This window comes from Netta rufina, assembly GCF_964035555.1.
Source record: "Netta rufina genome assembly, chromosome: 3".
Taxonomy (NCBI): Eukaryota; Metazoa; Chordata; class Aves; order Anseriformes; family Anatidae; genus Netta; species Netta rufina.
In genome coordinates this window covers 67,965,343-68,109,521 of record NC_140125.1, presented here as the reverse complement: position 1 = coordinate 68,109,521, position 144,179 = coordinate 67,965,343, and the positions used below count along the sequence as shown (strand labels likewise).

At 42.2% G+C, this 144,179-nt stretch overlaps 2 protein-coding genes across 5 annotated transcripts; one reads left to right on the top strand and one right to left on the bottom strand.

Annotated features, from left to right (window-relative positions):
* The first annotated feature begins 52,194 nt into the window (after positions 1 to 52,194).
* On the top strand, positions 52,195 to 111,037 carry FBXL4 (F-box and leucine rich repeat protein 4). 4 transcript variants are annotated; one of them, XM_084283893.1, is made up of 11 exons: positions 52,195 to 52,253; positions 56,999 to 57,170; positions 57,973 to 58,562; positions 69,475 to 69,820; positions 76,868 to 77,112; positions 83,514 to 83,727; positions 97,048 to 97,119; positions 98,257 to 98,569; positions 106,110 to 106,398; positions 106,895 to 107,821; positions 107,925 to 111,037. In XM_084283893.1, exons 3-9 carry the CDS (start codon positions 58,054 to 58,056, stop codon positions 106,271 to 106,273), a joined length of 1,863 nt encoding a protein of 620 aa, XP_084140019.1. In that variant the 5' UTR covers positions 52,195 to 52,253; positions 56,999 to 57,170; positions 57,973 to 58,053; the 3' UTR covers positions 106,274 to 106,398; positions 106,895 to 107,821; positions 107,925 to 111,037. The 4 variants fall into 4 exon arrangements, with proteins under 4 accessions (XP_084140019.1, XP_084140017.1, XP_084140020.1 ...); XM_084283891.1 differs by having other exon boundaries at positions 106,895 to 111,037; XM_084283892.1 differs by lacking the exon at positions 52,195 to 52,253 and adding an exon at positions 56,569 to 56,645 and having other exon boundaries at positions 106,895 to 111,037.
* An 18,983-nt stretch (positions 111,038 to 130,020) lies between these two features.
* POU3F2 (POU class 3 homeobox 2) lies at positions 130,021 to 131,397 on the bottom strand (the record flags this gene model as incomplete). The annotated part of the gene is made up of 1 exon (XM_084283498.1): positions 130,021 to 131,397. The coding sequence occupies one exon, from the start codon at positions 131,395 to 131,397 to the stop codon at positions 130,021 to 130,023; it is 1,377 nt and encodes a 458-aa protein (XP_084139624.1).
* Between the last annotated feature and the right edge of the window lie 12,782 nt (positions 131,398 to 144,179).

Sequence of the window (144,179 nt, the reverse complement as noted above, 5' to 3'; positions counted from 1 at the left end):
TGAACAACGTGTTTTTCCCAGACACTGTGTTCATTATTTTCTCATCAATTTAATAGGTAGATTCTCCCATGATATGACAGGAGAATTAATAGAGATTACAGCTGAACAGTCCCCTTTTATGAGAATAGACCCTTTATGATTGCCTGCTACCCCCTTCTGTGATATTCTTTGGTTTTGACAGAAATTCAGTTTCTGAAGTCTTAAGGAACTGTATTAAATACCACTGTTGTGATTTCTTTTCACTGCACATTCTGCTTCTTCTTTCTTATTCTGAAAAGAGAAGCCTTGAGTCTGATATAGGATCTGCATAATATGAACAGCAAAGGAAGTAGCACACCATCCTTCTGCAGCTTTTTTCTTGCATTCTTCCCTTCTCCTCTTGCATCAGACTTTCCAGGTGCTCCGCCATTTGCCACTGAATAAACAACCCTTGCAAAACTTAAAATTTGCTCTAAGAGCAAGGGCATTTGGGCTAAAGTGATAAATATGCTTCCATAGCCTTCCCTAACTTCACTTAGAGTTGGTTATATAGGCCTAAAGACAAAGTTTAATTTTGCACCTATATTTATTTGAGACAGCACTGAAAAGCATTCAAAAAGCAGGAAAAAATTGCTGAAGTTTTCATGTTGGAGGAAAATTTGGGGGGGCATTTGCTGAGAAATCTGCTGTTGTACTCCATATATAGATGCTATTATATTAAAACTGATGTTGCCATATATGTAGCATGCCTGAAAGCATGACACAAAAGGAAGGTCTGGCAGGTGTTGCCTACAATTTTTTCAGTCATTTTACTTTGGAAATCTTGAGGTATTTATATTTTTTTTTACCTCTGTTACTTTGTCTTACATATTGGTCTATTTATAATATAATAAAATATAGGACTGAAAGAAGGAAAAAAATTGCAGTTAACTTCCCTCACTCCCATTTCTCTCAGTCTCCACTTACATTTTGAGATCAAAACTCTCCTTCACTCCATATCCCGTAGTTGGAGGCACTAAATTTCCCACACTTTGATTCATTTCCTTCTGTTTTAAGAAGAAGAAGAAAAAAATCCATGTTCTTGGTGGAGAGGTACAGAACGGATATTATCTAAACTTCCAGTGAATCACAGCTGACAGAGTTGCTATTTCTGGGCCAGAGAATCGCTCTTTGAACAAAATGCAATCGCTGTGTCTTTTCAACCTGCGCTTCAGCAGAGTGAAACAGCAGGATTCCCGCACTGTATAATAACTGTCAGAAACAATTTCTGCTCTGTAAGTGAGGTGAAGCAAAATGTCAAAATATTTGAATACATTTCATTGAGGATATCTTCTTTTAAATTAGTGAAGGCTAGAGGAAGAGAATCCTATTCTCTCGCATAATAAATATGCATGGAACGGGGGGGCAATTGAATTCTAATAAAGCCAGGTCCTTGCTCGTTAATGTGTTAGAGAACCACAACAATAAAACACAATAATTATTAGTTAAAGAAATGCCAGCATTGGCCTTTTACCAGCACCCCCGAACATATAAATCGCTATAAATTTAGACTGTGTAAAGGCACTGCGTTAATTACCATATTTTATAAAACGCCTTGGGTAGAGGGGAGCAATCACAGGAATCCAGCCTGAGTGTGTATATCTCGTTATAAGTACCACTGCATTCCTTGCAACTCATTAACCAACCTGCATTACCTTTTCTCTTACCCAGAGAAGATTGGTGAGGAAAGTTTGCTAAACAATACCTCATCGTTGTGTAAGGTTTTCCATCCCTGCAGATCCCAAAGCACCTTATGAAGAAAATGCCTGAGATTTTGCAAACTCCTAGACTTGAGTTTGAAAACAACTCTCCTGTGTTCCCATGTTTGCAGACACGGACTGGAGAAGGACAAGCAGGTTAACAAGCTCGTGCCCACCATGAAGCAGCTGCACAATGGATTTGTGTCTGAGCAGATGGGTGAATCAAGCACCCAATTCATGTTCCCCAAGAGCTGCCAGTCACGAAGCTCTTTCAGACAATTTAATACCAAAGTCAAGAAAGCTACAAAGTGCCACAAGAAGAGCAGCCACAGCGAAAGGCACAGCCAGTACCTGGAGTCCCTGCAGCAGTGAGGAAGCTACGTGCAAGTTTTTCATCAGCTCTAAGATGTGGATTGCTCTTATATGCCATGGACAAGTGGGCTCACTCTTCTAGAGTCCCTGCTAGTCTGTCATGGTGCAACAAAGCGCTAGGACCATGGGTGCAATCTGGAGCAATGTTTCATCTCCAGCTATGACCAGTCCAGCACAATTTCCAGTGAAGTGGAAAGCCTGCCAGAAACCAAACTGAACACTAAGGAAAGGAAAAAATATGCGTCACCCCTGCAGTCACCTGTGGAAACTGAAACATCACTCTAGTGTTAAGTATGTGAAAGGCAAATGAAATACATATTTTTGGGTAAGATTCTAGTAAGAGGAATACGAAAGTCTATAAAAAACCTCCCTCCAGCTTCCTGAATGAGTGTTCTTGGTAACTGTATTGAAATGCTGAAGTGGTTCCATCGTTACAGTGGCCAGCAGAAATAATGAGCAAGCTTTGTAATGAGGTAGGCACACATACACACACATGACCAAAGGCAGGAATTCTCTGTGTCAGTGAAAATATGACTGGCCCCAAATTGATTTAGGAATCATTAGTTCACAGAGCTCATTATGTCACATTACTAGATAAGAGTTCAGCCTTATTTATCGTTTCACAGTATTGTTTTTTTTTTTTTGCAGTTGATGTTAAAATGTTCTCATCCGATAAGGTTGTGATATAATTCCTGAACTTGAGTACTGACAGACCGTTATCTAATTGCTACATCGTTTGGCATTTTATTCTTTGCCTATTTAGGACACCTCAACTCCCCACCCCCACTCTCCCCAAAAATGCAAATAACTATACTATTTTGCAATGAAAACCACAAATCTTTGTTAAAAAGTATACATTTACGGAAACATAAAAATAACTGGGTTGTGTGGTTTTCTGCTGAAACTAGTGTCAGTCCATAATATTATTTTAAAATGTTGATCAAAATGGTTGCATTCCCAGCCTTTGCTAGTAAACTAGATTAAATCAAGTAAATATCTACCTAACTGCCCATCTATTAGGAGGAATTTTGATGTTAGCCCAGTGCAGAGTGTGTAATGATAGTTTGCAGCACGATGCCTGTGTTGAATGCACTTCCAGTCACACCAGTACTACCGAAAAGAATTACCATTTAAATTAATATATATATATAATTATCTGATGCATTTCCTCTGCAGATAAAAAGAGAGTCGTGATTACACTCGTTGTTTACACTCTTAAGGTGTATGGGCTATTTTATGCCAAATGCAAGTGATCACAAATAAATATTCTTGTTTTCTTCCAGGTAAAATCTTCCTCATTTGTGAGGATTCTGATTGTTGATGTGATTGCTGAGCTAGAATAATGTAGCTAGAGATTACAGGTTTCTTTGGTAATACTGGGATGAAATTACAAACCATTTTGGCAGTGTTCAGAGGAAGATAATGGCAACCCTTGGTAATGTACAGTGGTCTGCCAAAATTGCTGAAAAGAAACAGGAAATTTCATCTAATCCACATAAATTGAGTGTGGGGAATATCAGGCTCTCCAGAAAATGCTTGCTTTAGTTCAGGTGTGTCACAGGTAGCTATCAGGGATGAAATTTGTATGTCAGCTCATCTAACCATAGCAAATGCAGGATTGGTTGCAATTGCATGTTTGCAAGTATTTTGAGTAAATTCAATAATCATCATTGCCTTGTTTTCTTCCTCATTTCTTTCTGTTCAACACTCAGATTAATCTCTCCCTTCTTATATTTTCTCACCCTGAGGATCAAGGTTTTGTCACTAATATGGTTTAATACCTGCTTCATTACCCATTTCTTCTTCTCTTATCCATCCCGTTAAAACTGGCTAATTAAATCCTCTTTTGTCTATAACACCCCTTGCTATGGACTTCTTGGTAATTTCTCCTTGCCTTGCCTACACTATTTTGCCATCAACTCTGATTGCAGGCTCCATAAGACCTGCTTACTAGCCTGTGCTGCAGAACATGCATGGAGTCAGATGGGAACCATCCAAATATAAGGGAGTCAGTTTTTTTTTTTTCTTTTTCTTTCTTTCTTGATGAACACCTTTTAATGCATGCCTCTTTTTTAGCTCATTGCATAAAGGTTTATTTTCTTCTAATTATTTTCTTCTTTGATTTGGAGAGGATTGCATGGGCTTTAGTGGTTTACCTGTTACTTTCCTTTCTGGACAATAGCAATGAGCAACTTTAAATAAAAAGTCTGGCTTTTAGTTAACCTGTTGACTAGCTTCAGACATACGTACACAAGGGTAACAATTTGCTCTTGGAAGAATCTACATGGCATATATTCAGATGGCTTAAATTCCTTGAATAACATTTTAAGCATATGAAAGAACATGCTCCTTAGTAAGCATTAGGGAACATGACATTTGCATTTCAGATGTCAGTATTTTCTGCTGTTACCTTGGCACCAAAGAATAGACAGTGTTACCACAATTTATCTAAAAGCTTAAAATGTTTTGGCTTTTACTTATTTAAAAATGTTGATGGGGTTCTGTTTGCCTTTTCCAGAAAATGCTCTACTGAGGAGGAAATCAACCATAAAAAGGTTTGGAAAGGTAAATGTTTTGACAGAGTCATAACCTTTCCTTACATGCTTACAAGAAAAATTATTACAGACTTCAATGTGGGGGTGCAATAGACCCAGTGAAATAAGGATGATTTTCAACAAATAAATAATCAGAGGTACCACAGGACTGCTCTTGCCTTTCATGCAGGCAATGAGTCTTGAATGAAGTCCCCTGCAGAAGCCAAAGCAAGAGCTGATGGATATAATTGACCCTATCACAATTCAAATTTCCTGGCTGATATGATGTAGAAGGTTTGGATCAAAAGTATTGAAGCAGGATAACAGGTTTGGATCAATGCTTTTTAATATTACTGTAACAGGAGAGCATCAAAATTCCTGTAAATATTTCTCATGCAGTTGCCAGTAATTATCCATATAAACCACAAACAAATAGCTTTAAAACTCACTATAATTTAAAACATGAAATCAAGTACCTTGCCTATGTTTCTCACTTGTCCCGAGCTTTTATCTTTCTCTCTTTTCCCTACTGCAGTCTATTTTAGTAATTCCTGCATCTCTTTTCCTTTGGTCTTTATCTGATCGCACATTTGTTTTTGAATGCCAGTCATTCCTCAGGTCTGTGGTCTCCTTAGGGCCTTCCATTTAAGTGACAAATGGGGTGCAATGCATGGAAATGGGACTGTAGCTAGTGGATCTATAAAGTAATTGCAAAACATGTCTTGTTGCTTCTTTGAAGAAGGCTGGGATATACAGCAATGACTAGTAAAGTGAGGCCCTTGTTTTTGGAAAGGCAATATTTTGCCTGTGTGGGAGAGCTACCCAACCTGGTTGTGTGATAAAGGGCAGCCCAGCTTTCCTTCAAAAGTGTCACAGATTGCTTGTTCAGCACCCAGGTGCATGGGCTGTGCAGGAGAACACATGCACATGAAGGTCTGCAACTGTCCTAGCCCAAGGATCGTCACAGTGAAAACCTTCAGAGGATGTTAAACATGTCCAAAAAGTTGTGTCTGTTCCCCACAGGTATTACGTCCCATGCCTTTGTGCATTGGCTTTGTAGGTCAGCAGAACTAACTGCAGCTCACTGATTTCTCACTTCTATAAAGAAACAAGGGATTTTTCCTTGTTACCTAAGTGCTTAAATAATCAGAGTACTCCTTAGTGATATGCAGTATGACCAGAAATGCCTTGTCGGACGTAGATGAAGTACTTTTGAGTTTTGGTTATTAATAAGTCTCCACAGCCAGTTGTTTCTTATATTCTAGTATATGTACTCACCTAAAGGCTGCCAGAAAGGGCAGAAAGCAGCAACCAGCTTTCTGAAAAGTCCTAAGCTACAAAGTCTGTTCTGCCACAGGAATATCATATTTCTGGTGAGTTGTATTTGTTGTACATCCAGTGAGTCAAATGTCGTGTTTCCAGGGAGCGTGCTCTGTTACTGGAGACCTGGGGATTGTTTGTGTCATCCAGCCCTTCCCAAAACCAGCCATGGGAGGAGCCTGAAGGTGAACCAGGTACAAGGGGCTTTTTGTCACCTGTGCAAATTTTAACTCATCAAGATGCAAAAGAGGAGGTGAACAAATTCCACCTTCTAGATGGAGGGTTTTCTCCATCTGACACAGATGCCTAAAGAATCCCAACACAAATCTGCAAACTGCACAGATAAGTATTTCTCTAATTGGGGAAATATTATAACATATTTAACTTGGAAAATGAATTGCTGGTAATGAAAAATACAAATATTTTGAAGAGCAGAAAAAAAAAAACAACAAAAAACAAGAAGTAACTAAACAGAACTATCAGTAATAGTAAAAAGCTAATTAGCTATGAAATTGAGAAAAAATATCTACAGAATTTGAAAAGGAAAAATTCCATTTCAAGAATTTGAAAGAGCAGCACCTTATTAAACAAAAAGGCCCTCTCAGAAGGATTTTGGTACAGACATAATTCAGGAAAAAATGAATTCATTTAAGGCACTTCCTTAATCATAAGATTCTGTCTTACAGGAGAAACGAGACCTACAAAAATAATTAGGGGCATGGAGTGAATTCATTTACAAGGCGAAAGATAACTAGTTATCTTTGGTAGGTGATGATTAAGAGTGGGAGAGGGATGCATAATAAGAATTTACAAATATTAGAAGCATAAATATACAAAAAGCATATTATGAATATGCAGTGAAGTATTTTTAAATCCAAGGACCAGTGTTTGGGCTGTAGGTGACATACTTTCTAAGGGAAAAAATACACAATATAAAGCCTTTCTCTAGGTAGGTTAACAGTTCAAATCTGTCCCTGGCATGACATGACTTTATTATCTAAAGGCTACTTACGACCGTGCTTGAAATAAATTTACTTCTGTTTCATCAGAAAGTGTCTTCATTACAAAGCCTGAAGGCTGGACCAGTGCTGCTGCTCACTGCCTCAGCAGTTCCCACTGCTTCGGCAAGGCACCAATGAAGCACACTTCCCCTGACCACTGGGGACATGGGGTTGTTGGTGTGAGAGGGGCTGGGAGCCTTGCACCACCCCCTGTGCTTGCACATTTACTGTGCACAAAGAAGTTTGTCCCCAGCCAGCATCAGGATCCTATGTGTGATGCACTGGGCAGGTAAATAGTGACCCACACAGTGATTATATGGACCCAGATTTCTGCAAATATTACATATTCATGAAAGGCAACGGGTAAGTCTTTTCAGAAACAGATTTTCATTAATTGCATTGACATGTAGAGTGATGGATATGAAATTTCAGACAGATGAAAAAAATGTACTATGATCCTCTCTCATATAATCCTAAAATTTCAGCATAACAGGAGTTCTGTGCACCTCACTGACTCCCAGACCAGCATGAGGATTTATTGAAAGCATCTCTGCTCAAGGACTGATCCGTCTACTGTACTGGGCAATGCCAGCATGACAAAGAAGTACCACAAGCTGGTGCTCTCCTTGCTCACTTGGCTCACCACCAAACCAGAGGTTTCCAGCTGTAGCAACTGTTGAGGTGTGTAATCACAGCTGAACTCCTTGTGCAGCCGGGATGTTTCACAATGGCTACAGGCTGCATCATTGGTATGGCCATCCAGAAGAAGGGCTAAGAAAACAATAAAACAATAATGAACAGCACTGTGAGGTAGTTTGGATGCTGCTAGCAACATCTGTAAGTGAATTCATGTGTTCTCTTACAGCAGACTGGTAAGCATTCCCTGCAGCAGAAATAAAAGCTGTTTTTTGAGCTGCCTCATCTCTGATAAAGAAAATCTGCTGTGTATACCCATACTAATCCCAGTGACATGAAACATTCTTCTCAGAAGTGTTGCACATCAATTTTATTTAGAATGGGGAGAGCAACTAACTCGTCTGCTGAATGTGGGAGAGCTTTGTGGCTTTTCCTTCTGCTGCACAATAACACAAATTCAATGTCTTCGAACTCTTCAGGTAGATATTGTTTCACTGTGAAAGGTTACTGAAACTTGGAGTTTCTGAGAAAATGTGTTTGATGATAATTAAATACATCCGAGTAGGAATAAGCTTATCTCCTCCAAGAAATAAGCAGTACATTTAATTTCCCAGTCCTCAGGTTCCTTTCCAGACCATAACATGTATGCTCCTTTTAAGCAGAAGTCTCCACTGATTTGGGCTTTACTGTCTTTAATCAAGCAAATCCACCCCTGCCTCAATTAAGACCTGAAGAATTAGCACTTAATGTCAGAAAAGTGTATATTTTAATTTCATCTACAGTGCATAAATTGATTACATAAGGCAGCCTGTTCCCCCAGTCTCCAGCCCTTCTCCTGCTTCCTCCATCCTCCCATTTGAGGAATATGGCTTGGAGCAGGAAAGGTTAGGATTTTGATACCTGTGTCAATGAACTCTTTTGAAATATGACACAAGGCACAAGGTCTCTTTTTTTCTTATAGTTTTAAAAATCAGAATACATATATATATATATATTTAATTTCTCTTCCTTCTTTTAAAAGGAAGGTGTAAGAATGCAGGGATCTTTGACTGCTACTGGTATGTCAAACACAGATTTTCTGGAATTTCCCCCAAAATGTCAGAGTTTGTTTGTTTGTTTTGTTTTATTTTGTTTTGTTTTACTCTTTCCAGAATGCTGTGGTTCAGGAAATGGGGAGAGATTGTTCTCTGTCCCACCTGTGAATGAATGCCAATATCTACTGGCTGTGTGTGTTAAAGCAAAGATAAGTTGTTATGGTTTGCAGACTCTCTTTTGTTGCCAGATGCAGTCCTAATACTTACTGTACTAGCTGTTTTTCCTCTGCAAAGGTGGTGGTAAGCATGTGGAGATGATTTAAAACGGCATACCTGTCTTGACTTGAAAATACTTCATCTAGTTCCTTTACACCATATGAAGATTTTCTGAAGAACTGCTTCTCTGTTTTTGGGCAAGCTGGATGTTTGATAACAATGGGAAAAAGAAAAGGTTCTTACCCATTTCACTCAGTTTTATCACATATAGCATATTAATGCTTGTACTGCTGAAGCCTTCTCTTTCAGTTCTTTGCTGTCAATACATTTAAAACCCAGCATCTAGTGGTAAAAGCCAATTAAATACCAAATTCACTTGTCAGAGCATTCCCTCTATGTGTCTGCCATGTTCTGAAGCCAAGTTCTTCAGTTTATTGGTTTCAGTCCAAGAGGAAACATTAACAATAAATAACTATGTAGATCTGTATGCTGGGAATTAAAACAGTATCTATTAAGGGCACTCCATGAAAATGATCTTGAAATACATTATGTGAAAATTAAATAAAACCTGTAAGAACATTAAAGCTCCCAAGAAATAAAAGGAATGACTCCTGAGAAGAACTGTAAATGAGGTGCCCGGTGTTTTTAAACTGTTCAGATTTTTTGGCAGCTTACACAGTAAGTCAGTGCTATAAATCAGAGATTTCCAAACAAGTTTCAATTGCCTTTAAGCACATTTTGGACTTGGTTCTCACTGTGGACAAATGTCATGGAGGAGGAGAAATCTGGCTCAAAACTAGTGAAGTATGAGCATTGAAAACGCTTAAATATGCACAATATGTGACTTTCTATTATATTTCTAACAACATTTCAAGGTTGGATACATAATTCATGGAATTTCTGATGTCTTGAGAGAAAGTAGATTGGTGTAAAATTTCTGGATCAGCATATTTTGGCTTGGGAATATACCCATACCTCTAAAACTTTTTCAGTTCCCTTAAAACTATTATGAATATAACACTCCAGTGCTACGATCCAAAGCCCACTGAAAAACCATTCCACTTATTCCAAAATGTCATCCGAATCTGCCTGCACTGTTCAACAGAAGGGATCCGTTCCTCATGTTGAGTGGGCCGTGTAGAAATGTAAGGCAGTGCAGTAGCATCCATTTCAGTGATCTGCTTCTCCAGAAAGAAACAACATCTCCTTTGAATGAGGACCTCACTCTTTGGGGGTTTTATTGTTGCATTATTCACTGTCGTTGTAGCTCAAGACACTGTGGCAGGCCCCATACTGGGCACACACTCTTGGTTGGCCACCACACAAGCCCTGTTTTTAAGGTGACATGTGGACAACATTGCTCATGCCTTCAGCCTACAGGCTGCTGGCATGTGGCTGGCAGAGCATCCTCTGTTCTTGTCCTGCAGCCAGACTACTGGACTCGCAGAAAAGTTTCTTGAAGAAAGAAAATCTCAGTGTCAGCAAACCTCTCTGATTATTTTTTTTTCTCTTGGGTGCTTTGAATCTGTTCATTTTTTTGTTGTAGGAGAAGAAGAGCGAGCGTGTAGCTGTATACATCTCCGACTTGCTCAGTGCAGAGGTCAGCCTGAGCTGAAGCACGACCCCAGCACACAATCAATTCCCCAGCACCCAGCCGAAAGCGAAGACCCATGCAAACACTCGAGCTGCAGCCCCTTTTATCAGGCTCTCAGCGCCGTGTCAGCCAGGTCTGCTGCTGCACCGGGCTGACTGACTGCTGGGAGCATGTCCCCATCCCCTGTCTCCTGTCCCCATTGCTCTCCATCGTGCTGTGCTCGGCTGGAGATACTCGGGGAGGCCCTCCAAGGCAGGCCTGGCTGCGGTGGGGAGACCACGTGGCAAGGAGCTGCTGTTGTTCTCGGCTCTCCACACACAGGGTTCGAGGCAGAAAAGAAAAGAAGAAAGGAAGAGGGAGTGCTGTGACAGTCAGTAGTGTGCTGCGTGCTTGAGGCTTGGAAAAAAAAAAGGAAAATAAGGAATAGATAATGTCCTTAGCCTTGGGAATGAAATATTCCTTTAATAACTGTTTTCCTCTGCTACTCTTACAGCAGTTTCAGAGTCTTGTGATTTTCTACTCATCGCTGGTGGACTAGGGCAAAACAGGGCCAGTCAAGTGCCCGTTCCCTCTCCCACATAACCTTGGAAGCCTCGGGTTCTCAGAGGACTTCCGGGCCCCCACGTCCCTCTGCTGGTACTCCCTCTTCTTCCTCTCCTCAACAGACTGACTTACAACCATGTAACTTTATAAATATACACCCTAGGGATTCATTAATCCAAATCCTCACCATCGTGCCTTATTTCTTGCCTGTATGGTGATGGTAAATAACAGCAGGGCCCAGTCCTGCAAGTTCTCCCCTTGCAAGGGAGGTGTCTGGGAGAACAAGGCTATCTGTATCAGCACAGGGAGTGCTCATATGAGCATGGCATGCATGAGTCTGTTCTAAATAACCCTCCTCTATAAGTACTATTAGCACTCAGGAGTGCCAAATTAAGAGCAATGTGAAATCTTTGCAAATAGTGACTAAATGATGGAGACAATAACGATGTAAATAACTTGGTAATTTAAATAGCGGGTTTATAAATAAACCAGAGTCAATATATATTCCTGCTGGTCTCTAAAGAAATTAGACCAGTAAATTCCTGTGAATCACGATAAGGAACATATTTTGTGCATTTAAAATAAATCTCAAAGCTGCATGATGAAGTACTTTTAATTATTGTAGAGTGGTACAAGCAGCAGCTTTATATATTATATCTCTCAAATCAATAACAAAAGAAGTGCTTTGCAGGAACTGATGCTGTACTTTTGCAAAAAAAAAAAAAAAAGAAGTTGTACTTCAAAAGAAAGAGTTGAATGCTAACCTTAATTTGTCCTTGCCAGCCATTTTATCTGCCACATATCTTAAAACATAGTTATCTTGTGAAGATATCACTATACTTAGAAGAATCTAGCACATTTTAAACTGGGTAAAAGTGTGGTGGGGTTTGCATTTTAGTTTTAAAGGAAAAAAAAAAAAACAGAAATACTGTAACTTTATAAGCAACATACATGGACGCAGAGATAATTTCTCTAAACACATTTTATTTAAAATATATGAAAGGGACTCTGCAAGGTGGGCACTTGAGAACAGTATTTTATTTTAAAAGAAACTAAAAACTGCTCACAGTAGGCAAAATCCCCAAATGGAGCCTTTAGCCCGTTGCATTCAGCAGGTAGCCTGGATTGTTAGCATAATAGTACAGCTCCGACAGTGACACTTGAAGCAAAACTTTATGCAATTTTAAAGACAGCTAAAAAAAATTAGATTTGATTCTTGCATTCCTGTTTTCAGACATGCCACTGGAAAAAACATGCCAATGTGTAGTCTTAGCAAACTGAGATCAGCAATCCAGAGTAATCTCTGAATGACTTTTATTCATGCAGCATGAACACTTGGATGATATTGGTCGTCTCCAAGGTCACCATAGATCCATTTTTCAGAAAATCTGTCTTGCCCTTGGCTTCATGTTCAGATGACCCTATCTGTCCGTCCATGGTGCCCCTTGCCCAGCCTGAGCTGCAGAAAGGGCAGGATGATCTATACATTTTCGAGTAGATCTTGTGGCTAACATTATCGTGTGAGAAAGTTCTTGATAATTTTAATGACTGTAACAATTTAGGAAAAAGCCTCTGTTAGATCTCATTCCAATTTAGCATATTCTCAAGATTGCACCAAATAGCAAATGCCTGTGAAAAGGTGCCCTCTGACCAGCCTGTCCCACCCAGCCCAGGAGCCTTGTGCCCCTCTCCTCCTATAGGAGGTACAGCATTAAGGCAGCACCTTCCCTGAGAGGGGCTTGTGCTTTGGCCATGGGAGGGAAGGGCATTGATTTCAGCAGGCACACGGGGACAGCCACAGGAGCACCATCACAGCCTGGTGCATCGATCCTCACCTTCTGATAGAGACGGATGCACTGCTTCAGAGTGGAAGAGTTACCTGCTGAACAGCAGCTCTCTCTGCAGCTGCATCCCTTGCTCTGTTCAGCTGACAAGAGTTAGTGTGATCGCAGCAGCACGAGGTGACGTGCTTGCTGTTTGCAGAAAGCCGTGGGTTAAAGTATAGCTGACCTTCAAACCCCGGCAGCATTCACAGTGCTCTGCTGAAGCTAAATGCAAGGCTAATTTATGAATGGGGCAACTCATCAGCAGAATTTTAATGAATAAGCGATGTGCCCATTCATTATCTTTCCATTTCCAAGTGTTAATAAACAGCCCAGTGATAATTAACTGAAATCCTACCTTTATAGAAAAGTGGCGCTTCATAAATACCAAATTGTGCTATTATAGTACATGTGTGCTGGGTTTCCATGAATATATAAATTCCACAATTACCTCTGGAAAAGCAGTTTAATAAAGAAGGGGCAAGTCATACAATAATTAAAATCTGAGAAACAAACAAAACGTCCTCCTGATTCAAAAATTCAATGACAGTAAACAGGGCAATGTAATCAGGAAAGAAAGCCCTGCCCTAATCAGCAGTGGTGATTTTTCACATAGCTCGAGAAGTGGCTGAGTGAGGGATGGTTAAACCCGTCTGCAATCAGCCGAGGGAGGGCTTAAGACACTAAGTGTCAGAAATTTATGCCTGAGGAAGCAGAGTCTCAAGTCACACGATTATATCAGAAGGTCAGCTCTCTTTTGCAGAACAAACAGAAACCCCCAAATTTTCTAGCCTTCCTAGAAAATTACCCTGCAAAAGATGAACTGACCTTTACTGGTGCGGGGCTTTGCATACAGCTGAGAGAGAGGTGTGAGCTGCTTCTTTCATCTCAATAAGATGTTAATTCTAGTTTCCCATTTCCCAGAGGAAATGCCGGGTCCCAACAGAGCAGCCGGCTGTGGAAATGGGGTGGGCAGGGAGCAAGATGCTCCTGTAGCATGCAGGGTACCCCTGTGGTGGGAGAATGGAGGAGGAGGATGCTGCCACAAAGGCCAGTTGTCCTCCAAATTGTGAGCTCCTTCCCTGGCCCCGGTGCTCCCTGGGCTATTCCAGCTGGAAGCACGCCTGCTAGCAGGGCACAAAGCCATGCCCAGGTGCTTGATGTGGCCGTCCCAGTATCTCCATCACCACATGGGGTGGTGGGGGACACCTACAAAGCTGGCCTGTGACAGTGGGGCGAAGGGGTGGCAATGTGTTTTGGGCTCCTTCCCATCACAAGGAGGTGCCGTGCTCTCCTGGGGACAGCACTCCTTTACCAAAGGGAAATCCAGACTTCCCACTCCCAGGTGAGCAGAGGTGCCCGACAGACAAGGAACAGCACTGGGACAGGAAAAGGGTGGAAAAGATTTTTTTTTTTTTTCTCTTTATCCTGCCCACAGCAGGTGCCAGTGTTGATTCACAGCTCAGCCAGCCACGGTTGCTTAGCTATGCAGCTGCCGTCCCCCTGCTCCCCACACCTCCGTGCGGTTCCTGAAGCGAGGACTTCTTCAGCGAGGGAGCGCACCGGGCCTAGGAAGGCAACTTCCTTTGATGAGGACCTTTCAAACCTCTTTGACCTGACCTCACTGACAAAAGGGCCCTTCAAAGAAGATGAACTGTTTCATGTGGCAGCAATTTCTCATGTCAATCAAAAAGATTTTTTATTTTTTTTTCTTACAGCAACAACTCTCTATCCTTTCCCCACAAAATTATTCATTTTAATACAGCTATCCTCCTCTCTACAGTGAACACCCTTGGGTAGCATCTTCCAGTGTCTCACAGACATACTCTTCAGTTCCTATTTCCATATTTTATTTTCCTTAAAAGTGGGGAGGGGAGGAAGGAAATGAATTGAGTTTACTTTGATTAATATTCTTCTTTTGCATTTTTAAAACACACATTTTCTGAAGAGCAAGCTCCTTCATGAGCTCTGGTGGTCTTCTGGATATCTTTTGAGGAATAGATGCTCAACTTTCTCTCTCTCTCTCTCTTAATGGTAGAATATTTGACCTGTTGGCCTCAAAATTTTAACTCGGTTTTCTGCCTTAAAATATTGCTGCAGCAGTATTTGAACTTTCATGACATTGGGAGATAGAAGTCAGATAAATATTTCTGATGTTGAAGGAACTATTAAACTGCAACTTGGATCCATAAGCTTGAACGATATTTTAGCCAAGAAGGAAAGACTATGGCTGCACAATTCAGAAGAAACCATAAAAGCCACTTAAAATGGCCTACAACAGATTTTCAGCACATGAAATTCTGAAATTGAAAGTCCATCCTCTTACATTCCTTCTGGGCTCAGAGGGACCCCTAGCCTACTCTCCAAGTCTGGAAACCTGTGCATCTTTGGGATGGAGAGATTTCCTTCCCAGTGATATAAAGCATCTGTCCTGATTCTTGAGCAGGAAATACAAAAGAGAGAAGGAGAAAAGAAATGCTCTAGTAGGTTAGTTTGGAAGAAAATAGTGTGTGCTCTTTAATCTGTTTAGGGATTTGGAACACCTCAAGAGCTTCAGCAGAGGTGGATGGATGGTCAGGAAGTCAATGAGGTGGTCAACTACACATCCACAGTTCAGTCATGTTGTCATTGTTCCAGGAATTTCCTTGCATTTCCACCTTCCACCATATGGCTGCCATTACCCCAAATGTGCAATACACATATGTCTTGGAGATGTTCATAAATAAAACTCCATGTGATGTCAGTAGTTAAAGCTATACAGCCATGTCCACCTTTTCAGATGCTTCTAATTTCATTATGCTTTGCCTCCTCCTTTTTTTCAGTGTTTTGACAAGTTGCTAAGTAATAATTTTATCTATTTATTCAGAAAATGAGTTGGCTTAGGTATTCTTTAAGATTAAGAAAATAAAACTTCCACTTTGTAAAATGAGAGCAAACTTGTAAATCCTAGTAGCTGGACATTTTTGAGAAAGGGAATGTGCAGGAGAACAAAATGTGCTACCTGTGAGCTGGTGTAAATGAGTTATGATTTGAAAAAAAAGGATAAGGCTTTTTTAAAAAATGTCCTTTTTTTTTGCATGCTCACTGTGTTTAATAGTAACAGGATGTGATCACATCTTGTGGTCCTGAGGGAATGTCTAGTGTAGAAGCGTGTAAATCATACTATCCCTTTCTCAGTGATCACTGGAGTTGTATGGAAAGCTTTCCACTACGCTGCCAGAAAGAAGCTTGTCACTGCCAGCGTCAAAGTCTGATCCGCATAACTCAGGAAATTTTACACAAAATGAAGCAGAAATTTCAATTGCAGGTTGTACCTCTTGAACACCCCAAGATGTCCTTGTACTCACGTGGCAGAATAGGTCTATTTCTGCCATTTTAAACGAATAAAAAAAAATTCATAGGAATTCTCTTAGATTATTAATGTTGCAAAATCAAAGGTTCAAAGGTTGAACAAAAGGGGTAAGGAAGGCAGCTCAAATTTAATTTTGGTCCCCAAACTAGGCTTTTCATTCCAGCGTGAAGCAGTTCAGCCTGAATCCCGGGTTGCTCTGAACTGTGCTGATGGGTTATTGCAAGGTGTCTGCTGTCCTCAAACCCTGCAGGGCTCCACAGGTCACAGCTGAAGCAGGGAGTCCTGCTTCTACCCAGGGCTTGGGCAGAGCGATGCACAACACTGAATTTTTCACAGAGGGCAGCATTACTTCTTCCACTGCATTATCAATGCCTGAAGGAAACTGAGGATGGGCTTCAGTTGTTGAAGCTGATTTATGCACAGGCAAAAGCAACCTATTTGTGCCAGAATGGGCTAACCTAAAAACTTCTTTAAAGGGAAAACAGGCATTTGAAAGAGGCTGTAGCTCAGACCTTTTGTCAGAGCTTTTTGTTGCAGCTCTTCTTTGGAAAAGGAGGTATAGGACAGGAGTCAGATCTATAGTTTCCCCAGAAAAAAAGACTCAAACCTGCACTATCTGAGCTTTCACCCATCCCATCCCTAATATATATATTTTTAATCCAATGAAAATTGCCCGGCAGCAGCCATCGCACGTGGTATCTGCTCACCAGCTGGCCCAGGTGGGGCTGCTTGCTGACCACGCTGGGGACACAGCTACCCCCGAATGGCGGGGAGATGACAGCACCGGGGCGGAGGGCGAGGGGCCAGAGGTTGCTGTGGGAGGGTACTGAGGCTGTAGGGAACACAGTGAGGATCTGGAGTTGTCGCAGGCAGGCAGAGGAGGAGGGGAATGGGAATATAGGACACAGTTTCATAGTAAACTAGGCTTCGCTAATGATGCGGCTCTCAGAACTGCTTGTTTTCCAACTTGCAAGGAGTCTGTCAAGTGCTGCCTCTTTTTCTCTCTTAGGCTTTTCTCCTCATTACTGTGTTCTTTTCTTTATTGCCGTCCCATGCTGTGACTTTGATTCTCTGCTCTGAGTCACAACGCATCCACTGCTTTTTCATATTTTGAAACACATTTACATCAGTGTTAATACAAAAGTGTATTTTGGCATAATAATTGTATCCACTTATTGACCACATAATCAATAGTGCAGAGTTGGTAGAGCCTTTGCTGCTAGCTCAACCAAGTCATCAAAGAAAGCAACAAAAGCCTAAATGTACAGCCCTGTAAATGGCCCTAATAGTTGCTTTATTCTAAAGGGCAAAAAGGGACATGAGTTTTTTTTCTTTTTTTTCCAGATCAGCCTGAACATTGGTGTCTTGAATACTATTTTCAGACAGTGTTAATGCTCAGCTTTATGAAAACTGAGAGCCTTTTTAGAACCTTATGCCAGGCATCCAGAACCTAAGGAGCCTTGACTCCTTGGTCACTTTGGAAACTCCCAGCCTGAATTCCTGTCTGGCTTGCTGTCTCCTATTCCTGTAGGATACATCATTATCATATGTAAGAATTTCTCACTGCTGGACTTTATCCAACAGCCTGACTCAGCTTGCTCCAGTTTAGAGGAGAATTACATGAATTAAGAGTAAATAAGTTTGATCAATATAAAGCTTCAGTGCCAGTGCACATGAGATGAGAAGCGGACAGTCAGAGTTTCAGAGGTCAAGCAGAAATCACATGGGTGCCAGTAGTAACCTCCCTGCACCAGCTGTCAGGCTGATGACATGGCAGCGCCGTGCTGTTTTGCACTCCTTGCGGGGTGTACTGGCTATGATGGACGTGTGTGCATCCTTAAAACACCTCAGTGCTTCTGAGGCTACTTGTTTGTGTGGAGTGCTGCAGGAAGGCTCTGTTTTTAAAAGGCTGGTTAGAGATATTTGCAAAAAGAGAACACGATGCATTGCTTTTGTTCCTTTAAGTCTTTTTATACAACGGGGACAATGTTGTTTCTGCATGCCAAGGCCAGTTTTGCACTGTGAGAGTGGCACCCATGGCTCAGGCTTTGTGGTCTCATGCCCTCCACTGAGATCTCTTCCTCTTGATGGGGTCTCCCTTCTCCTCTCCTCCATTCCCAGATCTAGGGTGATCTGAGCAAGAGTTACACCACAGCCGAGAAAGAAGGAAGGGAAGGGGAAGAAGTCCCCAGAGACAGGCTCCACTGGTAGCTTGCCCCCGGGTAGGGGAGCTCCCACCTCCCACACTCAGGCGTCTCTCTCACCTCTTATTTTGTGGCCTCCACCCTGGGGCCACACCAGTGTCTGATGGTGCACCTGGGACTTCTACAGCCTGAACATCAGGGTCAAACCTATAATGCAGATGTGAATTTAATGTACAAAGAGAGGCTCAAAAGTTTGGACTTGGATCTGAAACATTTTTTATATGTACTTTTAAAACTGTGAGCAGACCGTAAGCAGTCCTCCGCTACCAGCTTACAGATCTTTCTTAAATCTGACTGCAGCATCTGCTGGCAATGTTGTGAACATATATGTAAGTTCTGCTTTTCATGAATATTCACGTGGTAGGTCATTTATACACAGCATAAACAATAACAGACCAAGGACTATGTCTGACGGACCCCAACAGAACTAGTCTGAAAAGAAGATTTAGTGCTCCTAGTAACAATATTTTGTTGGCAATTTGACAGCTTTGACCTAAGCCAAGTGACAGCGTTAGGTGATACACAGTATGCTGACAACTTATTACATAAAGTATCATGGTTGGCTGTCAAAAGCTTTCTTGGAATCCAGAAATATAGCTCTGGCCAATTTTTATGGCAGCGAAAATGTGTTCAGTAATTTCTACCAAGGCAGTTGTTGAGTGGGGAGGCTGAAAGACAGGGCTGATGGAGAGTTATTCGATAGCAGCAACAACAAGTTGGCCACCTGCAATCGGACAGGTTTATCCACAAGGCATTGCAGCCCTCTCGGCAGTGACTCAGACGTTATGATAGAGTCTGGGCAATTCTCTTTTCCCTCAGGGGGGAAAAACATAATCCCAGAAAAAATAGCATGCCACCTATTGCCTTCTTAATCTAAAAGTGCACTGGGCAGGAGTAGCAATGGATGTGAATGATGAAGCAATGCCAGCTGGAGTCTGAGGTTTGGAAACACGGGGCCCAGGGGTCAGGCCATGGAGCTGCAGAGCGCTGCAAGGGCCGGTGGGCTCTGCTCACATTGTGGGGGCTTAAGGGTAAGAGCATTGACAAGCCCAGAATTTGGCCCCATAAGTCTGCCATTTCAGTAATGAAAGAAAATTCCTGCTACAGGAAGGTATCAGCACATGTGCAAGCAGCTGGAAGGACATGAAGAGCACAGGGAGGGGTAGATAACCATGCTGCAGGAGCACAATGCAGCAGGCACACGGCTTGCATGCTCATCAGCTGAGGTATCCTACAAAATTTGTCCAGGTCAGGCCTTTTTGATGCAGTGCCTTCCAACCACAAGCATTCAGAGATCCTATGAAGACCCACTGTCCATTGATGCACCTCCCTTGGCTCCTTGGCCACGGTTTGGTAGCTCTGCTGGCGCCTGGCTGATGGGATGTGATGGGGGAGCAAAGCTGGAGACAAGGCACAAGGTGATGGCCTCTCCTTCCTGGGTAGCATGATCAAACAAACCGGCATGATGACAGAGGCAGTCACAGGGAAATGTTTCTGACTCGCTGCACGTGATCAGACACACAGACCCATTCTCCTGGCACGTCTAGCACAGCCTTAATTAAGGAAGTCGGGAGCTGGAGTTGGAACTGCAGTATCACATTGCACGTAATGTGCGAATTGATGGTTTCCTACAGTCAGCGCTGACAGAAATCTTTCCGTCCTCCGAGTTCAAGGCAACTGTTGAACATGCAGATGGGCTGTATCTACACCTTTCCCCTCGCAGCGAAAAGTGCTTTAGATGATTAAGAACTTAAACTGCTTTGTGAGTAAGGATCCCTGCAGTTTTGAGGAATAAGGGTTTCCTTAGAAACCGGGGAATGTAGTTTAGGAGCAGACGTTTATGAGGGCGAATATGTACACCATCAATTAACACCTTGTTTCGTTCACAAGTTCAGTTATATTTACAACACTGCTATGAATCAGTGAAAGCAGACAGTTTTGTGTGTGCATCAGGGCTGCGAAAGATGTACTCCGTGCTACCAGACAAACAGGGATTTGCACCATATGGCTGGTTCGGGAGTTTTGACCGATTTAGAGCAAACGCATAGTAATTTCCCCCTGGGCTGGGTTAGAATGAATATTAATAAAGATCAGAAATGACAAACAGAGGAATGGACAAGGATTGTCCCCAAGTTGCATCCCCCCAAACCTCATGCTAGCTTTTAAAGCTGTTTTCTTGGCAAAGCCAATGTTTTGCACCTGATTTCTGTGGTACTTATGGCAGGTATTAGTAAAATCCCACCGACTGTTCCTAGGTCCAAGTGGCAGATGATTGGCTGCAGTCCGATGTCCAAAAGAGTTCCAAAAGCATCCAAACAAGCCAAGGGGAGACTGTGGACTGATGGACACTGCCGTCACTCCTGCCCCTGATGCTGATTTCACCAGAGCCAGTTCTGTATCAATCACGGTGCTAGAGCACCCGTACCTCACATCCACGTCCTGAGGTACAGGCATTACAAATAGCACGGCTGTTCAGCTGACAAGAGGAAGAGTAAACGATTGTATTGTGGACCCAGCTGGCATAAAATTAACCCTGGTTTTATCTCACTTTCACTGAAGGAGATTTATTCCCCTCCTTTGCAAGCAGATAATTTAGAAGATAGTTTATAATTGCCTATGAGAGTCTCCTCAATTCAATTTCTGATCAGCGTCTGTAGTGGAAATAATGAATAATGAGTTCTGAGCCAAAACTTGAATTCCATATTTGGGGCTAAAATTGTCATTTTGAGTGTTTCCCCCGGCACTGACCTGGGGTGTGTGAGCTGCTGCTGCCGAGGCCAGCCCCGAGCAGAGCACCCCTGGCTGCAGGAGCACCTCCGGCTGTACGTGGGGAAGGCTGATCCCCAGGGGGTTCAGCTGACAGAGGGTGTGAGCTGAAATTTTTCATTCGGCAGCTTATTTCAGGATGGGTGACTTGAAGGAATCCAGTTAGAAATGGCTCGGCTAATTCTAAGAGAAGGTTAATAGAATGGATGTTTTCCTATGTTAAAAAATTCATCTATCTGAGGAGCTCTCTCACAGAGATGCTCTGGAGTAGTGCCTTCATACTTGGCAGGATGCATGACTTCCCTGTGAGATTTTTATTTTTATTTTTTTCAGCTATTCTGAATATTCTGTATCAGTCTGTTAAAGCTGCAATTAATACGTGGCCTCTGATGTAAGAGTTGGTTTTCTTAAACTGAATGATTAAGTATGTTGATAGTACATTGGGAATTTCTTTTTGTGACTTCTTCATTATCTTTTTTATTCATTCCCTATTTGGATCTTAGGTGCCACTGAGCTAGTGTGTTCATGTTGTACGTATTTTACTTCCATATAGAATATATGAGGGAACATTAAGTTACAAATTTAAATCTTAGATAATACCCAGACAAACTTGATTTTCCCTTGCCCACTCAGTGTACATACCAAACTGTGAGAAGAACAACTATTTCATCAACTATGTGCAGTTTTATTTTCCTTGTTTTGTATGCTCTTTTTTTTTTTTTTTTTTTTTTTTTTTTCTTTCTATATGTTGTCCAAATTCTGGTCCAAAAGCAGATTTTCTGATTTTCTCATGGCTTGCAAGGTGCTCCCTATGGGAATATCTTAATGTTCTAAACACAGTCTTATGTTCTGAAACACTATTGACACCAGAGAGCACTGACTACCACAGCCTGAAAAACATCTCCTTTCTTCTGGAGATCCATTGACTCATCATTACCTGCTACCCCTATGGCAGAAGAGGCCTCCAGAGACTGGAGGTTGCTGTCCACAGGTTGCTGAACACTTTTTTTTTTTTTTTCCAAAATCTTCTCAGTGGTTGTAGGCCTCATTCTTGTAGTAAAAAATACAGGTATGTAAGTAATGCCAAATGCAGATAATTACAAGGAGTTCAATGTTAAGGTTTTTCATACCAGCTCAGCTGTTCCACAACCTATTTTTTAAGGTCTGATTTCCCCACTTTTGCAATATTCTTATTCAACGGCTATGTAACAAATAGTTTGTCTATCCATCAAAAAAAGAAGAAAATATAACAGACATCATAATCCACATCTTCAGGAAATAATGTCTGCACCAGCTTTGGACAAGGAGCTGCCAAAATGGAAGGCAATTTTGAGAGACTTATAATTGCCATAGCATATGGGAAAGAAAAATAAAACACACATGGCTAGGCTATGGTGTCTTTGGAGCTGCTGCAAAATTGTTCTCTGGGAACAAACACAAGTAAAGGGCCCCGTCCCAAATGGGATCTATCCGACTTCTGACCTCTTGCAAACGTGACACCTCGGTCTGTGAAAATACATCAGGCTTAAAAGTTTGAGCAGCCCATGGCAATTGGGCTGAAACTGAATTTTTAAGCCAAAGGAGTGGCTTTTCATTGGGGAGGCTGATGCTCACCTTGTGAACGTTTCAATCAGGCTGCTGGCAGATGTGCTCGCGTGCGTGCTGCCTGCTCAGTCCTGCCGTGGCTCCCAGTGCCGTTTGGCAGCATCATGACAAAGATAAATGGAGGTGTGAAAGCCATATTTACACAGCTTTTAAACATACTGTATACTGAAGATTTAAGGGCTTGCTGAGAGGTGATACTAGAGGCTTCGACAGGGAGCACGTTCAGCAGAGCCCTGTTGCCTCATTCAGGTCATGCCGCTCCTATGACTTCTCCTAAGAGTTTTTGGTTTGCATTTCAATTCGCTCAGATCACAAAGAGATACAGGGTAGTGTTTGGATGTATGAAAAACAGATTTTTATTTTTTTTTGTGGGTAAAATCCAGGCAATAATAAATTTTGATCCCTGATCTCAATAAAGCAGGAACATTGCTTTCCCAGAAAAGTTCTTAAACTATTCAAAGATCCTTCAAATCTCCTAGATAGCAAATAGACCATATATGAAAAGGAACATGCAGGTAACAGAAATCCAACGAAGAGTTACTTTAAAAATATGTTGATTCTGCTTCATAGCTCCCCCTCCAAAAAAAAATATAAAAAAAAATTAACAAGGACAGAAGTGTTACTTTAATTTTGCATTGTTTGCCATTCAAGTAACATAATTTGGCATACCTTTACACATTAGTCTTAAACTTCATAGACTCAATATTAAATCTGGAAAACATAAAGCTGCAAAAAATATTTGTAACGTTGTATATTTTCACTGAGATAAGCCTGTTTTCAAATTCACATAATACCAACAAAGCTGTAGTAAATTGAAGATACATTTCAAAGACTGTCAATCTATTTTTACCGTAGGATGACTTTGGAATTTTATGCTGAAGAGTGGCATAAAGGAGATATCAAGAGATATTACACAAACATGCCTTTAATGAACAATACTTTACTACATAGATATAAAGAAATCAACACTCTTACCATGTACCCTTTCAAGAAATCCTTTTTGATTATGTTCTGCGTCACTGATGGAGAATACAGGGTATGAATGGCAATAAACACAGTGATGTAAAATAATAAATACATTTTTCATTGTAAAAACATATTTAGCCAGGTCTTGGCTGGTGAATAGAATATTTATGCACCAAGGCAGTCAAAATCTTGATGTTACTACTCTGCAAGTGCAAGGGATGAAGGGCTGTTGATGTTACTAGCATTTCTGTCAGATATTAAATACAGAAAGGGATGTGGGTCATGCATGCAATAGTACAGGTGGTGTATAAGCACCCTGAAGATGTGTACCAGTTGTTACACCACAGCAAGTGAGGTGGGATTTAACTGTCTGGATGTTCTCTTCAGACAGATCTGCAGAAGTTCATGAGAGCTCTAGCCACAGTTGTGGGAGGTTATTTTTCTCTAAAGCTGATCCTGATCCTCAGAGGGTGCAGTCCTGGTGAGGCTGCATTCCTGGAGAGAGGGGAGAAATGACTAGGGAGAGAGAGGTCTGGCTGTTCCCTCCATCGTATGCTGGAGTTACAGCCCTTTCAGCTACTGCTCTTCCTCCCTGCCCATGAAGTTGTAAATAGTATAGTTAGAGTATAAAATTGTGATTTGTGAAGCAAAACTGCTGAATGAGTAAAAGAAAAAAAAGCATGAAAGATTTCATATCAGTTTTTCCATTCAAACAGACTCACCTGTAGAGTGACCCACCCAGCATTCTTCAGGCTTTAATTAATTAAAAGCAGGGAGAAAGTTAGGATTTTGGCGCAGGATAAATATTCCAGACTTCAACAGAAGATGTTGCTTTAATGACCTGGACAGTATCCAGGAAGTATGCAAAGGCTAGCAAGCACTTCTGACAGCTAATATATCTGATAAAAAAGCATTTTGGCCAATTAAAGAACTGGGGTAGAAATAATGGTTTGTCACCAAGTGTGTAGCTGAGGCCAATTGGTCCAGATTAACCAATGGGTTATCCTTTGTAAGTGAATTTAAAGGTCACAATGAGCTGTCTTGGTGGGTAAAAGATAAAAATGTTAAATTAATATGGTGGCAAAAGATTTTCAAATGTGAGACATGGAGATAAAAATTAGATTTGCAAATCATGCAAAATCACCTGGAGTGGACTAAGCAAATTGCTCTTATGGCAGAAGGTCACTAAGAAAAAAGCATGAATAAAAGTATGAATTCCATCCACTGAAGAAAGCAAAAGCTTTCTTTATGTATTCATAGGCAAATCTTCTCCTGAAGGACTTTATTATAAACTAGCAACTAACAGAATATCCTTGGGGGAGCAAGGTGAGCTGTTTTAGAGCTATCTAGTTTTCTCCCACAATAAAACACATTGTTATGTTATTGTCCTATGCAACACTACTTGACCATGAAGGGATCATCTCTAACCTTTCTGTATGCATTGCCCTTTCAGTGTGGACTGGCCTGGGGACAAATCCAGCTGAGGAGAACTTTTCCAGCATGTTTTTCTATACAATCTGCCACTGCACAGGGAGGTAAAATTTGACACTCACTCTGGACAAAGAAGACTCCAGGGTGTTCACAACACCTATTGGGAGCTCTAGGATGTCCATGGGAACACAGCTTTTGTGTCCCTTTTTTGGCTGTGGCAGCCTGTAGCCTAGCGCTAGGTCAACATGGTCAGTAAAGCTGCATTGCCTAAGTATCTTGAGCTAAAAAAAGATGCCTTGGAAAAGAAAACCAAACCCAAATGTTTGCTCTCCATGATGGGGGTGTGCTACTTGGTCCTCCTCTCTCCCCACAGACTGATATAGGTGGAGATGTGAGTGGCCACTAATGGAATGAAGGGATGCTTTATGTTGTAAATAATGCCTGCCCAGCCCACAAAATCCAAGAGACATCAAGAAAATTCTAGATATCAAGAGAATGATGTCTAGATAAGATGCAAAGTCTCTCCAAATACGATTCTCCCTTCAGGAGCATGGTAGGAGAGCCTGTTCTCATAACCACCTTGTGCATGAGGGATGTGAAGACAACCTCATGGCTCAGTCCCTGCTGGCACCAGGGGCTCTCATTGGAGTGACCAGTTAGATAGCTGCTACTCACCAAAGGCCAGCCAGCCACTCCTCATGAGCACCTGTGCCCCTTCCCTCTCCAGAAAGTCCTGTTGTGCTATTAACATTAGGAAAAGCCTGTCCATGAATCACTTCTGATTTCAAGTGCATCACCATCAGCAAATGTATTCAAATGGCTCTGTTTGCTACTAATTGAGAGAGAAGATTGCCAAAATAAGGCAAGTATACACAGTAGATGTTCATAGAATCATAGAATGGATTGGGTTAGAAAAGACCATCTAATTCCAGCTCCCCTACCATGGGCAGGGACACCTCCCACCAGACCAGGTTGCCCAAAGCCCCATCCAGCCTGGCCTTGAACACCTCCAGGGATGGGGTATCCACAGCTCCTCTGGGCAGCCTATGCCAGGGCCTCACCACCCTCTGAGGGTTATATCTAGTCTAAACCTCCACTCTTTTAGTTTAAAGCCATTCCCCCTTGTCCTATCCCTACACTCCCTGACAGAGTCCCTCCCCAGCTTTCCTGTAGGCCCCCTTTAGGCACTGGACAGCCACTGTAAGGTCTCCCTGGAGCCTTCTCTTCTTCAGGCTGAACATCCCCAACTCCCTCAGCCTGTCTTCATAGGAGAGGTGCTCCAGCCTTCTGATCATCCTCATGGCCCTCCCCTGGACTTGCTTTAATATGTCCATGTCCTTTTAGTGCTGGGGGACCCAGAGCTGAACGCAGTGCTCCAGGTGGAGTCTCACAAGAGCAGAGCACAGGGGGAGAATCACCTGACTCACCCCGCCAGCCACACTTCTTTTGGTGCAGCCCAGGACACGGTTTGCTTTCTGAGCTGCAGGCACACATTGTCAGCTCATGTTGAGCTTTTCATCAACCAGCACCCCAAAGTCCTTCTCCTCAGAGATGTTCTCAATCCATTCTCCACCCAGCCTGTATTTGTGCTTGGGATTCCTCTGGTCCAGATACAGAACCTTGCACTTGGCCTCGTTGAACATCATGAGGTTCACACAGCCCCACCTCTCAAGCATGTCCTTCTGGATGGCATCCAGAAGTGTCGACTATACCATGCAGCTTGGTGTCATCAGCAAACGTGCTAAGAATGCACTTGATCCCACAGTCCATGTCACCGACAAAGATGTTGAACAGCACCAGTCCCAATACCAATCCCTGAGGAACACCAGTCGTTACTCATCTCCACTTGGACTTTGATCCATTGACCACAACTCTTTGAGTGCAAACATCAGACAATTCCTTACCCAAAGAGTGGTCCATCCATCAAATCCATGTCTTGCCAATTTAAAGACAAGGCTATCATGCGGTGTCAAGGATATCAAGGATATCATGTTGCATATTTTTACAAGCATATACAACGTGGAGGCCTCACATCTTCACTGCAGTGCATAAAAATGTAGATGAAGCTCCATTCAAGGGTCTTCTGCCCACTGCCTGGTGCCTGTTGCCTCTAAGGGTCCCATGTTAAGCATATGAATAGCCTGGGGAAGGGCTGAGATGCTGGGAACAGGCAGGTGGGCACTTCCCTTGTCTTCCTGGGCTACTGGTGAGGAGAAGACCAGCAGTGACAGCCTGAGTGCACAACCCAAGGTCTGGACCAAGGAGAGGTTGCAGCTGGCCAATCTTTCCCTCCTGGTGCTGTTTTGTGTGAATATTTGTATTTTAGCACCCTTCTTTGATCCCCAGCTCTGACTGTGTGTGTAAACTGCTGTTCTGGCAGGATTTGGGTGGTTTTGAAACCCCAGAAAGCAGATGGTTTGAGCTGAGAAGGCTCAAACAGTGTAAAAGCATTGAGTTCCACTCCTGCATTGAAATACTGATGCTGGGCTTAGAGATTTCAGGACTTTAGCAATGGGTTATTACAAGCATATAACCAGTGATCATAAAATTTATTTATTTTACTTTATGTGAGTGCCTAAAATACCCAAAACACACATAAAACAGCTATTTATTTCTCTGAGGAACATTTAAAATGCTTGTTCTTCCATGGATTACCCATGTGAGTGAATGAACTTAAATGACTAAACAGCTGATTCTGAGCCAAATTTTCAATGGATATTAAAAAAAAAAAAGGCATACCTACAAAACTGTGCATTGCCACATGAGGTAAATGCATGCAAATGAAGATATCCAAGCACAATGGCCGTAAAGCGCTGATGAAAGGTACATTATTGACACTGAAGTCACCTTGTTGAATTGCAAATTTTGGCTTCATTTCCTTTTCTGTAACCAGTGCAAAAGCAAAGAAAGGATCTGATTTCCTGGAAGCAGGTTTGTCTTATCTGTTAATATATAGTCCCACCTTTTACATTGGATTAATATATTTATATGTCCTTGCTTGGCATAACTCAGGACAAAAAGGAGGAGATATCTTGATTTTCCAGTCAGAAGCAGCTATTACAAGAATGAATTCTAGGGAAATATTCTAACATTTCTTTAAAGAAAATGTGTAAACAAATCATGTCTAGCCAGGGCATTAGGAAATTGCCCTTCCAGTAGATGGAATTACTGTACCAAAGCTTTTAGTACATGGCTTCCTACAAGGGAATATATACTGTCGTATAAGGTTTTGTAGGAAGTGAGGCAGCCATGTTAAAGTTAGTTAAAATTGTGTATTGGATTCCTTAGGATGGGAATTTCAGACATAGTGAGTGATACATGAACTTAATTTCTGTTTTTGAAAGTGACTGAGGAACCTGGGCCAAGGCTGAGCTTAGAGAGTGCACAAGAGCACAGGCTGGTGATGGCGCTGAGGATCCTGACAGCTGAACCAGTTCTGATGTGGCTGCCCCCTCCTAGAGCACTGCGTTCAGCTCTGGGTCTCCTGATATAAGGACATGGACCTATTAGATTGAGTCCAGAGGAAAACCACAAGGATGATCAGAGGATTGGAGCACCTGTGGGGTGGGCATAGGCTGAGGGACTTGGGATTGTTCAGCCTGAAGAAGAGAAGGCTCCGGGGAGACCTTATAGCAGCCTTCCAGTACCTAAAGAGGGCTACAGGAAAGCTGGGGAGGGTCTCTTTGTTAGGGTGTGGTGATAGGACAAGGGGTAACAATTTTAAACTTAAAGAGGGGAGATTTAGAATAGATATTCAGAAGAAATTCTTCACTCAGAGGGTGGTGAGGCACTGGCACAGAGAAGTTGCCCAGAGAAGCTGTGGATACTCCATCCCTGGAGGTGTTCAAGGCCAGGCTAGATGAGGCTGTGAGCAACCTGGTCTGGTGGGAGGTGTCCCTGCCCATGGCAGGGGGTTGGGACCGGATGGTCTGTAACGTCCCTTCCGACCCGAACCATTCCATGATTCTATGATTCTACAGATCTATGATTCCATGATCCACATCAGGCTGCCTGTTCCTTGTTCTGGCTGCAGGGCTGTAGAGGAGTTAAAAATCACATGTGATACCTGATTCCTGGTATAGCTTTCAAGACAGTGCACAGGATGTGTCATTTCAGGGATTTCTGCACTAGCTTATTTGTACCAAGGTCCCACTGATTCTCAATTCAGTCCAGCCTCTTAAATCCCTTACTTACTTTTGAAGGATCACTTGGGATGCTTCTGAAACTTTTACCCTAAGTCTTCTTGCTGGCACCCTCAGAAAGTGAGGGAGTGGATGTGATATGAAATAAATAAATATCCCTATTTAATATTTGAAATTTCAATGGAACCACTGTTCTGCTTAAAGATAGCACAGTCCATTCAAGTGCTAGAGTGAGAAGAATCTCACCTTAAACCCACAAAGACGACAAAAACTCCTTTTGAAATCATAATATTTCTTTCATGAGATGCAAAACATAGGGAAATAAAGCCCAGTTGAACTTTTCTTCCACTCTTGGTAAGTAAAATGTAAAATAGAAAACAAACAAACAAGCAATAAGCACAGCCAAACAACAAGAAGCATAGCCCTCTTGACCCAGCTGACTTCGCTAGTTGGTGCAGTGTTTTCTCCCCTTTCCTTAGCTGTCACTGCATCTCGCCTCCTGTAAGCAGCTCAGTCTCATTAAAAGCAATGTGGTGAAACTAGCCACATCATTATACTCACTTAGACTGAGCTCTCGTAGGCAGCACTTACTGCTCGTAATAACTGCCACTTAGGATTTGTGAACCCCTATTGGCACTTTCATGGTGTTTTTTGTTGTTGTTGTTGTTGTGTGTGTGCTTTTTTTTTGTCTTAGAAATTTACATGTCTTCAGAACAACTAAAATTCACAAGAACAAACTAATTAATGGATTCCAGTTTTGACAGCTACAAGAAGACAGATGAGAAAGTAACATGCTTCTGGCAGCGTGTTATCAATTGGGAGGCACCAGTGCATCGCCTCTATGTGGTACACTGAGCTGGAACCGACACTGACAGATGACACAGCCCTTGACAGTGAAGCCTGTACAAGCTGACAGCTCCACTTGCACTCAGGCAGGTCCACATTCGGCACTGGAACTGAACCAGCCTGATTTGCAGAATGTGCTTGCTTTTATCTTCCCCCTGGATGTGCGGTGGGCAGGCGGAATAACACCGTCAGGCTCTTTGCAACCAGCACTGGATCCTAGGACCTACATTAGAGAATTACAGCTGTAACCAGTGCTAAGACTCTACTGTCTGAGCATGAAAATAAAAAATTAACAAGTATAATTACCTCCTGACTGGTGCTTTGCTCTTTTTTTGGAAACACGATGCTCTGTGATGGGTGTCACAAGGCATCCTGGCTTCCCACGGACAGGTTGGTGTCTCCTGGCTGGACTCTACACCATCTGCTAAGGGGCCTGCTCCAAGTGAGCCTCGGCTGCAGCTGGGCACCCTGCATCTCCCTTTGTTATGTGGATTCTCCCATGTCGAGGAAGGGGTGAACACACATGCTTGCCTTTATTTCAGGTGGATATTAACTGGGTTTCTTCTCTCTGGGCCTGTTTTCATAGAACTTGTAGGAACTTTGGGCCTATAACCCCTCTGTCAAATTTGGTTGAAATTGGCCAAAGGTTTAAGAACTTAAGATGATGCTGCAGGTTGGGGAGAGGATGTGGATGCACACATAACGACAGAGCATAACAGCATAGACCTAATTTCCTTGAAAACAAGGCTAATACGGCAAAGCTAGAGTTTCTTTACTCCCTACTTTCAAGAGATATATATATTAGCTTAAAGTAAATTTAGTCAGAGTGCAAAGGCCCTGGCAGCCCTATCTAACTCTTCCGTAAGGGGACAGGGATGCTAGAGGTACCTGCATAAGCGCTCCATGTTGTGGTGAATTACAACCCTACAGCAAGAATCTCCTCACAGATTAACATGATAGATCTTTGTTCCAGTCCTCCTCTCCTGGTGTACACATGTGAGCTCAAGCAGAGAGCATAGATGTTTAAAAGGAACAGAATACTAGAGTCAGTATTCTCCCGTGGGTTTAAGAGAGCTTTGTCTTAATGAAGAAACAGTCTAGTCAAATTAGTTTTAATCAGCTTAGATTTTCAAGAAGCTGTTTATCCTTCATCTCTAATGCTATATATATATATATATTTCTTTTTTTTTTTTCAGATCACATTACAGAGGAACTGAGAGCCCTATTAAAGGGAAAATCCAAGTTTTATGGCTCCAGTGAGGGGATTTATTGCAGCCAACACATCTCCCTCCCTTGCTCCTTACAGCTCCACATGGCCCCTCTGCCCGCTTCCATCCTGTTCATTATCGTCTCCTTTGGCCCCTCAGAGCAGCTGCCAGTGCTCCCCTGGCCTCGTGCGGGGGTGACAGGGGCAATAACACCAGCAGAAGCCAGAACGGCATCGGGTGTGCTTGGCCACATTCAGCATCTGTCAGCTGGAGCTATTTGGAAGATCGATGGGGGGTTATATAGCTTTGTTTGTGCACATGTGCCTCGGAATAAGGCGCGTAACTGGAGAGAACATAATTCCGCTGGCTTCAGTGGGACCATTCATATCCCTAATATTATGCTCATGTTTTAGGGACTTTGCCGATTCGGGACCTAAATGTGAAATTTGTGTTGTAGGTACATTTGCCTGGCTTTCTCTGTGCTGAGGCTACCCATGTGTGCTGCTGTTCCATCTACTCAGGGTTTGGTAGTACTGTGTAACAGGAGGTATATTTCACACAGTCTGCTTTTGACTCTTTTGAAGTGTAAGGGGTGGGAAAAAAAGAAAGTTCATTAAAAATTGTTCTATAAAAAAGACAGCTGCTTAATTTTTTGGAGTACTTTTCTGAGTGAAGCTCTAAGAGGACAAAATTAAGTGTTTTTTTCAGATATGGATATTTTTCCTTACTGTTGTGCTTCCAGGTGATACATAAATAAAACATCTGTTGAAGTCTTCAGGAAAAGCTGTTCAATGAGGATCAAAATTATCAGGATTTCCCTTTAAGTTAACAAAAAGGAATCTATATTCCTTCATCCAGGTAGCCTTTGTGCATAACATTCCCTCTCCTAAGAAACTAAGCAAATTCCACAGCCTCAGTGGCTTTCACAGTGCATCAGTTTGCTTTCACATTGCATCAGTGAACTGTAATTAAGTTGGAGGAGACAGTCATCACCAAATTCTTACTTTTAGAATCTTATACCGATCTGAGAAGTTACCTTCTAGAAAGAAATTTCAAATCTCTCTCTCTTCTTAGCCTAAAACAGTCAATCAATAAGACATGGAAAAACAGCAGTTTTCACCATAGAATTATTTTCATGTGCAAAAACATTGCATTTCCTGGATCCTGGTCCTTGAACACGCATGTTGAACCAGGTAATCTTCTAAAGAGAAAACAGAAAAGATGAGCTAAGGATATGTGATCAGAGTTCTTTCTCTCTTATTTCACACAGATGAAAACTTGTTTTATATAAGCAAATATAAAAACATCAGTGTTGTCCTTAATTTGTAGGTATTTAAAGTAGCACACCTATTTGGGGTAAAAATACCTTGTGAATACTGCTCCTGATTTAGGAAAAGTCTTCCCAAGCACAGAACAAACATGCTATGGGAGGTGCTTGGCAGCATTATAACCGAGTGCCCTAAATGGTCTTCTGCAAATGTCAATAGAAATAGCTATTTAGAAACCAGGCCCTCACTTCAGTCCTTCTAATATAAAATTGAGCAGTGAATTGACTACCTTTCGTAATGTACCTTGCAGCAAGAAGCTTGGGTGTTTGACTATTCACAACTGAAATTATTGTCATTCAGTTTTTGGTTTTTGTTTTTCTTTTTCTTTGAGATTTTTTTGCTCCTGTATTGGTTGTGATAGTCATATCCTTACATACTTACAAAACAAAGCAAGATCACTGAACAGGCAATTTGTGAACCCTGCCTATCTAGGTTAGGAGCTGAATCCAAATTCAAACTAGATACAGATGAAATATTTATGAGTATGCACAGATAGATATTTGCACAGAGGGACACGGATATAGACAAATTCAGATTATCTGTTTTTCTCCCCCATGATCAGACTGTTCCTGGATGGCTCACTTAGATATATTTTAAATGGCTTTTATTTATATTCATGGTGCTGTACATATCTGTGCTTTTGCTGGTTTAGATAGATTTTAAAATACCATACTGAAATTTCATGTAGACTGATAAAGCTGGATAGCAAACTTTTAAACAGGATGAAATTGTACTAACATCATCTAAGGCTATCCAAGATACTCTTTAACTTTAAATGCAACACTGAGCATGTAGTTCTTTTCCTTTGACATTTTTTTGATCAAGTTCTCTTCAGAAACCTCCATCATTTATATCTGCAACCCAAGAATACATGCAATATTTCTTTACAGCCTTGTTTATCAAGAGACTCTCAAGCAGAGGAAGCTGGGTGAGCCAAATCTTCTGGTGGTGTAAGTGGGGAAGCTCGTTGACCTCATGAAGGCTCTGGCAATTCAGACCAGTAGAGTCTGACTTCTCTGGGGTGTCCAGATTATGAAGATCAACAAAACATGCACTTAACGTTTCAGGTGAGTACGAACTGTGATACTGTCAGCATGAAAAAAGTGCATTATACATACACAAGAAAAAAAACAGCTTTGCTTTTTTTCTTGACATTTTCACACTGTTGCTTCCATCCAGCATTCAGACAGGTACACGTGGTGTCTGTGACTGTGTCTTGCTTCTACTTTGGAGTCACCCATGGAGGAGAAATCCACCAAGGGCTGTTAAAAACAAAGCACCATCTCTGGTTCAGAAAGACCCCGAGATGCAAATCTGTGGTTGCTAGGAGAGTGTTTGGGGGAAATATCACTATGTGCTTGCCCTATTCTCTTACTTTTCTGTAGACATCTGCCCTTGGACGCTGCTGAAAACAGAGTATTGGGCTAGATGGCCCTTACATTCTTTAGAATCAAAAAAGCTAGGAGCAGATGTAAGCCCACACCAGTTTCCATTCACAAAGTTATTCTGTAAGTAGAAATGTTAACTGATACTCAGAGTGCATTAGATTCTGATAATAGCATTTTGCTCTTTTCTAGAGCACATACTCCTCAGGAGCATATGTTTGCATTTCTCAGAATTTATGATGAATAATCAGTCATCTACTTGGAATATCCTCACAAGGCCCCTTGTTCCTGTCTCTTTTGTCTGGGAAAGGCCTAGCGTGTTGCTTTTTTTTTGTGGTTAAATCACACCTGGCATATGGCAAATGGGATTTGATGTTCCGTGCATGGACTCTCTGCTGAAACTCTGGAAGACAGAAATGGGCAGTTGAAAGTGGTGAGAGCAGCAAGGAGGGAAAAGTTTACTCCTCTGTGAGCATTAAACACTAAACAAGAAATTGAAACAGTCAATACAGCCAGTATATTTATATGATATATAAATATAATGCATTTATATATTAAATATATGAATATATTTATAATTAATATAAAAATTAATATTTATATATTATATATAATGGATTCAAGTTTCTGCCTTACCCCAGCAACTCATGCACATTTATACTACTAAAGGAACAAAAACCAAAGAAGAAGCTTCCACTCTGGACCCCAGTTATCATCCTTGCAGTTGCTTTTCCACTGCTGGCTTGGGTTTGGATCCCAGCAGACAGCTCATTCAAAGACAAGGCACAGGTACCTTCCATGTTGATCTCATTCCCTGAAGGGCAGCATGGAAGAGACGACATTAGGTTGGCTTCCTCTGCCCTGCACCACTTCCCAGCACTATCTCACCCACTTCTCACCTCCCACAACATGCAACGTGCGGCCACGAGTTTCATAAAAACACTGCTCTGGGACGTCGCAGCACATGGTTCCCATTATACCAGCAAATCAGACTGAAGGAGGGATTCATAACTACATTTAAAGTCTCCAAAGGCACCACTTGGCCTAGAAGAGACTCAGGACTGAGACTTGTGTAGTGCGGATGAACTGGAGAGCGCTGGCCCTGGCCACTGCAGACCCTGAGCTGAGCATTGCTACTTGGACCAGTTCCTGGCACAGATGTGTCTTCTTAATGTCTGCAAAATGGAAGAAATAGCTCCTTCTGCTGTCCTTTCTGAGGTCTGAGTCAGGAGCTGTCTTTAACAACAGCTTTTAAGCATCTAGATTAACAATGCCATGATCCCAGCTAGAAACTCTAAGCACTGATCCAAGCTTACTAAATAACAAAAACGTAGCCAGTTTTAGTAGGAAATAACAAGATTTTCCTGTACCCATCCTGAATGCGATGCTTTTGAAAGATGCAATGGAGGACTGGTTGGAAATGTGTATAGGAATCCTGTTTCAAGGCATTCTCAATGATTTCCTTAATTAGCCATCCATGTTTACTGTACTTGTCCCTTATAATATGTGCTGTGTTACATTTGCTATCTGTAATCTCTTTGTTGATTTTGATTCTCCTGAAAAGCATTTTTCCCTCCAGTGAGAAGTAACCAAAAGGCCTTTCATTCGAGAAAATATGCCCGGCATCTGAAAGTTTGGGATATGTAGGAGTTGTATCCTTTCTGTGCAGTTTCATCTAGCACAGTTTAACTCCTTGCTGTCTCCTGTACAATGAGGCCAGGCTTATGGATGTTGCAGTGTAGGTGCTCAGAGGGAGGAGAAGAAAAGGCTTCAAGAGAAAGCTTGTTTTTGTTAAGGATTAAGCATAATATCTCTTGATTTCCAGTGCAGTTCTGACTTCAGAGTCAGGTTAAAAGTTGTGGAAGTTGATCAGAAACTATCAAGTGGAAATTGGAAAGAAAATAAACAGTATTTTGATTTTGCCACCTTCTTAATTCTGGATGATCTGTGGCTCACCAGGGCTCCTCCACTCCCTGCTGTTCTGCTTTGACAACCTCGCACACTGTTTCTGGTCTATACCACTGTGCACACTTTGCGCATCAAATACCTTTTCTCCCACCCATGATCCACCATCTCCCTCCCTTGGCTACATTGGTGTAAGTGAGGCTGTACGGAATAGGCATAAGAGCAGTGTAAACGTAGGAAATGTCGAGACTGCAGCACTGGAGGGTGCTCGCCAGCTCCTGACCTGGCTTAGCATCAGTCCCAGGAGTGGGCTGCGAGGAGGCAGGGAGATACAGCATGCTGTACGGGGCCCCTGAGGGCACCTGCCCCGTGGCACGAGGCTGATCGACCCTCTGTACCTGGGGAATTGCCAGAGATCGTTACAGGCTTTTTCACTCTGTGAGAGGAATATAAAAGAAGAGGAGGCAGGAACCAGTATCTGGCTCACCGACAAAAAGGTTTCAAGCCAAATGACTCACTTCTGGAGGAGTCAGACAGAGCTCTTCAGAGGACATGACTTACAAGAGAATTCAATAGCTGAGATTTATTTATTTTTCAGGGCTTGTTGAGCTTTTTTTTTCTGCCTTTTTTTTTTTTTTTTTGTTTAGATCTTAAACAGTAAATCAGCATACAGAAAGAACATAGACTTCAGACTCATGTCATTTTAAGAAAGACTTCATAAATGGTCACTTGTGATGTACTCATGGTAGAAGAAAAGGCAAGTTTTTAAAATCATATTGTTTCCCAGACCTTAAAATCCTGATGTTTGCTTATCTAAAGATGGCAAACTCAGCATTTGCCTGTGGTTGTGAACACATCATTTGTGAAGTCATTTGTGTTTCTTTTCCCTCTGTTCTTCAGCTGAAGCTTTTCCAAAGAGGTCATGGAGACAGTGGCCTCACAAAACTGAGAGTCACCTCATGTACTCATAACTCTGACTGTTACTAAATATATTGCTAGAGTAAAACCAGAGTGGTCAGGAAGAGGCTAAACGAATTTGAACATTCATTAGAAATAGCTAGACACAAAGTACGGTCATAGAATTACAGAATCATTTAGGTTGGAAAAGACCTGTAAGATCATCAAGTCCAACCATCACGTAACAAGATGTAATACAACGGATTACTTTAAGCATAATTCGAGTTGCATTACCTTAAAATTCTTCACATTCTCTGCAACAGCTTATACCTTAAGTCCTTCAAGTGTTTGCTGCAGTATAAACTACATATGTCAGAATAAATCCACAACTTACTCTGGATATCACTGAAAATTAACTGGGGTGTTGGCCAGAAATCAAGGATATTAACCTATGTGGTAATCCTCAAGTGTTTACTTTTGTCATAATAACCAGAAGTAATTATATTATATGGTCTTCAGGAAAAACCACCCCACTGAATTAAGAGGATAGAAAATTGCTTAACATATATTGATATTTCTTCCCTTCAAGTAGTCATACAAAGGAATTTTGGGGTAGTTTGTTCTATAAGACATCACAGCTTCCCCAAAACCCCTTCCACATGGGACAGGGACTGATTTGATATCTGCTTGTGATAAAATTACAGGCTGCACATCATTGTTGCTTCACTGCAATGTGACTTGAAAGAGTCTGAATTAAACTCTGAAAACAGCAGTTCCAGCATGGCAGTTTTGGGGTACTTTGCAAGTCTATTTTTAATTAACTGTTTTGTTATAGATACTATAACTGAAAACAAAACATTTGAGTTTAGAATTTTAAATCTACTGTAAAAACCTTGCCGGAGCACTGGCTAAGGAAAAAAAAAAAAAAAAAAAGTTGCAGTTTTCTGTTCTGTGAGTGTTAATTGGGCTTTTCTTGTCACTATGAAGAGTAAGGAGCAGAAGGTGATCTAAAGTAACTTCTTATCCAACATACTAGTACTTGCAGATGGCACTTTTACTACTACCACTGGCCCAATTTACTCATTTCATGAGGTTTACACAGTATTTCCAAGTTTATCTGTTGTAGCAGTGAAGAACAGTCACAAATAATGCTTGAAGTCTCCTAATTATAAAGAAAAACATACCTAAGGAATTTAAAAAATATTAATAAATGGACTACTGCTGCATTTTACAATCACAAGAAAACATAATGGTTTGATGAACTAAATAATGTAGTTTGACTAAGCACAACAAAATGAGATGGATGAATAAAACAAAACTTCTTTCTGTAAACAGCTCTTGTTCTGGGACCACAACTCACATTCTGTTGCAAGGTAGAGGTAGTATCACAAATACCTGCCTTTTTGCACCTACCCAGTCAGAACAAAAGAAAGCAAAATTGCTATATGAATAAGAAGTTTTATCTCCCTACTTCTGGAAATCACATCCAGGAAAATAAAAATATTTTTAAGGTTTCATCCTGGTGTTCAGGAGCTGATCACAAACAAAATGTGATCTGAAACTGTTGGCTGTGTTTGCTGCTAGGAAAGGAGCAAGTGGAAGGACTGCAGTGGTGTGGTGCCCTGCTGGGTGGATCCCAACATGAGGCTCTGCAAATTCCTCCCTCCAAAACACCATGGGTTTCCTCCTTCCTGAATGATGGGTCCTCCAGGGATCCTGTCTCTTTGGTTGGAGCCCTCATCTTCACAGCCACTACAGCTGGGTAGGAAAGGGAGTGTCAGCAATGTCATCCTGATCAGCACACAAAAATGCTACTGTTTTCTTGCTCCTTGCCCCAGCAGGAGAAAAGGATGAGTGGGGAGATGCAAGGAAGGTGCTAGATGCCCAAGAGGCTGAGCTATATGTGCAAGGTCATTATCACGCTCTGTTCTAGCCAACAAGCAGTGAGCTGCATTAGGCAGACACCTACCCTGCCTACATCTAAAGCCAGCTCTGCCCAGGGTCCTCATGTTTTGGTGGAGCTGGGATTTTCAACATGTTTGGGTTTGGACACCTGAGGAAGGATCTAGATCCATAGCAAAATACCTTCATTTAGGTTTGGCACTCAGCTCACAAAGCTAAGTGGCATCTTGCTTGCACTAAGCCTCCAGCTGCTGGACCAGAGGAATGTAAGTTGCTCATAGGTGCCAGGACACATCTGCCACAAGTGATAACATCTTATGTACCACAGAACATCCCAAATAACACCAAGTGTCTATAATTAGATAACAAAACTGAGTCTCTGGAGATGTCTTCAGGTGATCAATTTATATAAGCTTCCTTTGTAACCTGTGGAGATCTACTCTCTAGTGGGGACTCGAGTTCCTTCTCCATGGTCCACCAACAGCATTGACAGGGTGTCTATTTACTGAGACAAGAGCTTACGTGCCTGCTGTGGAGACATCTAAACACCTGCATCTGTATCTGGAGCCAAATACCATTCCAAATCCTGGTTTATACGCTGATTTGTTTTGTTTCCATTGTAACAGGCCATTTTTAAACTTTGTCGAAATTGAGGTGATGTATAAGTTGTATACGGTTCGCAATTCAATAATTTGTTAAGGAAGTCAGCTCTAAAATCTGTCTTGCTGGTGGCAGAAACAGCACATTCATCTGTAGCATGCTGGCTACATGGCAACAGTATGATCTACTTAGTGCAGAAGACTACAGAGAGCAAACTGTGAATTTAGAGTTGGTGTACAGGTTCTCCTGCTGACACATAAAATAGTCTGCTCTGGAAAGCAGTATTTCTTTTAACTAAGCTTTTATTGCTCTTCTTTGCAAGATAACTAGCTTCTTTCAGTCTGCCAGAACATGGGGCTACCGTGTAGAAAAAGTTTTTTGTACCTGGTCAGCTGTACATGGATCCAAATAATTCTGTTTGTTCCTTAGCTCTGTCAACACCAAATCAGATTAGAAAATTTCAAAATGCATCTGCCAAAAATGAATTACAATGGATTTCTTAATTTCCTTCCTTGAGAAGGCAAAAATAAAAATGAGAAATAGTCTATTTCATCTAGGTACTGATTACACTTTAAAGAAACAGCAGGAGGAAATAAAAACAACACTGGACTGGGCCAGACTTGAAAAGTGTTAGCTGGGTGAGGAAGAAATGCCAGTGGACAAACTTGGAAAGCTGAAAGAAAGTGTGGAATTTATCTAAGGAACTTTGTTCACTTGGACTCAGTTCACAAAGCTTGGCACTTAAATAGGATATATAGTCCCAAATTTGTGTGTTGTAATGGGCAATTATCTCTGGTTGAATAAAAATGAAGCAGAATTTGTGCCTCCTATTGCAAATACCTAGGTATGAAAAGCTGAGTTCTAAATATTTGCTTTCCTGGCTCAGAACAATTATCAGGCATTATATTTTAAGGAGTATACTTTATAGCTTGTAAACAACAGTCATGTGTTTTAATGTATTTAATTTTACTGGCTTGCTTTTCATATATTTTAAGAGCTCTCTACCTCACATTGGCAGCATAAGGAATTCATCTTGCCAGAGGGGTATAAAGGGTCTATAAATGAAAATCAGGGTTCAGTTATTCTATTTCCAAACATCAAGGTTTTCGGTATTAGGTTGTTTAGGTATTAGGCTGTTCAAGATTATTGTTACCTACCCTACCTCAATATGAAAGTGAAATAATGCAGTGAAGGATGTGCTAGGATGAGTGAAATATATTCCCCTTTCTGTGGTTGTGTTTTGTCTCCTTGCAGTTAAAAGCAGCATAAAATGTGCAATTGAATCCTGTTCGGTTGATATTAAGATAATAATTTCACACACATACCCATACAAACAACATTGCAATGAAAACTGAATACATTCCTGCAGCCTATGAACACTCAGAGTAAATAGCCCTGCTCTAAATTAAATAATAAAACTTTTCTAATTAGGCATGGTAGAAAGGCTAAAGGAGAGTGATGGCAGGAAATACCTTTTGCCTCGTGCTATGGGTTTGGAAACACAGTGACATCATTCCTACTGCCAGGCACTAGAGGAGATCATAATAGGATATAATTGTTGCTTGCTCATTTGATTGAACTCCAAAACTATATCAAATAACACTTAATTATACACATAGAATATCATTACAGAAGAGAACTCAGAACTGAGAGTTCAGTGTAAGCAGAAGCATTTAATAATTATACAACTCCTGTAGATGCAAATAGATATCTTGCTGCTAATTAGTCTGGAGTTTTATGCTTGCAATATCGTAAGTAAATGTAGTGAAAATTAGTTGAAAGTCTGAACATACAGTTTTACTATAGCTCCATCTGGTACGTGCCCTCCGATTACCCAGCACGTTGGCTAGCTGCTTGAGGGACACATTTGATATCTGGCCAAGTTTAAAGGTCTACTGGAGGTAAAACAATGCCCACCCTTTTACAAGGGGATCATTGTTGCCTAACAATAAAGCTCTCTGGCTTATTTGAATGTCAACAATTCAGAAAAGTTGATGTTTGGAGCCATCAAATAAAATGTTTTTGTGAAACAGTTTATTATTTCAGTGGTAATTATTTGAATCATTCATGGTAAAGGATGTTTGCTAATGAGAGCTTGGCTGCTGTAAATTCCAGGGAGACTGAATGCTCTTTGTGCTGACAAAAAGGCCCAAATCACTGGAGAGCGACTGACTGGACAAATCATTCATCTATGCAAATGCCAGCTGAAATGGTCAGATGCATTTATTACCCTCCTCATTATAGTAAACAAGGCAGAAATCGTGACTGGCAGTTATCAACTTGCCCTGAAGTGTGATTTGTTCTCCTACCACTATTTAAATGAGAGGAAGAAAGGCATGCCGCCAGGGACTTTGTCGGTTTATAAAAGAGTAAATGTCACATAGCCCAGTGCTTAAAGACTTTTGATTGACAAATGTTTTATTTGACATATCAAACAATAATGGTTTTCATATCAAATAGTCCATATTTGTTAGCAGAAATTTAACCCTTGAAAGAGTGAGAACTGATTTTTCAGAAGGCTCCACTTCCAGATGGGAAGTTACAAGTGAAAAGAAACTCTCTGACTGGGTGGACTGGGAAGACTCACACAGTGCTGTAGAAAGATGCTTTTAATGAACTGCTGTCATAAGAAAGTAGCTCACATCGGGAAGGCTAAGTGGCATACAACAGAAGGAAATAAAAGAGTGGCTTCTTTTTTTTTTTTTTTTTTTTTTTTTTTCCTAAAGGAAATAGAGTTTAGAGTTTGAAGAGCTCTAAAGAGGATCTGTCTCATCCTCAAACTACATTGCCAGGACATTTATGCTTGTACCAGGACAGGCTATAGCCCACCTTGTTTGAGGAATGTGTGAGCTTTGATGAATAGAAATCCTAGTGACAAAAGTAAAAACAACAAGAAGAAGCAGATAAGTACACAAAACAGAATGTTTATTTGCATTAGTAGTGTACGTTTGTTGCTACATTCCATTTTAAGATGAACACGCTTTTGTGTTGGTGATCTGCCATTACTGAATATAATTCTATTTTTATATAGGTGGCTCTAAGACCCCATAGAAATATTTACAAAATCATATGTCCTCTGGTATTAAACAGAAAAGAAATTACGTGTGACTAAATGATGTGTTTCACATCATTTGCTGATGACGGCTTTTCACCCCTGTTAGTTGGTAAAAGGACCAGATGGAAAAAGCATGCGTGCTCTGTTGAAATCTGAGTGTATGGTTTTATTATTTGGGAATTATCTCTTTCAGCTTTATAGCACTGGGAGGACAAACTTTGAGTCAGGTGCTTTAAGACTTTTTTATCCAGAACAGTAAACATTCTCAACAATGAAATCCTGAAGCTGAGGAAAAAATTAGAGATCATTAGATATTGTAAGAGGAGAATAAACCTCTTTGATCATGACTTTCTGGAGGAAACAGACAAACAAACAAACAAAACCAGATCCTACCTGCCCATATCTTCTAACACAAGCATACTGCAGAACTGAGATTCTGCACATCAGGTAGCCTGGCAGAGAAATACTAAATGGAAAAGAAGCATGAAAAAACATACCAGAAAGATGCTTTGGGTTAGCTCAGAAATATAATGTGATTTTAATAATGGTATGAATATGAATAATACAGCTTATTAGCTAGCATGATAGAGCAACAAATTAAAAGCAAACACTGTCTATATAATGCTTTATGGCTCTTGTGAATCAAACATTAACTGATCCATTTTCTCATTAGCTCTGTGAAGTAGCACTATTAATCCTCCTTTGTGATGGGAGAACATCTGCATACATATATAAGTGATAGATACTTAAGGTCACTTAGCTGGCTGCAGCAGAGCCAGGTGTTACTACCTAGAGCATCTGATTGCCACTTGTGTGTATGGCCACTACAGCATGCTAGGGCTCCATACAGAGACATTTCCTATGTGCTGAAAATAGATCACCACAGCACTTGCACTGCACACCTCTGCTAGCAGCACTTACAGGTCCCTACCTGTTAATGTAATAAGAAAAGCACTTCTTGTCATTGTAACTATTGCTACTGTCATCAGAAGTACAGGATTTTCCATTTCAACCTGAATTAATGATTCCTAATTCCAGTATTCAGTATGTGGAGGCAGGCCGGCATAGCACTTCAGAGCAATATCCTCAGCCAGCTGTGCTGTTCTGCCTTGTATATGGAAGGAAAAATCTCTACAGATATCCCAGAACCACAAAGACATCTGGTGAAATATACATTAAGACAGAGGACTACAGACATCCTTGATGATCACAAAATAATGCAACACTAGTATTTGATTTTGTTACTTCACCCAAAGGTGACTGTCAAAAGGTAATTATTGCAAATACAGGGCAGAAAATATCCCATTTTTTTTTTTTCTAGCTTAGCTTCTATTATTGCATTTAATCACCCCCTTGCATTCTGTTCCTAATGTAGTCTGAATACACCTATAAAAAGTCATTTGTTACCAGCATCCTCTTTATAGGCATTTTGAGATTACCCTTCTGGCCTGGGATCCAGCCAGCTCTTTATTTATGGGAGTTCTGGCTTCTCCTCCCTCTGTCACCCCTGTATTCCCCTTTTATCACTCTCATGCTCCTAACTCCTTCCTCTGTCTCCCAGAAGCTGGCGTGTTTAAGCTCTTCCACTGGCCACCACTCTGGTGGCCACCAACCTCCTTCAGACCTGCTGCCTCATTCCAGAGCTGTTGCCTCTGCACGTCTTGAGGGTGCTGTCACCAGGGGCTGATTCACCATGGTGAGCAGACAAATGGTTAGCTGCAGAGATGGGACAGGCCACTGCAGCCCTGTAAAAGCTATAAATAGTGTTCTTGGTTCTGTGATTTTGCTACCGAAGAAGAAAGGCAAGGCGCTAATGAGGCAGGGAGGAGCACCTGCTCTTCGGTGACATTGCTGGCCTCCACCTTCTCCAGTGCAGGACAAGTTAAAGGAGTTGACTAACATAGTTCAGGAAGGTTTCAGGATTAATTTTCAAGAATGTGAAGTAATCAACATTTTCTCAAGCAGTTAGTACATTCAGTCAATAACAATGCCACCTTCAGGACTAAGTATGTGCTCAGAATAAGTGATTGTCAGAAAGCCAGGGACGGGACAGCAGTCCAAAGGATTATATGAGGAGAGGGAAAAATCTCACTAGCAATGCTGAATGTCTTTCATGAATGCACGCTGGAAGCTATCAGCAGGCAGCAAAACACTGGTTCATTTCAGCAGTTATTCTAAGTAACTCGGTGTCCCCTGTGTGGAGGTGAGAGGGCTGCACAGACAGAAGCATCTTTCTGTGCATCCCAAGCCTCCCTAACTCACACAGGAACTGCAGATGTCACTGCAGCTTCAGGCTTGGACTGATGATCCCTAGCTATGTCCTCCAAACATCAAGAAAAGTGTTTGGTGCCAGGAAGCAGAGAAATCAATAGACAAAAAAACAGAACTGAACCAAAGCCTGCACTTTTGGTGAATTTGCTGCATTTAAAAGCTAAGAACGAAACAGCTCTGCCATGAAAAGACATTCCAGTGCTCTTAGCAACTGCACCTTGTTACCTTGTTTTTGGATGAACTAATTAATTACAGCACCAGTTACTCACTGGTAAATCTCAGGCATGACATGTTGGAGGAAAAAGCTCCAGGAAGAACTGACCTACCTACGATCTTCCTTAAGTGACTTCATAATGGGGTAATTCCAGTCACTTCAAAGGACTTACCCTCAGTCAGAAGTGTATAAATCAGTACGGAAGTAGGCCAAACATTTATATATTTTTGTAGTCAAAAAATATTTAACTGTCATAATTATGGGAAATCATTGCAGATGTGCTGAGTAGCCTGAACCCAAAGGGAGAAAGGAACAAATAAAACAAACTGTGAAGACAGTTTTACGTGAAAAAAAATGGTTTCTTGCTCAGCCTGATCTGTATCCAATACAAAGATATTAATGCATCTTTTCATTATTCAGAACTCTTTCTGCAACTGCATCCAAATTAACATAACCATCTATTTCCATGTGAGCAGGAATTCATGCTAATTGTACATTAATTCCCAGGATGAATAATTGAGGTATCGGATGCAACAGCTCAAAAGCCTAAATCTTGTTTAGTACTGAAGTAACAAGTTCTAAGCCTTAAATTAATCAAGAAAACTATACATAGGTCTTAATTAACATACCAGGAATCAATCCACAGCTGATAAAATCACAGACCATGCTGGCTTAGCAGTGTGCGACTCTGTCATACTTAACTCTGAACACATCTGCGTGTTTAAAGTTTCACAGCACCGATAACATTATAGCTTGGAACTGCTGCCACCCATGATTATGCTATGAGCCCTCTTTCCAAAAGTGACACTGATGTGTGGAGCTGGAAAATGAATTAATTTAAAATGATGCCTATTTTTTCTTGTTTGGGATCAGCTAACATTTCCTTCCACTTCCCTGAATTTCTCCCTAGCAATGCTGCACAAAGAACTTACATGTAGATGTCCTGTCCTATGTGATTTCCCTATGTACAAATAGGACATTATGTTGCTTGATATTGCTGCTAATTCACCCTCTCTCTATAAATATTACCTGGATGACAAACCTACTTCATCAGCTATGGAAACCAGCCAAATTCCTTCAAGAAAATGTGATGATTTAAAAAGCTCTAAATATACATAATAGAAGGCAGCTAGCTAAATAAACTAAGACACAAGGGCTGGAGAACTACTTTTAACCATCAGCTACCTTGTTTATGACTAGCCGTAAGATGGAAATAGAGAATTTAGTTCATTAAGGTAGAAAATACCCATGTAATCAGTAGATAAGAATGAAAAAATCAGATTCTTGCCTTCTGTGTTCTGCCTGTTTGAATACCGAAGTGGTATCCATGCTTAATGCACAAATGACAGCCCAGTTGTTTCTATTGCTGTAGTAAATTCATTCCTAAACAGAGAGTGTTTGGGTCAGACAACTAGCTGTATTATTTTGTATTTGCACCACATCAGTAACTTGTGTGGCATTCACAAATTAAACAAATCAAAAGTATTTCCTGCAACCACATGTGTGTGTGTGCATATACACATTACAAGCATGCTTGCACAGTGGGACTTGCAGCTGTTGCCATTGAAGGAAAGGGGATGTGGCTACAAGCTTCTCATTAGAAGCAGAAGCTCATTAAGTCTTTCCTGAAATTGTCTGCTACAAGCTTATATATTTAGGGAAGTGTCAGCCTCTTTTCTTACACGTTATCTGCTGGAAACAAAGAGCAGAAAGAACAAAACTAGAGACTTCTTGCCAGTTATACGCACACACCCTAGCAATACGAGTCCTCTTTCTCAATTCATTCTTCTAGTTTGCTCTATATTCTGGAAAAATACTTCAATGACAAACTGGGCCAGATGACCTGAAGCCATTTATCCTCAATTCTGGGAGGACTGAACTTCTGCTGATGAATAGACCTTATAGACCTTATCTCTTTGAGAAGATATGTTCCTTTTTTTTTTTTTTTTTTTTTTTTTTTTTTTTTTTTTTTTGTGCCCTTGCTTGCTGAAGAGGACTCATTAGATTAACCACGAGGTCATTAGGTCATTAACTGCCCACATTGTGGTAGATTTCCCATAACTTCTCAAGGCTGGTAAACCATGTTTAGACTAGAGCTCCCAGACTTTCCTTTGCTGAAGTTTAGGAATCATTTTGCTTTAGAACAAGGCAATATAATAAGACACTGAATTCTATTACATATTCTGAGCAGTTCCATCACAAAATAAGCTTTGCAATATGTTTTGTATATTTCCCCTCCTTTTTTTTTTTTTTTTTTTTTTTTTTTTATTGCTATTATTACAACTGAGCAAGCAGTAAAGCTTCCTTAAATTTTTGTGGATAAATTTTCTTATACTGTCTTTTAATATATTACTTTTGGTTTTATACTTGTGTGACATCTTTAACAGTGGAGAATGGTCCTGGATAAGCATATGGCTTTACTATTAGTGTATTTATATGGCTGAAAGCAGCTTTTCTGCATGTAGTGGATGCACACATTATTTCTGAAAGAAAACTTTAGCACATCTGATCCTTCGTCTTGGAAGTCTAAGACATTGGTTGCAAAGCACCAACAATTCTCCATTCATTGACATTGGTAACAATGCTCCCATTGATCAGACTGGAGCAGTGATATGAACTTCACAGTACTTTTCATAGTTTTCCAGGTTTCTAACCCTTGGGTGGAATCAGCTTACTGTTTACTTCTGTAAGTCTTCAGCTCTGCTGAGTTCTGCTTTGACTGATCATGCCATTGTGAAATGTGGCAGCAGTTGGATGAGCCACAGACAGCTCTGTAGCTATGGAACACAACTGACCTATAAAAATGTCTCTGGTCACATGAACATATTTAAAAGGGTTTAAAATAGTTATGTGATGCTTGATGAGAGGCTAACAATGTCTTTTTGTGAGGCTAAATGACATATCTCTACTGAAATCAATATGGCTCAGATCTGCAAGCACTGAAGTACTGCACTGCAGCTGTATATATATTCCCTTGGCTTTTGTTCTAAAAACATGCACAGTGTGGCCATTACATGCTTCTATTTCAAAACTACCAGTCATCTGCTCCTTGATGCCAGTCAGGCTCATGCAGCCATTATGCAAGAAAATATGAAATGGCTGATATACATGTATTTACAAAGAAAAAGTACTGGAGTGACAAAGGAGACTTGAGCTGATTAACAATCACTACCGATCAATATCATAAGCTCGATAAAATACAGAGTCCCACTAATTATAAGAACATTCCTTTCATCATGAAATTACAGCAAGACCTTGTTCATATGTACCTTGCAGCTCTCCAGTTGTAATGAAGAGAGAATCAATTGTCCCTGTTCCTTGAGCATACATTCCTGTGATACTCTCCTGCACTCCTAGCAGGCTGTAAGGAAAGCCTGGAGACTAGAAGCAGCCGGCGGTGCAGCAGAAGCACTTTGCTTTAGAAATGTGACATTCAGAAGGTTAAAGCAACGGGTCCGGTTTGAAGAATGTAGGTGCTTTGCCAGAATTGCCTCTGGGAAAGTTTTTATGGCATAGACACCTAGAGCATTTACTTGTCTGCTGGAACAGAAAAACGGCGGTAGCCCAAGGGCTAAGGGAATTTCCTACTTATTCTTCCAATTGTTATGCAGGTTTCAGTGTTACTGTATATCTTACTAAAATGTTATACAGGTTTTCCATTCCCACTCTTAAATTTCAGTTGAATGCAGTAACAAGCTGTGCAGTGTCAACACAAAAGCTTAATAAGATTGTATCTATCTCTGTCTCTTTAGATCCCTATATGAAGCCTATTGCTAGTTAAAAATTAGCATACTATCCTTACTGGATCCCACTGCTGCTGACAAAGGATTCTGATTTAAAACTTGTCTGAAGATTCTCACACAACAACCTCCTTGTACACAGTAGTTTTAATCATCTCAGATTCCCTAATCCTCATTAAAAACCTCATGAAGATTTTAGTTAACACATCGTTTCCAAGCTTTAGGATTACTGCTCATGAGTGTATTTCTGCAAAAAGATAAAAAGGAAAGATTTTTAACCATGATAAGTCCAAGTAATACTGTATTTTGATAAATTATTTTCTTCTCATTCTTTTTGCTTTTTCCTTAAAGTTTAATTACATAGCATGCAGAGTGCTTCCATAAGAACTGCAGTCTTTAGCTATTCAAAAGCTAAAACTGTTTTTATTAAATAATTTGACAATATGTATTCACATACTTCACAGAAGACATAGCAAGGCATTGCCCTTGCCCCAGTGAGTACATAGTCTACAGTCTGTGATCTACCAGGAACCAGTGCCAAGCAGCAGAGAGACAGATGAAATACTGCAGCAGTTTAATTGTGCATAACAATTAAGCACATACTTGTACTGTGGCATTTTCTTCTCTTTATCATTTAATAAAAATATATGAAAAAAAGGAAGATAAAATGCAACCAATATGATTAACTATACAATTTGCTCTTGTCAGAGAGCATAGCAGAGGATGCTATGCAAAATATTGTGACATGGGAAAAAGCAAAACACACGGAATAAAAAATTTCCAGAGGATTGAAGAGAATATTTTCTTTCTTCAGTTTAAACTGACACTGAAAGCAAGGCCTTGTTAGTCCTGGTTCATGAGAACACCTACAAACATTTAAATTTACTGAGTGAAAAGTCTCATTGACTTAGCGTACTTTCTCTTCCACTTCAAAGAATATATGTAATTTCACAAATCAAAAAGCAGTAATGCTGGCCCAAGAGACAGCAAGTTGTTTCCCATGGTGGGTTAATATCCTGGGATGCAGAGGAAGCCAGAGAGAACAACTCACACCAATGGTAACAGTGCTGTGCATATGCGCTCAGTGCAGCTTAGCAGTTTACGCTTGGCTAAGTCTGTTCTATTAAAAATAACCCACAGATTAAAATGATTTCATTATTTTCAGGGTTCAGTTTAACACTTAAAATACAAGCTTTACAATGGGATAATAAAATTCAGATCAGTTTCCAACTGAAAGCAGAAACTGGTGATTTACAAGTCAAGTATTTTTTTCACAATTTGTTTACAAATGTTTTCTCAACTGGTGTGTTAGAAATCGCAACACAGGCCTCCTTTTTGGCAAATCTCAGTGTTACCTGTGTTAGCCTGCTTTCAGGAAGACCTGTATTGTGACTCTTTACCCCACACTTAGGTAAGCTTCATTGCTTGATAACCTAGAAGAGTGGATCTGCACATCTTCTGTGGGTGTAGAACATAACCTTGTAGCTTCAACTGCTGCACACTGCTGACCGCATGGGATCTCCACCTCCTGTCCTACGGAGATTTTTACCCTGGATATTCAGCACAATGGCAGCTTGGGGTGACAACTTAGTTGAAGTATCTGACTGTGATTCAAAACCTACCCGCTTGTCTTGGATGATAGCTAGAATTTGAGACAGCAACATAGACAAAAAGGACCCTGTCACCTGTGCCCCAGTACATCACTCAATGTTGTTTGTTCCCACTGAAAAACACCAGCCTCTCTTTAGTTTCAAAATGTCACCTGCCCTTGGGCAACCTTTGTGAATCAGTGAAGTTGGTTCTGTAATCGGTCTTTCCTGGTAATTGTGTGTTCACAAACAGCACATCGTATTTGCTGTTGGAAAGCCTGGGGATGGTCTGTGCTAAGTGCATGCAGCTCCCGGCAGTGGTGGTGTCTTCCCTATCTCCTAGGCATCTATTGTAGGAGTGAATGAACAGGCTGAAACACTTGGAGGTTTTGCTGTCTCCCCATGGATCACAGAGAATGTGCCTAGCAGACCAGATCAAACACGTAACTTTTAGAAAGCTAAGTTTAAATAAGATGTATCTGCCTGGGATGAGCAAGATGAATCTTTCAGTTGTGAGGATGTGAGCTGGAGGACAGTGAGTGGAATGAGAGAAAAAACTTTTCATATTCTTCTATCTTCTTCAGTAACAGAGAGCTCAGTATCAATGCAGCCTTAAAATAATCACTGGATATGAACAATTTGGTCAAACATAGACCTTTGACCAGGTATTCAAACTAGTTGTGTGCTTTTTCATTATAGCCAGGAATTGAGACTTTTAGGTTCCTGTTCCTTAGTGATACATTTTGTGCCAAAGTAGAAGTCTCGAATGGATCAGATAAATTGTGCCCTTGAACCTGAACAGCGTGCCCTTCTCTTTCATAGAAGAAATGCCCTAAGAGTTGGGGTTAAGATGTTATTTTAAAATGACCATATACGGTACAGCAGCATCTTATGCATACAACATATTTATGCAGAATCCAGAATCATTTAGGTTGGAAGAGACCTCCAAGATCATCTAGTACAACCTCTGACCTAACACTAACAAGTCCTGCATTAAACCGTATCACTAAGCCCTAAATCTAAACATCTTTTATATATCTGCACGTGCACACGTATATGAGAGTATATGAGGGTATATGAGAGGCCTATACACAAGTCACCCTGGCAGGTCTGTCTGTGGAAAGCAGGGTTATGTGGTGGCCTGTTTGCCACTTAGCAGTAGGAAAGCTTCCTATCCTAAATTTCTAGATGTGGAAATTTTTGTAAGGTTATAGAATTTGTGTTAAAGCATTATATATAAAGTACCTTAGATAGCAAACTTTTTTTTTTTTTTTTTTTTTTTTTTTTTTTTTTTTGTATTTTTAGAGGTTTCTGAACACCTGGTCAAAGTCAGCATCAATATTTTCTGCCGTAAGTGAAAGGTATCAGGGCAGTGCATACACTGACACGACTTTAGGTTATATTTGTGTAAGTTTGATGTCACACTGTTAATGCTTCTATAAAGTAGTACTGCTGAAGGAGTAGTAGTAAATGAAGAAAACGTGCTTCTGAGGTTTTGCAGGTTTCTGTTAGTCACTGTTTGTCAAAGATTAGACAAGGGGTGCCAAGGAGGTTCCTTGTGGCGAGGCACACCCTTACCACAGCTCGCCAGGCGTTTTGCCTGGTACCACGTTTAGTGGAGTGGCGCTGGGGACTGAGGAGCCTGGAGGGAGAGCCTGGAGGGACTGACAGCGGCTTGGGCGATCGCCACAGGACCTGGAGAGGAAACAGCTTTTGGGGCAGGAGGCACGAGCGCCCGGGCATGCGTGCCGAACGAGGCAGCGCGGAAGCCGCCCGTGACGCTCATTTCGCAACACACCCGAGCTGGAGCGCGTGTTCATTAACAATTATCAATTAAAGCCAGGCCCGTGCTCTCAGGCTGCCTACGGCAACCCCTTGTGTGTGTCTGTGTGTGTGTGTGTTGCGGGGTGCTCCCGCCGCTCCCCTCAGCGCCCCGCCCGTTAGCGGCCATAACGGCGCGGGCACGCGCAGCCGGCGGCCCCTCCCCTCCCGCCGGCCCGCCCTCCGCGGCCGTGCGGGGCTTCCGGCGGCGGCGGCGGCTTCGCCCTGCGGAGCGGTACGGGGCAGGGGCAGGGGCCGGGCTGGGCCGGGGGCGGCTGCCGGGGCTCGGGGGCTCCGTGGGCTCCGGGCGGGCGCCTCGCGTCTGCGGCCGGCAGGGCCGGGAGGGGCGGGCTGGGGTCCCGCTGGGGTCCCGCTGGGCTCCGGGGGGCGGCTGGAGGGAGGCAGGGGCAGGAGGGGGGTCCATGGGGTGCTCCCTGAGCGCCTGTCCGCGGGGCGCTGTCCGGGCGGGGTGCTGGGCTTGTGCCCGGTTACACCTGAGGGAGGCCACGGGGCTGGCCCAGGGTTGATTTTATTTCTTATTTCTGCGGCGTGGCTGGGAGGGCAGTTGGTAAGGAAGTGGCTCTGCGCCGGGTGCGGGGGCTGTGCCTGGTGGTCGGCACCCCGCGGGGCGCGGTGCCCTGGGCAGGCTGCGGGAGGCGGTGGTCGCCCCGAGCTGCCCGCACAGCTGGGGTTTGTCTGACGGGTACCGGGGTGCCAAGCCGCCACCTGAGGTCTGGTCCTCGCCAGAAGGCGGAGGCGGTCACTGGAGTCATTTGGAAAGCGTGGATTTGGGATGGTCTGATGCTCATGACAACAAGACAAACAAGGCTTTAAATAGTTCAAATTGCTTAACATCCAGTTGCGTCCCAAGGTGCAAGTTCAGAAGTTTCCCCTTTGTAAAATGGCTCAGTCTCACGGCCAGGACATCTTCCACGAAGCAGCACAGCAAGTGGGGCCTAAGTGTTGTAAGAGCTTATTCACTTTTAACTGACGTTAGCTCCTCACTTCAACAAGCTGAATGTAGGCATTGGCATAACGTACAAAATTAACAGCGAGAGATGCTAACACGTGGTAAAAATACTGTTTTAGCCTCTAATGTAAGGTTCCAGTATTCCCTCTGCACATTAACATGCAAAGATAATTAACATTTCCCCTTGACCATCTTTTACATGAGACGTAGTTATTAATTGCATTCATCTTTCTTCAGAGATAATATGATCTATTAGTTTTGCTTTTTGCAACTTATCAATGTTGCTGTTTCTTCTATAGTGGTATTCCCAAGCATGGGATCAGCAAAACTGGTGTAAAGAGGAACTGCTACCCCTCTGGCTTTAAAACTCAAACCTGTTGCATGAGTGACTTTTAGATACAGCATTTGCTTCTCTTGAAATAGTACGAACTCTTCTCTAACACGTGTATTGTCAGGGATGGCTCAGGGATGAAATATGCCATCTTTCATTTTTTTATTCCTATGTATAATATGTTACCTTATTATGTCTCTTACACACATCCTTCGCTCAGCAGCCCCTCGACCCCCCACTATTTTTCTGTGTATTTCCCACATCTTTGTAGCATTCTGCTTGGCGAGTAACTACGTATTGCTCATGTTTCTGCACTTATGGGAGAAAACTGAATGCTGGGGAGTTGAATTTGCAAAAATAAACTGAATGGTACAATAATCATGAACAGGATGGGTTACTTGGAACCTGGACAATGAATTTGTGTACGTAAACACCCTGTAAAAAGGAACAAAGTGGTACAAAGAGATCTAGTACCCTTGAATACTTTTGTTTAGTTACTTCCTGTTCCAATTAAATACGTAGAGAAGCCATAAGATATGTTCCTTTATCAAGGAGTGTTTGAAGAAAGGAAGTAATGAATTACAGTCTCAGAAGGCTTTCTGCATGTGTAGCAAGAAGGGAGGAAGAGTTCATCATGTAGAAGAAGGGAATTTCCTCACATCGTTGAAATGGTTGTCAATTAAGTAACGATTGGGTAAGAGAGGCTGTAAGTGCCAATAAAACATGTGGATTGTGATGTGTTTTGAAAGAAAGTAGCTCTGAGCCAGCGCTGGCTTCACCCAAAGTGGCAGTGAGCCGAGCCAAGCTGAGCTGGTTCAGGGTGCTGAGCTGCTCATCCGGCTGCAGTGGCTTCTGCAGTGGCTGCTGGTGGTGCTGGTACGCAGTAGCACCGTGCCAGCCTGTTTAATGGTGTCTTGAAAAAGAATATGATGTGAAAAAGAGCAAATAAATGTATAGAGTGCTGCTGCCTGGGAGGAGAATAAAAAAGGTACATTTAAAAGAAACCTTTATTAAGCTTCAGTTTGGCATAATTATGTCCATAGAAAAGAACAATATGCAACGGAGTGCTACAGATAGGAAGGTATAGCTGCATAGGCCCAAATGGGTTTCTTAAAAATAATCAGTTTGAAGGAAGAAAAAAAAAGTTTTCTATGTAAGCTTTGCACTGCTCTGGATGTGTTTATTTTGATGCTTTGCATAGGCCTGAGCCTGCATCTTTACATTTGCAAAGGTGGGTCCCTTTAACTGGAAGTCACGTTGACCTGTGGTAGTTCTGAACAAATCTCTCCATCACCTGGCCCTACAGATCTATATTTAGTGTAATTCTTTCACCAGCTTGTTGTCTTTTCATTGGTCTTTTAACTCCATACAAGTGTTAATGCTTCCTATAAAATGCCAGAAAAAAGGGTTTCTATTTGTATTACAGTCCTAATGTTTATCCTTCTTTCCTGCTTTTATAAGCTACTAAATCCTATGTTACTTTTAACTCTTTAGAAATAATTTTCCTCCACTTGTATTGTTCAGACTAACATGGTTTTATGACAGCTGTATGCTCTTCCCTGTTAGCTCCCGCTTCTCAACTTGAGCCTGTTGGCTGATGACAGCCAAGGCTGACAAAGCCGTGTCCGTCTCAAGGTTGTAAGTCTGATAAGAATTTGATGGAAATCATTCAGGTTGGTGGGGAAGAATAACCCAACCGAAGTGATGCTCCTGATCATGAAGAACTTGGCGCGTGGTTGCCATTTACCCATTGTGTCAGACCTGGCATCTGGCTCCTCAGTTGCCTCGAGGCAGCGGGTGGTCACCCTGCTCTGAGCTGGGGCGATGGGAATGTGGCTTAGTTGTAAGCTGGGCTCTGAGGGTGCTGCGCAGGGGTTGGAGCAAGTTCTGAGTCTTCAGTGCAGGTATGAAGTTACTTAGGGCACGTGTGGTATGAGGTTGGCGATTCATGCCCACTCATGCAGCCCAGCCAAGTGGCTCTGCAAGCTGAGCTCTGTGAAGCCCTGAGTCGTGTGGAGTGGGCTCCAAGCTGTCTGAATCGGTGCAGGTTTGAGTTTGGGGCTTGTGGCTGCACTGGGCTCCGCGTGATGCCAGGGCTTGATGACAAGAAGCTTGATGTCTGCTGGCACACTCTATAAAGAGATTTCACTTAAGAGGGGGAAAAAGCCAGAAGAAGAAGATACTTGTAATCTTCACATACATCTTATGGCAGTTCCGTGCTGAAAAGCTATCTGTTCTTTGTCATTATAGAATTATCTGAGTTGGGACCCCTCTGCCATGGCCAGGGGACCTGTTATTTTCATTTAAAGGAAAAAGGTTGGAGAGTTTGCTGCTATTTTTCCAGTGCTTTTTCTAAAAGATGGTTCAACAGGATGTTTGGGGGAAATGTGACATTATTTGGTTTTGGCATTCCGGCAGAGCTTAAAATGAATCCCGAATACCATCTCTACGCATTTCCTCCTGCACTGAATGTCAGGAGCAATTCATGTTGCTGACAGCTATGTCAACATGTGAAACTGAATGAAGGGCAGGAACTAAACAAAAAGCTAATAATAGAGGAGGCAAGAAAGTGAGAAGTGAACACTTCATTAGGAAACTTTCTTGCTGTCATGCGTAAGAGGACGGCATGGTGCAGCCTGCCTTATCTGTTACTGCATGCGCCGTGTTGACAGCGTTCAAACGGCGAGAGTGGTTTGTATGTGCATTTTGTGAGTATGGGAGACGAGCAAGTTACCCAAGAAATATGCACAGTGGACTTGCATTGAAGCATACAAATGCCACTTTGATTCCTCTCCATCTTGCTTATTTATTTACCATAGTTTCAATTTATCCTTTCAAAAGATCTGCAAGGTACAGCCCCACGTGTACCCATTTTGAATGGTAAATAAGGTGGTTTGTCTCCCAGGCAATGAGAGGCATCGTGTTAATTGCTGTGTGATGCATCTTCTGCTATTAGAGAGTCATTGCTGATGGCTCAGCGGTTACCACAGGATACGCACTGTGGTATGTAAGTGTATGCTGGTTAGTGTAAACTAACCGGCAGCTCCATAAGGGCTGTTGGAGACGTGTTTATTCTATTCTGAGATATGCTTCGTCATCCCTGTTCTGGCCTGTAGCAGGTTACAGGCGCTGCTCCTTGTTTTTCCTGGTAGAGCTGGCAAACAAGCTAATCTGGAGGCCAGCAGAGAAACAGTCTGCGTACTGGAGAGGATGATCCAGGAGTGCTGTGTTACTGCCCGGGTGCCTTGTGTACCGCTAGCAGGAATCAGGGAACGCGGTCCCGGTTCTGCTGTGTGTGGGTAAATCCGACTGTTTGCATCATGCAGGTATGGAGTGGCTGCTAAATATGGGGCAAGCATATGTAAGAGGATCTCTATTAGTAGGGAATATGATACAGCACTTCTCTGTCCTGAAAAAAAAATGTTCAGCTATAAATATTTCTTTACCACTGTAAACAGAAAACTTTACTGAAGAGGCTCATACATAATTAGCCTTTTTCTAGTAGTTAAACCTACTTGTTTGTCTTTTACTTGTGATTCAGTCTAGGCCATGTAAAACAGGTTGATATCTTTAATTATTAGTACATTTTGTGCTGATTTTTTTCAGGGTGCATGTCTGTGCAGATCTAGTACATCTTGTGTATAACTGAATTGTTACATAAATCATTTTCTCTTACCAGAATTAAAATGCTTTCTATGGGGACTTCTGCTTCTGATGCCAGGACTCTTCAGAAGACTTACTTTGTTGTGTGGCTTAAAGGAAGATGATAGTGTTAATGAATTGTGAGCATCCTTCAGGAGGCTGGTGACCCTTCAGTCATTGGTTAATGCTGTCATGGACAACTTCAAAGGGTAATGACAATATTTTTGTGAAACCATTCACGCTAGTGCACTGGTATGGGAAAGACTGTGGGATTTTTTTTAGGTTTAGGTTAATGCCCAAAGCTCTTTTTGTTTCACTCTAAAAGCCATTCAAAGTATGGGAACAAATTAGAGGAAACAGTTCACAGGAGTACTGTCCAACTTCCTATGTAAGTTGTCTTTGAAGAGTGTATTTACTCTCCAGATGATAGTCTAGATATAGTTGAGCTAACTTTAAATGAAATGATTTGGTTGCTGGGAGCAGTCTTGCTGCAGAATACAAGCAGTGAAGTAACTTAGGTTTTGTTGAGCTGTGTATGTTTGCAGCCTGCCCATGTACCTGAGTACTTTCTTTAGAACTTTTCTTTTAATTGTTTTAAAACTATGCTGCAGATTATCATCATTAAAATTAGCTATAGTTAATCACGAACCCTACAAGAGTTGTTTACTGCAAGGGCCAGATGTCATTTTATACTTGACTTCATTTTCATGAGTCAGTGCAAGATGTTTTTTGTTCTCAGTAAGTCCCGGAAAACAATACTTATTTTAACTATTAGTCTTACTGTTACTTGAGGGTTAGTTTTAGTTAATGTTTTTTCATAGTGTTCTCTTTTAAATGCAATAAATGGGAAGCCATGCTTAGTAGCCTACAAAGAAATAATTGTCATAAAATATGATAGTTTATTAATGTTTTAGTAGCAGTACATTGTTTAAGAGGATATTCAAAAGAGTAAAGTCATGTTTTAAGATATATTTAATCTGCTCACTCTGTTTATTCATTCTGTTTTGTCAGCTGTTTTGCAAAACACCACAAGCAGTTAATGCACCTTATAAAGGACTCCTGACCTTTTGCAGCTTCGTAAGTCGTGTCTAGATGTCACCAGTGTTTCCCATGTTAACAGTGCTGAGCATGTTTTACTATATGTGCCTTCGGCGCCGAGCTAGGACAGCTACGAGAGGAGAGATGAATAGCCGGAGGGCTATTGAATCGAACACCCGGGCCTTACCTATCAATGTTGAAATAGTTCAGTATGCCAAAGAAGTGTTGGATTTCAGCTCCCATTATGGTAGTGAAAACAGCATGTCATATACCATGTGGAATTTAGCAGGTATACCAAACGTGTACCCTAGCTCCGGTGACTTTACTCAGACGGCTGTGTTTCGAACTTACGGGACCTGGTGGGATCACTGTCCTAGTGCTCGACTGCCTTTCAAGAGGACGCCCACCTCCTTCTGCAGCCAGGACTATGTGGAACTCGCTTTTGAGGAGCAAGTTTATCCTACCGCAGTGCACATTCTGGAAACATATCATCCCGGAGCTGTAGTTCGGATTTTGGCATGCTCTGCAAATCCTTACTCACAAAACCCACCAGCTGAAGTAAGGTAAATTTTCCTTTTCTCTGTACTTCAGAGCACTCCTCTATTCTCTAAAATGTTAAATACTACAAATAATGCTGTTTAGCAAACTTTGCTTCTTAGTATTTCTCTATTTCATTTCTGAGATTTTCTTTATTTCTGTGTAAGTTTAAGACTGGTGACATGTTTTGGTAGCAACTTGAAGAGATCTGGATTTTTCTTTTGTAGCATGAGTTAATGCAGATCCTTATATCAGATTTAATTTGAGTAAGGAGAGGTTTTTTTTGTTGTTGTTGGAATTCTTACGAGCACTAATTATGTATATCCAAAATCATTTTTGAAATGGCAGTTCTGAGTCCTTTCTGTAGTAAGAAAGGAAAATTGTCCGGAAGACTGAGGATTTGTGGCTGCAATATTGTCCTGCTTCAAGTAGCCATGAACTTCTCTCTGCATGCTCTAGGTTGCATGTGTGTATATATATATATATATATAGATATATTAGAACTGGGCACTATACTTATTCATTGGGAAATGAGGCCAAAAGCAGAAGTATAGAATGGTCAGACAAAAGGTGATGCCATTTATCTGATCTTTATTTTTGGTTGAATCAAAGAGCGTGAGTAGCACTTGATTTTTTTTATTTGCTCCACAGGTGAAAAGCCTTGGTCCTGTTGTTTTTTTCTGATAGTGAGAACTCCTGATCACATTTTGGGTAGGGGGTGAGGGATCAGGAAGAGGGGGACCTGGAAAGTAGTAAAAGGATGAAGAAAAATGCTGTAAGCAAGGTGGGAAGCTCATGGTGAGGAGGTGTGGAAATAAAAACAGAAAGAACACGTGAAAGCACAGAGTTGGGGAAAAAACACTAGGAAAAGCTATTGGTATATGCAATAAAAGTATGCCTAAAACATGTTTCAGCTACTGGGCAATTGATGTTTTTTTTTGTAAACCTTAGAAAATCAGGTGTTGTATATGTAATAAGAACTCTCAATGAATCTGTTCTGTGTGTTTGTGTCATCTACTGTTTAGTAAGTTTGTTTTCCAGCTCTCTAATGAATAGATACTGTGTAGCTCTAAAGTAAACATCTGAATTCGAGGAGCAGCGATAGGTCAAGCTAGTAAGGACAGGCATATATTAAGAAGTAGGAATGCGTTTGGCGCTAATACAGAAGTTATTTATAGGGTTGTGTGGGTGCAGATAGCTTTTAAGACTCTTGAACTTAGAACCTAATGTGAAATGACTTCTGGTCAGTTGTTCTGTGAACTTTAATTTTACTTGTTTAATAATGTAGCGATTATTCATGTAACTTCATAATATAAGAAGATAGTATGCTGCAGTGCAATGCAAGGATATAATTCTGAAAAATGCTGTCTTAAAAATGCTTAACTAGTTGTTGGTTCATAAAATACAACTCTTCCCAATTCTGTGTAAAGACCAATAAATTAAAAAAAAAAAAAGCTTAAGAAATGTTAAATGAAGGAGCTGTTTAGTAAGGTGCACTAAAAAATGTTCAGAGAGCTAAAAGAAAATAGAAGAGAAAATACTCATTAAAAACTTTGGGATGTTCTTTATCCTCCTGAAATGTGGTTAGACTACGAGTCCGGACTTCCCTTTTTTTCATAATAACATAATCACAGAATTTCTAGGTTGGAAGAGACCTCAAGATCATCGAGTCCAACCTCTGACCTAACGCTAGCAGTCCCCACTAAACCATATCCCTAAGCTCTACATCTAAACGTCTTTTGAAGACTTCCAGGGATGGTGACTCCACCACTTCCCTGGGCAGCCTGTTCCAATGTCTAACAACCCTTTCAGTGAAGAAGTTCTTCCTAACATCTAACCTAAAACTCCCCTGGCTCAACTTAAGCCCATTCCCCCTCGTCCTGTCACCAGGCACGTGGGAGAACAGGCCAACCCCCACCTCGCTACAGCCTCCCTTGAGGTACCTAAAAAGAGCGATAAGGTCACCCCTGAGCCTCCTCTTCTCCAGGCTGAACAAGCCCAGCTCCCTCAGCCGCTCCTCGTAGGACTTGTTCTCCAGGCCCCTCACCAGCTTCGTCGCCCTTCTCTGCACCCGCTCAAGCACCTCCATGTCCTTCTTGTAGTGAGGGGCCCAAAACTGAACACAGTACTCGAGGTGCGGCCTCACCAGAGCTGAGTACAGGGGGACGATCACCTCCCTAGCCCTGCTGGTCACACTGTTCCTGATACAAGCCAGGATGCCGTTGGCCTTCTTGGCCACCTGAGCACACTGCTGGCTCATATTCAGCCGACTATCCACCATCACTCCCAGGTCCTTCTCTGCCTGGCAGCTCTCCAACCATTCCTCTCCCAGCCTGTAGCTCTGCTTGGGGTTATTGCGCCCCAGGTGCAGGACCCGGCACTTGGCCTTGTTGAACTTCATGCAGTTGGCCTCAGCCCATCGGTGCAGCCTATCCAGATCCTCCTGCAGAGCTTTCCTACCCTCAAGCAGATCGACACACGCACCTAACTTGGTGTCATCTGTGAACTTACTGAGGGTGCACTCGATGCCCTCGTCCAGATCATCGATGAAGATATTAAAGTGGACCGGCCCCAGCACCGAGCCCTGGGGGATGCCACTAGTGACTGGCCTCCAACTGGACTTGACTCCATTCACCACGACTCTTTGGGCCCGGCTATCCAGCCAGTTTCTAACCCAACAAAGCGTGCGCCAGTCCAAGCCAAGAGCAGCCAGTTTCTTGAGGAGAATGCTGTGGGAGACGGTGTCAAAAGCCTTGCTGAAGTCAAGGTAGACCACATCCACAGCCTTTCCCTCATCCACTCAGCGCGTCACTTTGTCATAGAAGGAGATCAGGTTCGTCAAGCAGGATCTGCCTTTCATAAACCCATGCTGACTGGGCCTGATCGCCTGCTTGCCCTGCAAGTGCTGTGTGATGACTCAGGAGGATCTGCTCCATGAGTTTTCCTGGCACTGAGGTCAAACTGACAGGCCTGTAGTTTCCCGGGTCTGCCCTCCGGCCCTTCTTGTAGATGGGCGTCACATTTGCTAGCCGCCAGTCAACTGGGACCTCCCCTGATAGCCAGGACTGCTGATAAATGATGGTAAGCGGCTTGGCCAGCTCCTCTGCCAGTTCTCTCAGTACCCTTGGGTGGATCCCATCCGGCCCTATCGACTTGTGCACATCTAAGTGCTGTAGCAGGTCACCAACCAGTTTTTCATGGATAGTGAAGGCCACATCCTGCTCCCCATCCCCTTCCACCAGCTCAGGGTACTGAGTATCCAGAGAACATCCGGTATTGCTGCTAAAGACTGAGGCAAAGAAGGCATTGAGCACCTCCACCTTTTCCTCATCTCTTGTAACTAAGTTTCCCCCCGCATCCAGTAAAGGATGGAGATTCTCCTTAGTCCTCCTTTTTGTGTTGATGTATTTATAGAAACGTTTTTTGTTATCTTTAACGGCAGTAGCCAGATTGAGCTCCAGATGAGCTTTGGCCTTCCTAATTTTGTCCCTGCACAGCCTCGCTACTTCTTTAAAGTCCTCCTTAGTGGCCTGCCCACTTTTCCAAAGCTTATAAACCCTCTTTTTCCTCCTAAGATCAAGCCACAATTCTCTGTTGAGCCAGGCCGGTCTTCTTCCCCGCTAGTTCGTCTTTGGGCACGTGGGGACAGACCGTTCCTGTGCCATTAAGATTTCCCTCTTGAAGAGCGCCCAGCCTTCCTGGACCCCTCTGCCCTTCAGAACCGCCTCCCAAGGGACTCCACCAACCAGTGTCCTGAGCAGCTCAAAGTCAGCCCTCTGGAAGTCCAATACAGCGGTTTTACTGGTCCCCTTCCTGGCCTCGCCAAGAATAGTGAACTCCACCATTTCGTGGTCACTCTGCCCAAGACAGCTCCCAACAATCACATCTCCCACCAGTCCTTCTCTGTTTGTGAAGAGAAGGTCTAGCGGAGCACCACCCCTGGTAGGCTCACTAACCAGCTGCGTCAGGAAGCTATCTTCCACGCTCTCCAGAAACCTCCTAGACTGCTTTCTCTGGGCTGTGTTGTGCTTCCAGGATATGTCAGGGAAGTTGAAGTCCCCCACGAGAACAAGCGCTGAACGGATGGAATTTCTGTAGGACCTTGTTTTTCTTTGTAGGCAGAAGTATTTCCTGTTCTGCTTACGTAGGTTAGTGTTATTTTTGTTTAGAAGGCTAGCAGTCTCAGCGAGCCTTGTCCGTTCTACATTTTCAGTAACTTCTGGTCTTGATGATAGAGCAGCGCTAGAGGGATTTGTACTTTTCCTCAGTAGGAGTTGGCTGTTCAGAGATGTACCTTTTGGTTTGTCTCCTACTTCTGAAAGATACAAATGTCTTATGCATAATGTGAAGGAACCCTTTTTCCACATGATGTATGCAGGATTTTTTCTCCTTCCTTTCCCGCACCTGTGGGAGGGGAATATGAAGAGTTACAAGAATGTCTTCTGCTTAATTTCCCTTATTTTCCCTTTCAAAAATTGAGATGCCAACTAAGAATAACATTCTGGAAGTAGGAATGCTGTTGATAATCTCAGGTGATTCAGTGCTTGACAGACGTGTTGAACTTGAACTACCACAGCATTTTTTTTCCTTAGGAGGCTGTGTCTCAGTTACTCAGAGGGCTTTCAGAGCTTTGTGTTCTTCTTTCTGACTGTTGTAATGCTTTTAAATCACCTGATTTAAAAACAAACCAGCACTTACAGGTTTTTATTTGCTGGCTATTGGTTTGTTTCTTTCTGAACACCACTGCAGAAAGGGCAGGTTATTAGAAAAAGTCCTTTTCAGCAGCTTCTGCTTTGAAATAGAAAGGAGGCCAAATTCTGGAATCAAACCTGTTGTGAGAGTAAGAAGTCTGAGACTTGTTTAAATGTTATGCTTAGTGGAAATGTTCTGCTTAGTGGATTATCCTAAGCCAGCTGGATAATATTTTTTTATTTGCTCAGTGTTTAAAACATCAGCACATGCAAGACTTTGCTGTGTTCAAAAGCTCCTAAACCACAAGAGGCTCTGTGAAGGCTTGGTGAACCACAGTTCTTGCTTAAGAGGTATTTTACATATCCTTGTAGGAAAATGCCTATAGCCCACATAGTTGGCTCACAGGTTGCTCTGTTGCTTGTTCTGTACTTCAGTCACACCAAAGAATGACTTATGCGTGTGTTCAGAAAAGGGTCTTTAGTGGTGTTCCTCTGGTGGTGGTAAATTGGATATTTCTGTCAATCACAGCTTTTTTATTTTTTAAGTCTTTTTATGGGTGGGATCAACTCTTCATTGAGTAGGAGAAAGCATTAAATTATTTTTCAGGTTTGAATGTAATTCTGCCTAACTAATGCTTAAGCTCATTTTAACCACAGTTTCCAGTGAATTGAGTATTCTGTCATCTCATCTTGTGCTGCTTTAAAAACAGAAAACATTTTATCACTCACCTCTGCATAAAACAACTTTTGAAAATCATAAATGTCAGAGAAGCATGCGTCTTTACACATGGAGACGTTTTTGTGCTTTTCATTAGTGCTACTCATACTTCTGCTGGTGAGAAGTATTCTTAATTTTGGTAACTTGTTAAACTGTACAACCATATGTTAGTATCCATGTGCAAATTTCTTAAATGAATTAGCTGAGTGCAGAAAATCCAAGCAAAAATTACCGAAGTGAGATTAAGGGACTATTATAGTGAAGAAGTCCCCATCCCCCCCCCCCCCCCCTTTTTTTTTTTCTTTTTTTTTTGACACTGCAATGGTTATACTGATGTGAGCATGTAGGTTTTGTCCTGTGATACATGCAAGTGCTTGGTCTGGGGTTGGTGACAAAGGTGGGTCCCTCTTCAGCCTGCAGAAGAGGCAGCTCCACACAGCTGTACTGGGAGCACTGCAGCTGATAGAGGTGTGAGCTGAGCCCAAGCAAGGAGGAGACCCTCATGTTTTGTTTCTCATCGTGTGTTAGATTGATGGATAGGATATAACTAGCTTCTGTGATGAGGGCAGTGTCTGCTTTTTTGTTCCTTTTTCTTCATCTACCCAGAAGGTTTATTTGTGACAATTCCCTAACGGCTTCTTCAGTATCAACCCTTTTGAAACACTCTGATGCTCCTAATACTTTGTTAGCTGCTGTCAAGCAGTAAGAGCTTTTGTGTGTTTAAACGGGAGCTTTCAAGTCAGAAGTAATTTTTTCTGAAGTTTTTCAACTTTTTCCTTTTACAAAAATAACTTTGATTTTTAAATTTGGAATATAAAAGAAAAAATGGTCCCCATTCTTTTGTCATGGTCTTTTTCTAACTTAATTTGACAGTTTCTCTTATCTAGTATACCTTTATAGTGATACCACATTCATGTGTTTTTATAGAAGCTCCAAAAACAGTTTCTTAACTCATCTGGGATGTGTGGCAGTACTTGGGGTGATGTTTCACAGTATGTCTTTACTGTTATGCAATGATTGCTTCTTTAGTAGATTGGGATTTTTTTTTGTTGTTTTTTGCTTGTTTTGAACCACCTCCCCTCCCCCAACTTGTTTTCCACAGATACTAAATAGGTTGTTTCTCAAAGGTGAGATGGTAATTATTTTACTGGCTGGGAGCAGTTCCAGAACGACCAGTGGCACCGTTTTGTCTTCTGTAGTCTTGCCATTTACGTCTTTTTAACTTATTTTTTCATGTTGTTTAGAATATTGCTAGATGTTCTTTTGAACAAAGTTTCAAATTTGATTTTGTAGATGAACAGCCTGGCTCAGTATTTTCAGGCTTAGCTGTGTTAGCTGCGTGTGAGGTCTCTTCTTTCTGAAGGTGTTGAAGCCTGTAAAGCTGCTGCAACCAGAAGAGCAGACTAAGGAAGAGAGATGAGCTTCCTCTCCATCCTTTAGGAATTTCATTGTATATAGTCAATGGGCTCTGTCTCTGGAAGCCAAATCCAGATATGAATGTTGCAGATTTCTTTGCTGGCAGATGTCTTTGATTTAACAAATAAATAAGTCTCCCATTCTGATAAAGGGAGTAAAACTGGAAATGTAGTGTGGTCTTATGGGTGTTTTGCTTGTAGACAGCAGCATTCAGATGCTTCTTCCTGCTCTGCCTTTTGTTCCCTGTGAATCCTGGAGGAATGCACCCAAAGCACTGCTAATACTATCAACACATTACAGTGTGGTAAAGGACCTTCAGGGCTGTATCTCATCTATGTCTAACACACAACTTAAATTTTAGCCATTTGCATCCTTATTCTTGTTCTGACATCTTCAGGGAAAACAGACCTTTCTCTTGTCCAGATGACCATCACAGGTAAGTGATAGTCGGTAGCCTTCTGAGTTGTGAATTTCTTGGGAAAGGGCACTTCTTGTGCTTGAGGGTCGTGTACTGCTTCCTTCACTTTCTACCCCAATCTAAATTTTACTATGCAAGGAATCTTCTCAGTAGATTGCAGGCAAAGTTTAATCTTGTCTCACGATTTACTTGTCCTAGGAGCCACTTTTCCAAAAGATCTTTCTTATGTATTTTCTAAGGAAGTAACCAGGTCTACTCAGACATAATCATAGCTATTTCCTTTCTGCATAAAAGCTTTCAAACAGGAGAAAAAAAAAAAAGGCAGTAAATGCGTGCTGTTGCTTGACACAAACCTTGCCAGTCTGTTTCTCAACTTGACAATCATTAGGCTGTATTTTTCCTTCATGGAGGGAAGGAGAGAGAGTTTTGTTTTTTTTTTTGTCATGTCTCTCATCCCCCGTGGAAGTGTATAGAGTCTTTGGCTTCAGAAATTTGAGCAGGACAAGTTCCTACCTATTTTCATGAAGTAGAAAAAAACCTATAATGGACTTCATTAAAGCTGAATGGAAAAACTTGGCTAAAGTCCTCATTTTCTCTACTCACTAGAGAATACAGTACAGATGTGACTGCCTCTCAGACTTTGCATGGCAGTGGAAAGGCTGAGTCTTCAGCACGTTGCTGGTTAAAAGCTTATTATCAAAGGACTCTCATTGCAACTTCTTTTGATCAGCCATTACTGTACATCTGCAAGACTTGAGGACGAACAATGTCCTATCTTCAGTCGTTTGATTCAGCTTGAGCTTTGAGAGCTCAGAGAACCTAATTAACTCAAGGAGGGAGAAATGGGAAATTTCCTTTGACTTCCATTCAGGTGTTTGTTGGGATTCAATTTCTTTTTGTCTAGGGTTAAATAGATTCTGGAGGATCTTAAGTTTAGAACAAATGCAGGCAGCCTGATTAGTGAAGCTAATAAGATATACATCCTCAGACCAGAACTTGACTGTCAAAATGCCTTTCTTCCAAAGGGTTTTGAAGCAGATGGTTTTAATGAAAAATGCTCCGGAACAGCAGAAATGCGGTTCTTACTGAAGCCTCTTGCACATAGCCTGTTGAAGTGTCAAGGTTCATTGATACATAGATCCTAGAGGAAGAGGCCACTTCCAGTTACAGCAATGGATATATTAAGAGATTGCTTACACTAGGAAAGAATATACCAACCCTGACTCGGAGCAATTACTATGGCCTGTTTTTCTGTGTGATGCCACCAAGGGAGAGAATAATGTCAAAAGCAACCTTGCGGACTTGAGGTTTTCTAGTTAAACCAGCAGCTGACTCCTTTAAAGATGGGTTAGTAGGCTGCTGATGAAAAAGAAAGCAGTGTGATGAGGACAGTGGAAAAATAGTCATTGGCCTTGTTCACCAGGTTTGTAATGTGGAGTTTCACAAGAGTGTAAAAAGTTCTGCTTTGTGTTTCATTTACTGTTCTCTAGTTTATTATAAGGGCTGGGAGCTGAAGGCAGTACTTGCTGAAGGAGGTTGTTGCTTTGCAATTTGAATGTAGGCCTGCAGATGTATTTTTTTTTTTTTCTAGTGCTACTGCTAGTTAATCCTTTCTTAAGGGCACCAAAGGAGAAGTCAGTAACTACGACATGTTCAGTTAAAAGTTGGTAGTACAGTGTGTGTTAATTAATGAAAATACAGTCTTGAGTTTCCCTCAGGATAGTTTGAGTGGGTATAAGAAAGTGTCTAAGAAAAATATCAGGTGGTCATCTGGGTATGTTCAAGAAAGGTCATGTGCAATGCCAACATTAGGTATTTGCTTAGGGCATCGACCTATGGAAGAGGGTGTGACAGTGGGACTATGTCTGTTGTATTTTTCCATGAGTTGACATTCATCTCCTAAACTAATGAAATTTTCATTCATAGTATAAGTTTCAGAAAAACAAACAAACAAAAAAAACCACCAAACCTCTTAATTTTATGGCAGAGGTGTCCACTCTAGTGTGTTGGTACTTGCTGATGTTCCATATGTTCTCCAATCCTGCATGTTTGGTTTTAGTTCATTATATTTTTTTTTCCTTTGACAGAAGACTTCTTCAGGCCTCCTATTCTTCTGTAAGGTATTCATGGAGAGTGGCATGATGTAGGATAGGAAAATTTATCTGTGCATACCTGAAAATGTCCATTGTGAAATGGAAGTTTCAGCCATTATGGAATAATTTTCCTATCCTTGAAATGTGAGCAAATATCAAGCTTCTAAGGCTTATTTATACTGTGTTATGTTTAATGGAAGTCCTTTTACATGTTTTACTTTATGATGGCCAGAGTTTAGGCATTTGGATCTGGAAAGCAAAGCATGTTTGATTTTTTTCCTGTGTGTTCTGCAGTACATGTCAGTGTTGAACAGCACTTGTGAGCTCAGAGTAGTGGTCTCTGTTAGAGGGAGCAGAGGTGCTGAGGTACTAGGAAGCAGACCCAGTGTCTCTGAGACCTGTGGGATAAGACAGTCTGAGACACGTCTTTGAAGCTGGGACCAGGCTGATACGAAAGGTGGAAGAGATGGGGAAGTGTCTGGGTTCTGCATGGGGAGTGTATGGAGATTGCTGTAAGTGTAACGTCAAAGGGCCAGTGGCTGCTGGAGGTTTTCTTTTTTACTAGTCAGCTAGACTTAAAGATGAGGAAGAGGGGAGGAAAAGATGGGCATTAGTGACCGAAGGACCTCCAAAATCCTCTCACTGGATGAGGACCCATGCACATATAAAGAGCGTGTTTCTGTTTTCAGGCCTTTTGACAAGCTTGGGAGCACTCAAGACCTAATGAATATAAGACTTGATTCTCCAGATTACTCAGTTAGCAGCAGGGTTCGCTGTCATTTACTGGAAGAGATTTGAGGTCTGTGTGTACAAGTGAGGATGTATGTTTGGAAGCTCTGTGCATGCCCTGAACCTTCTTCTGTCACCGGAACAGAGAGCATTAAAATATTTTAGTTGATCAGTTTTGAAATTTTAATATTCTTTGCAAAAGGCCCTTTTAAAGATGACCTGAAGATCCTATTTTCTCTGATATTTAACTGTAACATTGTACTAATGAGATAATTTGACAATGAAATGCTTCTAAAAATGGTATTTTGCTTACCTGGTTAGATAAAGGGCAGGTGATTTTTATTTTTTTTTAAATGATTTGTTAATGCTGCAATTTGGACCACTGTGATGTGAATGAGTGAGAGCTGTGTGTTTTTTTTTTTTTTTTCCCTTTTGTGTTTTTGTGAAAACTGTGAGGTTGGCTGACTGTAGTTGAGTTGCTTGACAAGACTGTTCCCTGCATACTAACATACGATCATTGTCAAGACATCTTCAGTCCATTTGTTGCAATAACCTCACCTGTGAGATGGTGGAACGTGTATAGCAGTAGTCTAACACAAGTGCATGGCAATGAATGTACCATTCATTTTGTTAATTAGCAATACAGAGAAAATAGGCTACAGTTATGAACTAGTGTGACCTGGTAAATTCATTCTTTGGATGTTTACCAAGGCTAGGGAAAAATGTAACAATTTTCATTTGCCCTTCAACCATGTTTCTTGCTTTCTGAATGCTTCTGACAAAAGCACTCTTTTGTGTTCAGAAATTGGTTTAGTTACACTTATCTCAATTCCTTACTTGTGCCCATTATTATTATTATTATTTTTTCCACAGATGGGAAATCCTTTGGTCTGAGGCACCTACAAAAGTGAATGGTCCCCAGGCTCGGCAATTCACACCTTGTATCAAACAAATAAACTTCCCCACGAACTTAATTCGACTGGAAGTGAACAGTTCTCTTCTAGACTATTACACTGAATTAGATGCAGTAGTACTACATGGTGTGAAAGAGAAACCCGTGCTTTCACTGAAGACTTCAATGATTGATATGACTGATATTGATGAAGATGAGGATGAAGAGAAGTATGGCTGTGGAATGGATGCTCTTAACAAACAGTTCAGCGTTGTTACCCTCAGGGAATGGCCGACTAATGGGTATTTTGACAAACTGCCTTATGAGGTAAGAAAAGCATGTTTATGCTCCAATACAGTTGTTTTAATAATTGAGTGTGAAAGTGCTCTATATAAGGTACTGACCAAGACTGTTGTTTTTTCCAGTTATAGTTCCTTGCATTCTTTTGTGAGTCTCCTGCAGTTATAGAATAGTTATGCCTGAGTTATGATAGTCTACTTCAGTGGGTGGATATTAACAAGTCAGTTTGCTGGTGTTTACATTGTTACAACACTTATTTCTCAGAAATCCCTCCACTGATGTACTTTTTTTTTTTTTTTTTTTTTGCCAGTTATTCTAGCCTTAAACTTCTAGCTCCTAAATTTAGAATCTTCCACTAGTTTTTCCAGTAGTACAGACGCATAATTTTTAGTCCTTATATTTGACAAAGATGATACAGGAAAAAAATGGAAAAAGAATGTATTAATTTTTTTTTGCTTCCAAATCTTTTATTGGCTTAAAGTTTCTTTTCCTGATCTCTTACTAAAACCTAGAACTGCTGGAAATATGATTGCTGAATATTGTGTGCTGACCTGGAAGCTCTTACTGGAGTGTAGCCATTCACAGAGACTGGTATCATAGAGCAGGAAGAGAGAGATGGTCACCTTCACCTCCTCAGAAACAAACTGGGTTTGCATGTAGGGGAGAGGAGTCTTTACTTGCTGGTCAGACCTCGGGTCCTGTTCCTACCCTTTAGGCTGCTGCAGTCTGGCAAAAGAAGCCAGGTTTTGTTTTCTGAGGTAACTTATCAAATGCTCAGGGTGCTTCTGTCTTGAATCAGTTTCAGTTGTGAAAGTGAAGGAGGGTGGTGAGAGATACTGTCACTGATTGCAGGGCATTTTCAGAAATGTGTGATCTAACAAAACAGTATTTTGTTTTTATTATATCTTTTGTTTCTAAGCTCCCTAGTTCAGCATCTGAAGGCCATGTTGGATGCCTGTGTGCTCTAGTAATCTGCAGGACTTCTGTTCTGCTTGTAAAGAGGAAAGAGGACAAGAATATGATGATTCTCTCCACCTTTCTCCTGTGTATTTGTCTTCTTTTAAAAGCTTATTTCAGTTCTTGAGGGCTTATTTGTTGTTGCTACAGTGGAATAACAGATGAGGATGCTATCCTCATCGTGAGTTAGCACTACTGTTTTCTTCCTCCACAGAATCCATATAGCAGTCAATATATTTCACTGTTGCTGCTTGTATATCTGTACTGGAGTAAAGAAAGTAGTTTTCTGCATGTGCAAGGGCGTAGTTGAGTCTAGAACATCTTAAAATGTGTAAATGTGTTTGAAATCTTTGTCATTCCAACAATATTAATTGTAGGGAAAACTTGATTTAAATCTGGGCCGTCTTGTTTGAAAAGACTGGATAAACTGCTTTATAATAGTTGCCTATCTGAGATTAATCTCATTTTTGTTCTGCATAATTATACAGATTGTCAAGATTATAGTGTAAGTAATTATAATGTGTAGTCCTGTTACTCCTTCGAACTCCTGCCTCCATGTGCCTTATTGTGCTTTTCTGCTTTCCTTTTTGTGTACCAGCTACCTTTTTAATCAATTTTTTAACATGTTTGGTTTCATGAATGCATTTATATGGTATATCAATACTGAGCACGTTTTTTTTTATTTTGCTTTGATTTAAAGAACCTGAATGGCTAGAATAGTTACCAGAAAACTACAAAGGGGTATTTCTGGACTGGTTTTGTGACAGCAGCAGTACCAGTTTTCTGCTTTCTTGATCCAGCTGGAATGCTTGGGTATTGAAGCAACAAAAATGTTGTGCTTTGTAGTATGGCAGTGTTTTATCCCATCTGATATGGGAGCAGTACTCTACATGCTGTCTTCAAGAATGACAAGTGTCAGATTTTTCTGGAAGTGCTTGAATTCTGTAATGAAGTAAGGAAACCACCGACTCCTTCCAATTTTGATTATGACACATCACATGAAAAATTTTTCTTCTTGTAGGCTCGTGCTGATTATGAATGTGCAACTGTCTTTAGTCTTCATACATGGCTGTTTCTTATTTGAGCTGTTTCAGGCGTCTTCATTCTACCCAACATAATTTACAAAATATGTAAGCCGAATGGTCTTCTATGCTAATCTTGAAGTAGACGACAGTTCTTCCAGTCTTTGTTTTGCCTTCAGTGTCTTTCTGAAACTTCTGTAGTCTATGAAAGCATAATCTATGTTGCTCTTCAGGATTGATTGCTGCAGTGTGTGCTCTAAAAACGTTGTTATAGTACAGTTAGCTTCTGCCAACAAGAGAATAATGCTCAGCTCCCGGGGTGTAGAATTCCTTAGAAGAAAGTGATGAACTGGATGAGAGAATATTTCTTCCCTGCTCATGGGCAGTGTTGACAGATCCTTAGTAGCTGTAGCGTACTTGTGCTCTCATCATCTGTTCTCCAAAATTATCTTAAATTTGAGTAAGGATTTTCTAGGAGCCTCTTCATGTCTCTTTCTCCCCATTATCTTTGATCAACTTGCATTGCTTGTAAAGTGGAATGAGTAAGGCCTTAGTCTTAGTCATCTTTGTAGACATGCTTGAGACCTGAAGTCCTGAAGCAGGGCTTCAAGAAATTGGAGAAATACCTGCCGCAGCATACCTGTTGTGCAGTGTGAGACTCACTTAGATGCTCCAGGTACCAAGAACTTCCTTCCTCTGGAGGAAGGGCAGGAGAAATCTTGCATGCTGCAGTCCAAAATACATTTTTGATGTAAATTTTCAATACAAAATGGTATAAACGATGTTTTCATCATTCCTTGAAGCCAGTTTTTCCTGAATCTGCCTAAAAGATTTATGAGCTGTTTTTGTCTACTGGGAAGTGAATTTTGTCACTAGATATGGATTTGGCACTTACATTCCGGGAAAATTGGTCTTAAATGTAAGAGATACATCCCTGAAGTGATACTGAAAAGAACTGAAGCAATAAGAAGGAGCATTTTATCACAAAATTCTTGCATCTTTCCAGAACAAATATTTGTAGGCTTTCACATAATTGGTAAGATTTTATGCCTCTCTTTGAATTGAGAATCGCACAAGGGTCTTAAAAGCTGCTTTAACAGCTGATAACCATATGGCACAAGATTCCCTTCAGTCAATGGCTAATGCACTGCCAGTTGCCATAGCAGACTAGGCTCTGAGCAACGGCACATGGAGAAGACAGCTCTACAGCCCTGGTCTTCTGGAGACTTGATAATTTGTGCAGGCTGTCAGTGTGATGCTTTTCTGTTCTTGGAATCAAGAAGGGGGTTAAAACCTTCACAGCCTTTCATTGCTGAGAAGATCAGAGCCTGTGCTTTTGTGTTGCATTTTATGCAACACCAAAGCATTTTATGTGGGTAGAATGAAGAAAAGGGAGACTTAAAAGGAATGTTGCAAAATAGTTGCAAGGCCCACTTTTCATGTATTCATATAAGCTATTAAGTGTGTATGTGTTTGCTGGTGCAAGCTATGGGATCATGGAACTAGGGACTACATTTTTTTTAAACCATGCTGAGGAATATCAAAAGCCACAGAATGTTTATTATCTACTCCTGCCTTCTTTCTTTTCCTTTTTGTGTATGTACCCTTCATCCTTTATCTAAGCATGTCATAAGAGCAGTTCTAATTATTTAGAGCCTAAGCTGTGGCAGATCTAGTTGCAGAACAAAAAATTACAAATAATTTAAGTCTTTCTGAATTATAGTTTGTTTAGGCCAGTGTGTTTTCATATTGGAAGAGCTCAAATAGAAGAATTGATGGAGGAAATTGTCAGGAAGTGTGGAAATGTTAGTTTTGACTAGTATTTGAGGGCTGTCTTCTGACCATGTCAAGTTCTGCATTATCATACTATAGCCAAAGAAAGAATATTATTGGATATAAGTGATTGCTTGCTACAATTCTTAATAAAAACAAACAAACCTGAAGAACTTCTTGGTTGGTAAGTACTACTAGAAGCTGCACCCCTGGTTAATTTTTATCCTGTGTGTTGAAGTGTGTGATTGGGATTTTGCCTGAGCTTACAAGCAAACTTGGATGCAATAGGTGAGATTTATTTGTTTTTTCAAAGATGTTGTGTTTTTGAATTTATAATTCAAAATATATGTAAATGTTTAAGGTGCTACAATGAAGGACTATGATGATTAAAAAAAAAAAAAGGCAGATAAGACTCAGGATCCTTTTGGTGTGCAGATAGTGCAGTGAATTTGTACGTTGTAATTCCCTACAACTCAGCAAATGGCGATTTGGAAACCTCCAGTTTTTAGATGTCTCCAACATCTATTGATCTCCTGAGATCTCTAAAACTGGGTATGTGCAGTGTTTTACCTGGAAATGGAAGAAAGTACTTTTTATTTGATTTTTGCTGTTGATAGATCAATCAGTGTTGAATTAGCTATATTTTGTTTTCCTCTGTTTTGCAGTATCATTGTTTTGACTGATTTATAAGAAAGTGAAACAATAGTTGCAGTAATTTTTCATAAATGCAGAGTAAAAGCAGTTGTTTGCAGGAAGCAGTGTTATAAGATCAATTTTCAAAGCACATAATTTTGTGATGTTCATAGAATCACTGTGACCACAGCATAGCGCAATGCAGCACATCATGTCGCATAATTAATGTTATCAAATTGTACGTTATGCTAGGATACACCTACGTAAATTTCTGACAGTCCAGACTAACAGTGATTACTGGTTATTAGCCTGTAGATTTGGGACCTGTTATATTTGTTTAATCAAAATCAAGAAAACTTTATTTTCAGTGATACTTCTTTTTTTTTTCATTCTAGATATTTCATCTTGGGTCGAGTAGGGTTGCAATGTCCTCTATGTTACAAAAGACCCATTGCAGTCATCAGTTAGCATAAAGGAACATTGGTGAGGCATTTATAGTTCCATTCACCATTATCTTTACTGCTCAGAAATCACAAAGTAACTTTTTTCCACTGAACAGAATTTGTGTTGCTTTGTATGAGACATTTATTACACCGCATTAATTGTAGACATAAATCTAGCTAACTGTGCAGCCTTCATTGCTGAGCTGTTTGTTTTAGAAAACCTAATAAATATTGGACAAATCTGAGGGAGAAAACGCAAGATATTTAGTTGGTTTACAGAATGCAGGATATCTGAAGGTTGCAAAACAGTTGGAAAGTGTCTTTCAGAATACTGAAAAATTGTTTAAAGCTGGTCTGTTGTTTAAAGGTGGTCTAAGAAAAATGTGTATGTGTTTAGGTATATCCTACTGCAAAGCCAAAATGGTGTTAGTGTTTTAAGATGAGGCAAAACAGAAGTCTGAGCAAAGGAAAAATCAAAATATTAACTTAGGATCATATCTACATTAGCTCCTAGTTTGATGTGTCTCCTACTGAAATGCTAACAACCTAAATGTCAGCTGGGAGCAGACTTTGATTATAATTTATTAACTGTGCTGTGTATATGCAGTTCATTGCTATTACATTGAAATGTCTGCTCTGATCCACAGTATCAAGCTGAGGCAGAGGTAAAAAAAAAAAAAAAAAAAAAAAAAAAGAGTATTTTTAGGGGCAAGGAAAATGGAGGAGAAGGGAAGAGGAAAGTCTTGAAATCAAGCTTGAGAGAAACTTGAGTATATGCAAGCACAATGTTTTGGCATTGGATTTTATGTTAAATTTCTGAAAAGTATGTAGATATGTGGAGTGTTTGATATCCAAATACTAAATCTGGAGCTGAGTAGGAAGTAACACTTTTCACTTTTCAGGAAATTGAATTGTTTACTTATTTTTTTCCTCTCCCAAAAGTAGAGGGGAAGAGGGAAGGTGGAAGCTAGCTGCATAAATTGTTACTGTAGATGTACAGTCTGCTTGGAAAAAGGCTTCACTTTGGTTTTATGTCAGGCATTTTATTACAATTTTTGATGGTTTTGTCTTATGAGTCTTTAAATTAAAATGAAACATGGTATTTTGAAAGGGCCACAGGACTCTCCTTGGTTTAAACTATTTTTTTGTTTGAATGAAATCAGTGAATCAATGTAGATGGTTTTTTTCCCCACTCTGCTTGAAAGTGCTTGTTCACTTCTAATTACATAACCTGAGTGCAGGGGCTTACAGCTGTTAAAGGCAGCCACAGTAAAGTAAACATTACTTCTTATATTTCATTTTTCAGGTGTGTTTTCTCTCAGCTATCTAGGCTAGGGCAGGGTGGGTTTTGTGTTGAAGGTTTTTGCTATTTTCAAAAGTGAGTATTTGTGTGTATTTCTGTATTTGTTAATCTTGCTCTAGAAGGAAAACCAGAGCATGATAGGAGACGGGATATTTTTTCTTAGTGTGAGATAACTCATTAAAAAATGTATATAGTGGTGCTAGTGAGAAGGGCTGGTGGTTATTCTGAAGCTGAGGTGATTCAATTTGATAAAGGTAAAAAGGGGTTTTGCATTTCAAATTCGAGTCTGGCATAGAACAAAAATGCTCTCAAAATATTACAGTAAGAGATTACTTCATAAAGGAAGATCTGAATGTGTTGAGATTTTTATCTAGTTGCATAGTCCAGCATGGATGGGGAGGAAATATAAGGTAGAAATCAAAACACTTTTTTTTATTTTTTAGAGCAGAGGAATAAATCCTAAATTAGCTCAAGTTGTGGGGAAACTGGGACGTGGTATGATTTTCATGTACTCTGCAGATATGCTACCATCTTAACTGAATCCAGAGAAGAAAGAGGATGCCAATTCAGTGTTCTGATCAATGGAAGTGCAGACATTGTGAAGGGAAATATGTAAACATAGTGTTTACATATATATAGCTGTTTAAATTAGCATGGGTAAAAAAAAAAACAAACTTCTAATTTGAAAGCTTCCTGTCACTTTTATATGCTGATCTGCTTTTTCCTTTCTTGTTTAGTATGTTGTCAAATTGAGAAGGCAGTGCAATCCTATTTAATAGCTAATCAGTGATTTATTTGAGAAGTTACTTTTAAGTTTAAAAAAAAAAAACAACAAAAAACAACTTAGAAGTTAGAACACTTCTTATTCTGTTGCAGTTTTGCCTTAGCATTTCAAGTGCTGTATGACCATCTGCCTCTTTTTTTCTTTCTGTTTTTAATATAGCTCATCCAGTTGATTTTGAGTCACCTTACAGTACCAGACCTGTGTAGACTAGCACAAACTTGTAAGCTACTGTATCAACATTGCTGCGATCCTCTGCAGTACATTCATCTCAGTTTACAACCTTACTGGGCGAGAATTAATGACATGTCTCTGGAATACCTACAGTCTCGCTGCACTCTCATCCAGTGGCTGAATTTATCTTGGACTGGAAACAGGGGAGCCATTTCTGTTTCTGGATTTAGCAGGTCAGTGGGAAATGTACAAAGTATTTTGACAAGCTCTCTTTGTGGAGTTGCTGCACAGGTTTGTCACTAAGTGATTGAAAAGTGATTGAAACCTTATTAAAAGACAAAAAATGTCTTTGATTTGCTGTAAAGTTTGTAACTGTTCTTATGTAGAGTAAAACAAAACCAAAAAAAAAAAAAAAAAAACCACACCAAACAGCTAAAACAGCAAGAAGTTTTAGCTAGATATGGAAGCAGAAGTTGTTTCAGCATATAGTTTGCATGCCTCAAATTGCCAGCAAATTGACTGAGAGGCATCTTCCAGTGGTGAGCGGTGTTTTGCTTTCTTCTGGAATTCTGAAAGACTCCATGAGAGCTAAGCTGCAGAAAGTCCATTTTACAAAGAAAATCTTTGCAGTTGTTCCATGCACAGATTGAGTCATCAGTAGGACTGCAGTAATAAACAGATTACAGTGTATGCTTACAAGGTATGGGTCCTAAGTAATCACTGGAGTGCAATGTAAATGCAAATATTTTCATAAAAATGATTTAAAACATTAGTCCCATTGGGAAATGGGGGGTTTGTGTGTGCATCTTCACACTGAGTTGAAAATATGACTATGCTGTAGGTTATTAAAGCAGCAAATATGCAGAGATTCTTCTCTGTATAATAGCCATGTTCTCTGCTTCCTTAACATATAATTTCTTGCTTTTTTGGTTGTTTGCATCACTTAAACAGCATCTCTCAGTGCACTTCATTTATACAAAAATTGCTGCTCCAACTAAGATAATCAGCAGTGGCAGGTGAACTTGACTGATAAAAAACAGAAATGTTTAATATATCTAAAACATAAATTGTCTTAGCTTTCATTTGTTTTTGAATGAAAAGGCTGAAAAGTATTCAAATGTTGTCTTTCTTTTGGTGCCTGGGTGCCTTCCGTGGGGTAGTAAAATGATGTGAAGAAATACTTTTACTTCCTTTTTCCAGAGTTTACAGTATAATCCAAGAGCGCTATGCTGTGGTCTTCTGTGCTTGTTGGTAGAAAAAGGAGATAAACATCAATTAATTGAACGGGATACAAATGTTTCTCCTAATTTCCCTAAATCTGGATTTCTTATTAGATACATTATATGGAAAACAAATATGTAACCTTAACTGAGAATTTGATGTCATAAAGTTTGTTTTCTGATGTGTAGCTATTAAATGTGTTTTTGAAAACTTAGTGTGACCTTTTTCCATTTTCATGACTCTTTTTTTTAAATGTGCAGTGCTGTTAAAAATTTTGTGCAGTATTAAAAGAAATGAATGTCTAAGCTCGGAGAACTACAAATTTTGCAATTCTGGCATATCTGGCTTCCTGTTAGTTTAAACAGTTATCTCTTAACTAAATTGTGTGTGTGTTTTAACTTCACTACTGACGTAATAGCAGCACTGACTTGAAGTCAGCTGTTCTAAAATAATTATATCACCATTATGTGGGTATTGAAGAATCCAGGAAATGTGAGTCATGACTTCCCACAGTTTCTCCTTTTGAACTTTTAGACGTTTCTCATCTGGCCTGAGTTTGGAGAGTTATTAGCTAAACAAGAGTTTCGAAAGACTGGGGGTACTTTGAATTTCCTAGGAATTCTGTCTTACAATTAAATTTTCTTTTTAATGTACTCTTCAGAATATGAGCATTGTAGAAGTTACCAGTTGTTTGGGGAGATTGTATTGCTTGTTTTATCAGTTAATTGCTTACATCTTCCAAAAAACTTGCTCACACTTTCAGATTGTAGTTGTCCTTTGAAGATATGAAATATTTATATATTTCTCTCTCTATGTGTAATAGTAGAGGACATGTATGACTACATTTATTAGTGTAAAATCTTCTCTTGCTGCCTACTGCATGAATGTTTCTGAATCAGTTGGATGGTTTCTCTTCATCCTTCTTTTTGGCTCTTACCTGATATTGAACCTGGTATTGATGTTCATCTCTCTTTCTGCAAAGCAAGTTTTCAGTAAGGCAGCGAGGTGTCCTGTGGAGTAACAAGCTGTGTCTTTTATTTTGGATTTACTTGATAAAAAGTTGTTTTGTGACTAGGTTGAGTTCAAACTGGCCTAAATTGCTTGTTCAGATACTTCAGATTGATCCATTTTGTGGTAAGCTGCTGTATAAACAACCATGAATGGCTGTCAAGTCACTTAAATAGAAATGTAGAAGTTGTTTTGAAGAGCTCCATTATGTTATTTTTAAGGCTAGCCTATGTTCATCCATTTGAGGAGAAGTGGGGGGAAAAAGTTATTTTCTAAATTAAATTTATAAATACTTCATAAACACTGTAAATTGCTGCAGTATAAAATCAGGAAAATGCTAAAACCAGAGTAACTTATCTTCAATAGATAACAGGCATTTGACTTTTGCAGAACCTCTTTTTATTTTGTTTTATATATTTTTGCACTTTTTTCTCAGCACTTAGTGTTAAAATTGTCACTGTTGAATTGAAAACCAGTGGAGTTAGATTAATTCTCACAACTATACTGTTTAGCTTATAATTCCTGCTAGTAGATGCTTGTTTAAATGATACTCTTGCTTGAGATTTATTTTGGAAAATATCTTCCGAAATGTTTATATTTGTTTTCTTCTGACACCTAAAAGAGGTAACTTGTACTTACATCTTTTAAAGTGACACACAAATAACTGTAAAAAGAAAAAATCATTTTTTCTTGCAGAAATATATTAAAGTAGAAACTTTTTAAAGAGTAATTTAAGAAGTGACTGAAACAAATACTGTGTTATCATGAGAAGATAGAATGCTTCAGGCATATGAACATCCTGAGGCAAAGCTGAAGGTATTTTTACTTATTGATAATATCTATTCCTTAGGGCTAAAAATGACTATCATAAATTTTTCAGATCAACGTATAATATAAATTAACTGAACTTTATGATTTAGAGTGAACTAAAAGTACGCAGAGAAGTAAAAGACAAATGAAATGAAATATTTGAGCAGTATCAAGTGTCAGGAGTGCGAAGTGACAGGGAATAAACAAAGATTTCACAGAAAGCATTACATATTACATAATCAACACTGTTTCTCATGGCAGTAGAGGTGTGGTGAATTTGTCAATGCAATGGGAATATCAGCATGAGAGGATAAGACCTGTATAGGAGAAGTGGAGCAAGTTGATTGGAGGCAGTAAATACCAAGATGCTGAATAGATGCTCAGGTGTTTAAACACCTAAATGGTGATGGCAGCTTTAAAAACAGAGTTCTGCATGCAGGTTTCTTTATATCTTTTGTAATGTGGCTTATTTAAGCTGTTTTGCTTGAAAAACCTAAGGTGATAGGATTTTTACTTGCTTCTAACATTTTATACTGAGAGAATGAATTCGCAGAATTTCCCTGTTGTGATGCAATGTTTACATTTCAAGCACATCTAGAAACATTTCTTTAACAATTGTTGTCATTACAATTTGAAATCTTTAGTTGATGTTTATTACAGATATGCTTTGACAGCATTTAACTTGGTGATGGCTTGCTATGAATCAAACTAGCAGGAAGGTTAGGTAGCTACTGCAACATGCATTTAATAGTCACAAAAAATATGAGTATTGTACAACTTGACAAGGATTCTCATTTTAAAACTCCTACCTGTTTTTTAATTTTGACAGTTTTAGTAAACCCTAGGGTTGCTGTAACTGAAGCAAAGATTAAATAATGTTTATTTTGCATGTTTTTATTGAAGTTGCTTAATTTGTGTTCAGAAAAGCACAAGATCAGATACTTAAGCTCCACACTTGAATGCAGTGTTTTAAGATCTGATGACAAAGTTCAATACATGTTGGATTTGAAGACAACATTTTAACGATTAGAATAGTTTAGAGGGAGGCAATGTGACTTCATTTAAAAGAAAAACAAAAAAGTCTTGGCCTTGGGAGACAACGAACAACAGTTCTTGAGAGTAAGCAGAATGATGGAAAGAGATTTCTTATTTAAAACAAACAAAAGACTGAAATACTGTAGTCTAGAATGAGGATGAACTAAAAGGTAGAGGTCTGTTTCAGTGCCTAGCAAAATTAAAGTAAGTGTTCAGATTCCAGTAGGTTGTTTAACTGATCATATTTCATAACAATCACGAAGGGAGTGAAGGTAAATCACTTTGGAAATTGCATGTATAAAGCACTGTTAGTAAAAGAAAGACTAAAGGGATGGATGACTATGCAGAAAGGAGGAGATACTATAAATAGTATCCAGTCAATCTTCAGTGAGTAAAGAGAGAGGTGTGTGAAGAAGAGAAATACTGCTTTGGATAGAAGGGGTTGACTGTTTTCAAATGAGCCCAGTCACAGCCAGACATCCAGTATCTGTTAAGTCTGAGAAGTATGAAGGCAATGCCACTTTTGTTGGGAAGCCTGAGACCCCATGTTCTACCTTGCCTTATGGCTTTGGAGATCTGCATGGAACGAAGTTCGCAAAAACCTCTGCCCTGAGCAGCCTATGAAACGCAAACAACAATGGGAGAACTCTGCAGTTCGTACTAATGTGCTCTGCCCTGTTCTGGTTGGTGACTTCTTCAAATTTCTCCTCCCGTTTCTGTTCATTTCTTCGCTTCGTGCCTGTCAGCTTGTTCATATACCCTGCTGTGTGTCCCTTATTGCCCTTGCCTTTCTTTCTATTTAATATTTCCTGAAGAACCTTTTCCAGGAAGACAGCAAAGCTGTGAAGAACAAGTGGTGTGCTCATTGCTATTGCTCTGTTTGCACTGTCTGTGTGTTTTAAATGTAATGAAATTAAATAAAATGTTACAAGGATAATAACTCTCCTAGCTGGTGAGCTTCGAGTTCTTTTCCAAGTGTAGGAGGTTAATATTGTGTTTCTCTGACCTGGTAATGTTAACTTCTTATAGTGACAGGAGGAGAAGTGTTGATCTGTACCAATATTTATAATGGCCAAGCCCTGTCAAATAATGTGGCAGTTAACCTTACATCTATTATTGCAATGGAATAGTTCATAAAATATTTATCTGTTAGCAAATTAGAAGCTAGAGGTATAATAAATGGCAATTGACAAGGTTTTATGGAAAATATCACCATTCAAACAAACCTGATAATTTGTTGATGAAAGAAGCTGTGTGAATGTGTTGTTAAAGCACTCATTAAAGAGAGGAATCGGCTAATTGGCAATCAGCAATGAATCCATATGTCTGCACTCTGATTTCCAGGGAATTTCCATCCTGTGTTTTTCCACAACAGTGTTGAACTCTGTTGCTGGTCTAAAATAGCAGTCTGATGTTTAGATTTTTGGTGTTAATTGTCACGAAATGTCGTGTCATTTTAGCTGTGACATTCCTGTAAGAGCTCACCAGTCTAGCTTACAGGTGAATTCGCTGTATCTGGTATGAAAACAACAGACAGGTGCTTGGTGTTTGATAAGCTCTGATTCTTACAAGCTAAAATAGATTCTGAAGGCAGCGGAGTTGCACTAAAAATACTGAAGAATTGATTTGAAGGCCATACTTAAGAAAAGCCCCATGGGTATGGGGCTTCTGTCTTTCCTCAGTGTCTTTGTTTCTCCTTGTGAAAGCTCATAAGTATTAGGGGCTTCTGAAGGTTGTCTTCTCCAAGCTCCCACTTGAAGTGCTGCTGTTCCCTGTGCTAGGTCAGGTCAGTCAAGGTCTCGGGACACTCTCGGAAACCTTTGGGGTGGAGGTTTCCCCCTGGAACGTACTTTCCTTTCCCTGTTGCAGAGGATTTGCATAATGAAAGTAAGGCCCAGGAGCTGGGTAGTGTGCAAGATGAAAGGAATCAGGAAGGGTGATGACAAATGGCAAGTAAGATTTGAGTGAGTAGTGAAAAATAAGGAAAAGGGAAGGTTTGAAAGCTTGGATCTTCAAAGAGATATCAAGTCCTCCATTATTCTTTAGTGTCACTGACAAATACCTCCCTAAACAAACCTTTATTTTTTCCCCTTGAGATGATGCTTTTGCAACTTGTTTTCAAGGTACAATTGCTCCTTTAAGGCTGCTTTAGTGACATCAGTGTCCTTCTGTCATGCATAGCATTATGTACCTTTTTGTTTCTTAAGATTTATGTGGTCAAAAAGAATAACATCTAGGATGCAGTAGTAAACGTTGATGAAACAGCCTTAACTGTCAAACCACCTTCCATTTATGAATATTGATCTCAGTTCATTAATTTGGTCTTCTGAGTTTGTACAAATTTGATTCACAAGTAATTTCTTCAGAGTGGTTACAAATAATTTACTTTAACCTAATCACGTTTTCTGTTAATTAATTGATGTGGCGTAATTACTGTGGTCTGTAGGATTCTTATTCCTGAAAAAAGTATTTCCCGTTTTTCATGGTTAAAATTGTGACAGTATTCAAAGATTTTCATTAGAAAGCACATTTATTTTTTACTTAATGTGATTTATTGCAGGTTCTTAAAAGTTTGTGGCTCTGAACTCGTTCGTCTTGAGTTGTCTTGTGGCCATTTCCTGAATGAAACATGTTTGGAGGTCATTACTGAAACATGTCCAAATCTTCAGGAATTAAATCTTGCATCATGTGATAAAATACCACCTCAGGCTTTCAACCACATAGCCAAAGTGGGCAGCCTAAAGCGTCTCATTCTTTACCGAACAAAAGTGGAGGTAGGAACAAGTATTTTTTAACTTTTCGATAAGCCTGTTTAGTCCTGATAAAATTATTACTTTTTCAGTGCTGAAGAAGTGAATTAGAATTTTGTATGTGAACTCAAAGGTAAATTAAAAAAAAAAAAAAAGAAAAAAGGTAGACTCAAAGACCTAAGTATTTTGTTAAATTCAGAAGTTTTTTTAAAAACCAAAAAATCAGCCTGTTTTAGTTTGCATGCAGCATGAGTGACTTCTCACAGGCTGTCTGAAGAAAATCATAAAATAATAAATGTGAGTTTTTTTTTCTGGTTCTTTGAAGTGTACTCCACACAGACTGTATTTGGCAATGTAATCGGGGAAATTGTCGTGTAACTTACATTACGTTGTAATGTAACTTCTGGTAATTATCAACATCCTGTGCTTTAGAACAGGTAGTGGATTGCTAGATTCCTACTGTCTTTGAGTATTAGCAGTATTTGTGATATGAAACACACTTTTTTGTACTTGGAAAATACTTTCCAAGTACAGTTTAAAGATTACTTCCTTACATAATTACTTAACTTCCCAAATCAGCATTATAATCATTTGCAGCATGTTTCCTGTCTAGGATGGAATGTTGTACATGTTAATTGTAAACACTGCTGTAGTTTACTCAATTCAATGAACGTTGTAACCTACTAAATTCAGCAATTGCGATCCAAAGCAATTCTGTTGCTTCTCACTAACAGCATTACTCATGTCCTATAACCTTACTACTACACGGAAGCTCTCATACTCATTGTGCTTTTTTTTTTTTTTTGCTGCAAAAGCTACTGCTTAGCTCCAACATGAAGGAAAAAAAAAACACAAAACACATCTCTGCAGGTTCTAGGTTAAAGATTTTCAGAAGGGTTAACTTGTGTTTACTACTGTTTGTTTTCATTACACAAAAGTGAGATTTTGACAGTGGATTGTGTTGGGGTGTTCAAATCAGAGAAGCTGAACTAAAGGTCATGCCTCATTTTCAGGATCTCTAAGGGGGTGTCTGAAGTTACAATTTATCTTGTTTCACTTATAAGTGGTTAACAGTTAACACAAGTTACAAGGTTAGTTGTTTTATGTTGTCCTTTTTTCGGGGGAAACTGGATGTACTTTTACATCCAAAGTCTAGATAACTGTCTGTAGTGGTGATATGGTTAAACCAAGGTAGTTAAAGGGTCAGCTACCTTGAATTGTTGGCATTTGCTGTGGGGTATGTAGGCGATTACCATGAAGCCAATGTCCCTCAGTAACACATTACTTTAATATTTGTTCCATGTATTGAAATCTTACATACTTAATAATTATTGCTTAATTCAACCTAAAAATTTGGTAAGCCCTACTTCGAAGTGCCTTGAATAAAACTCTGAATTGCTGTACTCTGGGTGTATCTATTCTGTTTCTAGCTCTCTAGTCTCTCTGTCAATCTTTAGTAAATCTCCTTATGCCACTTCGTGTGGGAGCTCTGTAATAGAGATAATTCACACAGCCTTTTCAGATCTGCGAGTTTGAGAAGTACTTTATCAGAGAAAAGAGAGCATCTTCAGTGATCTGAGATTATTGTATTAAAAGTAAAGATTATTCAATCAACAGTAGAAACAAAATTATACCATCTTCTTGATTTTACTCAGGTAACTTTAAAAAAAAAAAAATCACACTTGTAATAGTGCAACAGCTGCACTATATTCTGAAAATGCTTGGTAACTCTCATTTCTCAGGTACTGCTTTGCTGAGCAGAACTTGAAATTGGATTGGATGTAGATGGTAATGATTTCCTGACTTTGAAAACTTTAAATTGTGAAGATTCATTTGTCTTTCATGTGTGTATGGACACAAATCTGCTTGTAGTCAACAAGAAAACTCATTCATAATGAAACTTATTCAGGGTAGTGCTTTGATTTTTTTTTTTTTTTTAACATAAATATAAACAAAAGCCAACCACGTAAAATAAATTTTAGAGAGATAGGTAGAGAACTTGGGTAGGATGCTTTTGTGATACTTGTTAATCTGAAGGAATTGTAATCTTGTAACTAATCTCCTTGATACAAAATTGGGGTGATGTGTTTCTGGAGATTCTGAGGTATGTTTGAAAATGTGAAGAGGGAATTAATATGGAGAGAGAAAAAAGTAGGTAAAAGGTTGACTGAAATGAGATGTGCAATGAGGGATCATAATTTTCTTTAATTGTGCATTAAGATACACAAAAAGTCAGTCACTGAAATTGAAACATAGTGAAATGAGGTGAAATGGGAAGAGGAATACCTTTTATGGTTGTTATCAGTCTGATGAATTTATTGTTGTAGCTGATCAACACATAAGTTGAATTATTTAATGGAAATGATTGTATTTTTGTGTGCCAAAATGGCAATAATAAAGAGAAAAAGAAAAGGAAAAATAGGAATTAAAGCTCTAATTGATTTTTAATGAAGAATGCCTCTCTGCATGTTATTTGTGATGCCAGTGAAAAAGGGGCATTCTCTGTAGTCATCAGTCTCGGTGTAAAATGCAGTACTGTGCTAGAGCACATCTGCATAAATAGGACAACTTGTTCTTCTAGTTGTGAATTTGGGTGTGTGATTAAGTAACATAAGATATGGAATGGATATTCCATCCTTGTCAGTATAGTCATAAAGCTGTGTGTATTCCTGCGTGATGCTTTATACAAAGTACAACATGAACATTAACATAAAAGAAATGGTATTTTTTCAAATATAGACAAACTCCCATGTTCCTGTCCAGGTGTAGGATCTCCTTAATCAAACTACATCTTGCTTTCTCTTTCCTTTTACTTTTTAAATGAAGGGGAAAAAAAGTAATTTATTTGAACATTGATACTTAAGGTATTTGTCATACTTTTCTGTTTATGATTGTGACACTATTGTGTAAGTTTCTGCAGAGTATCTTCTGAGAAAATTAATGATTGATTTTTACATATTAGGAATAGAAAAGCAGATTTTGAGGAAAATAATATAATATTGACAGTGTTACATAATCACCTGAACAATTCTCATGACAGTTTCTTGTTGTCTTAGCTGTTTCCTTTGAATAGATTTTGTCTTTTAAAAACACGTTCCCATTGTCTCTGTAATCAAAGCTCCAAATGTTAACTGTATGCTTCCAGCAAAATGGTCAATTGTGGTCTACCTTCTCTCTCTAGCCTGAAAAGTACTGTTAATGTTTTGGAAGACAGCTGTACCATCTTGAAGAGTTTATGATCTTTGGTCCTAGCCCTGCTGATTCTTGATTAAGCCCATGTACAACTTTATTTCCTGAGTTACCGGGTGCAAGCTTCTGTGTATATAGTTTCAAACTTCTAAAGTGTGAAGCTTCCAGCACCCTTGAAGTATTCTACCCTCTCTGTTGCAACAAGTGTCCGGTGACTTTCAGTAACTTGTTTAGGCCTTACAAGAAAAAAATCTTATATCACCATGCTCCTCCATGCTAAAACAGCTGATGCTTTCAGTGCTTCTAATTCAATTCTGTATTTGCTTGAAATAACTTGTAACTTGCTTTGAGAAACTAAACCCAATGCTTTGTAAATGCAAGTCCTGCTAGCTCAAGACCACTATTATCCTTGTGAGATTTTTGTGCTGGTGGTTTTGATATTTGCTGATACATGACTCCTTAATGTTTATTCATTGAGAGTGTACTCACAGCATAATTTAAGCACTTGTTGGCATTGATACATCTAACAAACACAATGAACAAAGATGCTATTATTGTACATAGTAATGGGCAATGCACGTCTTCGTGGTTTGAGTATGAATGTTATCTTGATTTAATGCTTTAAGTATTCCATCCATATAGACAATACTCCCAAAATTGTATTTTAAGAGACCAAAACCACAATTACAGTAGAAAAACTTGAGTCTCCTTATTGCTGATTGTAAATTTTAATCTATTACACATGTAATATACAATCTTATTGTGCATTCTTTATAACGTGTGAAGAAAAATTTTAAGGTTTTTATTATAAATATAATTGAAGTAAGAAATGAACTGAATTAAAATCAAATTGTATTGGACAAAAATTTTTTGTACACATTTTAAAGCACGCATTTTATTTACAAGTTATATCACAGATATCTCTGACCAAGAGAAAATTTGGAACTTGATCATCTGTTTGGAAACTCAGCACTGGAGGATTTTAGATACCAAGAAGATAAGTAAGAATCTTAGAGGTAGATGTAACAGCCCTTATTTTCTTATGTCATGAGCAATGAGAGAGTTAATGTTGCCATAAATACATTCTACAGACTTTTCAGAAGTAACCTGTTATGGGTAATGATATACTTCTTAGAGCTATTGTTTGAGGCTTTTCAGCATGGGTAAAACTTCATTGGCTTGGGAACAGATCTGTAGGATTAAGAGTTACAAACACATGGTGAAAAATAGTGAAAGCCCCTATCTAACAAGTTCTCAGAAGGAGGTTGAGCCAGTGACAAATTGTTAGGCAATGCAGGGCCTTAATGATGCCTGCTGGTCCCATGTCAAACTCAGAGGGCTGAATTCATTTATTTGAGTCTGTAAAGCGAAGGGTGAGAGGGAAGGATGAAGGTGTAGAACAGATCTGCAGACATAAGTGAGGGCATGATTTGACCAAATGAAGCAAAATCAAAATACAGTAATTGAATCAGCTACAGAGACTATTACTTTCCCTGACCTAATTCAGTAATTGCAGTGTTACTGTGTTCCTGGCACTACCAAATAGCTGTAGAGAACAGAAAGATGCCCATGTACATCCTGAATCCTATCTCACAAATAATGTTATGCGTATTTTTGAGGAGACAAGTGGTTTGACTTTTGAAAGGCTTTATCTGCACTCAACAATAAAATTAATTCCAATTTCATTTCCATATACTCCCTCTCTTCTCTTAACTGATGCTCATATGGTGTTCATATTATGTCTGTATAAAACCATCAAAGTTTTGGAGACAAGTTGTATTGCTGACAAGTTACTTCATGATCTCAAAAACAGTCCAGTAGTTCAAAGTACAGAGTAAGCTTAAAAAAAAAAAAAAGACGGGGGAGGTGGGGAGGTAGGGCAGCTACCCTAAGCTGATTTTTAACAAATGTTTTCCTGTTCTCACTCTTACGTTCTTCTTCATGCTGTATCTTCCAAGAAGATAGCTGATGGATGCTTCAGGCTTTCAGTTCTAATGCCAGCTTATATTGTAGAGGAAAATGTTTTTGAATCTGTAAATGGAAATTGTCTGTTGGTGTCTCTATCCAGAAGATATTAGTACACCAGTGATGGTGATAATAAGCGGTGGGCTGGATGGTTATCTCCTTCTGCAGACATCAGTTAAGGCCTTGAAGGGACTGTCAGCAAGTGTAGAAGCCAATTCTTTCAGTCTGTTTGGAGAGGCTATCTGATCCGGGTCACCAGAAATCCCTTCCAATGTTCACCATACTGTGGTTTGGTGACTTGGTGCTGTTGGGTCTAGCTGCGGACTTAATACATGAGCTTCGGTCTCCTGATCTGTGACTGGGGTAATGGCCCATTGCAAGATGCACAGTTTCTGTATGCCACACAATTCCCATCTTTAGAACTTATGTAATAGTGCTTTGTCTGTGGTAAGGAGATACACATACTGAAGACTGAGGTTCTCTGGTATGTATGGTACACATGGGGCACTCTACACAGGCAGTCTACTTGCAGTACTGTAACTTAATACAAACTTTTCTGTGCTTCAGGAAGGTCAGTTAGTTATAAAGTTCAACCTTTTTATCTGGGAAAAAAGGATTGCCAAGAAAAGGTTGCTTAAGAGTTTCAAGTGTTTTTGTGAGCTAAATGACTAGAGATTTTCAGTGTACTTACTCTGTTTGGGACCATATGAGAATCTTGTTCTTCCCAAAGGCCAGAGGAACTACCTTGGAAAGGAGGTGACCTCTTTTACTTGTTTGGTCATGAAATGAGACAAGTTAGCTTATGCTTAAGCCATTCAGTTCCCTAAAACAAATCTGGCCATCATTTCATTCTGATTTGGCTATGACTCCTTGCTGTTTTCAGCTTGTAGCATGAGTAACTGAAAAGCAACATTTAGGAAAGTGAAAATAGATGAAACCAAAAGAAAGCGAACAACTTGAATAGTTTCACTAGGCTTCTAGATCCAGTTTTATTTAGAGAAACAGTATGTTGTCTTTAGTGTGCTCTTGACTGTTCATGTACTGACCCAAGATTCTTCCTTTCTGTCAAAAAGAAGATGCTGAGGGTTATTGATAGAACACAAAATCATAGATGTAGTCTGCAAATGAGTGCTTTCTGGGAATCCAGCAGGTGTAAAAACTTCCTGAAAACCAAAGCTAACACTGTATAACTGTCTAATTATTCTTTTTCTTTTCCTAACTGGTTAAACCAATGCCTGACCTGTGGTTATGAACACACACACTGTCTCTCTAAACCTTTCGTTCCCTCTTGCGGGATCTTTGTTTTTGTTTGTCTTGTGAGGAGTCTTATTAGAATTGCCTTTAATCCAGTGTCACATATGGTAATCAATTGCTGTTCCAAAGATACTGTAGTCATGTGTAGTAGTAGCTGTAGTTTAAAATGTGAACTCAGCAATATGCTGCCATCGAGTTTATTTTTCTCCATTTTATGCAGGAACACACAGCAGTTACTATTCACTAAGATGTTTCTAGAAGTCCCAAAACTGAGTTAACATTTCATTAAGTGTCTTGATTAGTTTTCACTGCAGTTAGAAGTAATTATGTTCATTTTCTGAAATGTTTTGGCAAGAGTTATATATGACAGCTTGTAGTAAGAAGAGAAAGCTGCCATATGAAGGAGGACAGTTCAGGACATGCCTTTTAGGAAGAGAGTTACCGGTCCTGTCTGTGTCAGGTCATTATCCCAGTGGCAGAAGCTGTTCATTTCCCCAGCACTGGATGCAGGAGATACGTGCTGCCAGCCCGGCCTTTGGGCTGCCCCCAGGTAAAGCGTGTTCCTTCTCTGCCTTTGGGCTCTGCACAGGGTGCACCACAGGACTGCCTTCCCAGCACAACTTACAAAGGATTTTCTTAATTTCCTTAGCTTTGAGGTTTTTACTCTTGGAACTTTTGAAATTTTAAAACTTCAAGCACCAAAACCTGAAGCCTTTGGCTTTCTGAGGACAGCCCGTGATGGCAGGAAAGCTCCACCTGCCAGCCATGTGCGAGAGCACTGGTCCCACGGGAGGAGAGAGGCCTTCCAGATGCTGCACCATGCATTGTGTTTCTAGCCATGGCTTGAGGTCTGATGCTTTGCTCTAACAGCCATCTTCCTTATTCTGTTTTTCTGTCCTTCACCTCTGAATAGTTTGACTTGTAATCTGAGGATAGTAACAATGATGGAAATGTAACTGCCCAGAAAGAGGCACTTAGGATGTTCACATTAAAAGGTAATGTTGGATGTTCGTTCTTGTAGATGAAACAGGTAAATTTGGTTGGTAACAAAGCAATATGTCTCATTTTTGTTGCTTTTCTTGAAGTTTGGGGTGGTGCATGTATGTAAACTTAAACCTTTGGGGAACATGAGGAAAGCTCCTGCCTAGATCATGACTAAAGGAACCTTCTTGTGCAGTTCTGACAATATTTTGAAGGATTGACTTCTGAGAATACGGATGCAACTGAAGGGCTGAGACACATGGTAGATTCCACTGGCCTCACCTTAGTGTGTAGGTCTCCAGTTCTCCTTTTCATCTGTTTCTCAGATCCTAAAATTTTAAGGAACAGAACGTTGACTTTGGTTTTTTATTAGGAAGACACAATGGTTAAGAGTACTCTGCAGAGTTACCTCTTCCTTGTCCGCTTGAGGCACTTACCCTCCTCATTCAGGCAGGGTTGGATTTTCTGTCTTGGATTTTCACTCAGGTTATTAATTCTTATTAAATAGAATAATGTTGTCAGGTGTTCTCAGATAAATAGCCTTCCAAAATATAACTGCTTAGTATCCCATGTATGATGTCTGTTTGTCCTATAGTAAACATCTAATTGCTGTATCAACTTTCCCAGCTAAATGTGTTGAGAAATGTGAATTTGAACTGTACACAAACAGCATGTGACAGCTGTTGCTTGGGTACTGGGTATTTGAGGTTCCATAATTCTTTACTAGTTACCTGAAGAAATCTTTTGATGATTTTCTGTTTGCATAATGAAAAAGTGACTGCGGAATAAAGTTGTCTAAATGTTAGCTGGTACAACTGGCTAATACAGTTCTAAATACCCTAATTTTACCCTAAAAGCAAATGTTTTGAACAGTACTCTGTTCATCCTCTGTTCATCTATGTTAAAATGCTACCTAGAAACATGGGAAAACACTGTGATAGAACCTGTTATTAAGTATAACAACCTCATAAATTTATATGCAAAGGCAACTCACTGCAAGGACTCTTCAAGATCCATTTATAAAAGAGAGATAAGTAACTGAAATATGAGAGACGAAATCGTGGTCTTTAGGAATGCTGTTATATTAATTCTATGCTGCTGTGGAAAAATGCAATATTCTCGTTGTGGTGAGCTTGCAAATACAGGCATGTTATCTGATACCTGCCTGCAACTAATGTTATATAACTACTGGAACGTAAGTGAGGGCATCAGGGTTGGGGGCATGGGGCTGGGGAGTGCTAGAGATGAGATCATCACTTGGGAACAATAAGGAAAAAATAATACAACTTTGTCCTTTCATACAATGCAATTATGGAGGGGTGGAATTAGTCTTTTTTTCTACCCCAAGCTGAATTTTTAATGTTAAAAATGTCTTGCCTAATTTGAAGTTTTTCTAGGACAGGTAGTTAGCTGGAGAACCAGTAATTCTGTGATTAAAAACATAGGAAGCAAGGGAAGCCTAGTTTAAAGAATGGAGGATGCATTCCTTGTAGTAAGGAGAGAAAGCTGCAATATGAAGGAGGACAGAGCTTGGGGTTTCTTCCTGTCATCATTCACCTCATGGAGGAAAAAAAAAAAAAAAGAGGAAACTGCAGGAGAATAAAATTCCTGTGAAAGATTTAAGCTTTCAAATTGTTGTGGTCCCTCCATTGAGGGACTGCAAGAATTCCCAACCTATGTCGGACACAGTTCTTTTGAGCAGGCTGTGGTGAAAAAGTCTATTTTTTTTATTCCCATCACAAAAAAAAAAAAAAATTAAAAGTAGCCTAAGACTTTTTTCCATAGTTTATACATAGTTTATAAAAAGGTGCAGGCTTTACTTAAAAGTGAAACTTGATTGTTTTTCTATAGTTCTTATATTAACCTACCAGAAGCACATTGTATTATACTTGTCTTCACACTTTCTGTTATAGTACAACCATTCTATGATACCCATCGCTTGTATTTTTAAAAATCTTATGTATTTTGTCTTGGACTACTTGTCAATAAAATTGCAATGAAGAAATGGTCTGATACTTGATGTGTCTTTCACAGCTGAGCCAAGTTACCACAGACAGAAGAGGGAGAGGGTTCAGATTGAAAGGATATTAAATTCAAGCTCTCTGTTGGATGCTTTCCTTATCATACAGACATCAGAAATAATTTTCACTTCTGGCAGGCTAATGAATGCAGAAAATGCTGAAAAAGTTCACTCAGGATTCAGTCTTGCCAAGTGTATTACTCTGACACCAGTATTCACTTTCTCCATTGATGGGTTGTTTGTTCAAACCAACTTGCAGGTCAGAACATACATGTGATGTCTGAGGTCTTTACAAAGACAAGTAGGATGCAAGTTAATCCATTGTCAGCTATCCAACTGATGTATACGTAGCACATAAATGTCTTCCAGGCTAGCCTGTATTACAAAGTGGAAGACTTCACGTTTGGGCAGAACTCTCACCTTTCTCACATGGAATAAGTTAGGATTTCAAAAGGTAATCTCCTCTCTCCCCTTGTCAAAGGCATTACGAACTCTGTTGATGTCCTTTCTGACAGATGTTTGTTCTTAAAGAGTTTAGAGACTCTTCAGGCAGTCTGCTTCCATTTTCTGGGGTTTAGAACCAACTGTCAGGCCCTAAAATATTTCTGTAATCTGTTCTGTAAGTCTGTGTTTAGCAGCAGTATCATATCCTTCTGTGCAGCTTGATGTCAGTTGTCTCTCATAAAGCAAATTGTGCAGTCTCAGCTGTGTATGTTTCTATCATCTGAAAGCACCTCCATTCCTGGGAATGGATGATAGGATAGGGCATCATACTGTATCTGCTTTGAGCCCCTTTTCCTGCTGTTTGCACCATCATCTCATTTATTCAGTAGTTACTGCTTTGGTCTGTGTGGTAGAAGAAATTCCTACCACTGAGGGTAGGATGAAAATTACTCCAAAAATAAAAAGTAATTCTTAGATTTTTTACATGTCCATGCTTTTCTTTCCATAGTTTGAGCGTGCATGAAGGGGAGCAGGCACAAAGGCAAGCCTTACCTTCTCTCCAGGGAAAACTTAAGTCTCCCGACTATACATGTCTTGGCTACTAGGCTTGAGTATGAAGTGTTACATGGGGACTCTTTGACTGCCAGTGCTTGGCTGAGAAAGTGAAATTGGATTTTCTCCAGTTAAAACTTGCTGATCTAGAGTTTAGGTACCTCTCTGCTCCTCTTAGAAAGCACTCTGACATCTGGGGTTTGGCCTGCATTGCAGCTTCAAGGTCAGATTGCTTTGCTCTTCTCCTTTGCGTACATACGAGTGTTACCACTCAGCTTGTATTGAAGGCAAATTGGAGGGATGAATTTTATGGACAGGTGGCTTGAAACAGGCACAGGTTATTACCATGGTATAGTTGTCTCACATGCAGTGCATGTGGATTCTGTGAGTTGCCATCCTCTCCTGTTATTTTGATGTCCTTTACCATCTGGATTCTTGATTGCATCTTGGCTAGGCGTACTCAAAGAGAGGTGTTTTTTTTCTTGACATATGCAAAAAAACACCTCAGTTACAAAAGAATAGACATGGCTTCTGAAGGAAGTCTGATTTCTTGTGTGGGGGCATGTATGCATCCCAGAAGAGGAATTAATGTACCCAGTATAGTTAATGTGGAGTAAACAGTTGTTTACTATTTGGCTAGACTTGGCATGCTGCGTGGCAGTATGCCTTGGTATTCCACCAAGCTTTCTTCTTGCCCACATTCCTAGTGCTTGTTTAAATACTGGTCTCTGTTTATTTTAAATGTCTGTTCAAAAAATAATGCTTTTAGGTATAAGTTGTGAAAAGACTTTTGCAAATGTGAACTCAGTGTGTACCAAAAGAACCCTCTCATACTAGAGGAACTAAAAAAGCTATTCCGAGAGAGACACCAAATTTGTGTTCAAATTAGCACGTCAGCTCAGTTGTCTGATCAAGACAACTATGAATACCAATCTTCCTATTTTTTTCACCCTTCTCTGAAGGAGAGGAATTATGGAGTTGATCTTACATACTACAGACTGCTCAGTGTCTATTCACTTCTGAGCTGTTTGTGTCAGTTAAGGAAAGGTATTGCTGCTTCCTATCCTTTCAGGCCAATGTTTAAATTCCACTGTAGAAACCATTGCTGAAAAATGTGGAATACCATCAAGGTGTTCAGTTTTCCTCTGGAGTCACCAGAATTCCTGCAGAAGTCCTGTTTAGAATTGGGTGTGCAGTCGGACTGATTTATCTAGCTCTGATATTTCAGGTTTGTAGAGATGAGCGTGGGGATTTCATTTTCAATTTGAGCATCTGAGTCGGTTCTGAAGCTGATAGCTTTCACTGAGGTAAAGGGTATGTCTCCTCTTATTGGAGTCTCTCATTTACTCAGGTTTAATGCTCCAAATAAAGCACTTGCTTAACAAGTACTTAAAATGTTTTGGATATTTACACATTTTCTAGCTTTAAAGTGTTATCTCTTTTATAATGACTTTTAAATGCTTTTATGTTTAATTCCCTAGTCTACCTTTTTCTTTAAAAACAAATGAAAGTCGAGCGAGCAGGCAGACAATGGTTTGTAAGACCTCTGCAAAGATGTTTGTGAGGAAGGCTTATTCATACCCTCTACTTTTAGGCTGCCTTTGGGAAATCAAATCTCAGAAGGCCAAGCTGGAAGCTGAGGTTCCATACAAGTTAAGTGTTGGGTGTTTCTAATTGGTCCCTGGAGGTGCCTAAATTAGATGTCTGAAATGATCTCCAGGAGTACTCCACACCGTGTCCCTGTCTGCCAGCCTTTCAGTGCAAGACATCAGATAGCTCCTTATGGTGCCACGACAAAAGGTCCCATTCGTGATGAGTTTCGTTAGAATATAACTTAGAACTAAGTATTTTACTTAAAATTTCTGAAAACAAGCAAGCTTAAACATAAATATAAGCTATACTACACATGCGTACAAGTATTGTTGACTAGTGTTCCTGTAGGAATTCTGCTTATTAGCAGTTATTTTGTCCTATGTATTCTGTTTGTTTTTTTTTTTTTTTTTTTTTCCTGTGAGGAACTACTGTGTATCCTGAAAGTATCCACAGACTTAAATCGTTGATGTGTTGTGAAACTTGTTGCAGTTTTCAAGCTCATGAAATCTTATGATGCACAGTTATTTGTGATATGAATCCCAGGCTGTGTTCTTTTTTGCACTGGAGTATGTTTCACACTACAAAACAAAATATGGCTACAGACAACGCAGAGGAATCTTTTCTCTTAGAAACACAAATAAAAAAACCTGTGAAGTTTCTCTTGTCATGGAACAGAATAGCCATGTATTTAACATCTTGTAAGATGCATCTGGCATTCCAGTATAATTTCAGGCTGAGTAATGTGCAATACTTTCTGAAAAGAATGGCCACGTTAAATGGCAGAAACATGACTGTAAAGTACACATTATATCTGTTTCAGCCTGCATGCTGGTAGTGACAGGTGCTCAATGGTTGTCAGCGTCCTTGTCAGCACGGAGACTCCTTTGACATTAAAGTCACCAGCTCCGTCCTGATGCTGCACAGCTCTATTGGCAGTTCCATCAGGCTGCGGCCCATCAGCGAATGTCAGAGGCTCTGCTGTTCTGCTGGCATGTCACCAGCCCTCTCTGGTTTGGGTCTGGCCTCGCCTGTTATTTGAACTTGCCACACTTCTTCAGCAGCTTCCCTGTGGGAAATGAATGGATAGGTCAGGGGTGTGTAGGTATCTTTAGGGCAATGCAAAACCACATCCAAAGTGACTCGCGTAAAGGTTTGTAATGATTACCATTACTTTAAGCCAATCAATGGGTAGAGTACCTAGGGACTCATTAAGTGGCATTTGTGGTGTCTGTAACAGAGTTTTGAGCTGTATTTCAGGAAATGCAGTGACAGCCTTTAATGCCTAATTGACCTCTTCTCTTTGTTTCACTTTCCATATTTCCTTCTGATGTGTTCCCCTGTGGCAGCAAACAGCCCTGCTTAGTATCCTGAACTTCTGCTCGGAGCTTCAGCACCTCAGCCTGGGCAGCTGCGTCATGGTGAGTAGTTAGACCTCTCTGTGGGTGTGTATGTGTGCACACACTGGCTTTGAAACTCGGCCTGGATTTATGCCTCACAAAGATAGGTTAAACGCTGGGCTGATGTTATGTCAGTTTTCAAACTTCTGAAAGGTCCAAGATGAACATGACTTAGTTGTATATCTAAAGATTGTGTGTCAGTTTAGTGGGCCTAAAGTCTAGCTTGTTAGGTTTTTTCCGTTGTTCTTTAGCCTCTTTATAAACTTTGGGGCATTTTTTATATGTTTATATACATTTACATATACTTTTCCTTTCCAAAAAACAATAATTAAGTTATCTTTTACATTCAGACTAAATCATCATTTCTGACAGGTCCACTCTGGTGTGTGATACTACAGTTGTAAACACAAGAAATGATTTCAACAGAAGTTATTTGAGTTATAGACTTGGCTGGGTGCACGTTTTTCTTTTAAGAAAGAACACAGCAATTACTGTAGGGGAATCATCTGAGCTGTATCACATGTGCATGCCAGAACTGTGTGCAGTGGAATTTAACTTGCTGCTGTCTCTGTGATAAGCACATCTGATAACTCATCAGGGAAACTTTGTGGACCTTCCCTGTAGTTGAGAAGCAAACGACAAAGCAGAATTGGCAAACCTTCCAAGCTTTGACTTGTGGACAGAGGAATAAGGCAGCATGACTAAATTGTGTTTTCTGATAGTAGATTTCATTCCTTCTGCATGTAGAACTTTGCTTCCATAAGGAGCTGCAGCAAATGATCAACTTAGAATGGAAATAGAGTACTTTAATGCATGTGTCCTTATGGTTGCAATGCCTATGATCATAAAGACAATTTTAATCATTTTTGAAGGAAAAAAAAAAAAAGGTGCCTTCAAAGGAAATGAACTTGTAACTGCATTTTCACTGTTCCTTAGTATCAAGTGAATTTAAAAGCATGTATGTCTGGGGGTTGATAGAAAATTTATTTTTGTCTTATATAAAAGTAGACCTCACTGTACAATGAATAATTTTCCGAGCTCTTTAGAAATGTCAAATGCTTAAGACAGATCTGTAGGTGTGTTAGCAAGCAAGTCTTGAAACACCTATGTATGTCTGGAAGGATGGTATATATGACAAAGTGTTTGTTTTCCTTGCAGATTGAAGACTATGATCTTATAGCAAGCATGATGGGAGCAAAATGTAAAAAACTTCGCAGTCTGGATCTGTGGAGATGTAAAAACATAACTGAAAGTGGAATAGCAGAACTGGCTTCAGGCTGCCAGCTTTTGGAAGAACTTGATCTTGGCTGGTGCCCTACATTACAGAGCAGTACAGGCTGTTTTGCAAACCTTGCACGTAAACTCCCGAACTTACAAAAGCTCTTTCTTACGGCCAACAGGTCTGTGTGTGACACAGACATTGAAGAGCTTGCAGCTAACTGTACTCATTTACGGCAGCTAGATATATTGGGTAAGAAAATGTAGGAATATTGGTATAAATTTCACTGTCTCTCAAAAGCCTTAGAGTTAAAAAGGAGTCCATATGACAAAATTGCCTTCTAGACATTTTAAAATAAATCTTTCTTAAAAATTTGGCTTATCATATGAAAATAAAGAGATGGAAGTATTACTGCAGTGAGCTTCTGACACAAAATCCAACGGATTTATACCAACTGTGTAATTTGATTGTTTAGCGTTAATTGCTTACACTGAAAATGTTGTGGACTTCTTTCAACAACTTCTAGTTTCACGTTCACCAGTATATTTAACTGAGATCTTTTGACTTTTGACTCTCAGAAGTTCTTCAATTTCTTCTTGTTTCTGCTTTTGTTGTTTTATTTTATTCCTGTGAAGTGTGACAAAGTATATTTATAGTGGGAGTCTGTGACTAATAAACAGATTTCTGCTTTTGCATAAGACAGATATACTGAGCAGTGTTAAGAGCGTTTGTCACTTTTTACCAGGGAAGGAGTTTGTCTTATTGAAGAGGAAAAGAAGTAATTAATAACAAAACTTAAAATGGACTTTTCTGTAGGGTGGGAAAGAAGTGATGAGGGGCAAAAAACACAGTGAATCTTAATTTTCTCATTTTCTGCAGATTCTATAGCTAAAAATATTTTGGTAAATCCAAATATTCTTGGTATTCCTGAGTAAGGACTTTGAGAATTATATTTTTTTCGTGATACTGAATTTATTCTGTCTGTGGTGGAATTTTAAAATAGTGTAGGATAGCAGTGGTAGAAAATTTATTCATCCTTTTACTGACTTACTTTCACAGGGTTAGTTGAAAAACAAAGATGTAAAATATTAACGGGAAGAAAGTAACCACACTGCATATTTTTAATAATAGTTGTAATGTGGAAGTATTATGTTTAGGTTGAGAGTGATGCTGTGGAGAAACAGAGCCCTCAACTCAATGTTCCAAGCAAGTTTAAGGCTATCACTATTTCTCATTTAAAAAAAAAAAAAGGCTTCATATTGTTCCCACAATATAGATAGTAAACACTTACTATGAAATGCAATTTTACTTATCTCTAAATGAGACTCACCTTCTGAACAGCAGAAAAGGAGAAGGCAAAGGAGAATGAACAGATAAAAATATAACTCCACCTGGTGCTACATACTGTTCTGGCTTAATGCATAGGTTTGCAGGTGGCAATGTGTTTTTGCTTGTATTTAAGGGAATCTACTTTGTAGCTAGATTATCAAGGGTACCTTTCCCTAGTCAGACACGAAAAGTTTCCAGAAGGCATAGTGAATACGGTCTTTCATAAACATGTATGTTCTCCTGACCACCCACTTACATGCATTTCTGTTACAATGGTGTTGTCTGCCCACAAATCGGTCTGACCTTTTCACTACACCAGAGGCTGCCGAATGAATAGCTCAGTTGTGTTAAGCCTGCAGATAGGCTGCTGGTTCTGCTGCTTCTCTGCCAGTACTGAAGGTTTGTTGCCACGCTTCTCCTTTAACATTTGAGTTCACATTTGAATTCAGTTTAATGCCTCGTTGATGTTTTTGTAGAAAGATGTGTGAACATGGAAAAGGAATTTTGTTCCATTCCCTGAGTGTTTACCAGCATTTACTGAGTCAGGTTAACTACAAATCCACTTTTCCTGGTGAGACTGCATGTTGGGTTAAGAAGGGTGCTCTGCAAAGGACATCCAGTTGAATCATCTACAATGTTACCAAAAACCTCAGTATCCATTCCCAGAACTCTTTCTTCCTTTAGAGCAATACTTAGTAGAGAAGAAAGACTCTTCTGCTATAAATAAGTCAGTACAAGGTGATACAGTATATGTGGAGTGACCCAGCTATTTTGGCAACAGTAAGGAAACAATCTTTACGTCTTTGAATATGGGACCCATTACAGTCTGTGGTTCAAAGGAGTTGCCACGTAGAATCACAACCTTGCTTGGGTCATCTGGAAGTAGAATTGCTAGCTTTCAAATACAAATGCAGAAGTCTCTGTCTGAACCAAAGACCTAGCCTCTTAGAGCGCAAGAGTACTGAGAAAATAAATCTCTGTACTCTAACTTTTGGCTGCTGATGTCAGACAAGCCTTCTTTAAAAGGACAAAATCATATGAAGCATTTATATAGCTTATAATAGAAGTGTGACAACAGGTCTTAAGCCGTTAGAGGCCTGAGGTCAGTTCTCAACTTTGCAAGACTAACCTTGAACAGCAGGTCTTCTCTGTGATGTGAAAGAACGTGAGGTACTCTTTTATATCCTTTGTCATTCCCAAGTAAAGAAATGGCTGGCTTATACCTGCATTGTGAGGGGCATAGAACTATTGCTGCTAGGTTAGCAGTGCATGTGGTGAGGGAGCTTATTTTTTTTCTCAGTAACACTGTGTAAAACAGGGACTTAGATAAGTAAGGATCAAAATGTCTTACCTTTATAGTATAGTCACCGTCACAGTCGATACTTTGTTGGTATTTCTCTGCAGTTGGTAGAACTTACAAACTTGGCAGGGAAAATTTCTTGTTTCAGTTACACAATATTTACAACCACAATATTTTCAGGACTGAAGGAAATCTAAGGCTCTGAAAGAAAGCTTGTGTAATTGTATATCTTACATTTTAGTATTACAAAATCAATGTTGCATGTGCACTGGATGCTGTTTTCAGGTGGCAGGTCCTGCAGCTTGCTAACTATCTGTCCTTTCCTTAGTCTTTCCATTATTGCTTGGTAATTCCCTTGTTCCTAAATCAGTGGACTTCATAGAAGATGGAAGTTTCCAGTTTCTAAGGGCTGCATAAAATTATTGGCCTGTATGAAGTGTTATTTGATGGGTAGTTGTGTTTAAATGGTGTAAAGGTGTGTAAATCATGCTTGAGAAAGTAAACTTCTGTTAAAAATCATGGTTTGGATCCATATCTGCAGTATTTATAGTACAGCTTGGAAGAGCAAGTATGATATTAAGTGTGTCACTAAGTACATGAGGGTGTGCCTTCTTCAGTTTTTAAGTTCTGAGGTGTTTTTTTTTTTTTTTTACCCATTACATACTGAGCTGCCTGCTTACAAATATTCTATGCCCGTATCTTTTCCATGAACTGACACAGTGGGTTATACAGGGAATATTCTCCTATTCTTTGTTTGCTTGAGGATGTCCACCCAGCAGTAGAATGTTCTATCTGTGATCATCTGACTGCTTTGTAGTGATGCAGTATGTTGTCCAGTGCTATGGATCTTGAAGTGGGAACCTCATGACAAGACAGGAGACAACCTGGCAATGCTGAAAGCTTTTATTGTATGCTGTGTTAGCTGCTCAGTTAGTTATGTTGCTGTGGGGCTACCGGCTGCTGTCAAGGATGGAGAATAAGTCATGCTAACCTTGCTCCCCAGCAATCTTAACTGTCTGTCCTGCACAAAAAGAGTAATAAAAAGTAGACACCCTTGTTACTGCAGAATTCATGTACTCCTGTCTACATACCAACACCTCCCACACCTTCTTGAGCAACAGAAAACCCAACTGCCCCCTTGCCAGCTGTCAAAATCTTCAGCTTTCTCTTGAGAGCATCAACACATAGTTAGTCAATTCAAACATGAAAATGTGCAGCATGTTGAAGTTTAGAATTCAAAAGGTGTGCAATAAATTGAATAAAACGTAAAGAATAAAAGGCTAATCTGGCTGGTCTAGGGGAGAAAATAAGTTTTTTTTTTGGGGGGGGGAATAGTGCTAGTTATTTCCATGATCTCTACTTCTTTAGTCAAGAAACATATGTATTCTTTTTCAATAACAGTTGGAAGTTTTTTCACATGTATCCTGTTGAAAGCTTATTATGAGTGTATTTTTAAATGAAATTACTCAAGGCACGTCTTTTTTTACTTAAATATTCATCTTTATTGTAATTTGTGTAGCAGTACCCTTTGCCCTAGAAACTAGGGCTCTGACAGTTTCCAGAGGTGGTACTTCTATAGCTTTATATATGATAGATATAAATTAAATAACGCTTCTAGCAAACAAATCATCAGTCAGTGCCTTTAATGAAGAGGATACCGGAGAACTTTTTTCTTGAGAATAAACTGAACAACAAAATTAAATAGTGGATTTTAATACACTGATTATGTATTTACTTTGAGAAATAGGTAATTAGTTCATGTAGGAAATATTTTAGTAAATAGCAAAGGTCTAAAAGCCTCCAAACTAAACCAGAGTGTGTTATGTAGGTAACTAGCATTATATGTTGTCAATTTCTGAAAGACAAAAAAAAGTGTCATATTATTCACACTTCTGCCATGCTTTTGGATGTGCTTTAGAGAAATGTATGTATCACTAATTGTATATTGTATAATCAGAGTAATACCGTGGATGATGTTTGCTAATCCTGTGCTGTGAATATACAAACACCAACCGGGTTGGCCTTTTTAGCTTTGGAAAAGGTCTGTCCTAACACAATTTTTTTTTTTTTTGAAGTCTGAGGAGGAAAAAAGGAAGAGGTGCAGTAAAGCATGTAATTTAAATGACCTATTTCAGTTACAAATGCATTAAAAAGTCTTGGTCTTAAATGAAACCACAGGACAACTGTCAAAGTTCAGATAATTGCAGTATCAATTTTAAGGGTCGGTGGAAAGATGAGTAGCATAATGCTCGTAGAGTTTCAGTTGGAATGGTAGAGCTGGCCCTTCTGGTAGGGCTGTGGTACTATGGTAAAATTATGGTCAGGTAAATATGTAACTGAAGCATATCATAGAATTTGCGTGTGGCAATAGGGATTGTTACATCAGCCAGTTGACCATTGTGGTGACAGATTGTGTAATACAAGGGAGTTAAAAATTACAATAATAATTTTTGATACCTCTATGTAGATAAGGTAAAATACAGGGGCATGATAGCAAAACCTGTTTACAGATAACATCAAATGACGTCCCAAAACTTCTAATCTGAGAACCTATCATAAAAGAAGTGAAAAGCACAATTAGACACCCCCTTGTTTATGCGGTGGAGTACAGGAGATCACTAAAAAATGAGGCATCTTTCTGGAAATGAGACCCGTTCAAAGAAGGAAAATAGGGAAATGAATTCTAGGAAGTAAAACATCATCACAGTAAGGCAGAAATGAGATATTAAGGAACCGATAGTGAAAAGTAAATGCTGAAAATGTATTTCACATGGATTACAAGAAGTTTATGGGAAAATTGCGGAGACTGGTAGATGATCAAGATTTGATCTGGCCACTTAGATAGGAGAAGGCCTTTCCAGGAAAACTGTTGTTGCCTCCAGTCACTGCAAGGGGGATCAAGTTGGCTGCCATCAAACTCTTTCTTTCCAGGAGATTAGCCTGGAAAACTGTCTTAAATTGGAATGGCAATAGAGGAGGCTTTTGAACAAATCAATACATTGAACAATAATAAATTGTTAGGACTAGATCGTATTTATGCAGCAATTGTAAAGGAGCTCAAACACAAGACTGTTGAGATCTTTCTTATGGTGCGTGATTTGTCACATTAATCAGCCTCTTCACTAAAGTCTTCACTAGAGGAGTGAAGGTTTACAAACATGGCACTATCTTTTGCATAGGTTAGAAGCTACGAAACAGTAGGATTATCTTTTGTGTAAACTGGTTGCAACCATACTAAAGAATCAGTGGATATGAGGAATGTTACAGTATTTGAAGGAGAGCTCCATCCATATGAGGATGGTTATGTCTTTCAAACCTAGAATTCCTTGTGGAGGTTGTGGTGAACGCTGATCCAGCCCATAGAGGACTGGACTTTTAAAAGCCTTCACCTAGCTTATTCTGCTTTTATAACTTACCAGTCTTTTGTCTTAGAGTCTGTGCTTCAGAGAAAGGACAGCAGAGGCCAAGAATGCTTTGTCTTTTTGCTCATCGAAGTTCAGTCACTGCTGTGTTCACCCAGTGTCCGTACTGTGACAGGTGCTGTCTGATCTGTTTGAGTAGTCCAGGCAAAGGGATGAATAATGCTGTACCAGAGCTTGCCGATAACACACAGGCATACAAGACAGAAAAACCTAAAGCTGAAGAATTTAAGACTGAAGGCTTGCAAAATGGGGCTATGATACTTGGTAAACTAATAACAAAGGAAGAGGAAAACAGTTCCATCAAGCTTATGAATGGTTTTGAAAAAGTGAAAAGTGAATGCTGTCACTGCTTCTTTATTTTATTGCCCCTTAATTATTGTAATTCACACACAGTGGGTTTAAAGCTGATTTCCTTTTTTCAACACCAAATACGGTTGAGCTGTAGAACTAGTGGAGGGGCCATAAATATACATGAGTTCAGAAAAGTAGTAGTAGCATTCATGAAAGGTAAGGTAGCTTCAGAAATCTCTAAATCAATAATTTGTCAGTTAAGAGTATCTACCAGTGAACAGCTACTTTAAAAATCTGTTGTTGCATCTATTTTTGTTGGTTTTGCTATAAGCATTATTGGTCCTGCCAAAGACAAGATACTAGACTGGACGGCTTTGTGGGGTGAAATTCAGTTCAAGACAGAGCTGTGTAGATTGATTTATCTACCAATAGATGTCTACAGTCATGTTGGATGACCTTGATGAGCAGTGTAGCCCACTATAGACATCTAGGCTAGATTCACTTGCCCAGAGTAACCTTCCTGGCTGCTAGCTGTTTGAGTAAGACATGGATCTCCTGTCGGTCCTGTGACCTGTCTGCCAGCTGTGTGTGGACATCCTGCATGGTCTAAGGAATCCCAGGTGGCACCAGGCACTTCACAGGCAACTGAGTCATACCCCAGTCAAATGAATTGTGTGCTGCATTAACTACGCTGGCTAGATTTCCATCAACTGCAGAGGATCCAGGCTTATGTGTTTTTCTATATAATATATTTATTTCTGACTGAATCCAGTGCTTGACCTGACCCAATGTGAAACTTAATAGTTCAGTCACTATGGTCATGTTTTTAGTGTGTTTTCTGTTACAGGTATCCTATACATATCCTATATACAGGAAGGACAGATAGTACTTGAATTGCTCTTGCATGCTTCTGGGTATAATACTCAATCTAGAGTCCTAAAAGCCTTGCTAATTTATTTATAATGGGAATAGCCCATAATAGTGTGTACTGTGCCAGTCGTTGGAGTCGCCAGAACATGAACGGTTGATGATGAATCAAGGACATGAGTGTAGCATACAATTTTGCTTGTGGCCAAAGCCTAGCATCTACATCCTGGATCTTGTGGGTATGGATACTTTTGGTCAGCTTCTGTAGTTAGGAACTGCTCTTGAAGTTGCAACATCTCTCCTAAGGAGAAAGTAGTGGACTTGAGCAGCCGAGTTAAGAAAACTTAACAGGCTTCTTAAAAGCAAAACAAACAAACAAAAAACAAAACAAACAAAAAATAAAACTTGTAAAGACAGGCTCTGAGAAGTTTTTAATTTGAAATCTAATTGGAAAAAAAAATCTAGTGTAACACAGTGTTAATGTATTTTTTTTTTATGATGTAGTATTAGCAGCTTTAAAAAAAAAAAAAAAAAAAAAGATTAACTTTGCTATTTGTTTTCTTTCTTTTTTGTCTTCAAACAGGGACAAGGATGGTAAGCCCTGCATCTTTAAGAAAATTGCTGGAGTCTTGTAAAGATCTTTCTTTACTTGATGTGTCCTTCTGTTCACAGATTGATAATAGAGTTGTCCTAGAACTGAATGCCAACTTCCCTAACGTGTTCATAAAAAAGAGTTTCACCCAGTGACTCACTACATATGCTGCTATGGAATTCGTTTGACAGTTATTTCCTGTGAATTTGTGCTGACTTTTTTAAGAAGAGTATAAATTCCCTATGAAATAGTGGAGAGTATTAAATATCTGCACAAATGGGTAAAATACGTTTAAGTATATTATGCATTTCTTAGAGTTGATATTGTACCTAATAATTGTTTATCCTGTTAATTTATGGCATTGCATGTTTTTAAATACTTGCCATATGTGTGGTTTTAATGACAAGAAAATGAAAAACATCTTAAATATCCCTTTATAGGGTGTTATAGACAGTAGACTGTGTTAATATCTAGATAAAAGAAAATGTTGAATATTTAGCAGTAAGAAAAATATGGGTGCTTCCTTTTATGTGTATATATATATATGTACATGTGTGTATGTATATATAGATGTTTACAGATATACATACACACATACTGTAGCATTTTAGTTTGTTCTGCAGCATAAGATCTTATGATCAGGCCTAGAAATTTTTTTATTTGAAAAACTGCTTAAGCTTCTGTAAGAATGGATTGAAGAGACACTTTGTCTTCTTCCTTTTTTTGGCAATGAACTGTATCTGATACATTTTTCTCCCTTCCTCCATCTGAAATAGATGTAGTGATGTTTTACAGTCCAGCCTAAACGACACAACAGATAAAAGCAAGAACCTTCCACCTGAACTTATAGCAGAAACGAGAGAGAAAATTGCGAGCTGCTTCTTGATATTGGATATAAAGTTTGAGCCAGGTACTTAGTGTCATAACTGATGGTGTGTAGAAAACTCCACAGCAATTTTCTTTTCAAATTTCTGTCATGGTGAAGACTGTTGGTTTGTGATACATCTGTTTATCATGTCAAGTACCATTTTAAAAAACATATTAATACTTGAGATAATGTATTAGCAACTGTCTCTTGCGCTGAAATCAAATCTGCTATCAAGTATAAGAACAAGCATCTTTGTTCAGTAAAACAGCAATGAAAATACAGTGGTTCTGAAACAAGGGCAAATATGATTTAGTGACTTACTAATATAAGGTATTGTATTTGTTTTGTTTGTTTGTTTTCCAAGAGGTGATAGCTCCAAGTACTGTTGCGCTCTCTCTTTAATACTGTTTAGCTGCTGAAGAAGGAAAACTGTGTTGATGGACAAATTATAAAGATTTTTTTTTTACTTTTTGTACTTACTTGGATGAAGCTTTTCTCTTTCTTCTTTAATACCATGGCTAGAGTATGTTGCTATGTACAGAGAGAGTTTAGTGTTTTACCTTTTCTAGCAATTGTTGATGAATATGGACCATGACATGCAGCCTGTCATTTGATATTGGCTCCACCATTACTGTCACGATGGCACTTATTACCTACTGGAAGAAGAGGGAAAATATTTTGTCTGGCAGAAATGCGTTATTGCACTGAAGATCCCTGGCAAAGAATACTTCAATTTATGCGGTAAAAACCCATCCACTAGTAGAGGACTGCTACGAAATGTTACAGATTCGACAATCTCTGACTCCTGAATGAACACTATGAACTCTTTGTGCAGGTGCCAATACTTTATAAACCATGTCATGAAACAGCTACAAAACATCTATCTGATTTTATAGGAAGACCTTTTTCTTCTGATTTTTTTTTTTTTAATTTTACAGAATCTTTTGGGAATTCCAGATCTGAAGATGGACATACACAGTTAGCTTTCTGATTTTTTTTCCTCTATACAGATGGCACTATGGGATTTCCAGCTATATTATGCCATTCCATTTTTATTAAACTGGACATTGTTAGAGATCTTTAAATTCAGATATTTTTTTCCCCACTGACAGATGTCAGCTTTGGCATGATTCTGTGTTGAGACTTCATTTGTTTCCATCAGGTTTGGATTGATTTATTTTTTCTGGGAACTTAACTTTTGATGTTTTTTTTATCTACAAGTAATATTTTTCATTGTAACTGAATATTAAGCATTATTAAGCATTGTAGGAAAACACAGGTTCAGATAACAGGAGTTTACAAAGAACAGTATTTTAAAACAAATGTTTTTGTTGAGAAATTTTACTTCTCAGGGTGCATCTGTTTTATCTCCTTCTTTCTTAGAGATCTTCCTTGTTTTCCAATGTAAATAGAATGGGATGTGGATGAAGTTATATCCGTTGTGCCTTCATACTGGTAAACTAGGTAAATAGTAGAGTGTCCCTACTATTCAGCATCAGTGAATCAAGTTAAGTGTTTTTGTAATCATGTATGTGTAAAGGATTTTGTTCTCTGTTGCTTTTTAGGTAGTATAAAGGAGGTTTAAATTGACGTTTTGTTCATACTATTTTTTTCTTTATGTTGTGTCTTCTTTTTGAAGTTGGTTTTGTCAGAAATGTTCTATTTTATCTTGAAAGATAAATTGAAGTCTGTTCTTTATTTGGACCATTTAAAACTTAGCTATTGATAATGTAATAAAGTCATATAGTTGAGAAATAATTGGGGAATACTTTCATCTGTACTTGTACACCTTAACCTTCAATCAGTGAGTTAAAAGCTCTTTTAGCTAAGGCTTTATACCGGCAAGAAGTCTTCCAGCAAAGCAAGGAAAGACCAGATTTTACATTTCTGATATCTCTAATAAAAAAAAATAAAATAGTTTTAGACCTTCCTTATATGTTACAATGAAGCAAGAATAGGTCACTGTATTTTTAGTTATTTTATACTTAGATGTGCATATATATCATTTATACATACATGTATGTATATACACGTTGTGTGTATATATACTCTATGTATAAATCTCAAAGGTTTTCATGTATCAGTTACTTTTGTGAAGTAATCATAATAGCAAAGGTGTTTTGTAGCAGTTGTGTTTTTAAAACATTGTTTTACTGTACACAGAAACTGAGTCCCTCTCCATCTGTGCAACAGGAAAAGCCTGGCCATTAGGTGCCTGGTATTTCCTGTGTTGCTTTGCCACAGTGCCTTTTGTTTGTCTGCACATGGAAGATATTACAGGGTATGGTAGAGTGCGAATGCAAAGTCCGATAACTACTGTGGAGACTCTCCATGTGAAGCAGTCATATAGAGGGAAACTTGTTCTAGTTTCACTTAATCCAAAATGAATGATGCCAAATCAATCAGAGGAGTTTAATTATTTTGGAATCGGGTCATCTTCTCCAACAGTCGACCATCCCTCTGTCACATTATCTAAATCCTGCTTTTAAGGATATTCCATTTTTCTTATCTTGTCCTTTGATCTCATCAATCTTTCTGAAGCATGGTAAAAGATGTGCTTTGGTGAATGTTAAAAAATAAAAATAAAAAATTGCTAAAATGCCTGGGGAAAAAAAAGTGTCTTGTTCTGAAGTTCTCCTATTCTTCAACTTAAGGGGGATTTCTGTACTATATGTATGAAGTTGGCATGGGCTGTCACATCGGGAGATACGACATTCATTATTCTGGTCATTTAAAAAGTTAATACAAAAATTTTAGCAGTTAAAATCTTCCTGACTCTCAAAGGTTTTAATTCAATAGTGTACATAATCCAGAATTGTCTGACTAGTCTAGATATCTCTCTGGATATGGATGGGCTTCTTTTGTTTAAATTATGCACTCAATTAAGTACGTTACTGAGCTTGACTTTAGAAGAACAGTTCACATAGGAGTTTGAACCTTATGATACCCATGTACTTAGATATCCAAATTTCAGAAAAAAACAAACAAACAAACAACAACAAACATTCTATTTGTTGCCTGATCATTTCCTTACGGCTCTCATGCCAACTTTTCCAAATGTAAGATGTCCAGCAATCATGGTACACTGAGTGGAATTCATCTTGCTGAGTGCTGGCTGTCTGAGAGACGTTTGGTTTATGGGAGGAATCTGGGCACCTCAAGAGAGCTATTAATCTTCTTCTAAGATAGATATTTAAGGAAAGTAGAATGAATGATTTTCTGGAGAGCCCCTGTGGAGACTGCAGAAGCTGTGATTTTAGCTCAGGTTAGATACTTTTCTTTGGAATACCAGACGGAGATTAATTCCATCCAGTGTTGTACTCCCTGCCTTGGAATAGTGAAAAACAAGACTGGAACAACATCCATCCCCGAATGTCAAAACCTTCTAAAATCTATCCAGAAAGAAATAAATCAGAGATGTTGACAACTTAAAAAGTATTTTCTTGTTTAATTCCAGGATCTGCTTCTGCCCCAAGTCCCTTGCCAGTGCCTGTAGTGTCTTTTTTGTCTTTTTTTTTTTTTTTTTCTTATTAAATTGAAATGCATCTCCTTTCTCTATTTTAAAATTTCATGTATCTAACAGGCTATATGTATAATTCTATGAATGCATGGAATTAAGTGGAAAACAGAATTAATGTATTGCATTTATTTTGATAATCTTTCATATTGCTATAATTAAACCTATGACTACTTTAACTGTTCTCCTGTCATCAGCAATGATACCCACTGTGCATTTGAAAAAATTGTGTGTTTGGTCCTGGTTCTTACTGTGTGTACTTATTGCATCTTATGGGATATATTTCCCATATTGCATCTGCAGGACTACTAAATTTACAAAAACTAGATAAAATGTAGCATTTTATTATATGGAGCTTGGGGGTGGCTTTATGTATTGATTTACATGTTCATTATTACTCTCTTGCAATGATTCCGTAAGTTGTAGCTTTTGATATTACTAAGCGAAAGATTCCTGGTTTAATGCATTTGTACATGCTATGTTAGACATGGTCAACATTTTTCCAAAATAAAAGTTTGTCTTTCACTGCTTTCACTGAGATGTTAATTTCTGTCATTTCAGATTTCTTAGTTGGCAATGAAGTCCAAGAAGGGCTTTTAATTAAATACTACCACACGTGGGACAAGTTGTGATAGCTGACATCAGGAGGGATTGAGTCATAAGTCTTGTGTGTGAAGGGCCTTATGATCTTCAAAGAAGGGCCTTGGCAAGATGTGGCTCTTTTTAAGAAGATTCAGCCTCAGTAGTAGCAGACGGTAGTATTTATCTTTTTAGCTAATGGATAAAGTATTATTTTTGTTTGATTTGTGTAGCTCTAGTTTGATTTGATTTAAGAATGATGCCTGTCATAAGACATCCTAAGTTGGAGAGGATTCTTTGTGAGGAATGAAGTTTTTCTCTTGAATGTTTTGTTCCCTTTTTAGCAAAACAAGCAAATAATGCAAATATTAAAAAACAAACAAAAACACCACACTTTTCCTCAGATACTAAAGAAATGCCAAATGACAAGAAAGTTGAGAAAAAGAAGCAAATGGGACTTTTGAGGCAGTTGGTATGGAAATTTGTGGAAACGTGACCAGACCTATTTATGGACAATGAAGAAGGTGCATTCATTGTTCTAGATCAGCAGTTACCATTCCCAGGAATTTAGTTTCCTGTAAAATGTCACATACTTACATTTCTAGGTCAAGATTCAGCATTAAAACACTGATATTACTGTTTTGTATACATGCTTGTGCCATAGTGCCTAATGTCTACCTAGCTACCTAAAAATATTCTTCACCTAGCACTGCCCAACTGCATTTTTTCCTAATAAATAAATAAAAATGTACGTGTGCACACAGATGTATGCAAGATTTAGTTTACTTTTTTGCAGTTTGTCCTTTCTGAGGACATGAACTGTACTTTTGAAGTAAAAACAAAGATAAAAAGAAGACTCTGGGGAAGAGAAGGCTTGTGTGATAGGAGAATCTGATAGAGGGGAGTAAGTCAAGGGACCTAGGCTCTTTCCAGGGGTTCTCAGTGCCAGGACAAGAGGCAGTGGGCACAAACTGACATGCAGGAGGTTCTGTTGAAGCATCAGGAACTACTTTGCTGTGCAGTTGACTGAGCGCTGGCGCAAAGCAGTTGTGGAGTCTCCCTCTTCAAAGATCTTGAGATCCCTGGCCCTGGGCAAGTAGATGGCCCTGCTTGAGCAGGGGTTCAGGGGTTGCACCTGGTGGCCTCCAGAGGTCCATTTCTGCCTCACCCCTCAGTGACTTTGTCATCTGAGACTTGCACTATGGTTGTTCTGTTTGTGTCAGTGTACTGATTGGTGAAAGTGGTGGAAGGGGGAGAAAAGGAAGAAATCACAGAATCATAGACTCATTTAGGTTGGAAAAGGCCTCCAAGGTCATCTAGTCCAACCTTTAATCTAGCACTGTGAAGTCTACCATTAAACTGTGTCACTAAGCACTACACCTACACGTTTTCTGAAGACCTCCAGGGATGGTGATTCAACCACTTCCCTGGGCGGCAGGGCAGTACTTTCCTGGGCAGTACTGTGATCCAGTGTTTCACGCCCCTTTCAGTGAAGATTTTTTTCCTAATATCCAGGCTAAGTGCAACCCTGGTGCAACTCAAGATCGCTTCCTCTTATCCCTTGGTGCTTGGGAGAAGAGCCCAATCCTAACTGCTACAGGTTACAGCCTCCTTTCATGTAGTTGTAGAGAGCAATAAGGCTCCCCCTACCCCCAGCCTACTTTTCTCCAGGTTAAACAACCCCAGCTCCCTCAGCTGCTCTTTGTAAGACTCGTTCTCTAGATCCTTCACCAGCTTTGTTGCCCGTCTTTGGACACACTCCAGCACCTCAGCGTCCTTCTTGTTACAAGGGCCGAAAACTGAATGCAGTACTCATGGCGTGGCCTCACCAGAGCTGAGTACAGGTGGACAATCACTTCCCTAGTCCTGCTGGCCACACAAGTGTCTTAAAAAATATGTAATGTCACAAGTAGGCACAGGAATCTCGTTCTTTTGCCTTTTTTTTTTTTTTTTTTTTTTTTTAAGAGAAGTGCTATTTTTGTTTACATTAGTGGGAAAATGTAACAAAAAATTTTGGTGACATTTTCAATGTACAGTTCTGTAACGTAAAAACCACACCCAACTATTTTATTATTAGTATTACTATAGTATATTATTTATTAGCATTATAGTATATTTATTATCTATTAGTATTATTCTGACTCTGAAGTCTGGAAGTTACACCAAGGACTAAGATAAATGCCTCTGTTGTGGGGTACTGACAAAATTTAGTTTCTAAACAGAAGCTAGCCTATAATACTTTAGGAACTTTGGTTTGTGTCTTCTTATTTTTAGTATTTATTTACATAGATCTTAGGATAAATTTGGCTTACTGTGCTTTGGGTGCCATTTTTTTCGTGCTTACTCTGTTGGAAACTGAGTCTGGTGGTTAAATATTCATAGTGTCAAAATGTGAAAATTTGAATTCAGATGAAAAAGATGACGGTTTATGAAACACTGAACTGTCAGAATATTTCAGGGAGATACTGAGTATAATGTGATGAACTTAACATCCCTTGCGTGGTTATTTATCGTTGTACCGTGGTGAAGAGCTGTTGGCTAAGGACAGTTTTACTGTCAGTCCGGTCCTCTGCTCACTCTCAGGAGACGGGTTCCCTCTACTGAAAGTTGGTCTGTTTAGACTGACTTTCCTCATGGCTGTACCAAAGACTTCTGCATGATACACACTGCTCTGCATTGAACAGAGGGAAATTAATAAACAGCTGTTTGGTTGTGGTTTGGAAACTAATGGCTAGTCTATGCTTGGAGTTATTTTGGAATAGTTACCAAAAATGAATTTAAATATTCAGGAATTAGTGTGTTTGCAGGGGGACCTTGCACTTTCTCATTTAACTTTCACTTACAGACAAGTCCTAATTACCAGCTGTCCCTTGAGCCATCTTAGTGAAATTGATTTGATGGTCTCATTCTAGCTTTTCCTAGTGAGCATAAAACCACTACAACTCTTTAGCATCTTGTGGCTTTTTGTGTTTGTCTTCTCAACAGGCTTATAGTGCAGCTAGGGTGTGTTGAGGCTGGTCTGATCTCCACAAGTGGTGTGTGTGAATTGCCTGGGGACATTTTCTGCCCACGTTTATTTGTGTGAGTGAGAAGGAATGGCATTTCCAGGCCTTTGAACTTAAATACCCAAACACGACACCTGAATTTATTTAAAAAGGATTTCTCTCTCCTCGTTGCCCCTCAAGTAACTAGCAACAACATACTTTCATGGTGTTTGACTTAATATTTTTATCTTATTATATTATTAATATTTGTATTAATATTTTTATCCACTTTCTGCTGCCACAATGGGATTTTGACAAACAACCAGCTGCTACCATGTTACCTTTTAAAGGGACTAATTTATGTAATAGGTAGAAGAGCAGCAATAGAGGGAAGAGTCCTGGACAGTATCTGTAAATAGTTCTGCTATACGTGCAAGCACCAAAACACCACAAGCAAGTTACTATTTTTTTTTTTCATTTTTAATGACAAATCAGAAGGAAAAGGGATAATTGCCTCTAAGTATATTTTCTAAAGTTGGAGGCTATTTGTATCATCTAATTTTAAATATCTAGGATAGGTACCAAAGTCAGGAAATTGCTCTCTTATTAGCCCTTTGCTCTGGATAGGTATGTTCCTCCATGGGGCAATTCAGATCAGGAGATCAGCCTTGAACTGAGAAGCAAAGCCCACATAAACCACATGAAACTAGCTGTAATTGGAGTCTATCTCCCTGAACTACATAGTCTGTCCTAGCATGTGTGGGTTCAGGGTAAGAGGCTGCTTATCCCTTAATGCTCCCTATTAACTGCCAAAGGCCACTGCTTTCTTTGCTCTGATGATTGAACTGTATGTGATGCCTTCCTACAACACATCTCGGCTAAAACTAAAAAAACTTTTGTTTTCTACTATTTAAGTGTTTAAATAGTAGAAAACAATTTTTAGCCTCCCAACTTGGGTAGTAAAATGAGGCAAACAGAAAATAAAAACAGGCAATAAACTTCAGTGTGAGTGTAACAAGAAGCAGGTGAGAGCATGTTGGTTGTGCAAATGTCTTGTTTTGACTTAGCATAAATGAGGATAGCCACTTTTGGTTGTGTTTTAAGACTCTATAATTTTACATACTTCCTCTCACTACTACATCCAAAGCATCCAAACTGAGGTTGTTTGCTTTTCCCTCATAAGAGTGGTTCAAGCCCTAATGCTGCTGTCAGCCTATGAGAACATACGCACGTCCTACTCGGCTTCAGTAACCTTCCTAGCTAAAGTCTCGAGAAGCAGACACTGGAAAGTTTAGTTTACAAAAGCTAGTGAGGACATATTTAAGGCGTGTGGAAGACTGGTTTGCAAGACCAAAAGCAGGAGGTGGGGGGAGCAGTACGTGGATGTGTTTTTCATGGCTGTTCCCCGGTGTTGAGCTCCATTATTTTGCACAGCTGCAGTCCTAAGCATAGTGAGTATTCCCAGAGCTGTGTCTGGATGTACAGTGTTAGATACCAAATTTGTTCTCTGGACTGTCATTCCATAAGTCGTACACACCCAACGTTCACCCCATTTTTTGCTTTGTGCCCCTGTTAGTTTGTACCAGCGGTGTTTACCTCAGAGTCATCTCTATATTTCCTCTTAGTATTCTCCTCCGAGGCTTTTTTGGTTTTACTTGATTATATTTCAAAATGGTGTTTTTTCTCTTCTCAGTATTCTGCTTGGTGAACTGAAGGTATGTTATTAATGTATAATTTTTGTAGAGATTTGACTACCGCATCTTCTCTATGTAAAACTCAAAGGTCTCTGTGTGTATGCAGGCACAGATACCTTGTGCCTCCTTGTTTGAATACCTTTGGCACATATCACTTGACATATATTTGTGATATAAGGTGTCATGTGATGAAGGGGCTTTACCTACATGCCTATACAAAACAGAGAAGTTAGCTCTGTATTTGTAAGTGACTGAATTTATTAGGGAGAAGTCTAATGCCTTATATTACTTGTTCAAATATATTTTCTTTTTATTTTAAAAATTAGATTACATCTTTACATGTCAATGAGTACTATTTAGTAAATTGGGCCTGTTTTATTCTGATACGCTGAATCATTTAAAATGTTGTAACAGTGTTGTGCAGCTTTATTCTGTTACTGCCAGTGTAAAGGAGTTGGAATCGACGTCCTCTCTGAGTTGTCGGTGTCTGCTAATTCCAAGATGACAGAAATGTGAATATATATCCAACCTATATATATTTATCTTGCTTTGCAAACTTAATTTGTATCCCCTTGACTGTGTTGCCAAATACCAAATGTACATAAAATAATGAATAAATAAAACAAAAATAAAATTTTGTCTACATTCATTGTCCTTTTGTGCACTCATTTGAAAGAAAAAATGGTGAAATAACAAAATATGATGTATTAGAAGAACAGGTTGAACATATTTGTATCTCTGTTCATTTTGAAACGTTATTCCTGAGTGTTTTTAGATACAAAGTCATGAGATGTTTTTAAGTGTATAATTGCTTAATTTTTAGAATACTGTAGCCCTATGAAAGCATATAGACCTCAGTGCATTAAACAAACAGCAAATGTTTCACTGCCTGAAACAGCTTCTGATTTAGGTACAGAGCAAGAGGCAACAGACAGATATAGACAGATGGGATATAAAGCAAAATGAGGAGATTACAATGTACCAAAAGAGGCCTCCAAGAAAAAAAAAAAAAAAAAAAAAAAGAAAAGAAAAAAAGAAAAAAAAGAAAAAAAGAAAAAAAGAAAAAAAGTTGAATTTCTTTCAAGAATAATTTCCTACTCAAACACAAATGGTGTTACCATAAAGTATTTTTAATCGTTTTAGTTGGGTAGTTAGGTAGTTATGTAGTTGTGTATAAGTGCTGTGGAACTCCAGAAAGTTGATAATAGCTCAGCAAAGCTTTCGCAGACTTCTGTAGGTTTTCAAATGGGAAGCAGACAGTGACAGGTTATCAGCTGGACTTGATTTGTCCAGGACAACTGAGTGCTGAACTGGAAGTAACTGCTAGGATAGATTTTTTCCCCCATCTTGTCTAGAAAATTTGTTTACTGATCCAGAATTACCTGCCAAATTGGTGTTAGTCTAATCAGTGACCATTTTCTTCTAGACAAAGTTTATATTAAGAGTGTTTGCTGAATTTGCCTGCTACTCTTAATTATTCAAGGCAACTCTCCAGCAAAAACTGCTAAAACAAATAGTAGCTTTGAGTTGTGTTCTTGTGTCTCTAAGGAAACTTTACTTAAGGCTCCTTTTAATCTCCAGCACCTGCAGAAGTGTCCAGCTTCACTTGTGTGCTTTTGTATCACAGCTTTGCCTTAGGCCAGCAGCGCCTCAAATGTGCTGAAGCTGTATTTGAGCACCAGCATTCAGCTGCTGTTGCTTCTGATTACCAAGAAGAGAAAGGACGAGGCTGGACCCTAGTTCTGTGCATCATGGACAAAGCACAACTGGCTTCTGACACACACAGTTTCAGACCTGGTGTCTGTCTGTCCCGTTTTTGGCAGATACCAGTTTCTCAGTGCTGCTTCTGCAAGTTTTGAAAGCACGCACACATGTAAGTGGGGATATCAGGTGGCTTTTCATTTCTCTGTGTGGCACTTCTGTTAAAGCAAACTGTTAAAAAATAAATTAAAAACAAAACAAAACAAAAAGTAAATCCAGATTTTAAAATATATCAGGTTTCCCAGGTTTTAATGCCTGAGAGGCTGTAGTACACTTTATCACATTGTTGTTTGTCAGAAGTGCATTATTATTTGGGGAAGCGAAAGCAATTACGTGTTCTCAGTACTTACATAGTTTTACATGTTATCAGTCCACAGGGACTGAGGAATGTTTAATGTTCTGTGAAAATGTTCAAAAAGTGTCACTGCGCCTCTGTTACCTTAAGATGCAATTGGCAATCTTAATTGAATATAAGTAAAACAATGTAGGTCTGATACCATGCATGCTGCAAATGTTTATTTGCTGGTAGTATCAAGTGTTGTCACATACAATGCAGACATTTATTATGATAAGCAGATTTTAATGTAACATTTTCCATCGTGGCTTTGAAGAGGTAGAAATCAAAATTCTCTGACACAGTGGCCATGCGGTTTTGAGCTGCCAGATTTCTGTAGGAGCTAAAAAAAGTGCAACCGCATTTTTGCAACAAGGACGTATCCCTCTCCTTCATACACATTTTTATATTTCACTGGGGAGGTTATTTTTCTTTTAAAAAAATTCAGGAGCCATAGCAAGGATTTGCAGACCCTTCAGTCATATTGAGGGAATATGGTGTGAGATACCCACGGTGTTGAAGTGCTGGGAGGAAAGAGAAGAACCCGTGTTTAGGTGTGCACAAGTGGGATCAGGAGTTGCTCTCCACCAGGAGAAGAACTGGCATACCTAAACACTTCCAGGTCTCCGAGACCTGTTTGGGACCAGTGATGGTCTGCATGGTTCCTTAGTAAGAAGGATAAATTGTGTTTAGAATTAGCTTCGTTCACTGGCTGCAACCAAAGTCTACCACAGACCAAAAAAAAAAAAAAAAAAAGAAGATGATAAACATTAAATAGTCCAAAAATTACACAGAATGCAATAGAAAAATGTGATTTAGGTTTAAACCACTTAGTTTTTTGTTTCTGATACTTGTACCCAATAGTAAACATAACAACTTTATTTTAACATGGGAGGCCTTGCATAGAACAATCGAGGGAACCTTGCCTAAATTAGTCTTATTAACAGTTGCTAAAAATTATCAAAGGCAGCTCTGAGCTAATGAAAACTGGAATGGGAATAAAAAGAAAGTGGTGTTACATCTAAGAAGGTGTGATTGATGTAAGCAATTCTCATTCTCGCTTCAAGATGCTGTTGAAAATGGCTTAGTCTGGTGTCTGCTATCGCTTTCCAACACCTGCTCTTGGGGATCTCTTGCTGGAAGCAGCTGTTTCTGAGCAGGGACAGCAGCAAAGAGTCAGTGCTAAAGAGCTTCACTGGGCACTTTGAAAATATCTGACACAATAGCGTTTTGAGATGAACTTTGGAGAACTTCCTATATATACAACATCTGCTTGGACATTTTCATTGCATTTCTGCAATCACTTCTGTGTAGGAATTGCAAGATGTTTGCGTGCACAATTACCTGACCATACGGAGGTTCTCTGAAGGTGACGGCACATTATTTCAGTATTTGTATTTTTTTTTCCCATACAAAGGACCTGGTAGGGTGATTCGGAGCAACTTTTCTTTCCTGTAGACCTTTTCTTTAAGGTCTGCAGCCATCACCTCGTGCTGAGCAGGAGGCACTCATTTCCAGGCAATGGGTGAGGGTTAAAGCCAGTGGGTGGACGCAGAGACGTGAGACGGAAGCCCTGGACTGCGCTGCTGGCTGTGCAGTGCCTGCCGACTGACCTGGGAACAAGTGACTAAACTTGCAATTCCCTTTCCACCTCTGTGATCGCTTACTGCCTTGCATGCTAATGGCATTCACCTAGAGCTGGAGTATTATGCAAGACTCAATATTTATCTTTGAATTAGCTAAAAGATGGGATTTCAAAGAGCAAAATAGAGTGGGTACTGATCCAACCTCGAGATCTACAGTGCAGCTCTGATTATTTTATTTTATTTTTTTTTCTTCTAAATAATTCAGTCTCTTCAGAGAATGACAGCAGCTTTCAAGTTAAGGTATTGATCCATTGGTGTTCTGCTGCTCTCCAGAAGGTGCAGAGGCTCTCACATCTGCATCTCCGCTGCCCAAGATGGCACATCTTCAGAAAGAAGCCATAGATCAGGATTAATGATCTACAGCTAACGACCAGGTGCTGCCTGTCACCGGTAACAAGGGGTCGGTTGCAGGGGGTGGGGATGACAACCCACCTTTTTGTGTTTCCCTTAGGCACTTTTTATGTCTTCTGGCTGGCAGGAACTGAGCCTGAGCGCTGGCCCTTGGAGCTGCAACATCAAACCCTGGCTCCAGAGCGGGGCTGCATGCCAGTAACAGCCTGGCCGTGAGCACAATGCTGACCTGTGGCAAATGTCATCCTGTCCCTCCTGTGTTACCCCAATTTACCATCTAAAATTGCAGAATGACATGTCATTGATAAAAGCACTTCTTTCCTTAAGCGCTCTAAGAGACTAAGAGACGAAAATGTGCGCTCTGCCCTTTGCAAGAAAGCCGGTGTACTACCTCGCTCCTTGGCACATTTTTTTTCTCTTCAGAAAAACTCTCTTATAAAAAACATTTTTTCCTCCCCCCCCCAGAGGTCTCCTGTGCATGGTGGATTTAAATTTGAGAGAGTAAGGGGACTCCAGCTCCTCCTTGCATCCTTCAGTCTCCCAGGTGGTCAGTACCTGCTGCAGCCTCCCCCTTGCAGACCAGCAGCATGTCTTACAAAGGCAGAAAGGCCATGCCTTTTAGTCGGGAAATGCTAGATTTTGTCTTGAAACTGCTAACAAAAATGAGAAAGCAGGCCATGTCCACCAGGGATACTCCTCTGTATAGGCTGGCAGGTTGGGATGCTGGAGTGGGACTGTTACTTGTGTTTTACAATGCTCGCTGCTGTCCCAGCCGCTGCCTGCACTGCCTCCTAGCAATTCCACCAAGCGGCTTCATCGCCTGAACACTTCTGATCTCCAACAGAAAGCATTTGGGACACCTCAGTGCAAGCACTTTTCCCTGCATGTGGTAGTCCCTGGCAGGATGCTCAGGCTGGGTGTTTGGGACCCGCACAGTGATGCTGAGCACCTGTAAACCAGGGGCACTTGTTGGAACAGCAGTCCGAGCCCTTTGTACAGGGCTCCAGCCACGGAAGCTGCAGAGAAGTGCTTTGCTAAATCTCACTGTAATTTTGCAGTTTGATAGCTCACTGCGATTGCTCAGGTGGCTGGTAGGATGTAGGCAGATACATGCCTTGCTAAGCCAGAGTGTAAGCTGACAAACTACCTCTGCGAAAGAGAATTATTTCACGTTTTCCCCGGGTGCTCTGACTGGCTTCTGACAGGTACTGGCCCGGGACAACCTCCCAGAGATGTGCAGGTGTTGTGGGGCTGGGGCAGACGGGAAGCTTGGCAGGGAGAGAAGTGAGATCTAGCCCCTTGCCACAGGACATAGCTCAAAGTGTCCCAGCCCATGGTACAGGGATGCCTTCGGCTAAAGGACAGGCATTTGGGATCTTAGTGAGGTGAGCACCCCGATTCTGCCCTGATCTATTGCTGCTGGGTTCGGGATGGGAGTTACGCATCGAGGGTGCTCAGTGAAACTGGTGCACAAGAGGATGGCGTTATCCAGTTCCCCAAACCCATGGACGAGCAACCCAAGCCTTGCTTATCTTCCAGTTTCCAAAGGGTCCCCAAAACAAAGGCAGCTTCTCCGGCTTTCTGCCCGCCCCGAGCTGGGCTCCCTGCAGCCGGGACAGCTCGGGCCGAGCTGTCAGGGGCTGCAGCTGCCTCTTACCTCCTCTGGAGCAGCCGTGGGCACGGGGCCTTGCTTCTCTCCCCCCGACGGGTCCTCGGCTGGCGCTCAGCAGGGAAACGGGCGATCTCCCCACGCCTTCTCGGTGCCGCAGTGCTTGCTGCCCGTGGCGTGACGGCCTCTGTCCTCCGAAACTTAATCTTCCTTGGCGTTGGTCCGGCTTCTTTCAGCTCCGTTTGCCTGCCGAGCTATCGGGACGCTCTGCTGTCGCGACATGTCGCTCACCCGCCCTCAACACCCCTCGGGCGGGCCCCTGCCCCCTGCTCCTCACGGGGGGGACCCGGGGCCGAGCCGGGCAGGGGGAGAGGCAGCGGGGGGGGCACAGGACGCCCACCGCCCCCGACCCCCGACCCCGGCCCGGGGCTCCCGGCGGCCGCTGGGGGGAGCCCGAGCTCCACGCCCGGCTCCGGGCGCTGCCCCCGCGGGGACCGGGACCGGGACCGGGACCGGGACGGGGCTGGGGGCTGCGGGGGGCTGCGGGGAGCTGCACACGATCGGGGCAATGCACGGCTCCTGCCCGGCCCGCCCCATGTGCGGCAGGGCTCTGCGGCAAGGGGAAGAGCCGGGAGACTTCACCCCGCACGCACCCCCGCCCCGCAACACCGGCACCCCCCCGCCGGGACCCCCGGGCAGTGCGGGGAAAACGGGGTCCCGGGGGGCGAGCTGCGGGGCAGGGGGAGCCCCCGCCGAGCCCCCACCCGCCCCGGCTCCTGACAAAGGCGGCCCCGAGGCCGCTCCAGCACGACCCCGGTCCTGGCCCCAAAATCAGTCCCGGTCCCGTTTTGGGTCCCGGTGCCGGGCTGCGCAGGGCCGGGGGGGGCTCCTGCAGCAGCAGCAGCGGCGGCTCGGAGCCCCTCGGCAGCGGCAATTGGCAGCCGCCTCTCCCCTTTGTGCATCTTGCGGGATTTCTTCTGCATAGGCAATTGGCAAAGGTTAGGAACACGTCTTCAGATCCCGGATAATCCCAGGTTAAATATTAAAAGTATAAGCAGCCTAGGCCGAGTATTTACCTATGTAACTCCATAGATTTCCCTCCAGACCTGGACTTCTAAGAATTTTACGGGACTTTTTTTTTTTTTTTCCCTTGCTTTTTTTTTCTTTTTTTTTTTTTCTTCCCGTATTTTTTTCCCACCCCTTCGTATTTATTTAACAAAACAGCGGGAAGGGGAGGGGGAGGCAGCAACAACAAAAGCAGTGTCTGTATGACCGAGCAGCAGCCGCTCTCCCCGGCTGTAACGTGAGAGGGAGGCGAGATTCCCTCCCCACCGCCGGCTTTGTACCCGTCTCGTTTTAAGTGCCTCGCACATCGACACAAAAGGCAAAACGGCGCGCACACACACACCAAAACCCGACACAAAACCTCTATTGGCCCAATAGTGCCGATGCTTGCCCCGATAACCGGGTGGCCTCCCTGCCCCGCCGGGGTCCGGCCGCTCCGGGACCGGCACCGGGCACGGCAACAAAAACCCCTCCGGAAAGGGTTTGGGAAAGGAGAAGTCTCAAACGGGATTAAGGCTTTAATTACAATTCCCTACCGAAGGAACGTGTTTGAGGAACTGATCTTATCAATTAATAGCGGCATTAATTTAAATTTTGTCAAAGAGGGCTCGCGTGAAATACACCTCCGATTCCCTTTTTGGGGAAAAAAAAATAAAATTATTTTTTTTAAAAAAAAGGAAAGTAAAAAGGGGATGCTCCAAGCAGAACGTGTCCGAGCATTAGCAGAAGAAAATGCGAGGAGAAACACGCTGCTTTGGCTAGAAATAATTATTCGCCATCGCCTGGGAAAAAAAAAAAAATAAAAAAATAAAATAAAATACATGTGCATATCTGCTGGGGAAACTATAAAAAATGGAAGCTCTTTTAATGGGGAAAATAGATGAAAGTTTCTGCCCGCCAACGCTATTATTTCATCATATTTTTGGCCCGCACGATATTAAAGAGAAAAATAAGGTAATTGGAACATGCATCAACAGTTTTCCATGAAATAAGAGTTAAAAGAAGTAATAGAACTAATCACTGTCTCCTCAAATCAAGTAGAAAACATTTCAATGCACTAATTAGAGTAATTAGAATAATAAGACTGCCTATATGTGGTAAGACAATGTGTACAAACAACTTTATTTAATGTATACTGGTAATCAGCGATGCGTGCGTGCTTGAATGCTTAGTGCAATAAAATTCACCCCCGTCCGCCCAAACAATCAAATACAAATTAGTTTAATGATTGTGCCTGCTTGAATGTCTTGGAAATCCACAGGCAGAGGGAAATAAATAGCACCATCCTTGTTTGTGCGTCTCCCCTACTGACCAAGGAGCTGATGCCTCCATGGACTTGGCAATGAATGACTGCAGACATGAATGAATCAAGGAGGGAAAAGGGAATTAATGAATGAGGCGGGCGGGCTGAAAACAGCCCCGAACTTTTAGACGAGCGCCTCTTACAGCTCCCGGGACGGCTCCGGGCGGCCGGGACGGGGTAAAGAGGGGGGAAGCGGCTCCTCCGCCCGCATCTTCGTGCCCGGAGGAAGAGGAGGAGGAGGAAGAGAAACTCCGGGCGAGGAGCGGTGCGGCCCGGGGCCCTGTTCACGCTGCCCCGACCCGCTGGGAGATGCTCCCTGGGACGGGCGGCGGAGAGCGGGGCAGGGGGGCAGGATCCGGCCCCCGGCCGTGGAGCGCTGCTTGGGGACCCGGGCCCGGCTACGAGCCGGGGCTGTGTCGGGGGGGAGCGGGGCTGCCCCCGGACAGGGCCCTTTTTGGGGCTGGGGACAAGGCTGGGAGCGTGGGAAGCCGCGCACGGCCGGGCGGCCCGGTGCTCGTCCCGCACCCCGCTGGGAAGGCGCCTCGGGGAAGTTCTCGGGTTTATTTCAGCCGCTCCGCCGAAGCACGCTTGTTTTAGGCTTTAAGGCATTTACCCCAAAATGTTCGCACCCTTGGCAGTGCAGCCGAGAGCCTCCGGCCGGGGCAGCCTTCCAGCCGCCCTCAGCGGAGCACCGCAGCCCCGACGGCAAAACCTCGCCGCAAGGCACCGGGGGAGCGCCCGCAGCTCCCCAAAAACCCATTTCCCTTTGCGGATTAAGGCCGGAGAGGCTCCAACACCCCTGCACTCACCCTCCTGTCCCCTCCCGAAATACACGCTAAACAAGCAGCCCCCGACGGCGGGGAGGGCACGGCAGAGCCCAGCTTTCCTACAACTTTCCCCCCTTCGCTCCCGCCGCCTTTTCCCACGCGTGGGGACCAAAAGCCTCGGGTAAAACCCCTCTCCCGACCTCCTTGCCCCCTGGGGGGCTTCCTCCTCTCCTTTCCTCTCCTCCCTCCCGCAGGAGGAGCAGCCCCGCGCAGCCAGCACCAGAACAAAGAGCCGCAGCAGCCCCACCGACGTGGCTCGGGCAGACCTCGGGGGGCTTCGTGCCCCACAGGGAGGCCGGAGGAGGGATGGGGACGGCGACAGGCTGGGGCTGGGGGCTGCGGGAGCAGCCAGGCCCCATCCCAGGCCGAGAGCCGGGGGGAGGTCACACAGCCCCCGAGCATCCTCCAGCAAAACACGAAGGCGAGGGAAAGGCGGCGGGGGGCGACCGGGGCCGCTTTTTCCCCCGTCGGGGCTCTGCAAAGTTTAACCTGGGGAGGCAGCAGCCCTTTTGGGGGGGAGTTGTTGGTTATGTACAGCCCCCCCGTCCCCGCTCTGCTGTGCCGAGCCGGAGCCGCGATGCACGGCCCTGGGGACACGCAGCCGCCTCCCGGCTTCGGCCTCCGTCGGAGGGAGCGAGCCGAGGGCGCCGGGCTTTTGTTGTCGGCAGCGGAGCTGCAGCAAGAAGGGAGCTCAGGGAGGCTCTGCCAGCAGCGGCCGTGCCCGAGCCCAGCTCGCTGCCGCGCACCCCGACATCCACCTGCAGAAAGTGCGCCCTGCGGCCGCTCCGTTTATTTTTTTTCCCCCCTTTCTCTTAAAAAGAAGGAAACAAACAAAAAAAAATAATACAAAGAGAGGAGACAAAAGCATCTCCCGCACACGCAGCCCGGCCGGCCTACCCTCCCGGGCAGCGCACCCGAGCCAGCCGCTGCCCTCCGCTCCCCGGGGCAGGAGCATCCCTGCGGGCGCTGCCCCGAGCCCTCCCCGGCGCCCATCCCCGCGGCCTCGGGCCTGCCCCCGGCTCCTGAAAGGGGCTATCCCGCCGGGAGAGGCTCTTCCCGTCCCGGCCAGCCCCTGCTCGCAGCCAGCAGGGCCCTGCTGTCACAGGCGCAAGGCTCCCTCCGGGCCCCCCGAAGTGTCCTGCAGAGGGCAGAGGCTGCTCGCGTTCCGCAGGCAATCCGGCGGGATATTGACCGAGGGCTTCAAATCCATAGCCAGCTTAAACATTTTACCCGTCAGCACGTCTGCGGTCGCAAAACACTTCTTCTTTCTGTCACTTCTCCTCGAAACTATTGATAAGATCATTTAGCTGAATCTGTTCGGGATGAGCGTGATATTGACTAGGAGTTAGGAAAGATGATTAAATCTAATAAGCCTCGAAACTATCGCGGAAACCGCCGGGGTGGGGGCAGCGGGACCCCGTCCTCCTCGCACCGAGCGAGCCCCGGAGGTCTCAACACCCCGCCTGGCCCCGCTCAGGACCCCGCTCCGCTCCCCGGCGCGCCCGCCCCGACGCCGGCACCCCCGCGGCGCAACGCCCGGCTCCGGCCGCTCGCAGCCGGCCCTGCACGGCCCGGCACGGCATGGCACGGCTCGGCAAGGCACTGCAAGGCTCGGCGAGGCTCGGCCCGGCAGCACAGTTATCCCTAGGTACAGCCACAGCACCGCCCGCCTGCCGCAGCCTGGGCCGCCGGCCCCGCTCCCCGGCTTTCGACAGTGCTCCCCCGTAGGGAAGCTCCGCCTTTCCCCTCTTTTCTTCCCTTCTTTTTATTTTTTTTTTCCATTTTTTGGGAGCCCGATCTTAAATTGTCAAAGGGCAAGGAGCAGAGGAGAGCGGCTCTCTCCTGGGCCGAGCCTCCAGGCAGAGCACAGCGCTGCGACCAAGCCGAGGAGCGGGTCTCGGTGCCAGCACCAGGGGCAGGGCCCCCCTGCGCGCCCCAAAAACCAAACGCTTGGAGCCCCGCTGCTGCGGTCATCCGCGGGGACACGCAGCGAGCACAGCCCCCGCTGCCCTCCGCCAAAGCCCGGGAAGTCAGGGACGTGGAACCTCTCGGTATAGGCATAAAATTTATTCCAAAATTCCATGAGATATAAAGGAACGGCGGCGCTTTACACAGAACTCAGCTCAGTGTATAAGTACTGGGGCGTTCTCCCTCCAAATTTTAAGAGCTTTGCAAATCTGTGCTATCTTTAAAAATAAAATAAAGATATTTCAATAATTAGAACAAACTATGAAGGTATTGTGCATTTCTGTTTTATGTAGATAATAAAATATTACTTTAACATAAATATATAAGGATCTCTGCGTTTTTATTTTTCCCCACAAGCACATCCAAATGTACCAAAACAAAGTATTTTTTTTAAAGAGACTGAACCAAAAAAAATTACATCCCATATAGATTTTGTTCACCTACTCATTTAAAGCTACAGAAAAACAGTTTCCAGAACCTGTTTGCTTTGAAAGAAATAAATATACATTGAGGCAGGCCACTTAAAAATGATATGAAAATATTTCCCTGGGTAGCGTTTAAAAAAAAAAAAAAAAAAAGGAAAAGAAAAATAGACAAAGAAAACATTGAAACTATTTCTGCATTTCAAAGGACAAATATTAAACATATATACATAGTGGTAAGGTTTGCGTGGTAACTTTTTTTTTTTTTTTTTTTTTTTTTTAGTAAACCTATTTGGAGTTTGAGGCTTTTCTCAAACCTTCTCTAGACTCCGTTTTCTGACCTTACACACATATTAATAAGCGTCTGAAAGTTCATTTCCTCCCTTTACCACTGGATCTGCCCTGATCTGATTCACTTCACTAGGCGCTAGTCCTCAACACTTTAAATAACAAGCAGCTCAATACACCCAAAAAAAAAAAAAAAAAGAAAGAAAAAAGAAAAGAGAAAAGCTCGGTGCCCGTATCTTTGTAACGATTGTTGGAAAACTAGGAAAAAGGCTACTGCATGTGCCTCTTAGAAATCATCATCTGTCTTGCCAAGAAGAAAAGAAAGAAAGAAAGAAAGAAAGAAAGAAAGAAAGAAAGAAAGAAAGAAAGAAAGAAAGAAAGAAAGAAAGAAAACCAAATGTCACAGGCGCTTTAAAAGACAATGAGAAACGTAGTCTAAAGCCTTAGCTACTGAATGCAATATTTATATGATTCTCTGCAAGAGAACGCTTCCGTGTTTTTTCTCCATAATTGTCCAACACTCACCTAAGTAAACTTTTAGCTTATAAAAATGTTTTGCCTATATAGCACCCATTCGTGCTGACTAAATGATCCCTTTATGAATTTATAACTATCATAGTTTAAAGTTCCTCTAATGTATATGTATGGCTGTGCGTGTGCATAAGTACATAAACACAGAGGCACACGCGCACACATACATAGGCTGCTCCGAGTTCCCACTCCTATGCTTCTCTTCAGAGCTTTTTGTTTTGTTTGTTTTGTTTTGCTTTCCCCGTGGGTTTCCCTCTCTCTCTCTCTCTCTCTCCCTCTCTCTCTCTCTCTTTTTTTTTTTTCTTTTTTCCTTTTTTTCTTTCTGGAAAGTTAACCGTTTCCCATCAGGGTAATGCCACGAAATGCACTTTAAAACTGTTAACGGGGAGGGGGGTGGGTGGGGAGGGCTGGGGGGGGGGGGGAAGACGAATTGAAAATGGCATTTCTTTCCACTTCACTTCATTCCCCAGTGAAAGACACGAGGCTGCCCGAGTTAAACTGGTCTTTTCGTCCAATAAATTACTCCGCAACCCGACCGGAGGAGGTGGCGGTGGTGGAGGTGGAGGGGGGGGGTTGGTGGCTGGGGATGAACAGAAAAATAAAGAAGGGGCAGCGCAGCAAAAAGACGGGCGAGGGGCCGAGGGGACAGGGCCGTGTTCCCACGCGGGTGGGACCCAGACACGCTGCGTGGGCCCCCCCAGCACCGCACCCCCATTGCGGGGGCAAGTCTGGGGGGCTGGCGGCACCCTGCCACCGGGGGAGGCCTAAAGGACCCCCCCTTCCCTCTCCAGGGAGCGCCACTTTCTCCGGGAAAACTCTGGAAATGAACTGTGTGGTTTCACCTCCCGGAGCTCCTCCACAATGGGCCCTGCTCTCCCCTGCCGCAACAAGCTGGGAGGGCCGAGCAGCTCTTCCCCCCCGCCTCGACCCCCGCAAACACTGCCTGAAAATGAAGTTTACTTTGTCGGCTCCCTTCTCCCTTCTCCCAAGTCGCCTCTGAGCGAGCGTCTGGGAGAGCCAAGCCCCTGGAGAGAGGGAGCTGGCGGTGCGCAGATATAGATATATATATATATACGTATCTTATATATATATTATATACTGCACATATATGTGTCTGCATGTACGTACAGGCAGGCGTGCGTACGTAGGCATACATACAGATATATGCGCTCTTCCTGCTGCAGCAAAAGGAGAAAATAAGCATTACACATATTTAAGAAGACTGGTTTATAACAAAAGTTCACATATACACATAAAGCAAAGGCTAGAACACAGTAACACATCGTGGACCGGTCACTGGTCGACTAACGCTCAGCGTGGAAAATGCAAGTCATTTTCAAAACTAAGGTGGGAAAGGAAGAAAACAAAATGAATCTGTTTATGTAAACTTCGATTTCCTTGCAGTGCAAATCGGTACGGTTAAATACTGCCTACATCAAAAGGGATAGCTTCGCTTTTTCTCTTCCTTTTCACATACTCATTCCTACAGGGGATCCACAGAAAATAAACACAGCAGCATGTGCCAACCCCGAGCGACGGTCCGCGATGCCACCTGCCTTTTGTGTCGGGGAGGGGGGGGGGGGGGCTCCGGGGGACCCGCGAGGTTGCTGCGCACCCCCCCCCCCCCCCCCCCACCGTGTTCTCCCCACCCCACCCCCGTCCTCGCCACCCCCAGGGCCACCCCCAGGGCCAGGGCAGGGCGCAAATTTTGGGCCGGCGTGGAGCAGAGCCCCCTGCTCGCCCCTGCCCTGCCGGCCTGGGCGCGATACTCACTGCGCTGCAGCGCACGGGAAGGTCAAAACACCGCCCCGCACCTGCTGCCGTCTAAGGGACAGTCCGGTGCAGGTGCTTTGTCTGCTTTGATTCTCTCTCTCTCTCTCTCTCTTTCTCTCTTTCTCTCTCGCTTATTTTTTTTTTGTTTTGTTTCGTTTTGTTATTTTTTTTTCTTATTTTTTTTTTTGCGCGTTTTTTTTTTTTTGAAAGACGGGAGGAAAATTAAAAAAAAAAATAATAATAAGATAAGGAGGACGATCAAAAGTTGGGGGGAGGATGGAGAGGAGGAGGAGAGGAAGAGGAGGAGGAGGAGAGGAGGAGGAGGAGGAGAGGAGGAGAGGAGGAGGAGGAGCAGGAGGGGCCGGGCGCCCCCGCCGCGAGTTCACTGCACGGGGGTCTGCACCCCGTGGTGCGGCGGCGTGTCCCTGCTGGCCCCGTACACGTCCTCGGCGCCCGGCAGCGTCCCTCCCGGGGGCGTCATGCGCTTCTCTTTCTGTCTCCTGTTACAAAACCACACTCTCACCACCTCCTTCTCCAGCTGTAGGCTGTCCGCCAGCGAGGTGATCTCCTGGGCCGAGGGCTTGGGGCACTTGAGGAAGTGGCTCTCCAGCGCGCCCTTGACGCTCACCTCGATGGAGGTGCGCTTTTTCCGCTTGCGGCCCTGCGCCGCGATCTTGTCTATGCTGGTGGGGCTGCCCGAGGAGGAGTCCGCCTCCTCCAACCACTTGTTCAACAAAGGCTTCAGCTTGCACATGTTCTTGAAGCTCAGCTGCAGGGCCTCGAAGCGGCAGATGGTGGTCTGCGAGAAGACGTTGCCGTACAGCGTGCCCAGCGCCAGCCCCACGTCCGCTTGGGTAAATCCCAGCTTTATCCGCCGCTGCTTGAACTGCTTGGCGAACTGCTCCAGGTCGTCCGACGTCGGCGTGTCCTCGTCCGAGTGCGCCTCGTGGTGCGGCGCCCCGGGGGGCGCGGCGGGCGGCGGCGGCGGCCCTGCCGCGCCCGGGTGCGGGCCGTGGGGCGGCGGCGGCGGCGGCGGCCCCCCGTGCTCGGCGCCGTGGTGCGGCGGCCCGGGGGGCCCGGGGGGCGGCCCGGGGGGCTCGTCGTGCGCGTCGCGCAGGCCGTGGTGGTGCAGGGCGGGCTGCGCGGCGCCCAGCATGCCGTTGACGGTGAAGCCGGGCGGCTGCGAGTACAGCAGCCCCGCCGCCTGCCCGCCGTTGGCCGCGGCCATGCCGGGCGGCAGGTGCGCCGCGCCGCCCGCCCGCCACGCCGCCGCCGCCGCCGCCGCCGCCGCCGCCGCCGCGGCCGCCGCGTGGTGCCCGGCGCCGCCGCCGCCGCCGCCGCCGCCGTGGTGCACCAGGTGCGGCGCCCGGCCCGGCGGCGGGTGCTGCGGCGGCGGCGGCGGCAGCTCGTCGCCGCGCCCGCCCGGCTGCACCACGGCCGGCTTGATGTCGGGCTGGCCCAGCGCGCCCGCCGCCCACGGCGCCTCGCCGCCGCCGCCGCCGCCTCCCCCGCCGCCGCCGCCGCCGCCGCCGCCGCCCCCGCCGCCGGGCCCGCCGGGGCCGCCGTGGGACAGCGCGGCGATCCACTGGTGAGCGTGGCTCAGCGGGTGCCCGTTGCTCTGCAGCGCGTAGTCCGCCTGCACCAGCGCGCCCGCGTCGCGGTAGCCGCCGCCGGGCTGCATGCCGCCGGGCGGCTCGGCGTGCACCATGGGCGAGCCGGAGGCGAGCAGGCTGTAGTGGTTGGAGGCTGCGGTCGCCATGACTCGCCGCGCCGCACTGAGCGCGCCGGGGAAAGGCGCCGCGCATTTGACAGCTACTTTTGCGCCTCGGGCGCCGCGCGGCGCCCGCGCCCCCCCGGCCCGCGCGGCGGCGGGGCCCACTGCGAAGGCACGCGCGGCCGCCCCGCCCCGCCGCCGACGCCCATTGGACGCGCGCCGCCTGACGGACGCGGGCGCCCCTGGCAACCGCCGCCGCCGCGCCCGCCCATTGGCCCGGCCGCGCCGGGAGGGCCCGCCCCCGACACGCCCCCCCGCCCGCCCGCCCGGCGCTGAGGGGGAACGGGGGCGGCGGCGGGGCCGGGCCCGGAGCTGGGGGGGGGGGGGGGGGGGGGGGAGAGGGGCGAGGGGTGAGGAGCTCCGCGCCCCCGCCCCGCCCCGCCCCGCCCCGCCCCGGGCCCGCCCGTTAACGGCTCCTGTTGCGCGGCCCGGCGCGGGCAGCCCCTGACGAGGCGGAGCGGGGGCAGCGGGTCCCGGTCCCGCTCCCGCTCCCGGTACCGGTCCCGCTCCCGGTGCGTGGCCGGGACCCGCGGGGTGCCGGCGGTGTGAGGGAGGCAGCCGTGAGCCCCCCCCCGCCCCCCGCCCGCCGCGCGGGGCTGACCCGCGGCTCTATCCCCGGGGCTGTATCCCCGTGCGCTGCGCTGCGCTGCGGTGCGGCCGGGCCGTGGGAAGCGGCTTGGAGCTGCCAGCCCTCCTCGGTGGCTCCTTCACCGCCGCTCCTCCTCCTCCGCCACCGCCGCCGGCCTCGCTCCGCAGCACCTCGCGGGGGTCCCCGGACACCCCCCGGGGCCGGGAGAGGGGAAAAAGCGGGGGGGGGGGGGAAGCGGCCGAGCCCCTCCGGAGCCGGGCTCCCGGCGCTGCCCGCGGGGGGCGGCTCGGCGGCTCGGCGCTCCTCGCCCGGGCGCGTTTAATGCACCTTTTGTGAGCCGGGGGCGTTTTGATCCCTGCCTCCCTTTTAACCTTGCCCTGTGAAGTCCGCGGGCCCGCGCTCTCCGTGTGGCTCTCGCCAGCCTGCTCCGCCGAGGAGGGCCGGTTCGGCGGGCAGACCCAAGGCATGAATGAAACTTCAACTTTAAGGGCCTGCGGAGAGACAAAACTGAGGCCGGGGCTTGTGCACAAGTGATTGCTTTTTTTTTTTTTTTTTTTTTTTTTTTTTTAAAAAATCCAATCTACACAAAGAGGCAGCTGGCTGCTTTAATGAAAACTGCTTAAAGCTGCAAGAACCGCAGCCTCAGGGATGTATTTATAAGATGACTCAAAAGCTACACTTTCAAGTTGCTTCTCCTCGGGGTAGATATAACAAACACATTTAACTAAGGAATCTAAACAAAAAGGACAGAAATTGATAACTTTGATTGCACGAGCTCACATTACCCATTGAAATTAAAATCCGCCGTCCAAATAGATTTCCCCACCTATCTCGAGACGGAGGAAAATCTCCCCGCACGTATAATATATATATATGTATATATACACATATATCTGCACGCTCACATACGGAATATCAGCTGTGCTTTTTGCCCCGCTAGAATACCGGTTATCCCAGAAGATAGAAAGGTGTGGAATTAAAAAAAAAAAAAAAAAAAAAAAAGTTCCCGCAAAGTTTGCACGAAGGCTCATTTCCAGCATTCCCCGCAACTCTATTCTTCCGGCCACTTCATTCACCCGAGACTCTTCTATTTTATCTGCATCGCTGTTTAAACTGGTAGGGTATAATGCTCTAAGTTCGGCATTTGAAATTAAATTATTTGAATTCACGGATATTAATCTTTTCCCTTCATCCTCCAGTTCTGAATCTTGTCATTAAAAATGATCCACCCTTTGTAGTCCGCAAGTGAATATTTTATAGACAGACACCGCTATGAAGACTTCTAACACAACGTCAACCAGTCAGACTTGGCTGGTGCAGGGATTACTTTGAGTAATTTATCAAAGGAAGGCTGCGAAATTTTGAGTGGAGAATATGAGGCCTTGGGGGGAAAAAGAAGCACAAGAAGCAGGAGGGGAGGAAAAAAAAAAAAAAAGACAAATTCCATCAGTCTACGAGATAAATTCTGGCTGGAGTTAATGCGGCTTGTTTATTGAATCCTCGGAGCCAGAGCCGGGCGCTATTGGAGTTCGCCTTTTACTTTCCCAGCGCCTGGCCGCTAAAGGAGCGCCCCACGACGGGGCTTTTGGGGCTGGCCCAGGAGCAGGTGGAGAGGAGCAAGGGGAGGCGGCCGAGCCCCTCCGGCAGGCAAAGGGGATTGCAGCGGGCACTTCCCAAAGCCCGCACCGGGGAGCTGTGCGGGACAACACGTAGAAAATAGAAATAAAAGCGAGAGCAAGCTCCCCGTCCCTGGGCGATGCAGCTAACGGCTGTTTTCTTCTTTCCTGCAGCGATCGCGGCCGGTGGAGGCGAGCAGCGCCCCGGGAAGGGCTCAGCCGAAGCGCCCGGGGGCACGGCCCTCTGGCCCCCTCCGGCCCCCTCCAGTTTTTGGGGTCGAGCTGGGCTGGCGGCAGGAGGAAGGTGGCTCCTCTCCCTCCCCAAACACCCCCCGGGCTCTCCAGCGCCGTGCTCGCCTCCAGGCCGAAGGGATGCCCAGCCTGGGGGTGCCACCGGGCTTTCCCTCACCACCCAGCACGGGACACGGCTGGGGACACCCTGGGGGGACCGGGGACCGCAGCAGCCCCCCAGAGCATCCTCAGCCCGGTGCAATGGGGGCAGCCCCCCCAAAGCACCCGCAGCCCGGCTGGGGACCCCCCTCCTGCCTTCCCCGGGCCCGGCCCGGTGCCGGTGGGGCTGCTCTCGGAGCCTGCCCCGGGGGAGATGCAGGAGGGGCCGGGGGGGGGGGGGTCTGGAAAGTTTCTTTGGCTCGGGGAGGAAGAAGAGGAGCGAGGCGAGCAGGAAGGCCGGGCCATTGTCCACAGAGGGTGCATTTTTGCCAGCCTGGCGTTGGTTGCTATAGTGAGGAGAGAGAGAGAGAGGGGAGGGGGGGAGGAAAAAAAAAATCAAAAAAAAAAAAAAAAGGAAGAAAAAAAAAAAAAAAAGCCCAACCAACCCGAAACCGAACAGAGGAGCACAGTTCGCCTCCCTCCGCGCTCCAGCCGGGGCCGCGCCGCCCGCTCCCAACCAAAATAAGAGCGTGGCCGGGGCTGCCCCGGCGGGTCCCGCTCCTGCCCGCCCCGCGGCCGTCCCGCAGCCGTCCCGCAGCGCTGCGGGGCGCCCCGGCTCCCGCAGCCCGGCCCTGCTGCACGCCCCGCAGAGCATCCGTGGCACCGCTCCCGACACCAGCTGCTGGGGGGGCCTTTGCTTTTTTTTTTTTTTTAATCTTTTTTTTTTTTTTTAAATCTTTTTTTTTTTTTTTTTTTTTGGTGCCTAAATAATCTTCAGAGGGGGGGCCGGCTTGTCCCGATGCAAATGAACGGCTCTTAAATTCGGAGAGAGACTCTTATTTTGCAGCAGTGTTTTTTTTTTTTTTTTTTTTTTTCCTCGCTATTGAACTTTGAAAACAGTGCGGCGGGGGGAAGGCGATAATGAAGGCTCTCGGAGGCTTAAGATTTAGTTAAGTGAGTGACTCAAGATGGCAAGAAGAAAGTTAGTTACTTAGTTAATTGGGAATTATTCACCTTCCGAGATCGGCGCCGCAGTTTGTTCAAATGACAGCGCGCACTTGGGGCGGGGGGAAGGAGGCAGGCAGGGCGGGGAGGAGGGGAGGACGCAGATTTCACTTGTTTTTTTTTTTTTTTTTTTTTCCTTTTTTTTTTTTTTTTTTTTTTTTTCAGGACAAGTTAAATTGCAGCTGAAGGAGAGAGGTCAGTATCTTTTCAAATCAATCTCTCTGTCTGTCTGCCTCTGTCCCCATCTATTCCCTGCAAAAGGAAAAGCTCCAACTTTGTTCCTCCATCTGTTCTGTATCGTCTGCAATCGGCAGTTCTTTAGATTGCATGCACTTTTGCTCCCGATGGAGTGAAACTTTAAAGGTGTACAGTCACTTATCTGAAATAGGGAAAAATAAAAGTCGTCCTTTCCAATCACATAGCACAACTGTTCTCTTCCCGTTCAATTGTTAAGTTTCTTTTTTCTTTCTTTCCTTTTTTTTTTTTTTTTTTTTTTTTCTTTTCATTTTTCTTTCGGTCTCATTTTCGAATTGCGGTTGACAAGTTTTATTTAAAAAAAAAAAAACACTTTACAAGCCACCACTTAATGCATTATTCACATTTTTAAAAATGCTTGAAAGAAATCACGTTAATGAAGAGAACATTTGTAGTAATTTGGTGATAATTATCAGAATCACCAAATATTCGCAAAGGCTTTAACATTACGTGTTGGAAGAAAAGCAAAACACATTATTTTAATAGTCTGATATGCAAACTATGGACCATTCAATTACATGGCTTAATAATGCATACATGATGTGATCTTGTTATTGGGATAGGAAGGGCTGCAGTAATTCACTCCAAAGACCAAGTGTGCTCTTACATCCAGTAAAATCCATTGCCATGGATCAGGGGGCCCTGCCAAACTACATTTAAGAGAATAAAAATTAATGACTGAGAATTTGAGCGTTAAATTAACATTAATTATATGACCTGCCTGCTGGAAAGATTAAATTTCTTACGCCCTAATTAGATAACGTCTCCTCATACATCAAACAATTTCCACTTCCAGATTTCGGTATTAAAATGCAGAACGGGGCGGCCGGGGCCGTTTGGGCTCCAGAGCCCGGGGCTCCCCGGGGCTGGGGGCGACCCTGCCTCGGGATCGGGGGGTGGACTCGCGGGGGGGGTGTCAGGGGAATTTGGGGGGGCGCCGAGGGGATGCTCGGACCCGGGTTGAGGCTCCCACGCCGGAGCTGCCGCGGGTGGACGGGGCGAGCATCCCTCGGCGCGGGCGAGGCGGATCCGCGTTTCTTTGCCTCTCTCGCAAAGGGCAGCCTCAGCGGCTCCCCGGGGAGGGGAGGAAATCCCTGGGACACCCCCCTCGTCCCCGTCCCCTGCTCCTGATCGCCCTGGGCTCGGCCGTCACCGTCGCTTCTGGGCGGCCGGAGCGCAGCCGGCGTCCGTCGGGGCCCCCCGACGGCGGCCGGGGCCGGACACGGGTGGGAGCGGCGGGGACACGCGGCTCGGTTTCAGGGCTTCGGGTTTCAGGGCTTTAACCTGGCGTGGCTGCCGCTTCCGAAGGGAGAGAAATAGAGAAATAAATAAATAAACGGCAGGGAGAGCAAGAGAGAGAAGAGAGAGGGGGGGAGCCGCGGGGGGTGCGTGGGAGAGGGCGGCGGCAGCGGGGCGTTGTACCGGGGCCGGGGGCGTTTTACCGGGGGCTTCAGGAAAGCTTCTGTGACCGACAGAGGAGAGCCCTTGCTGGGGGGCTGCCGGGGGAGGCAGGGGACGGGCAGAGCCAAGGGTGGGCTGTCGGAGCCCGTGGGTTTCCCCGTGCCCACCCGTGTGACAGGTGGAGGCAGGGGGCACCACAGCCCCCTCCCCAGCTCGAAGGAACGGGGAGGAAGGGGAGCCGTGGCATTGTAAAATGTTACCTCGTTCTCCTTCGTGTTGTGGGACTAGGTAGTTGATTTTTCAACTCAACTGAAACTCGGCTGGTGTTGGTACTGTGTTGCTGCTCCTCCACGAGCTTCAGCATTTGTCTAAAATGCCCCTGTCTTGTCTGTTAGCATCTCTCGCTCGCTCTCTGGACTGTTTTGATACCAAATACCAAATAACATCCAATGCTAAATTAAGTTGCAGCTTCCAGAAAGCACATAGGTGAGGAGGAAGTGATGGAGGAGGTAAGAGGACAAGGCCTTGTTCCCGTGTTGTTCCCAGAGCTGCAGAAGCACCTCTCTCTCCTTCAGGCATGAAGCTCTAGGCCGTGCACCCAACCCCTCCTCCTTCACCAGGCCGGGGCTAAAAACGAGCACTATTCTTGGGAGAGTGAGTCTTTCTGGTAAACAGCAGATACACTTTATGCTAAATTTGATGGCAAATAAAGTCTGGCTGACAGCGGGCAAGAGCGCCAAGGGCAGCAGGAGTTAGCAGCACTCAAGAAGTCTGTGGGCTTGAGCAGCATCTCCAGCATCGCATCCACACTCCAGAAACAACCACCTCCTCCCGGAAAGCAGCTTCAAAACACGTGTAAAGGAAGCAGATCCAGAAAAAGTACAAAAGTGTGCTGTGGCATGCAGAAAAAAACCTTCAGCCTTTGGAGCCCCCCCCCCTGCTTGCCACTCCTTCCAGATCGGCAGTAGCTGCTCCTGTAGCAGGTCACTTTCATCCCTGGTCAAACCTTCTGCCATCTCCTCCCACTGGCTTCAGTGGCCAAACTGAAGGGGCTGGAAAATGTATAGATGAGGGCAGAGTGATGCTGTGAAGCTGTGGTCCTCAGCTGAAACACACCTGCACTTGTCTCGTTCCCCTGGTCATTGCACTGTGAGTGTCATAGCCTACTTGTTACAATAACTTAACAATCAGTCTAATAATTTTATATTCACAGGTGGCTACAGGTGACATAACTGCTTTTTCCCTGAAATTGTACACGTGGATATGGTGGGATGCCCTCTTCTCCTCACTCTTGTGATACCTAGCTTGGAGTTTAAGGGTAACTTTAAATATTTGCAGGCCTGCTCACGTTCTCCCATTCTTCTTAACCCAATGGTTTTAAATAAGCTAAATCACTCTCGTGTTTGGAGAGCAGGACGGGCAGAGGCTTTGGCTCTAGCGCCGCTACAGACAAAGTGATAGTTGCACTTGTGCAGCTGCACTTGGCTGTCTGGGGGTGCTGACTCTGGAATAGCAGGGATTTCTCTGCCTCTCCCACACACAGCCTGTGAAAGGCAATCAGTCTTCATAGGGAACAGCTCAAATAATTCATGTACCATAATAATTGTATATTCCTGCTAAAGTGACACTGAACAGTCAATTCTTCAAGAAAAAAGATGTGCCCATCACCCTAGATAATTGCTAGTGATACATATCTAAAAAAAATATCCCTAAACACCACGATGTACGGGCAAATTAGCGATGATTCCTGAACCTAAAGCTCCCTGAGAGGAATGGGAAGCTCTTTGTGTGTGAGCTGGGTCAAGGGAACAAGCCTGGACCCCTCTCCTTTGCCTGCTAGCCCCTTCACATGGTGAGGGCTTGGTTGTGCAGAACTCCCAGTCGTCTGCTGTGCAAACATATGGCCGGTGTTTCCTCAGCAGGGAGCCCCCAGCTGAGATTGCACCTGTGGTATAGTGATTTGCAAGCACAGCTAAGCAGAGGTAACCCACCTACGTGCACGGCGCGAGGCGAGTTTGCCCGCTTCCGTTCACTGCTGCGCCGCTGGACTGACTGCGCCTCAGCATAAATTGGTTCAAGGTGCCTTGCTTCAGCAGCCGTGCAGGGGACTGGCTTCTTAGTTATTCTGTAACTCGAAGGTGTGCAAAATAGCTGCCTAACTGGGAATAAAATTATCATAAGCGCAATTATGCCTGTGCTGAAAGGACAAGGTCATAAGAGAGAATCCAAAATGTCAACAGGACCAGTTCATGATGGATTGTCCCAGACAAAGCTGTCCAATGCTATACATCACAAAAAGTTAAAAGACGATGTAATTTATATGTTAGACTCATTGTCAATTCACACCAGAACCTGAGGAGCGGCAGACTCATTCGTAGTCCTTTTGGCCATATGGCACATTTGGGGATGTGTGGTGAGGGTGGTTGGCAAAGCACCATTTTTACCTTTGGCGTGTCAGCTCTTCTGAGCTGACAGTAGCTTTTGCATTTGGCACAGACAGTCCTGAGGCACCCTGTGTTGGTCTACTTTCCCTGCCCTGGCTCCACAGCAACTCGCTATAGGATGGGAAGATCTTCGTGCAGCCAAGAGGGTCCTTGAGCCAGCCCTTTGCTCCAGAGTCCTGGCAGTGCTGGTTTGCACCCGTGGACTGGTGTATTGCAGTTAGGCTGGGCTGCTCAGAGGTAACTCAGGGCTTTATTGGGTTCTGCCAGCCCCCAGATGTTTCCTCCATGGCATCTTGTGCTCCTCCCCTGTTACTTTATTTCCTCCTTTTTCTTACAGTCATCTCTTACACTAAACTTATATATTTATCCAATAAATTTATTAAAAAAACAAAACAAAACAAAACAAAACTGGTCAACAACTACTCTTTATATATTATGTTGTAAGAGCTCCATATCCATTGCTGCTGGAAAATAAATAAATTTTTAATTCCACTTGTTTTGGTTTTTAAGGCCAGGAAATGAAGACATCACTCTTCTTTGCCTCCTATCTGGATGTATCCTGTTCATTTTAGGTGGGAATGGTGGAGCTGCCTCTTATACACACCGATACTCCCAGTTAAAAAATCTTGGTTATAATGTTGTTATATTGTAGGCCAAGATTTCCTGCTGTCAGCCAGAATTCCAGCAATGAGAACAAAGGGCATGGCATCAGAGATCTTTGATTCAAAGAAAAGCTGTTACACCAATTTGATAAGACTGGGAAATAGTGGGAAAGTAGACGTGGGCAGAGTTTTGATCTATGGTAGAGCAGAGTGGTGGAGTCCATGGAGTAGAAAACAGAGTGAGAGGTACTGCTTTCAGACTGAGAAGATATCATGGTGATGGTGCTTGGCTGACTGAAGCAGCAGGACTAGCTCACCAGGCATAGCTGGGGTCTTCAGCAGGACACCGTATGTCCTGTAGACACAGCGAGGGTGTAAATTGAGTCAATTTGGAAATTATATGCCTTTGGATTGTAAGCACATTGTCAACACAATGAATATGAATGGCTGTTCCACTTCTAGAAAGGTAGCTCTCCTGGACCTTGCATTGGGACATTCTTATTGTCTTTCGCCAGACTACAAAAGAAAAAAAAAAAACAAACAAAAACATAGCTAGTGCTCTTTGATTTTACTCAAAGATCTTCCCTTCCCTTCCCTTCCCTTCCCTTCCCTTCCCTTCCCTTCCCTTCCCTTCCCTTCCCTTCCCTTCCCTTCCCTTCCCTTCCCTTCCCTTCCCTTCCCTTCCCTTCCCTTCCCTTCCCTTCCCTTCCCTTCCCTTCCCTTCCCTTCCCTTCCCTTCCCTTCCCTTCCCTTCCCTTCCCTTCCCTTCCCTTCCCTTCCCTTCCCTTCCCTTCCCTTCCCTTCCCTTCCCTTCCCTCCCCTTCCCTCCCCTTCCCTTCCCTTCCCTCCCCTTCCCTCCCCTTCCCTCCCCTTCCCTCCCCTCCCCTCCCCTTCCCTCCCCTCCCCTCCCCTTCCCTTCCCTTCCCTTCCCTTCCCTTCCCTTCCCTTCCCTTCCCTTCCCTTCCCTTCCCTTCCCTTCCCTTCCCTTCCCTTCCCTTCCCTTCCCTTCCCTTCCCTTCCCTTCCCTTCCCTTCCCTTCCCTTCCCTTCCCTTCCCTTCCCTTCCCTTCCCTTCCCTTCCCTTCCCTTCCCTTCCCTTCCCTTCCCTTCCCTTCCCTTCCCTTCCCTTCCCTTCCCTTCCCTTCCCTTCCCTTCCCTTCCCTTCCCTTCCCTTCCCTTCCCTTCCCTTCCCTTCCCTTCCCTTCCCTTCCCTTCCCTTCCCTTCCCTTCCCTTCCCTTCCCTTCCCTTCCCTTCCCTTCCCTTCCCTTCCCTTCCCTCAATTAACGTGACGCCCTAGTTAAAAAGCCAGTCATTGCCTGTGAAAAACAACAAGCTTTGCGGATCTAAATTTTGAATGCAGTCCCTCCAGAGACAATTCAGCACTAACCACACGTACGCAGAAATGTGAGGCAGTTGGTTTTCCTTCGTATCTATTTCTGTTTGCATAGAAGATCAGAGCTCCTGTTTGTGTTTTCGTTGTGTTTCTGCATTTGCGTCAGGGGCTCTCCCATGTTCTGCTCTTTGCAAGGCTGGAAGCAGAAGCGAGCACGGTTACTTTGGAGTTGCAGCACCTGAAATAAGTTGCAGCTTTCTACCTGTTCATCTTTGGTGAGACAGGAAGAAAGTACCTACCTCCACTGCCATTAACTTATTTCAATGGGATCCTGCAAAATGTCTAATGAAAGACAACCTTCACACGACTGGGATAGTTAAAGTGGGTTTTGATGAGAAGTAAATGAAGGAATATGTATGCATATACATAGGAATACGTCTCTCCCACACCTGAGATATTTTTTCTCTGCTAGTTATGGGTGATATGTCTTTTCTGCTTGACATTGCTGTCACTTCAGAACATTTTTGGGCAATGGGTCTGTGAGGCAAAGAGATCAAAAAAAAAAAAAAAAAGAAAGAAAAAAAAGCGCCTTTTACAGCTAAATTAAGTGTTGGCATCTCTCACAGGACTTTATCACAATTTTTTTTTCTCCTAAAATCTCCTACTCCTGGATTTATGTAATTAAATGACAATCTCAGCTCTTGTGAGAAATAAAAAATATGGTTTCTATACATCATGATTCTAGAGGGATGCTTTAAAAAGTGATTTGAAGGTACCCTAAATGTGCAGCAACCAACAGAGAAATAAAATGAAAACCACATTTATTATTAGGAAAAATCTTGAAACTTTTAACCATGCTTGTCATTTTTAAAGTTGACTTATGATTTAGATTAGACATTAAGAACAGCTTTCTAACTTTTCAGCTAGAAAGCACAAGAATAGATTGCCTGGAGTGGCAGTGGGAGGATTTTGAAAATAGATTGGACAAGTGCCTGCCAGGCATGCTCTAGCTGCAGCCCACCCAGCCCGGAGCAGTGGGGTGCACGGGTGACCCCTCGTCCTTCCCAATTTGTCTCCCAATTTGCAGGGTGCTGCACGGGGCCGGGTTGAGCCCTGGTGCTGTGGTCAGTGCAGGTGGGTGAGCACGGTGCTGTCCTGCCCAGGCTGTGTGTGCCTATGCTGGCAGGGGGCTGTCACGCCTGGGTTTTGCTCTCCACTCAGCACCACCTTGCTGCTTGACTTCCCTGGGCATATTTTTGGCTATAAGCAGCTCCTCTGGGCAGCCAGAAGCGAGGTAGGGAGTCACCTTCTCTGCAAATGTTATCCATGAATAAACACCTTCCTAGGATTACTTAACCCGAGTCCGCAGCGTGTCTGTTTCCCTGCTGACACACCATTAGCATCTGAAGCATCTATATTTCCTGAATCGCAACAGAGATAACTTATCATTCCAGCTGCTTATCTCAGACCTGCCCTGTGGATCCAGTGGAAAGATTTCCCCTTTAGCACGTAACAACAGGTGCCCGATACTTGCTTTGAAACCTTCCCCCTCTTTTAAAAAAGAAGATTTGGCATTCTTGCCCTGGATGCTTTGCATCTCTCTTTCCATCTCCATGCCCATATAGCTGGGCTTATTATTATCGGCCCACCAGCCCATATCTCCCTGGCAGTGCTATCAGTTCCACGTGACGTTTGCCCTGGGAACTTCTGGATCTGTTAGGAGGATGTCTGCATTGCAGTTGCCAAAGTTGGTGTGAAATTAAGAAATCGGTCTGGAAGCTAAGTGTTCAGGAAACTCCTTGGGAAGCTGCTGGAATGTAGAGGTAAAGGAACAAGCCTGTCTAATTACCTTTTGTGCCTCTTTTTTCTCTCAGCAGCTCCTCTGGATATCAAGTCAGCACATATTATCTTGCGCAGAGGTTCGCGTTCTGCAGAGGGAGTCAGCAGGCAAAAGTGCCTGTAACAATTAGCGTGACAGCCCCTGCAAGCAGGAGAGTGGGAACAGAGATGGGCGCGCACAGGAGACATCTGTCTGCAGCCCCTCTTCCACCGAGGGCAATTCAGATACTGGCCTGGCTCAAGAGCATCCAGGCTCAGCCAGATTCAGCATTATTTCATGCGCAGGTGCTGGGAAAATGCTCTTCTGCTCCTCCTTGCTCCCTCCTGCCCTGGATAGTTTTGCTGTGGATGAAGGCATGGGGAGGGGAATTGTCTGCAGCTCCCGTCTTCTGAGCTGCAGTAACACCAGGTGTCCCACGACCACAGCTGCCACCACCATGATCCTTACCGCAGCTTTAGGTATGAAAATAGACAAGCTTCAATGCAGGAGGTAGATCAGGGTAAGAAGCAGAGCTTTATTCTTGCTATCCTGAGTACTGGTATTCCTAAATCACGTGCTTCTTCTTGCCATGAAATCTTATCAGAAGCAGTGGAAAGGTGCACATAACTAACCACCGAGCCTAGACTCATTGGCTGGAACTTTATTATAAGAGATACCAGAAGCATGAAAGACACGCTGGTGCTATCACCTATAGATAAATTCCTTGATGTTTTTCATCACAGGATCCTGCTTCCTCCTGCTTATATAGTTTTGCCATCTGTCTTGATTTGACTGTTTCAGTGCTCGATGTTTTCATCCAGATCAAGATCCAGGAGACAAGCAAAAATATATAAGCAGCCCATCTTTCATTTCAAAGGAAAAGCTTCTAAAGTTTGCAAAGTTGCAAAGTTTGCAAGGAAAGATGCAATGAGAAACCTAAACCACCTCAAAAAGCAAAAGCAGGCACCAGCTTTTACTGTTATTTGAAAAATCATGGTTTTACAGCTAATCTATGAGGCTTTTTGTGCATGGACTGATTTGTAGTTTCTTAATGATTGGAACTGGCAGTATTGTTTAAAGCTTTGCCAGACTTTCAACAATGAAACAGTGCTTTTTTTTTTTTTTTTTTTTTTTTTTTTTTTTTTTTTTTTCCCTGCTAGTGTCTGTCTCAAAGCAAACTATCATGGAAGGACTCGGTTTGGTGGTTCAGTCCTTTCAGTGAATGAAATTAAGGGAAAATGATATATTTGCATGTCCTAAAAATTGTGGTTATTTTTTAGGGAAGATCTAGCACTGCATTCTCTGGTAAACTC

Bases quoted from the DNA above. Each gene is read 5' to 3' on its own strand.
- FBXL4 (XM_084283893.1), top strand. From the start codon at position 58,054: ATGTCACCAGTGTTTCCCATGTTAACAGTGCTGAGCATGTTTTACTAT. The intron at 58,563-69,474 runs GTAAATTTTCCT...TTTTTTCCACAG, and splicing joins AACCCACCAGCTGAAGTAAG to ATGGGAAATCCTTTGGTCTG. The intron at 69,821-76,867 runs GTAAGAAAAGCA...TTTTTAATATAG, and splicing joins TTGACAAACTGCCTTATGAG to CTCATCCAGTTGATTTTGAG.